We start from the raw sequence: 134515 nt of genomic DNA, 5'->3' as shown, positions 1-134515 counted from the left end.
CTCAGGAAGAGGAAATGAATGGGGAGGGGCTGAAATGAGACAAATCAGAGAGCTGAGAGCCGGGGCACCAGAGAACCTGGGTGAGAGAGGAGACAGAGGAGGGGGCAGAGATGCGGAAAATTGAGGGATTAGGGCAGAGGCAAGAGAGTGGATGAGGGAGACCAGGGCTCAGACAGCCAGAGGACCACCACCCTGCGATGACCCCCCCGTGTGCCCCCCACCCAGTGTGACAGCCAGAGGACCACCACCCTGCGATGACGACCCCCCCCCCCCGCGTGCCCCTCACCCAGTGTGGACTCATGGCTCCTTTCTCTGTGCCTTGCCCAGCACAGGCTGGGGCACTGCTGTTCCCTGAGGTCCCTCACACCTCTACTCCAAAACCCACCACTCCTCACTTCTACCTGGTCCATCCCACCGCCAGCTTAGATCTTCTACCATCCCTGTCCTGGTGCCTACCCCTCTCTTCACCTTACCTATCAGAAGTCCTGGCCTCATCCCCAGGGGTCCTGTTAGCCTCCCAGAGTAGACAGGGCTCTAGATAGGTGGTAAAACAACGGTGATGCTGTCAGAGAGTTTTCTAGAACAGTGCTGGTGTGGTGGTGTGGGTTCTCTTGCAGGGTCTGGCGAAGACTGACCAAATATTTTGGTGGAATCCAGATGAACACAACACGCACAGCAGGGGGTCAGGGACAGAGGAGGTGAGGGGACAGAGTCAGGGAAGGACCCTAGAGGGGACATCGGGACTGGGTGCTGGGAGCTGGGCTGACACAGGGATCCCATAAGGGGCAGGGTCCGGCCAGGCTGGGGGAAGCTCGGGGCTCCAGGGGCATCAGGCACGGTGCTAATTCAGCGCCATCGATCAGACGGGATGAGAGCAATAAATTATTGTGACAAGACGCAATCCTGGCCCTAGCACTGCCGCCGAGGCGGATCGATCCCTGTCCCCAGCTCCGCACCAGTCCCATGCCCAGGCCTTGCCGGCTGGGACTCCTCTGCCCACCTCTTGGTCCATTCTCCTCGCAGTGCACACACTCCTCACTGTTGGCCGGGCCATGTGGTTGCCCTGGATAAGAGACAGGACTGGAGAGGATGCAGAGGGAAAAGTCTAACCCCTACATAACCCTGGCCTTGTCGTTTCCCTCAGTACCATCTTACCACCACCTGTAGAGGGAGAACTGATGTGGTGCCCATTTCACAGATGTGAAAACTGAGCCTTGGACAGGGAAAGCTAACTTGGACATAGTCCAACAAGGATGAACGATGAAGCCTGGACTTGAACGCACGTCAGGATGATTTCAAGGCCCCAGATTCTCTACTGTCAAAGAGGAGCACAAGGAACAACGATGAGAAGAGTCAGATGCAGACAGTAGAAGACACAGAGAAACAGAGAGACTCGGGTGTGCAAAGAGACATGGAGCTAAGCCAGGTGCTACACACCTGGAGTCCCCGATGCTTGGAAGGCTGAGGCAGGAGGCCTGCTTGGGCTACAGAGCAAGTTCAAAGAGCCTGAACAATCGAGCAAGGCTCTATGGAAAACCTGAAAAGGGCTGGAAGCCTGTGATCCCAGCATCTGGGAGGCAGAGGCTGGCTGCCAGCCAGGTCAAGGTCAGTCTGAGCTATATTATCAAAGGCAATGGGAAAGGTGCTGGGGTATAGGTCACTGGGAGAGTTCGTTCCTGACATGCATAGCCCAGGACTCTGGGTTACATTCCCAAAATCACAAGGAAAAAAAAAAAAGAGGGACAAGGAGAAACACTAAAAGACACAGGGAAACATGAAACAGAGACAGGCAGGCTGAGACAATGGGACAAAGGGAGAGGGTGGCAGAGGCAAAAGCAGGTGAAGCCAGAGGACCCTGTGGAGCGGGGTGGGGTGTCTGGGAATGCTGGGAGCGGTGGTCTTGGGTTCCAGGAGTCAGAGTCTGTGACAGCCAAGTGCGGCAAAGGGCTGGGCACTCCTGACAGCAAGAGGGAAGCCTGGAAAGTTCTTAGTGATGGAGAAGCAAGGGTTGCTAAGGTGAGGAGATGAACAGGTGTGTCTGCAGAGGAAGGTTACATGGGCAAGAAAACCTGTTTGGCTGGGAAGTCACATGGCTTTGGTCTGACTCAATTCTTCCACAGCGCCCAGTTTCTGGGACCTTGGAGAAAGGGTTTCTTCTCCTTGAGCTCAGTTTGTTTTTCTGTAAAATGGGGACCCGAGTCAGACACCTGCTTTAGGATGGTCCCGTGAGGATGAGTGTGAGTGTGGACGATGCCCTGTCACAGAGATGGTTTTAGAATCAGCTGCCGTTGTCAGTGCCGTCGGCATCATCACCAGCATGGGGAGGACAGGCCCCTGGGTGTGTGTGTGTGTGTGTGTGTGTGTGTGTGTGTGTGTGTGTGTGAATAGGTGCTGCTCAAAGTTAGCTGTGACATTCAGCAGTGACATCGCCTGGACACTTAGAATACACCCAGCCTTAAGTCAGGTGTATTGGCACACTCCTTTAATCCCAGGACTGGGGAGGCAGAGGCAGGTGAGTTTGAAGCCAACCTGGTCTACAGAGTGAGTTCCAGGACAGTCAAGGCTATGTACAGAGACTTTGTCTCAAAATAAATAACTATCCCCAGTGTCTGAAGTGGACCGAGCATTTTATTTATTCATTAAGGCAAGTGCTCTACCACTGAGCTACACCCCAAACCCACTTTTTAACTTTTCATTGTGAGAGCCTCACAAAGGCAGGTTGAACTCTGACCTTCCTGCCGTAGCCTCAGAAGCAAATGGGATGACAGGCCTGTGTCACCAGGCCTTGCTTAAGAGGAGGTCTCTATTGTGTAGGGAGGAGGTATGCGGGTGACCAGGCACAGCCATCACATGTGGTTAGCAAAGGCTACAGGCATACTCTCAAGCAGCAAGAATGTCAGCACGTTCCCTAAGGAGCTACCTAGGTAGAGATGGGCTATGAGAAGGGACAGGTGCTTTTGGGATGGACCACACTAGAGACAAGATAGGATCTGAAGGTTTGGTCCTTCAGATGTGAGCACCAAGCAGAGAGGGCAGGTAGTGAAGATGAGAGGGTCCCTTGAAGTGGAAGCTGGCTCCTAAGCCTCACCATGACGCTTGCCGGGTGCATGGGGTAGGGATTGGCCCAGAAGTCCATGTCCCCTTTTGGAGCACGATGAGAAAGAGTTTAGTGACAGAGAACAGCTTAAAGAGCTGTCAGGCGGAGACGGGTGAGCGGTGACGCCTGGGGTGCACAGGCGAGGAGCAGGCATTGGTGGGGAGGTATGGCTGTGACCCGGGCAGCCTGCAAAGATGACCTGAGACACAGGAGAAGAAAAGGGACTTTGGGGGCCTGAAGCACAGGTGTGAAGAAGCACTTACAAGGCGGGGGTGCAGAGCCCCGTGGCCCAAAGACTGGAAGTGACTGAGGGCGGTAGAGATGACAATTGGGAGTGTCATGCATGCAGGCGTGAGAGAGAGGCTCTTCGTGAGGAGGCCTTGTGGGTCTGGGCAGGCAGGGCTATCAGGAAAGATACACATGATAGCAGCTAACAGATACAGGTGAGCTCTCAGGGGCCTGGGGCTGGAAAACAGGTGGCCATGGTGTCTCTGTAGTCTGGAACCAGTGGGACAGGCAGGTTTGAAAAATAAGATAGCAGAAAGTGTATTTTTGTTTTGCTTCTGAAGACAGGGTCTTCCATAGCCCTGGCTGACGCTGCTACACAGCCAAGGATGACCTTGAACTTCTGATCTTCCTGCCCTCACCTCCAGAGTGCTTGATTTACAAACCACTACACCTGGTTTAGGGAGTGCTGGGGATGGAACCCGGGGCATCCTGCTACACAGGGGCTCTGTGAACTGAGTTTCAGCCACTTAAGTGTGTTGATGTAAAAGATAGGCAGTAGTGTGTGTGTGTGTGTGTGTGTGTGTGTGTGTGTGTGTAGGGGGGCACATGAGTGCTCCTAGGTGGGAAGGTCAGATATAAGGGTGGCTGAGGAGGGTGGGTGGGGTCATGCTGTAACTGAAGGCTGTGTGCAACGGAGAGGAAGCATGGGTTAAATATAAAGATGTGAGAAACAAATACTCCCAGAGAACCGAGGAAAGGTTTGGAGTGTTGCAGGGAACCCTGTGATGTGAAAAATGAAATTGGCCACAGATTCAGGCAGAGGTGCAGCTTCTGGAAAGCAGGTGTAACCTGGGAGATCAGGTATAAGAGAGGGCTCCTGTTCAGTGAGAGGCTTTATGCTAATGAGCATCTCTGGGGCAGGCTTGAAGGGAACAAGGGCTACCTGAAAGGACCTGAGTGTGCTTGTCCTTGTGAGCCCCAGCAGATGAGGGGAACAGGTGATAGGTACAAGCAGGCCGCAGGTGGAGGTCCAGATGTGGAGAACTTGAAGGGGTCACATGGATGGGACAGGTGAATTGGTTGGGAGCCGGTGGAGGGTGTTACCTGAAGCACAGGTGTGCTGTCTTCCCAGGAGCCAGTCGGAGCTCACAAGTTCCTCCCGCGGCTCCAGCTCTGGGCTTGGGGAGGCCTGGGCCTGCCGGGCAGCTCGGGCTCCTGAGGCTGTTTGGCGATGCGGAGCGCGTCTGGGCCTCGGCGGGCCGGCGGGGCGGGGGGAGCGGGCGGGGGGGCCGTTTAGCTGTGATAGATCCGCGCGCCGCTTGTCTCTTAATCTCCGGAGCGACCGATCGATTCGCTATTTCCCTTTGTTGCCAGAAAATTCGATCCTGGGCCTGGAATTAGGTCCCCGGCTTAATCTGAGCGGAAACCAGCGAGGGGGAGACAGAGATACTGGGAGAGACAGAGACGGAGAGATAGTGAGAGACCGAGAGATGCCTGCCGAAGAGGGAGAGGCGAGGAGATAGCTGTGCATGGGAATTCTGGGAGGGGTAGTCTAAGAGTTAGTGCCTCTAGGTAAGAGAGACGGACAGATGAAGAGTTACAGAGACCGAACCTGGGAGTTAGTCACTCCTGGCCCCTGGGAGAGCGGGAAGAAATCACAGAGATGTAGACAGAGAGACAGTGAGGAGAGACAAGCAGTGGAGATACGGCAGAGGTAGCCCCACAGGGCGGGTGGCTGTGGAGGAATGATGAGTAGACAGTGTGTCTAAGACCTCCCCACACCAAAGTTCAAGTCTAGGCACTCCTTGCTCCCAAATGGGTTGACCCCAGGTCTGGTTCCAGTAACCCTTCCCACAGACCATGAGATCCCTCACACCAAATACTAGATCCAGTTTTGTAGTCGCTCAGCCTTGAACTCCCGCCCCAAACCAAGATCACCTCTCCACCCAATCTAGATCTCCTCTCTCCTAAATTCAAATCCTTGGTACCGACCACGAGCCCCGAAGCGGCAGCTCCATTCTTAAATAGCTAGCGCTTGACTCTAGGCTCCGAGAGCTGCAGGTCTCAAATATTCAAGCCCTCGGACTTGACCTTTAAACCCCAAGGTCCTAAATGTCCAGACTGCTCAGGCTCAAATACCCAGACCCAAGCTCAAGTCGGCCTCCAGTCCCCATCCCCAAACAGTCACACTCTAGTCTGTCCTGATCCGATTTCAGAGGCTTCCACGCTCACACCCTTGCCCCCCCCCCACACACACACCTTGCAACCCAGTCTCAAGGTCCTGCTTCCAGCGTTCATCCCTCCCACCTCGCACCCCGGTCCACAATCTGCTCCAGGGGGATTCGCTCCCACCTCCCCAGAGTTAGGCGCAGCCGCACCCCGCCGCCGAACCCCAAGCTCCCGCGCCTGGGGCGGGCACCATCCCTGCCCCGGGGTCTCTGGGGAGCACCTCCCGGCCCCCCTCCCCCGCCCTGGGCATCAATCCCCGCCCCTCATCCCCGCCCCTGAAACGGCCTGAGGCGCTCACTCACTTTCAGCGCCTTGCGCATCTGCTCCGGTCCGGGGAGAAGTGTTTAAAGTTCGGATCCCGCAGCCATGGCCCCACGGCGTCCGCGGGAAGGAGACCCCGGGGCGCGGGGCGAGGGAAGCGGGATGCCTGGAGTCCCGCGCAGACGGAGACCGAGAGGATGGGGTCTGAGAGTCCCTGAGACAGCGTGACAGAGACAGGGAAACAGAGACGAGGGGCACGAGCAGAGATGCAGAGGAGATACCCCAACAGAGACGCGCGCAGAAGAGAAGGGACGCAGGAAGCTGAGAACCCGGCTCTGGGTCAGGGCACAGGGGACCGTGCCTCTGCGCCCCCTCCTCTCCTGCTGTTCCTCTTCCTCCTCCTCCTCCTCCTCCTCCCTCGCTCCTCCGCGGTGCGGCGCGCTCTCCCGCCCTCGCGGCCGCCCGGCCGGGCTCGGCGCGCAGATATATGGAGGCGGCGGCGGCGGCGGCTGTGCGGGGGAGGGGGCGGGCGCGCGATCGATGGAATATAATTTTCCTCAAACTCGGAAAATAAAGTTCAGAGCTGATCAAATTTGAAAACAGATGTCGAATTGCGACTCTAAATAAGGTTCGATCCCGGGACTGAGGGAGTGGGGGTGGGGTGGGGGCGGAGGGACACCCCCAACACCTTTCCCCTTCCCACCTACTCCCTGTCCTACACTGGGAAGACTCGCAGACAGACGGACTGGATCTAGTTGGAGGGACCGCCTGCACACACAGGCAAAGCTGGGCCTGGCCTATGCAAGGACACACACACACAGCCTGGACAGCCGACTCGCGGACATAGGGACACGTAGAAACAGTGACATAGACCATGCACACACAACACACACAGGACACAACTTGGACATAGGGACACACCACCAAACACAAAAGCAAGCACATGCACAAAGGTGCATGGACATGCGTTCTATTCTAGACACACACTCGTCATACCTACCGACCCCACCCCACACCCCATTCACTCACACACTGCTGAGATACAGACTCCGGGCCACACTGTGACACTTACCACACGCCAGGTGCAGACCCTTACTGGCACACTGGACAACCACGGACAGAGCCCAGAGTGGACACACTGAGGTGCTTCCCTTCATACACACACACACACACACACACACACACACTCACTCACTCACTCACTCCTGAATTGGGTCTCCCAAGTGCCTACCTGCTGTGACAAGGAAAGGCCCAGCCAGTTGACTCTCACTGAAATACATCATCAGCCATCTCTAGGACCCCAGGAGCCCTTCACCTTCCACAGGACCTTCAGCTGCAGCTTGACCTTGCCCCCTCTCTACAGGTCATCATCTCCATCTCTTTCCACTCACACATCCTCTCAGTTTTGGCCTTCCTTCCCCAGTTGGTACCCCCAGGTCAGTCTCCTCCCCACTTCCAAGTCCCAACAACTCATTGGGTTTTGTTAGTATTTTTAAGATGTGGTCTCACATAGCCCAGGCTGAGCTCAACTTACTACGACGACGTGGCTTAGGCTGGCCTTGAGCTCTTGCTCCTCCTGCCCCGCCTCCACCTCCAAATGCTGGGATTATAAGAATGTGCCACCACACACTGGCCTCCAAGACCTCATTCTTTGGTGGGGGGGGAGGGAGAGCCACCTACCCCAGGAAGGGCAACTATGTCTCAGGGCAAGACTGGTATGACCAAACAGATACTTTGTGTCCAAACCCTTGTGTGGCAGTCACCACCCCAACAACCTTCAACAGCAGACATTAGGGTGTTGTAAGAAATTTGCCCTTTGTACCAAGCAGGGTCTGCTTCCTATCCCCTGTCCCATTCACCACTAATTTGGCCAAGTCACTCATATCTCTGAGTCTCAGTTTCCTCATATGAAAATGGGGTAATGTGTCAGATACGCCTTAGAGTGCTGGCTGGGACAAACGTGCTACAGCATCAGCTCTCCCAAGTCATCCCTAAAACTTCTGTAAAGCTAGCATTGACCAATCTGGTTCCACCTTGTTCAAACTCAGGGAGGTAGCGGGAGCGCTCCCTCACCCACTCCTTCCTCTTTACCCCCACTTCTGCACTCCCAATGGAACTTCACTAGGCTACACATAAGTCCTCGGGGTGAAGAACATTACCCTGGGGTGTCTAATCCAGCTCTTAAAGACTGGTAACATTCACCAAAGATAGAGAACAGTTCCCCGACCCCTCTCCAGGCAGGACTCTGAATACCCAGGAGGATGCTGGGAAGGTCTCATGCAGTAGAACTCCCTCAACTGTATGAGACACCTTTTGGGAAAGAAGTGACCTTTAGATGGGTAGATGTGACCCCTTGATGGGTTCATCATACCTGTCAAAAGCATCAAGAGCACCAGCTGAAGCGGACATGGTAGTGCACGCCTTTAATCCCAGCACTCGGGAGGCAGAGACCGGCAGATCTCTGAGGTCAGCCTGGCCTACAGAGTGAGTTCCCGTACAGGCAAGCTACACAGAAAAACCCTGTCTCAAAAAAACAAAGCAAAACAAAACACAAACCACTAGCTGGAAACCAGAGGGTGGGAAGTGTCTCACTTATCATTCATGCATTCCAGAGGCTGAGGTAGAAGTCCAGAGTTCAAGGCTGTCTGGGGGGGGGGGCGTGGAGAAAAGAAAAGAAAAACCATTAACGGCTGCATTTATGGTCATGGAGTGTGCTATGACATCTGTGAAGGGAGAACACCTTCGGACTGTAAATAACACCCGGATGACACACTCTCTGGTGCTGTCCCCCACACCCTTCCTGCAGGTAGAATCTTTGGGATTTTAGCAACACCCGTAAGACCGCTGAGAAGGGTCATCCAAAAGGCCTAACACTTTCTCCCTAAATCCTGCAGCTCCCGGTAGAAGAGGCAAGACAGACCCCTCGGGGGGTGGGGGTGGGGTCAATTGGGATACCAGAGATGCTAACATCTTTAAGCAGCTTGTGGTGTCCATTCGAGGGTACCGAATACTCCCCACTCCTCCAAGGAGAGATCTGATGCCCTTGGTGACAGAACCAACATGACAGTGTCTGACCCGTGGGAACTCTCTTGGTCCCCTCTCCCCCCCCCCCCCCAGTGCCTTTTTGATCTCTATAACTAACACCTTTTGTGCTGTGCGCCTTTAGGAGATTTACATTCCCTCTCTGGGGCCCCAGGGGATGGAAAGGCTGCAGGGGAAAGGCAGCCACTGGTGTGCGCAGGGCCCCTCCAGGCACACTCAGAAGAAGCCCAGTAAAGCTGAGCTGTCTCGGCAGGTACACATTCCTGTGCAGAGGTGTCACACCCCCCTGGGTCTGTGTATTCAGTCTTTAGCAGTGTGGCCAACACCCTCTTGCCTGTAGGAAGCGTCTCCCAGGAGGGGGATCGTTAAGCTGTAGTTAAGTTCCCCAGGGGGGCTGCAGGAACACAAAACTGTAGTTAATGCCCTGCAGAGAAAGGATGCCCTCGAGGTGTGTGTCCCTAGGAGAGTGAGGAGAGATCCTCACCAGTCTTCAATATCTAGTGGGTAATTTTTTTGCCCCCGAGGTGGGGGAGGTCATCTAGGGTCTGTGTTATCCATTAAAGCCCACAGTGCAAAGGACCCTCTCTGGGAACTGACCCTCCTTGAAGGTTGCCCCGGGGAGCAGCTAACGGTACTGGGACTAAAGCCTGGGGGCAAGCAAGGGTTTCTCACTTCCCAGAGCCCATTGTCCCAGCCCCTCCCCAACAGCAGCCCAAGGCTACCGGAGCAGAAGAAAGGCTTGTTGGGTACTGGTGAGTCTGGTCCTTTCCGGGTCACCTTTGCACCACACATTTGAGCAGCACTGTATGCCTTTGGCCCAATATTCACAACCAATGAGGTACATATATATATATACACTGTTATCTGCATTACCTCCATTTTACCAATGAGGAAACCGAGGCACAGAAATCCCTTGCCGCCTCTGGAGCCTTAGGGACTTGAAGGCATGGGATTTGTGTTCTTAAATATCTAGCTGTCCACCTGGAACTCCTCTATGGATAGTGCCGACTGCATCTGCACCCCAGCTTTGAGCCACATATTCCCAGAGCACAGTCCACCCCCACCATCCCAAGTCCTTTGGAGCAGTTTGACCACAAGCTCTCTGGGAGTCTCTAGGTTCCCAAGGGCAGGTTCCTTGTCTGATTCTCATTACGGGCTGGGTCAAGTCCAGTGTGCCACACTAGGCTAGGAGAGGAGGCCCAGGGAGCCCAGGACTCCCCAGAGGCAGAGGGAGAGCTAAGATGACTGGGGAAGAAGCAGGAACTAAGGCAGATTGGCTGAGAATGTCAAACTGGGGGAGTGAGCCTGATGGGGGAGGGAATAGCAGGCTGTAGCACACACACCCCAACTCAACACCCACCCTGGCCTAAGAGCCCCAGAGGGACCGTGGAAGGTGGAGGAAGAAAGATGATGTTCAGAAGGATAGATAGCCAGTCGTAAGGGCAGAAGGAAGGAGGCACCACGAAGCTCAAGGGGTGGAAGTGGGGGGAAGTCAGACAAACAGATGGGGTAAGGCATTCACAAAACAGAGAGATGTGGAAAGAGGGGCTCAGGGAAGGACAGACAGACAAATTAGAGCCAGGGTGGGGCAGAAGGAAGGCCTCGGGTGAGGGAGGACAGACAGAGGGCATCTTGGGAATCGGTGGACAGATGGACCAAGGGACACGGTGCTGGCGCCTCTCAGCCGCGAGGCCAGGGCCAGGCCGAGGGCGCGCGCGGCGGTGGCTAGCGCGGGAGGTGGAGGCTGAGCGAGAGCGCGGTGTTTGTGGAGCTGTCGGCTGCGGTGGAATTATGAAAAATAGCAGGCATCGGAGCCGGCCTTCAGCTTCGATTAGGGGAGATGGGACATGACAGGTGCGATCAATACGCAGCCGTTCTATAAAGTGTCAAGTAATGAATCAATTTCGACTAAATTTTCCATTTTTCAGAGGCCGTTCTCCGAGAGAAGAATATCCTCTTTTGTAAAGATATTATTATCGATTTCGGCGGCAATTTGACATCAGGGGTAGTTAATTCCACTCAGAATAAAATTGAAAACACTTGAGAGAGAAAAGAGAGAGGCGAAGAGTGAGACAGAGAGGGAGAGAGGGGGAGGGAGGGAGGGGCTGGAAGGGAGAGAGATGGATGGACAGAGCGACAGGGACAGGAGATAGAGGGACAGACTCTGAGATGGGGAGGGGTGAGAGGGGAGAGAGAAACTTGGAAGCCAGGGAGTCTAGTTGTGTGGAGGCTGGGACTCAGAGATACAGACAAGATAAGACACAGAGGACAAGCAGGCAGACAGAAAGACAGACATTGAGAAAGTACAACACAGAGACATCAAGAGTGTCTCAGAGAGAACGCCCCAGGGTTAGTAACTTGTTCTAGTGACTCAGAGAAATGGGGACAAAGGCCAGATCAGAGAAAGCCTGGAAAAACAGACTGACAGACCAGAGAGATGAGAGATGAGAGAGAGAGAGAGAGAGAGAGAGAGAGAGAGAGAGAGAGAGAGAAGAGAGAGGAGATTGCGAATGAGGGAAACTTAGGGCATTGGGGGAAGCAATAGATGGGGTAGGGGGGTGAGGTGGGGGGAGGGAACCAAGGCTAGGGAGAAATGGTTGCTGGAGGGAGTGGGGGGTGGCTGAAGGGGTAGTATGAGGGTAGATGCAGAGTTGGGGGGAGTCTGCATCGGGTTAGGAGCGCCCCCTAACCCGAATATGTTTGGGCTATACTGCTCCCCAAAGTTGCTCTGATAGTTGGAAGCTCAGTGTGTATGGTGGGGTGCAAGGGAGTCTGATGGAGCGGCTGGTGGGTGCTGTGGTTGGGGGGGGTGTCTCTGCATTTCCCCGGGGTCCTGACATCTCTGTGAACAGCCCATTACTTGTGCTTCCTGAACTCCCATTTGCGTGTGTTTCAAGCCTTGTGCCTGCACACACGATGGGGCTCTGGCCTGGCAGCCCCATGGGTCTCAGCCACAGGCAGTGGTGACAACATTTCTGGTTAGTGCCTGTCAGTCCCCCAGCTGAAATTTCCATTTATCCCTGAGTCGGTCAAAGGCTGCCAGGATGGAGAAGAGCTGGGGGGAGGGGAACTCCAGAAAGGCACTGTGGGTCTGAGGGAGGAGGCTGGGTTCCGACCCTCTGGGTTTGAGGGAGGAGGCTGGATCTGAACTTCAGGGTGAGGGAGGAGCGCTGGGGCCTGGACACCACTTGGTCTGGATAAGAAGCCCCTCAGTCTCCCACGTCTTACCCTGCAGTAAAGCCTATGCCTGCTGCCCCCTAGTGGACATGGAAATTGGGTTCATGAAGGGATAGTTGCTGACCATGGTAACCCAAGAGCGAAGCCAGAGGCACTGACCCAAGAGGAAAGAAAGACAGATTAGAGAAGGAAGTGGGGGTGTTTGGGGGGGGGAGACCGGAAAGAGCTGGATGAAAAGATAAGGACTGAGATAAACAGGGACAGAGAGACAGGCTGGTTTTCAAAGAGGAAAGGACAAACTGGGGGTGGAGGGGATATCACGGAGGTGGTGGTCCACCAGGAGCGGTGGGCAGAGACCAAGAGCATCAGAGGTTGTCGGCCAGACGATGGGTTGCAAGACCTGAAGGGATTCTGTGCGATGGAGCCATGGGATCCGGAGAGTTAGGGTGAGGGAACCCTGAGGACAGGTCCAGAGATGGGAGAAAGAAATCACAGGGGGTAGCCAGGGAGAAGAGGGGCGGGCAAGGGCGAGGGCGAGGGAAGACGCTCGTGGAGAGAGGTGTGGGCTGAAGCACAAACAGGAGCTCACACCTAGAACGACAGGAAAGAAGTGGACAAAGACAACAGAGATATGGATGGGATGCTAAGCCCCACACCCAAGCCAAGCAGGCAGCTAAGATGGAGCAGAGGGTGGCACGTGGGGGCAACACAGGCTCGATCTGGGCGCTGAGACACTGCAGTCTGGTGAGGTCATCCAAGCTGAGAGGCTTTGGTGGCAAAGCTCAGGAGTAGAGCTGGGGACAGGGGCTCCCTTTGCCTAGGGTCTCTGCCTGCCGCGTCCCCTCCCAACCCACCCCCCCACCCGGCGGGCTGCCCGGCGGAGGCGACAGATTGAGCGATGAGACGCATTACGCACTTAATCCGCCTGATTGAATGTTTTGCTTTCGCCCAAATTGAAACATTAAACAACACGGGACGAGAAGAGGCGGTCGCAAATCACTCATGAAAGATTCATCTTCTCCCAGGCAGCCGCCACTGCCGCCCGCCTCTGCCGCCGCCCGCCCCAGCCCGGGAAGCTTCTCAGGGTGGGGGTGGGGGCTGGGGCAACACCCCTGCCCACCTTGAGTTTCCCCTTCCTCCCAACCTTCACAACCCAGGAAGTCCTTCTTATTGTCTGGCCTCCATCCCACAGGTCGTCTAACTTCTGGGCCAGTTGGACAGGGTGACCTTGGTGCTGTCCTTGCCTCTGTCCATGGGGAGCCCTTTTCTCATTTATGGGGTTCAGGCAGAGGACTGACAGTTTTCAGCTGTCTACGTACATCAGCCCCAGTTCTTGGGGATATGTAAAGTTGAGGAACAGGAACCTCTTCCAGGGACCTTGGTATGTTTTAGACCCAGAGTAAGGAAGGGTGATGTCCTGATGGCCATGGCAGGAGTCAAGGATGAATGGAAATGGGGTGCAGCGAGTCTGCCCTCTGCCCTCAGCTCAGTCTGTCTGCAGGAACACTTTATGTTTTCTGATTCTGGTTCTGTCTGTGCCACCACCCCATGCTTGTGTGACCTTGTGTGTGTGTGTCTATACCTGGGGCCTCAAGATGCCTGCTGGCCTGGGTCTGAATGTCACTGCCTCTCTGTGTAGGACTTTGAGTCTATATGAGTGTCAGGGAGTGACTTGCAGTGGGCACCCGTGTCTGTCGGTCTGTATTCGTCTGTGTGTTGTTCCCTCCGGGCTGGTAAACCACTTCTGTGTCTGGGCCTGTTCATGTCTGTCCTTGGGTCTCTCTGTTTCTCTCTGTCACTGACCGATGGGGCACCTGCTGGGATCCAAGAGGAGGGACCAGAAAGAAGGCCAGGGGCAGGGAGAAGGGAGAAAGACAGACAGAGAGAAAGACGGTGAAGGCGACGCTGAGCGCTGAGCGCAGGGAGCAGAGAGCAAGTGCGAGGCAGCTTGGGGGGGGGGGGGCGTCGTGGGCGCCACGGCCGGAGCGGGTGATCAATATTCGATTTAGGTTTTAATTCCGGGGCTTTCGGAGCCTGTCAGCCCTGATGTATGAGCTCACACCGGGGCCGCCCAGCCAGCCACCCCACGGATGCCCATGGCCTGGTGGCCTGTCCTGGCCCCAGCTTCCTGCCCCTCTGGCAGTGGCAGGCCAAGAAGGGGTAGAGGCGTGAACTTGAGCCAGGTTGCTCACGCACTTATCTGCCTTTCCCTGGACCTATATTCCTCCTTTCCCCAAGCAATGTTCAGGGAGACAGCAGGGGTCCCAAGGTCCTCACTGTCTAGGGACACCAGCCTGCCAGGCAGCACTGGCCACACACACACATATCCAAACATCACATGCTCACACAGGGAGCTCTGTACACATACATCGCGCACATGCACCAACACACACAACCCAACATACTAGTGTCCGTACACACTGGGACTCAGAACACTTGTGTACACACAAACCCTGGCACATGCAATCCAAACATACATGTATCCACATACCCCTGGATTCAAATTTTCATGCATACACAGACTCTGATACATGCATACAAGTCCAGCACACACACATCCTCACACTCAGGGACACACATCTCCACATACACAATCTGACACATGTGTCCACTTACAGAGTCTGACACATATACATGCATCTACATAGAACCCCACTTTATACTCAGACACAAAAAAGTTCCATGTTGATTGGGGCTTAGAATGATGGAAGACACTGGGCATCTTTAACCCCATCCCAGCACTTAGGAGGCAGAGGCAGGTGGATCTCTGTGAGTTCGAGGCCAGCCTGGTCTACAGAGTGAGTTCCAGGACAGCCAGGGCTGCACACAATGAGACCCCGTCTGAAAAAAAAAAAAGTGGAAGACAGCATTCTGACAAGAGCCAGAGCCAGACACACAGACTCCAGGACAAACTGACGCCGTGACAGACTGAAAAAAGTAGGACCAGTTGCAGAAACAAGGGAGACTGGGAGGACTCCAAAAACTCCCAAAGGGCAGAATTCTGCTGGGGGGATGGAAAGCCCCCCTTCTCCACATACCCCCCTAAATCCTGTCTCTCTCTCTCAGGAAGATGGATCCACCACCCTCCCTGATGACAATGCTGTCTGCGCAAACTTTAATTAACACTTTGAGTTAATTAGTTCGAGATCATTTAGGAGTAAAATGTTTTTATTAGGGAGGCTTCGAGCCTGTTGATGGATGGGGCGCGATTCGCTCTTCCGCCTGCGGGGACAGCCGGTAAACAGAAATCAATCAGGGGCCTCCCAACCCAGCCCCCCCAATGCCAAGCTCCCAGCCTGGGGCCCAGGAGTCCCAACTCCCAGCCTCCAACTTCCCAAGAACCCAAGACTCTGTTCCCTTAGACCAAAGACTACAGCCTAACCCTCTTCCCTCAGACCCAAGAGTCCAGGCCCAGCCCCCCTCCCTCAGACCCAGGGGTCCAAGTCCAGCTCTCTTCCCTCAGACCCAGGTGTCAAGGCTTAGCCCTCCTCCCTCAGACCCAGGGATCAAGACCCCAGCCCTCCTCCCTCAGACCCAGGGATCCAGACCCCAGCCCTCCTCCCTCAGACCCAGGGGTTCAGGCCCTGCCCTCCTCCATCAGACCCAGGGATCCAGGCCCCGCCCTCCTCCCTCAGACCCAAGAGTCCAGAACCCAGCCCTCCTCCCTCAGACCCAAGCGTCTAGACCCCCAACCCTCCTCCCTCAGACCCAGAGTTAGACCCAGCCTTCCTTCAGCCCCTGTTCATTGTTGGATCTCCCTAAGCAGTAGGTCCCCGGGTCTCGGGGACTCTCTGGCTCCCAGTATTCTGGCAACCCGGTAGGGTCTCGGCCCTGCCATCGTGGAGGTCGCGCGCTGCCCCTCCCGCCGAGGTGACGGCTTCATCAGGTGTCCGCGGGCGGACGGCGGGGGCCGGGTGCGGTGAGGCCCGGCCAGGGGGCGGGGGCTCCGGGGCCGATAAATCTTCATCAGTCGGCGGCGGGGGGGGGCCATTAGGCGCTAATGGGAAGATGGAGGGGCCTGTCGGCCGTGCGGGCCGGGCCTCATTTGTCCTGCTTCCCGCTCCATTGGCCGCCGCCCCCGCCCCGCCCCTCCCCCGCCGCCGCTGTCGCGCTCTCCCCATTTCCGCTTGCAACCCTGGCGAGGGACTTGGGGGGCACGAGGGGTACCCGGGGGACTGGAGAAAGAGGAAGTTGGATTGCAGGGGCAGAGTTAGAAACGGGGAGGCGGCCTAGGATAGGGAGGGGGGAAAAGGGGTGATGGAGCCCAGACAGCTCAGAACCTGGGCGACTCAGGATACAGGGATTAGAACGTAGGCGGAGGGGTGACAAGAGCGCTGGCAGAGAGGTTCGAACGTAGGCGGGGGGGGGGGGGACTAGAACTCTGGCAGAGGGATTCGAACTCAGGCGGGGGGGCACTAGGACTCTGGCAGAGAGGTTTGAACACAGACGGGGGACTCGGGGGACTAGAACACTGGCAGAGGTATGTGTTCAAACGCGGGCGGGGCAGAGTAGGAGGTTGATGGGGCAACCAAAACGCGGAGTGGGGAATTAGAATGAATCGGGAGGACTAGAACACAGACGGAGAGAGGAAGATGAAATTGGGGAGAAGAGCTATAACTCTGCGGGGTGGGGGTTAGAACCCGGGCGAGGGGACTAGAATGCCGACATGGGGCCTAGAACGTGGGTGGAAGGAGAAAAGAACACGGGGAGAAGGGCTACAACCTGAGGGGATACAACTTGAGGGGATAGAATTAGGACGCAGACGGGGGCTGTGTACACAACCAGAAGGGACCTGCACCGTGATTGGGGGGGGGGGGGAGCTGGGACCAGGCGAAGATGCGCTGGATGGGAGTTAAGAGAGAGGGTCGGATCTCTGGATGTGGCCTCCAGGGCGGGGGCCCGACAGGCAGGCGGGCGGCATCCCTGGAGGCCGAGGCGCGGCCCCCACCCGCAGCCTTCGCTGCCACCCGCTCCCGGACTCGCGCCCCCAGCGCGTCCACTCTGATTTCTCGGCCCATTTTTCTTCCTCTGCTGTCACTCCGGCGCTCGCCCTCCCGCCGCCGGCTGCCCCGCTGCGCTCCGCTTCCCGCGGGATCCCCAGCTTGCAGCCCACCGCTGCCGCAGCAGCGCCCCACCTCATCTCACCACTGTCTCTACTGGCATGTATTCTAGGCATGTGACCCCCAAGAAAGTTACCCCTGATTGAGCTGTCCCCCTGAATGTTTTGGAGGGTGGGGTGCTGCCTTGGGAGCAGCTCCCTGAACTGGCACAGAACCCAGAGGCCCTAATGTCAGATTTCCATAAAAGACTCATTAGATACCCACACCAGGTGGGTGAAGCCCTCCTCCCCTGAGAAGCCGGCAGCATCAAGTCCAGGTCTCCAGTTGGGTTATCTCAGGTCACCTGGATAAACAACCACTTCTCTAAGTGTAACCCAGCCTCAGACACCCTAACCAAGGACTCCAGGCCAGTCCCTAAGGATACAGAAATGGTCTTCCCAAAACCAGTACCAGTAACTTCACGAGTCACCTCTAAACTAGCACTCGCTCCCCAAATTAGAAACGAGGGTCCTGAAATGGACAAACAAATTCTGTTTTCCTCAATGAATCTGCAAGGCCTTAAGGTAGATCACTCATGGTCTGGCCAACCGACCTCCACTCCTCACATGACCCCATTTCAACACACTCAGACTACAGTATTCGACTGACACTCCCTAAACCGTGCAACTGAATCTCCAGTGTCAGTTCCAAAACTGGGCCCCATCCATGGTAAGTGTTCCCCAAAGTAGACATTCTGGTTCCTTAGTCTTTGTCACTGCGCTAAGATCAGGGGCCCCAAGTGTCCCTGACTCTGGTCATCTCACTAGATGGTGTCACCTCCAAAGGTGACATCAGGGCAAGATTACTAATACCCTAAAAGACATGTGTGTGGCTTTTGTTTGGTTTCTTCTGTTTGGAGACAGGCTCACAGGCCAGCCAGCAATCCTCCTGCCTCAAACTGCTGGTCTGGGTTTACAGGTGTGCCCCACCACTTTGGTAATGCCTTATGCTCTCTTGCCCTGGCTTCTCCTCCTTAATATATACCCCTGAGTTTTCACCTCAGTCACCCCAACTCATGAGAAAGTACCCCAGCAAGTTGGCTAATCTCCCTACCTCAGACAGTCCCAATGGGTTATGCCCCCAAAGCCCAATAAACAACCTACACTTGCCCCCTATATTGTTAGGACCCCATTCGACCTCATTATGCCCCAAAGTAGGCAAGTCAAGCCTCGCCCCCTATTTTAGGCACCTGAAGCTATCTCTCAGGGTCAATCATTCCTCATCCAAACATCCAAATTCTCATAACAAGAAGAAGCCTCCCTCAGGATGCTTGCTTCAGACTCTGCAGCAGCTGTCTGAATGCTGGTCTCCTCAGAAGATATAACCATGCCCAAATCCTAGAACTTGCTAACATGATCTATTAGAAGAAGGGTAACCGTGTGGCAGTGATTGTGCACACCTTTAATCCCTGCATTTGGAGGCAGAGGCAGGTGGATCTCAGAGAGTTCGAGGTCAGCCTGGTCTACAGAGTGAGTTCCAGGACAGCCAGGGCTGTTACTGTTCGAGAAACCTTGTCTCCAGGAATGAAGGAGGAGAAGAAAGGGGGATTAGCCAAGGTGAGTAAGGGAGACTCTTGAGATGAGGTCATCTGGCACCCTCCTTTACACGGGTGTCACATGAGGGACAGAGGGAATCCAGGGATAGAGAGAAGAGCTGGGGCCATGTGAAGGTGAGGCCAGAGTGCTGCCTTCACAGACAGGAACACAAGGGGTTTGCCCGGATCTGGAAAAGACCAGAGAGGCTCCACCCTGGTGCTTTGGGAAGGAACATCACCCAGGCCCCACTCACCTTGAATTTGGACTTCTGGTCTCCCCAGTTATGTAGAGAATCATTGGTTTGTTTCTTGAGATCAGTCACTCATGCTGTAGCCAAGGCTATCCTCCAACTTGCAGCAATCCTCCTGCCTCAGTCTTCTCAATGTTGGGATTACAGGTTTGTGCCATCACATCCAGCTGGGGAGAATTCATTTATGTTTTATGAACCAGGGCAGTGACTTCTGTTCTAAAACCGTTACAGTAGCCACAAGAAACGGATGTAGGGGCCAGAGAGATGGCTCAGTGGCTAAGAGCACTGACTGTTCTTCCAGAGGACCCGGGATCAATTCCCAGCACCCACACAGCAGCTCTGAAACCCCAGTTTCAGGGGATTCAACACTCTTATACAGACATACATGCAAGCAAAACACCAATGCACAAAAAATAAAAAATAAATTGTTTTAAAAAATAAAAAGAGACATGAGCTTCAGGCAGTAGGGGCAAACGCTTTTAATCCCAGCACTTATGAGACAGAGGCGGGCGAATCTCTGTGAGTTCAAGGTCAGCCTGGTCTATAGAGCAAGCAAGTTCCAGGACAGGCTCCAAAGCTACAGATAAACCCTGTCTCGAAAAGCCGAAGAGAGAAAAGGAGAGATGAATGTAACCCCTAATCTAAACCTCACACCCTTGGACTAGTGAACCCCTAAAACTAGGAATGTGGACTCTCATAGACCACACCCTAAACTGGCCTGAGTTCCTCAGACTGGGCACTGGGTCCCAGCCCTGTTACTCACCACTGTGGCGGCGGGGGACTCACATTACTCCTCGAATGTGTCAGAAAAGTACAGCCCCTGAGCATGCACATGATAAAGCTACTCCCACTTCTGAATAAACACCAGGGGCCGCTGACATGGCTCAGTGGGTAAAGGGGCTTGCTGCCAAACCCGACTACCTAAGTATGGTACCTGGGACTCACTCGTGCGAAATGAGGAAACTGACTCCCACAAATTATTCTCTGGCTTCCATACATGTACTAGGGTGTGTGTCGGCCAACATGTGTGCACACACAATAGAATACCATAAAACATTTTTAGTTTGGTGGTGGTGGCACACATCTTTAATCTCAGCACTTGGGAGGCAAAGGCAGGTGGATCTCTCTCTGTGAGTTCAAGGCCAACCTGATCTACAGAGCCAATTCCAGGACAGCCAGGACTACACAGAGAAACCCTTTCTCAAAAAACAAACAAACAAAAAATAATGTATATAGCTAATTAAAAACACCAATAAAAAAACACCCCTCCGGGTCGAACTCTTCCCCTGCATGGGTTCTGAGTCTTGGCCCCAGAAACAAAACAAAAACAAAAACAAAAACAAAAAAACACCCCTCCCACACCCAGCTGGTAAACACTTGATCATCTGAGCTTCAAGGTCAAGCACCTCTGAACTAGGTACCAAGACCCTCAAATGAAACCACCTTTAATCCAGATACATGGAATTTCCAGCCTGAATCTTCATGTCAACCCTAATTAAGCATCAGTGTGACTAGCCTTGGATACCCCACTCTAGATAACCTATTCTAAACACCATCTCCTTATATAAGAAACCATATATAGCAGGTAATCAAATCTTAGCAACTAGGTTTTAATTTTCCTAAAATAGCATGAATTTTTTTCTATGTAGCTCAAATTCTAATTGGTTTCTCTTTTTTTAAGATTTATTTATTTATTAAGTTTACAGTGGTCTGCCTGCATATGTCCCTGCAGACCAGAAGAGGGCAGCATACTTCACTACAAATGGTTGTGAGCCACCATGTGGTTGCTGGGAATCGAACTCAGGAAGAGCAGCCAGTGCTCTTAACCTCTGAGCCATCTCTCCAGCCCTCTAATTGGTCTTAATAATAAAAACCCAGAGTCAGATACAGCGGTTAATGCTGGAAGATCAGAGAAGCAGAGCAGTCAGTCACCAGAAAGTTCTCTACCAATGCTCAGACCAAAGGGATCATCCCGTCCTCAGACTGCCTGCTCAGACTGCACTGAGTTCCTGTCTCCTCCTGCCTTATATTATTCTCTCCACCCACCCATATCATTCCTGTCTCCACCCCCTAGTGCTAGGATTAAATAAAGGCATGTGATTCCAAGTGTTGGGATCACTTTCTTTTCTTTTCTTTTTTTCTTTTTAGTTCTTTTATTTTTTTTTCCTTTTTGGTTTTTTGAGACAGGGCTTCTCTATGTAGCTTTGGTGCCTATCCTGGAATTAGCTCTTGTAGACCACACTGCCCTTGAATTCAGAGAGATCTGCCTGTCTCTGCCTCCTGAGTGCTGGGATTAAAGGCATGTACCACCACCAATAGCTTTTTTTAAAAATTTTTTTTCTTTTCAAAGTTTATTTAAATAATGTATTTTCTGCTTTGTTTGTTTATTTATTATGTATAAAATGTTCTGCCTGCATGCCAGAAGAGGACACCAAATCTCAGTATTAATGGTTGTGAGCCATCATGTGAAAAAAAAATGAAATTTATGCCCTGGCAATGCTGAAGCATGTATGAACAGCCCAAATATGGCAGTTCTGTTGAACTTGTCCATATTAGGTTTCATGGTCTAAGTTAGTGAGGACAATTGACCAGGTCTCTTCCTCAAGAGGGCACCAGACCTCATTACAGATAATTGTGAACCACCATGTGGTTGCTGGGAATTGAACTCGGGACCTTTAAAAGAGCAGGCAGGGCTCTTAACTGCTGAGTCATCTCTCCAGGCCTGAGTTCAAATCCCAGCACCACATGGTGGTTCACAACCCCCTATAGTAGGATCTGATGCTCTCTTCTGGCATAAAATCACACATGCAGATAGAGTACACATATACATAAATAAATTAAAAAAAAAGAATCTCCTAGCTGTGGGATGATTGTGGCCAGGCATGATGATACATACCTTTAATCCCAGCACCTGGGAGGCAGAGTCAGGCTGATCTCTGTGAGTGCCAGGCCAGCCTGATCTACTGAAAGGAGGTGGGTGGCATATTTTTGATGTTACCCTCTAGCCCTGCCCCCGACACACACAAAAGAAAAAGGTGGGAGAAATACCATTCAGACAAAAGACCAAGACTTAGTTCCTTCGATCTGTCTGTTATCTTAGACAACCAGACACCTACGCCACTCATGCCAATCGAAACAAAAAAGTCTTGCATGGCACCAATCCCTGAGCCCCTAAACCCACTGGTCTTTGAGTCTGAAATTCAGCCAGCCCTCACCCTGGAAATCTCCACCCTGGAAAACACCGGCGCTAAGAAACCCTATATAATCTTGCCTCCTGCTCAGTTCTCTGCTGCTTCCTGAGGAACGGAGGCTCACCTTCTTGTGTCTTTCCCAATAATCTTTTCTGTGACGTTTCTTGTGCAGTGTGACTCTGGTATCCCAGCTGCCAGGATACCTTTCCCTTCAGAGCTGTAACACCTGGACAAGGGAAACCTCTCCTTTCTATTCAGCAACAGTGATGCAATTTAGAGTTAGATGGTGTTTGAAACAAGGGAGCAAGCTTCTCAGTGTTTTCAAATTGCTAGCCTGTTCATTCAAGGTCCATAAGTCAGTATTCCCAGGAATTCTCAGAGGACTCAAGATTGTGAGCAAATCTTTCCACTCTCTGCAATTTGAATAGCTGAAACTCTCGAGGAAAGAATCACCATGGATTGGAGAGATGGTTCACTAGTTAAGATCTCTGGCTGCTCTCCCAGAGGATCCAGGGTTCAGTTCCCAACACACATGACAACTTAGAACTGTGTGTAACTCCAGTCCCAGGGGATCTGACATCCTTTTCTGGCTTCTGTGGACATCAGGCATGTACATGGTATACAGACATGTATGCAGGCAAAACATTCATGCACAAAAAAATACAAATTAGGGGCTGGAGAGATAGCTCAGAGGTTAAGAGCACTGGCTGCTCTTCCCCAGGTCCTGAGTTCAGTTCCCAGCAACCACATGGTGGCTCACAACCATCTGTAGTGAGACCAGAGGCCTTTGCTGGTGTGCAGGCATACATGCAGACAGAGCACTCATATACATAAAAATCATTAAATAAATCTTTTAAAAATACAAATTAAACTAAAAAATTATTATGAAAGAAAGAGAGAGAAGAGAAGGAAAGCGGCTGGAAAGACGGCTCAGCAGTCAAGAGGACTTGCTGCTTTTGCAAAGGACCTGGGCTCAGTTTCCAGCACCCACCTGGTGGCGCCCAACCTTCTGTAAAACTTCAGTTCCAGGGGATCTGACACTCTCTTCTGACCTCTGAGGATTCAGCTAGTTGGTATGCCCATGGTGCACAGACATACATGCAGGCAAAACATGTATACGTATAAAAATTTAAGATCTTTTTTTTTCTCTCGGTTTCTTTCCAGACAAGGTTTCTCTGTGTAGCCCTGGCTGTCCTGAAACTCAATCTGTAGACCAGGCTGGCCTTGAACTCAGAGGTCCCACTGCCTCTGCCTCTCAAGTGCTGGGATTAAAGGTATGCACCACCACCACCTGGCTTCAAAAAAATCTTTTTCAAAAGAATAGGAGCCGGGAGGCAGAGGCAGGAGGATCTCTGTGAGTTCGAGGCCAGCCTGGTCTACAGAATGAATTTCAGGACAGGCTCCAAAACTACTCAGAAACTCTGTCTCAAAAAACCAAAAAAAAAAAAAAAAAAAAAAAAGGGGGCTGGAGAGATGGCTCAGTGGTTAAGAGCATTGCCTGTTCTTCCAATGGTCCTGAGTTCAATTCCCAGCAACCACATGGTGGCTCACAACCATCTATAATGAGGTCTGGTGCCCTCTTCTGGCCTTCAGGCATACACACAGACAGAATATTGTATACATAATAAATAAATAAATATTAAAAAAACAAAAAAAAAACCAAAAAAAGATTAAAATACAATGGCAGTATTCACAAAGAATTACATCATATGGGAATAGTCAATGAAAACATAACATCAAGTTCTGATATCCCAGTACGGTAGCTGCCTCTCATGGAATCGCATATGGATGCTGCACATTTAAGGGCCTGTTTTATATTTAAAACGTGGAATACTTTGAGAGCGTGTTCAAAGGACCCACACAAAGTACAGCATGTATGTAAACTCATTAGGGGACATTTGTCTTTAAGATTACATTTTCTTGTTGGCACATACCTTGAATACTAGATGGAGGTAGCTGGATCTCTGAATTCAAGGCCAGTCTGGTCTTCAGATCAAGTTCCAGGACAGTCAGGGCTACACAGAGAGTCCCTGTTTCAAAAAAAAAAAAAAGCCTTTTCTTGCGTTTTCTTTCTTTCTCCCACCCTCTTCCTCTTCCCTCTTTCTCTCTGAAGCTGAGGGTGGCCTTGAACTCCTGATCCTCTATCTCTGGAGTGCTGGGAGGTGTGGGTAACCAGTGTTGAGGAGGGAACCCAGGACTTCGTGCATGGTTAACAAGCACTCTATCAGCCCCGGATCCCAAATCTGTCAACTTCCAACCAGCCAAGTGGATATTGTTCCCCGAAGAGCCACAGCTTTGCTTTCTGCCTCTGTGGTGAAACCAGGAGTCCTCCAGTTTCTGTTACCCTGAGCCAACTAACCCTGTCAGCCATGTCCAAGGAAAGCCACTGCTCTTGGCAGTGACTCAACACCAGAACCAGGATCTGTAGAGACAGATGTCATGATGGGACAGGCATGTCACCCCAGTACTGGGAAGACTGGGATGGGAAGAACACAGGTTCCAGACCACCTGGAGCTATACAGTGAGGCTCTCACTGTTTCTATTTTTTTTTACTTTAGATGTTTATATTGATTTATTTTTGCTTGTGTTTATATATGGGCACAGTGCATTCCATGGCACACAAATGGAGGTCGGAGAATAACTCCTTCTGCTATGTGGTTTCTGAGCATGGACTTGTCAGATCTGGCAACAAGAACCTTTGCTCTCTGAGTCATCTCTCTGGCCCCTGACTGTTTTATCTGAATGGGGGTGGTGGTGGTGAAGAATGAACTTGTCAGCCTCAGATTAAACTACAGGCCTGTCTCAATTTCTGCCTGCCACCAATAAACTCAGACCAGCCACTCACTGGAGTGCTCAGCCTATCACCTCCAATCAAGGTATCTAGAACACATTCTGTACACACACACACACACACACACACACACACACACAGAGAGAGAGCCCATTGTAAACTGGATGTCATGTCACACCAGCTGGACCACAGAATGTCAGCCTCCCCTGGAGGACTAGCATTGAATTCCAGATTAAAATGCTCCCTGCTACCAAAACATTGGGCTAGAGATCCTGACCTCTGAATATCCCCAAGAGATTTGACTTGGCCTCAGGTCAAGAACCTGTCCTGGTCTCTGTTGAGTCCCAGAGAAAGTCAGGAGGAAGCACGTGTCTCCCCTCTGGTGGCCAATTCTGGAAGAGCAGTCTCGGTAGTTCTTTTGAACTCCTGGTCTACCCAAGGTGTTATAGGCATGAAGTCTGGGGGCCACCTTTGTCTGGTCCCTTCCTGTCAGTTCTCACACATACCTCCAGAATTTGTCTTTCTACTTTTCTTTTCAGTATCTCTTTCCACTCCACATCTCTCTTATCTATACTGGCTAAGATTTATTCTCCTGATCTTAAGCCCTGCAGCCTACGTCCCATGGGACCCCACAAGACTCCCAGGCTTGACTGATTTGATGCTAAACTTGAGATCACAGAGTCTTGCCCCTACTCCCCATCATTCTACTGCTGAGGGTTTTTTTTTTTTTTTTAGAGTCAAGGTCTCTGCTGTGGGTTAGATGAGCTTTTGTTGTTGTTATTTTGGTTTGGTTTTGGTTTTGGTTTTTTCGAGATAGGGTTTCTCTGTATCTTTGGAGCCTGTCCTGAAACTAGTTCTTGTAGACCAGGCTGGCCTCAAACTCACAGAGATCCACCTGCCTCTGCCTCCTGAGTGCTGGAAATAAAGGCATATGCCACTGTTGCCTGACAGATTAGCAGGTTTTTTTGTTTGTTTGTTTGTTTGTTGAGACAGGGTTTCTCTATGTAATCCTGACTGTCCTGGAACTCACTCTGTAGACAAGGCTGGCTTCAATCTCAGAGATCTGCCTGCCTCTGTCTCCCAAGTGCTGGGATTAAAGGTGTGTATCACCACAACTTTAGAGGTTGCCTGAGCCACCTCTTGAGGCCCTCAATGTTTTTAAAAAGTGAATTTTGGAGTTGGGAGTGGTGGTGGTGCATGCCTTTAATCCCAGCATTCGGGAGGCACAGGCAGGCGGATCTCTGTGAGTTGCCTGGTGTACATAGTGAGTTCCCGGACAGCCAGGGCTGTGTAGAGAGACCCTGCATAAAAAAAAAAAAATGGGGCTGGAGAGATGGGTCAGTCGGTCACTTGCTTGCACCCTAAGCATAAGGACTCGAGTTTGGACCCCAGCAGTCATGTAAGATGCCAGGCCTGCTGGCATAGTCTGTAATCCTAGCACTGGGGAGGCAGAGACAGGAAGATTTGGCTGGTTTTGCCAAATAAGTGAGCTCCAGGTTCAGAGACCCTGTTTCAAAAAACAAGGCTGAGAGCAATAGGAAAAGACTCCTGACTTCAGTTCTGGCCTCCACAGGCATGTACATACATGGGCTTGTGCACTCTCACAAACATTCACATACAAGACACACATATGAATTAAAAGGAACAATTCTTTTACCAAAATAGAATCTTTTTGGTATACATTATCAAAGACCTGGGGTGGCAGCTGCCGTCTCTAATCCTAACATTTGGGAGGCTAAGACACAGGACTGTCATGAACCTGAGGCCAGCCTGAGATACACAGTGAACTTCAGGCCAGCCTGGGTTATACAGTCACAAACCATCAAACAAACAAACAAACAAACAAAAACCCAAAATGGTCATTATTAAAATGAGGGGTGCTGACTACCTCAGTTGGTAGACTGCTTATCCAGTGCATAAAGCCCTGGGTTCAACTCCCCCAGCCTGACAGAAACCAGGAGTGGTGGCACAAGAGGCAGAAGGATCAGAAGTTCAAGGCCATCCTCAGCTGCCTAGACTCCAAGGCCAGCCTGGGCTCCCACCTCTTTGTATATGGACATATATGTATAGATATGTATAAACATATAGTCTTGGCTGTCCTGAAGCTCACTATGGAGACCAGGCTGGCCTTTGAGGCCTCATAGAGCTCTGCTTACTTCTGCCTCCTGCCTGAGTGCTGAGATTAAAGGTATATGTGACATGTCGCTTAACATATATGTAAACATGAGTAATGAGTATTACACACCTCCTTCATATGGAGTCTCTGAAGTCCGCTGTGTTTCACATCCAGAATGCATGTTTCTCACTCTGTGTGTGTATACACGTGTGTGTGTGTACACATATACATGTAGGTACCTGAAAACCAGAAGAGAATGTCAGATCCTCCGGAGCTGGAAGTCTGAAAGCTCTAAGAAGTCTGAAGTGGGTGCTTGAAGTCCAGCTCAGTCCTCTGGAGGGCAGCTGAGTTCTTAGCTGCTGAGCCACCTCTCCAGCCCTGGGGCCTCCACTCAGAGCAACAGCTGCAGCAGCCTTGCCTCAGGCACACACTTGTCACGCTGGGCTGGGCTGGAGACTTGCATGCCTGAAGCAGGCTGGGTGCTCGATGAGCCCTTGCTGCAAACCACTGATGACTGAAGGGCACAGAAGGGAGGAGACGTTGCTGGGTGACACAAGGGGATGGGAGGAAAGTGGGCACTGCAAGGCCTTGGGGACCTCACTCCCAGATCTTCCAGAAATGTCACCACAACCTCAGTGAAGCTCCAAGCCACCCAATCAAGAGCAGTTTCTCAACCCGTCTAGGCACCTTTTGGCTCATTTGATCACGGTGTGCCTTCCTGACCATGCCTGGGTCTCTGCCATCAGGGTTCCTGTATAGTAAAATCTGCATGCTCCAGGGCCGGGGCTAGCTTACACAGTGGCATGCTTGCCTAGCGCTGTCTGCACCAGGTATGGCGGCAGGTTGGGAATGCCAGCCCCTGGGAGGTAGAGGCAGGATGATCAGGAGTTTGAGGCCAGCCTGGGCTACCTGAAACCCTGAAACAAAAACAAAAACAGTTACTAATTCAAGTTCTTCAGGGTAAAAGTCAAAGCCCCCTGTAGCCCCCAACCTCCCTCACCAAGCTCTCCAGGGCCTCACTGCTCTCCTTCCTGGCACTGCTCTCTGTGCCCAGAACACTGGTCTTTAAAGGATGGGCAGCTGCTCCATCACTGCTCAGGCTCACTTACCCTCTCTGGGAGGCCTTCTTTGACCAGCATGGTCTCGCTTTGTAGCTCTGGCTATGTAGGCGTAGAACAGGCTGCCCTTGAACTCACCAAGATCCACCAACCTCTCTAGTGCTGAGACTAATGGCATACACCATCACACTTGGCAACCTTTGTTTTATAGTATTCTGCTTGCGTATATGCCTGCAGGCCAGAAGAGGGCGCCAGATCTTATTACAGATGGTTATGAACCACCATGTGGTTGCTGGGAATTGAACTCAGGACCTCTGGAAGAACAGCCAGTGCTTTTAACCTCTGAGCCATCTCCCCAGCCCCCCTTTGTTATTTTTAGAGACAGGGTTTCTCTGTGTAACATCCTTGACTGTCCTGGAACTTACTCTGTAGAACAGGCTGGCCTTGAACTCGAGATCCGCTTGCTTCTGCCTCCTAGGTGCTGGGATTAAAGGTGTGTGTCACCACTCGGCTAAATTTTATTATTTTTAATTATGCGTGTGTGTGTGTGTGTGTGTGCGCGCACGCGCGCGTGCACAAGTGTCAGCGCCTGAGAAGGCCAGAGAAGGTCCTCTATAGCTGGAGTTACAGACAGGTGTGAGCTGCCATGTGGGTGCTGGGAACTGAACCTGGATCAGTCAGTGCTCTTATTGGCTGAGCCACCTCTCCAGCCCCAGTTTCTCAGTAAACCCCCTCCTTACCTATAAAAGAAAAAATACTAGGAAACCATTAGCCAAGTAACAGCTGTAACAGCTTTATTTCCGAACACAAAGCCTCTCCCTGGGCATGGGGCCTGAGGTGGGGGCTCGAGCTGAGCAGAGCTGAGGGCAAGGACAGGCAGGAAAACAACAGACAGAGGGGCAATGGGTGAGGCAGGCAGGTCCTGACACCTCACACAGGCTCCATCTGCAGCTCCTCTCCATCCATAGGCTCTATCTGGTGGAAGGCAGCATGGGAGCCGATGACCACGAGGGTAGCTCCTGTAGGACCATGAGTAGCTCAGGATGCGTTCTCTCCCTGGCTCCCACCTCACCCTACCCAGACCCTTTACTCACCCAGGACCCAGAAGACAGCAGAGCCAGCACCTGCCAGCCAGAAGAAGGGGAAAGAGACGCCACCAGCCAGGGCGTACTGATGCGCTGGGCTCACCTCTCGGCCTGGGGACAGATGGTATTGGGCAGCTATTCCCACCTGACCCCCCCCTCCATCAATCTAGTGTCACAAGCTCTGGAACCTTCTATGTAATAAGACAGACTCCTCAATCAGAGCCTCCCATCCCTAGCCCGACCCCGATTCCCCAAAGAGCCCTGCCCAGACCATAACCACCTTCCTCAGTTCCAACTCAGCTCTCTGTTCCCACATCCCCTTAGGGCCCCAAGCCACGTCTCTCTCAGACTCATGTTCCAGCCTGGATACCAGTCTCAGGCTGGTGGCCCCATAGCCAGGTCTGACCTAAGAATTTTTGTCCTCTTTTTATTTTTAAAGATTTTATTTATTATTTGGATTATGGGTATGTACCCTGTGTGGGCATATGTGCACAAGACTTCAGGTGCCCAAGGAGGCCAGAAACTGGAGTTACAGGTGGCTATGAGACAGTCACCTTACTTGGGAGACTTGGGTGTTGGGAGCCAAACCTGGGTCCTTTGCAAGAATAGAATTCAATTTTAACCTCTGACCCATCTCTGCAAATCCTTATTCTGATTTAAAAAACAAACAAACAAACAAACAAAAAAGAAAAAACAAAAACCCTGAAGCCCAGGCTTGTTTTGAACTTGCAGCAATCTTTCTGCTTCAACCTCCCAAACGCTGGGATTATAGGCATGAGCTAGAGCTTCTGGCGTTGAGGTTGTGTTCTTTGCTGTGTTTCACAGGAATTTGGTTTGTGGGGGCTGGAGAGACGACCCAGCAGTTAAGAGCACTTGCTGCTCTTCCAGAGGGCCTGCCTTCTGGGTTCTTAACAAACTTTGTAAGGCCAGGGCATGGTGGCACACTCCTTTAATCCCAGCACACGGGAGGCAAAGGGAGGGGGAAGCTGTGAGTTGGAGGCTAGCTTAGTCTATGTAGTGCGGTTCTGGCAGGCCAAGGCTACAAAATGAGACCCTATCTCAAAACTCTGTGTGTGTGTGTGTGTGTGTGTGTGTAGAATGTGTGTAATGTGTGTGTGTGTGTGCGTGCATGTGTGTGTATAATGTGTGTGTGTGCGTGTAATGTATGTGTGTATGTTTTCAGGCTCTCCGACGTCTGGAAATTGTGTGTGCCCCAGTGATTACCATTTGCCAAGGTCAAGTTCTCTTGTACTTCAGGCACCCCTCTGCCCCAGCCGTTTTTTGCTGGTACCTAACTTGCTGGGCCCTGAAAGACCTTGTCTTAGGTTTCCTTAGCAAATCCGGGATGTTCCCCTAGGGGTCTTCCCTGACACATTTCTTCCCAGTGGTAGCTGGTACCAGTCTAGGGCCACCGGACCTACAGGGCTATTTCCCCCTCTGAAAATACCCACTATCTTTCAGGTTCTATCTAGGACGAAGGCCTGGGAAGGCGGATCTAGGCCTGCATAAGGTCGCCACCTGGTGTCCAGTGTGGGTACCTGCAGCTGATGCTTTCCGCAGGGGTTTGGGAGGGTTTGAGACGATTGAGTCATTTTACCCGAGACGGAGGAGCCAGGGGAGTCGGAGGTCTCCCTGAGTTTGGGAAGATGAGACTAGAGAGGAACACCTAGGAGGTTTGAGCCCTTAAGAACTAAGTGTAATGACTTTAGTGTACATCTCGGTGGGGCCGACTTTAGTCCCAATATTTGGAGGTTTGCATTCTGTGAGACCATGACCAGAGAGACCTGGGGATCTATTTGGGCAGGGGATTTCTCACCAAAAAGCACAAGCTTAGACTGCAACGTGCGCAGATAGAGAATGTAACAAGCTCCAAAGAAGACAGCCAGAGCCACCAGCAGCATGGGGGATGTCACCCTGGAAGAGCGTGGGGGACAGGAGTCAGCCATTTGAGTCTGTGTCAGCTGGGCCCCTCTAGCCTTGGACATCACATACTGCATTCTGGTCGGGTGGATTCAGGAGTACAGACAGACCTGGTCCTTTGGTCACCAAGGTGTGGCATAGGTTACTCGTGGGGGCGGGCCTTAACTATCGAGGGCGGGGCTGCAGAGGCACTCACACGCAGTAAAGGATGAGGCCCAGAAACACGAACACGTAGTTGCTTTGGTAATACTCCACATTGCGTGCCAGGCGCTGGCAAAGCTCGCCCAGGTTGCGGGGTCGAGAGAAACGCTGCTGGTCCACGAAGGTGCCCCAAGGCCGGATGGTCGCGCGGCGCCGCTCCAGCCACTCTCGGCCTGCGCCAGAGGGAATCAGCTTGGGCAGCAGGGTCCTGAAGGGTGGGGCAGATCAGCTGCAAGCAAGAACAAGGGGCCGGACCCCAGATCCCAGTACCCATGGTCCCAAGGATGACCTTAAACTCCTAGGGGAAAAGGTCCGGGGAGACAGCTAATACTCCTGAGTCCCTCCCAGGGGTTAGGGGCTGAGGAGACATCTCTGAACAGGAGAGCTCTACGTCTGGGGGCCGGGACTCCTGCATCTCGGGTCTGGGGGTTACATCCTGCTCGCTCACGTAGCGCTCAGCCCTTCCACCTCCGCATCCTTCTGCTGGTCCTTCTGGGTCGCCATGTCTGCACTGCAGTTTGTAGAACCGCTGTAAACAGCCTCGAGCCCCGCAGCACCTAGCGGGACCCGCCCGAAACCGGACTCTCCGGACGTGGCAGGGCTAGGAGCCCTAGGGGGCGGTAGTTGCACCTCCGAGCATTGTGGGAGTTGTAGTCATTGCGGCGTCAAGAGGTCGGTCTAACTCGCAAGATACCTTGGGAGATGTATGCTAAGAGCGCGGCGGGAGCCTCTTGGCATTGTGGGAACTGTAGTTTCACAGAGTGCAGTGTGGCGTCTCACAGGCGGGCTGTCAGAATGGTGGGTTTTATGGGAATTTGAACAGCTGAAACAAGCGTTCTGCATGATTTCGTGGACCATGCAGACCTGTTGTCCTGACTTCAAAGTGCTTAATAAAATATTGACCGCAGCTTCAGATATTCTGATTGGACAAGTCCGGGATGGAGTTCATTTACTTTTCTTTCCTTAAAACAATTATAATATATGTATACATATATATTATGTATACACCCAGCTCTAGTCGACCAAAGATACTCGTGTACTTATTCATACACACAAACATGTGACTTAAAAATAAGTCTTTTAAAAAATGTGTTTATGTGTATGTGCCACATGGGGGACAATGCCTGAGGAGACCCAGAAGTGTGTATTTCATCCCCCTGGAACTGAAGTTACAGTTATCAGCCGTTCAAAACATGTGTGGGAACTGAACTCTAGTCGTCTGGAAGAGCAGCAAGCACACTCTTAACTACTGAGCCATCTCTCCAAACTCTCCTTTTTATTTTTATTTAAAAAAATATTTATTTTTTTCAAGACAGGGCTTTTCTACATAGCCCCGGCTATCTTGGAACTCTGTAGACTGACTGGCCTTGAACTCATTCACCTATCTCTGCCTCTGAGTGCTCAGATTAAAGGCATGTGAAACTACCACCTACCTTTTTCAATGATTTATTATTATTTTTTAAACATTTATTTATTTATTGTGTATACAATATTCTTTTCGTGTGAATGCCTGCACGCCAGAAGAGGGCACCAGACCCCATTACAGATGGTTGTGAGCCACCATGTGGTTGCTGGGAATTGAACTCAGGACCTTTGGAAGAGCAGGCAATGCTCTTAACCTCTGAGCCATCTCTCCAGCCCCTCAATGACTTATTTTTATGTTCATCGGTATTCTGCTTGTATATATGTCTGTGTGAGAGTGTCGGGTCCCTTAAAACTGGAATTACAGACAGTTGTGAGTGGCCATGTGGGTGCTGGGAATTGAACCTGGGTTCTCTGGAAGAGCGCTCAGTGCTCTTAACCTCTGAGCAACCTCTCCAGCCCCCCAGTGGTTACTTCTTCTGCCTCTTGAGTTCCCAGAGCAAGTGGCATTGGGAGGCCAGGAAGATATTAGCACAAACCTGTTTATAATGCCTGCTGCAGAACTTCACGGAGACTCCTCCCCGTTTGTGTCTGTCTGTCTAAGCAGGTGTTCCTACCTGGCGCTAGATGAATGAAACAGAATCTGTGGGTGTCCAAAAAGCGGTCTTGGCTCATGCAACCCCTCCCAGGACCATTCTGTCCTGAGCTCAGCAGAGGTCGCAGTGCACAGGGCTCCAACGATAACCATGAACTCTTGATCCTCCTGCCTCTGCCTCCCATTTGCTGAGATTACAGGTGTGCACCACTAGAAAATGGACAGTTTTACTGTATTATTTATTTTTTGATTTTCCAAGACAAGGTTTCTCTATATAACAGTCCTAGCTGTCCTGGAACTCGCTCAGTAGACCAGGCTGGCCTCAAACTCACACAGAGATTTGTCTGCTTCTCTCCCCAAGTGCGGATTTAAAATCATGCACCACCCCTGCCCTGTTACTTTTCCTTTATAACTCCACCTCACTTTGCAGCCTAGGAGAGTGTGACCTCAAACTTTTTTTCTTTCTTTTCTTTTCAAGATAGGGTTTCTCTGTAGCTTTGGAGCCTGTCCTGGAACTCGCTCTGTAAACCAGGCTGGCCTCGAACTCACAGAGGTCCACTTGTCTCTGCCTCCAACGTGCTGGGATTATATTAAAGGCGTGCGCCACCACTGCCCGGCTGATCTTCTTGTCTCCAGTTCATGAATACTTACAGATGTGTGACCCCTATACCTGATTTATGTGGGGCTTGGATCGAACTCAGCTTTGGTAGGCAAGTAGTCTACCATCTGAACCACACCCAGGCACTTGGTTATTTTAAAAGTTTTATGTTATTTATCAATGGTGTATGTGTGTGTGTGTTTTATTGCATCTGTTTTATAGCATCTGTGAAGATCAGAGAACAGCTTTCAGGCTAGCCTCAAACTCAGATCGTCCATCTACCACCTCTGGAAAACTGGGACTAAAGGTGTATACCACCACACTCAGCTGGTTGTCTTGTGTACTGGCACGTGCATACACTCACTCATAAAGACCCACAGCATCCTTGCCACTTAGATTCCTGCACAGAGTTACTGTCAGGCCAAGGCAGGCATGCCTAGCTGCTTAACACCGGGGAAGTTTGGCTGTCCAATCAGAATGGCTAGAATTAAAATGCTTGCTTCTGCCACCTAGTGGCAGGCATGTGGAATAGATTTTTTTTTCTACCCTGTGGGATGCAAATATCCAGTTCATGCTTTGGAGATAGGTTCTGGAAGTTTTCATTAAAATTAAACAGCCGAAGAAGTAGGTGAGGTGGCACATGCTTCTAAACCTAACATTTGGGAAGCAGAAGTACGAGGATTGTAAATATGAGGCCAGTCTGGTCTACACAGCAAGACTGTCTAAAAAAATTAAATCCCTATAAACAATGCCTGACTCTGTGAAGCACACCTTTAATCTCATCATTTAAGAAACAGAAACAGGCAGATCTCTGTGTGTTAGAGGCCAGTCTTATCTAGAAAGCGAGTTCCAGGACAGCCAAGTCTACACAGAGAAACCCCGTCTTGAAAAAATAAACAACAACAAAAACCAGCAAAGCAAAAAGAGGCCAGTGTGAGCTACATAGCAGCACCCTGCCTCAAACATCAAACAAAATGAACAAATAACAAAAATATGACTGGCTGTGTCTTTCTATTCCCAGCAGCTCCAACATGCACACACAAACATGGATCAATAGCGACCCAATTAGAAAGTATGTTAGAGTCACACCATAAACAGAGCTGTGATGATGCACATGGCATCACAGAGATGCTCACAGATGTATCAGTCATAAGCATCAAAGTATATGCCGTAAGAGTTCATTTGTATGCAGTTCAAGAACACACATACCTGCCTAGAATCCCCAGTGAGGGGCTGGAGGGTATGACTCAGTGATAGAGTCCCTGCCTAAAATCCCCCAGTGAGGGGCTGGGGTGTGGCTCAGGGGTGGAGTCCCTGCCTTGTGTGATCTGAGTTTCAACCTCAACATGACAGAAAAAGGAAAACAGACAAGTCAGCATGATAGTTTAACACCAGCAATTGTTACGGGAGAAGAGCCAGCAGGCACAGGGAGACGGATGCTTCCTAGGTGGATAGAGAAGTTCTGTACTTTTACCTGGGCGGTGATTACAGATACTTTATTTTGGTATTGAATTATAGATTGTAATTATTTATTTACGCTAGGGATGGAACCCTGAATTTTTCACAAGTTAGGCAAGTGTTCTATGGCTGACCCATGCCCTAGTCACAAATGTATTGTGTGCATGTGCGGTACTTGTGTGTTTTTCTATGTGCACATACACATGGGGTACATGTGCACATGTGTTTACTGTACAGAACAAGGCTGGTCTTCAACTCACAGAGATCCCCCTGCCTCTGGCTCCTGAGTACTGGGATTTAAGGTACTGGCAGCATCTTGTTTTTTGAGCCAAGGTTTCCTACTAAACCTGGAACTCACTGATGAGCTGGCCAATGAGCAGCAATGGTCACCTGCCTCTTCCTATCCTGGGCTGGGATTGCAGATGCACACCTCCATACACTTTCTTAAAGTTTTTTAAAATTATGATTAAATTTTTTTTTTGAGGACTGGAGAGATAGCTCAGAGGTTAAGAGCACTGACTGCTTTTCCAGAGGTCCTGAGTTCAAGTCCCAGCAACCACATGGTGGCTCACAATCATCTGTAATGAGATCTGGTGCCCTCTACTGGCCTGCAGGTGTATATGCAGGTAGAACACTGTATACATAATAAATAAAATCTTAAAAAAAAATTTTTTTTTTGAGACACAGTCTCATTATGTAGCCTTAGCTAAAACCTACTGTGTCTACTGGGCTGGCTTCAAAATTATAGAGGTTTACTAGCACCGTGCCTGACTTAATTTTTTCATGTGTATGTATATTTGTTTGCGGGCATGTCTGTGCAAGACTTGCATGCCCAGCACCAGCGGAGGTCATAAGAGAGCATCAGAGCCCTAGACCTGGAACTACAGAAAGCTTGTGAGCCACTATGGGCACTGAGGATGGAACCTGGGTCCCACGCAGGAGCAGAAGTGTTCTGAAGCACTGAGCCATCTCTGCAGCCCCGAGGTTTCTTGTTCTGATGGTGTGAAAGTGTGAAAGCTGACTTCGGTGACAGAGGAGAGGAGCAAAGTGACCTAGAGCTTTGATGACCTCAGCCAAAGTCCTTTGTCAGCCTCTCCATTTGTAGCTCTGTGACCTTCAGGAAGTCACCTCCTCTCCCAGAGCCTCAGACTGACACCTGGACATTGTTTAGGAGGGGCTTCGGTTAGGGCCTGTCTCCACCCACCATCAGGCCATGATTTCCCTTGGGGACTTTTCCGAAGAGGAAGAAGAAGATCCTTTGTACCATTCAAGTCCCAGCCTCCTTCACTCCCTGTCCGTAATCCATTATGTTGAGAATTCTAACTCCCTAGAACCCAAAATCCATGATCCTGCACCACGGAAAATTCTGTGGCACCCCTAGGAGGTAAACTGACTGACGAGGCGACCCATGTGAGCCACCCAGCCCTGGGCCCTGGCAGCGGGTGCCCCGTCTGCCCCCGGCACTGGCTGGCAAGCACAACAAAGACACAGCTTCTCTCTCCCCACTGATATATTTGATAACTGTTCAGAATTAGAACCGGAAATGGCATCAGCCAGGGGGCGGGGCTGAGGGGAGTAAAAAAGAGCCCAGGTAGGGAATAAAGGGCAGGGTCGTGAGGGAGAGACAGGAGAGACACAGAAAAGGGAGGAAGAGAGGCAGGGGCTGTGGGGGGAGAGAAGCCAGCCAGAGGGAGAAGAGAGGGAAAAGTGGGAGGTAACCAAGGTGTGGGAGAGGAGGCTGGGCCACAGGGAGAGAGGAGGGCCACGGGGAGAGAAGGCCCCTCCCCCCAGAGTACAAAATGGGGGGCCAGAGTGGACTGTCCTGGGCTGGGGGCAGGGAAGATGTGGGCGACGCCGTGGTGGGTTGAGGTCAATAGTAGGTCTCTTTCTCCACCCAACCTGGAATGACAGAGAAGAGAGACAAAGTGAGAGAGGAAGACAGACAAGAGAGCCAGCCATACACGCAAGGACAGAGGAAGAGACAGTGACACAGAAAACAAGGTGTGGTGGCAGGCCTGTCATCCCAGCACTGAGAACCCCCCTTAGGCAGGCCATGAGTTCAAGGGCGGCCTGAGCTACACAGACCCTGTCTTAGCTTCCCCTCCCAGCCTCTGTGCCCTTGGCCATGCAACCCTCACCCCCGGGGTTCCTGCGCAGGATGAGTTTGCGAATCTCATCGTAGACGAAGATGAGGAAACTGTAGGGGAAGGCACAGAACCACCAGCTGGGCCTGCAGAGAGGAAAGCGGAAGAGGGGATGTGAGGGGTGTCCCCAGGGGTGAGGGGGACCATTTGGCCAGTTCCCAGGATCTTTGGTGCCTCAGAGGAATGCCCTGGATCCTGAATAGGGCCTGGGGTCTGCAGAATGCCCCTCTGTGAAGTAGGGAGACTTGGCGGCATCAGAACAGGGGTGGCCACAGGGGATAGAGCAGGAACATCCAGAGAGACAGGGCGAGCGGGCTAAAAAATTGAAGGCTGAGGCCACGGCTGTAGAGGGCGTGGGAGTGTGGAGTTTCTGGGTGGCCCTGGGCACTCACTTGAGAGGGTACATGCGAAGGGCCACGTCCATGCCTGGGCAGTAGGACAGGAAGGCAGCAAGGGCCGTCTCCTCAAACAAGCCGAAGATCAAGATCTTATTCCTGGAGGCACAAGTGAGACAAGACCAGGTGTGGAGCAGGCCTACACCAGGCTCCCCAACCCCACCCACAGACTACCAGACAGGAGTGGGAGAACAGATGGAGCAAGACTGCATCCCCAGCCGACAATGATGCACACGGGGGAGTCGGGGGGGGGAGGTGAGGGGTGGGAAGCAATGGGGCAGAGGATGGGACCCAGGCAGAGAAACTAACGGGGGGAGAGAGACAATGAGGGGTGTCCGGATTGATGACAGAAGACAGCCAGGCATGGTGGTATAAACATGTGACCACATGGCTTGGGGGGCTGAGGCAGGAGGATTGACATGAGTTTGAGTCTAGCTTGGGCTATATACTGAAGCACTGTCTCAAGTAAAAAAAAAAATGAAAGGGGGAGGGAGGAAGAAGGAGGGAGAGATGAGGAGAGGGAAAGAGAAAGACAGAGAAGCAGGGACAGGTTCATGGAAGCAAGGGTCGAACAGAGTGAAATCTGGAGGCCCAGAGCTTTCCACTCCCACCCACAGGGAGAGGCAAGCACAACCAAAGCTCAGAGCGAGGGAGGAGAGATACAGGCCGACCCGGGAGGGGGTCCAGCCGCAGGCAGGCCCTCACTTCATGCCCTGCTGGAAGACGGAGTTCCGCCTGGTCTTGCAGATGATCAGGTCAGCCCACTGGACCACCACGATGCTGACGAAGAAGGCCGTGTGGCATGTGAACTCGACCACTTTCCTCTGCTCGTATGTCTGCACAAGGGAGAGACACACGGGGAGTGGTGTCCTGTAACTGCATCCCGAGGCCTCCGCTGCCCTGGCCCCTCCACAGAGTTTGCAGGGCCTCAAATGCGCCCTCCTTCCTAGATTCAGTGCCTCTTGGGAGCACAGGAAGACACAGGTGTTTTAAGAAGAACAAGGAATTAGGGGCCTTAACGTTTGCTGGGAACCAAGGACCCTGTGGGTGTCCATGAAGGACACACAGCAGCCAGGCTTTGACGGAATGGTCAGAGGCATGAAAGAAAGCCCAAGCTGGGCTTTGCAGAGAGTTCTGGGAGGTCTCTCATCCAGGGAGAGCGGCTGGATGTGGTCCTCAGGGCAGAGAGGCCAGCATGGGACCTGAACTAGCTGTTCATCTGGTCCTGAGGCTCGATGCCCAGCTCCACTCACCCACTGCTGCCCGTAACTGTCTTCCAGGTCATTGACGGTACGGTCATCCCAGTTCAGCCGGATGCCCACTAGGTTACCAGGCAAGAAGCCGTTTTCCGCCAGGATGACAAAGTAAGAGAAGAAACCTCCGAGGGCCTGGATCATCCCTGGGGGGGAGGAGTCAAAGGAGGGGTGGGTGAGGCGGGAGCTGGCAGCATGCCCAGTGCTCCCCCAATGACTCTGAGGCCATTACAATAGTCTATGGGCTACTCATCTCCAGGCCCTGGCAGGGTCAGGGACTTGGGGAGGGGGTTATCCAGATGGATGACCCCTCTCCAGGCACACTGCTAGGGGACTCAAGCTGCCCAAATATTCTAAATATACTGGAACCAGTAAGGACCACAGGCCTGTTGATCCCAGCTATTTAGGAGGCTGGAACATAAGCTCAGGGCCTGGCTGGACTACACGATGAATTCAAGGCCAGCATGACCAACTTAGTGAGACCCTGTCTCAAAATAACAAGTAGGAGGACTGGGACATAACTGTGGCAGGGTACCTGCCTGGGATCTGCCAGTGAGTGAGGGCTAGTGGCATGGTTCTTAGCATGTGGGAAGCCCTAGATTAAACACTAATAAAAATCACCAGTGTGGTGGTGTGTGCCCACCACAAACCCAGAGTTTGGGAGGCAGAAGCAGGTAGATCTCTGTGAGTTCAAGGCTGACCCGGTCTATATAATGAGACCAAAACAAACAAGCAAAACAGTAAAGATGATGATGCTAATTTCTGGACACGGTCGTGATCCCAGGAGCTCTCAGGATGGACAGACAGAAGGACCTATTAGTTCCAGAGCTACAGTGAGACCCTGTCTCAAACAAAACAATAACAGAAAACATGACAAGGAAAAGGGGCTGGGGGTGCAGTCCAGCTGGCCGAATGACCGCTAGCCTGGCATGCAAGGAAACCCTGGGTTTAATCCACAGCCAGTAAATATTGGGGGTGGTGGCACATGCCTGTATTCCCAGCACTTGGGAGGTGGAGGGAGGAGGGTCGGAAGTTCGGGGTTATTCTATTCTGGCCTACTTAGTGAGTTGGAAGCCAGTCTGCGTTGTCCGAGATACTTTAAAAAAAACACAACAAACAAACAACAAAACAAAAACAAACAAACACACAGCTAAGAGAAGTCCAAACTCGGTGGCTTCAGCCCCGTGGGCTTTGCTTTCCTGGACTCACTCTCTAGGGCTCTGCCCACGTGACCCCCAGAAGCAGAAGCAGGGCCATGTAAGCGCGCTCCCCACGCTTTGAGCCCCAGCAGTCCTCACCAATTTGCCCATAGGCCATGCTGATGAGCCTTTCGTTGACCAGTTTGTCTGTGCGTGGGTTCCTGGGCTGTCTCTTCATGATGTCACTCTCAGCAGCCTCGTAGGCCAGGGAGATGGCAGGGACCTGGATGGGAGAGAGGCGGGCTGTATGAGTGTGTGTGTGGGGAGGGAGAGAGACAGAGACAGAGAGACAGAGTGCAAGCACATGCTTTGAGGGTGGCTCCGCCCCAGTCCTAGGTGGCAGCCCAGCTTACCATGTCGGTGCCCAGGTCAATGCAGAGGATGGTGATGGTGCCAAGGGGCAGTGGGATGTTGGCCATGATGAAGAGCAGGAAGGGTGTGATCTCAGGGATGTTGCTGGTCAGAGTGTAGGCGATGGATTTCTTCAGGTTGTCAAAGATCAGGCGGCCTGCAGGGGGAGCAGCAGACTTAGAACTTGGGGTCCACGGGAGCCCCACGTCCTTGATTTTTTTCTTTGAGGTACTGAAGATTGAGCCTAGGTTTCTTGTATGCCACACAAGACTACCACTGAGCCACAACCTGGCCCCTCACTAGGTGATTCTAGGCAGGGTCTCTACCACTGAGCCATGCCCCAGCCCCTCACTGGGGGATTCTGGGCAGCGGCTCTACCAATGAACTATACCCCAGTCCCTTGCATCCTATCTAACTCTTCTCACCTACTCACATTTGCATACACACTTCTGATCATATCACCCCTTGGAGAGCCTGTTTGGTAGCTTCCATTAAGCTTAAACATCCTTCGCCCCCATCAGCCCAGTAACTCTACCTCCAGGTTTATATCCGAGAGAAGCAGTTGCTATGTCCACCAGAAGTCAAGTTCACAAATGTTCATGATAGTATTATTCAAAATTGTCCCAAACCAGAACCAACTTGAAAGTCCATGGCATGCAAGTAGTGGCTAAGTTAGGGAGCATCACAGGAAGGAAAGGGAGGAGCCACAAATGCATGAACTCACAGGCAAATCTGAGGCATTAAACTGAGTGATAAGAGTCAGGCAAAGGGCTGCGACTGTAGCTCAGTTGGTAGTGTGTGCCTGCCTAGCATGCATGAGGCCCTGGGTTCAAACCTTGCTCCACATTAAAAAACATAACAAAACAAAAAACTGGGTGCAGATGCTGAGTCTGATGGCACAGTCCTTTAATCCCAGGGCCACACAAGGACACCTGCCTCAAAATAAAATTAAAAAACAAATATCAAGAGAAAAAATATCCAGATACAAAAGTTGTCATACTATACGATCCCATTTAGATAATAAGAAGTCAGGACAGTGAACACACTGTGAGGGTGTTTTTAATGGAGAGTTTGATATCTGTCTCTGTCTGTTGTGAATCAAAGTCAGGACCTTACATATGCTAGACGAGCCCTCTGCCAATGTTATTCCTATTGACTAGGGTTTGGAGAGTGTGTAGATGTCCATATATACATAAATCTATCACGTTAGGTGATGATGCATTTGCTGTATCTCAAGCATGCAGTCCGTACAGTGCACACCAGGTCAAAACCTAAGGACTAATGCGGCCAGCCCCACGTGTCTTCTCCATGTGTCGAGCCACAAGGAAATCATTAAACATAAAGGGCTTGATCTACTTGTGGGACTCCCAGGGGTGGAAGCAGGGCCTGCCCCTGAACGCTTTGGCTAGCTTCTGGGAACCTATTCCTCACACTGGGTTGCCTTGTCCAGCCTTAATACAAGGGGAGGAGCTTAGTTCTACAGCAACTTGATATGCCACACTTTGTTGACACCCATGGGAGGCCTGCCCCTTTCTGAACAGAAACAGAAGAGGGGGAGTGGGGGAGGACATGGCAGGAGAGGAGGGAGGAGAAACTGCAGTCTGGAAGTAAAATAAATGAATTAATTTAATTAATAATAAAAAAGATTTAAAAAACCAATTTTATTTATATTTTTTATATGTCATTTTTTTAAATGTCAGGTGTGGTAGTCAAGGCAGGAGGAACAGGAATTTAAGGTTATCCTTAGCTACACAGTAATGTCAAAGCCAGCCTGGGCTACATGAGATCCTGTCTCAGAAAAAAAAAAAAAAAGCAATAGACTAAAATAAGCATTTCTCAAAAGAGAAGTCACAAATAGGCCAGGCATAGTGGCAAAGCCTGCAATTCTAGCCCACAGGAGGCAAAGGTAGGCACAATGCTGGGTGTGGCGGCACACGCCTCTAACCTCAGTACTTGGGAGGCAGAGGCAGGAGGCTCTCTAGGAGTTCCAGGCCAGTTAGAACCACTGAGTGAGGTTTACGTCAAAAGCAGAAAAAAGAATCTTATAAACAAAGACTATGGACCATACTCAATATCATGGCAGCATCGACAGCTGCTGGGAATAAATTAAACTGCAATGAGAGCTCACACTACCCAGAGAGGGCAGCGACGACCCAAAGGACAGAGGAGCTGCAGAGGAGGCAGGGAGAGGGAACCGTGGACACGTAGGTCAGGATGTACACTAAGTGTAGCGTTGGTGGCACAATGCTGGGCATAGCTGCCTTCCACAAGGTAAATTAGTACAGCCATCATGGAAAATGGCATGGGGGCTGGAGAGGCGGCTCAGGGGTTGAGTACCGGCTACTCTTCCAGAGGACACGGGTTCTGTTGGCACCCACACAGTGCCTCACAACTGCCTGTAACTACAGTTCCAGAGGATCTAGTGCCTTCTGGCCTCTGTGGGCACTTCACACATGTGGTGCAGACATACGCATAGGGAAAACATTCAACTTGAAAAGAAAGAATGGATGGTACTGAACACCTCTGTGCTGGGCACAGGGGCCCAGGTCCCACACGATCTCCCTCACATACGGAATCCAAGAGTTAATCTTATTCAGCGTTACACACCTGTCACCTCAGTACTCAGGAGGCTGAGGCCGGAGGATTACCATGAGTTCACGGCTAACATGGACTACATAGAGAGATTCTGTCTCAGAAATTCCCTCTGAAAAGAGGGGGAGGGCTGAAGAGCTGGCTCCGTGACTACGAGGGATACCGCTCTTGCCGAGGACCCACGATTTGTTCCCAGCATCCTTGTCAGGTGACTCACAAAGGCTCTAACTCCAGCTCCAGGGGATCCGACACTCTCCCCTGGCCTTGTCAGGCACCCGCACACATGTGTGTGTATGTGCAGGATCATCGGCTATGTACACACCAAATGTTTCAGTGCTAGGAGAGACAGCACTGGATATTTCCCAGAAGAAAAGCTAACTGAAGAGACAGATGTGTTTAACCTGACTAACCAGTAACCAACACATACATATATCAAAATATCACATGGCCACCCATTAGGAACTACAATTTTTTTTTTTTTGAGAGTCTCATGTAATCTGGACAGGACTTAAACTTCTGATCTCCCTCCCAAGAGCTGGGTTTATAGGCATATTCCACCAAGCACAGCTAATGTTTGTTCGTTTGGATTTTTTGTTGTTGTTCAGTTTTGTTTTATCTTTTAGTTTATCCGAGACATCATTTCTCTGTGTAGCTTTGGAGCCTGTTGTGGTACTCATCCTGTAGACCAGACTGGCCTTGAACTCAGAGATCTGCCTATTTCTGCCTCCTGGGTGATGGGATCAAAGGCATTCTTCACTACACCCCCCAGCTAACCCGTGTGGGTGATGGGTGTTGTGCAAGTGAGTGTAGTGCCTGTGGAGGCCAGAAGAGGGCGCTGGAGCCTTGGTGTAGTTACAGACAGTGATCTGCCTGGCATGAATGCTAGACCACACTTGGGTTCTCTACAACAGCAATATGTACTCTTCACTGCTGAACTGTCTCTCCAGGCCACTCTTTATGTTTAAGGGCCTAGAACTAATTCTTTTTGCCTCAGCCTCCCAAGTGCTGAGATTATTCACATATGCCAGCACACCTGGATAATATGTACACTTCTTATGTTTCTATGTATCTGTTAAATCCAGCCAGGTGCAGTGGCTCACACCACCGATTCCAGCACTCGGAAGGCTAAAGCAAGAGGATTTTTGTGAGTTCAAGACCAGTCTGGGACACAGTAAATTGCAGTCAGCCTGGACTGCAGCCTGAGACCCTATCAAAACTAAACAAAACAACAGTCCTCATTGTGCCAAAGACGTCTGAGTCCCGACGTCCCATGTGGCGATCATTTTCCTTCAATGAAGCTATTTGCTCTTCATCCTAAAATGTTCCTAGGTAAAAGGCTGACTCAAGAAAGGTCCAATATACATCATCATGTGGGAGGAAGAAACGGGTCCCTTGCAGCAGGGTGACCATGGCAGGGAATGTCACATGCCACCCGCTGGGCTTTCAGTACCTGGAATTTCCCCTTGTTGGCCTTTCCTCCCCAGTCTCTTGCCCTTGAAAGGTAAAGTCCATTCTCTCCCTCCCCTGCAGTTCTTTGTAACGTGGTTGGAGACAGAGGTTCACTAAGTTACACAGGCTTGGGGACCTCCCCAGCTTCCAGACCCGCACCATGGGCTGGGGTTCTGTGGGCTTCTTAGCCCCACACACAGCTTGTTTGTTGACTGTTTTAGAACATGTGTTCCCTAGCCTTGAGAGCAGGGACCAGTCCATCCACACTGCATCCTTCAGACTGTATGATGCCAAAGGCAGAGCCCACCTAGGAGTGCCTGTTTGTTTTGCCCAGTCAGAGCTGTAGGGTAGAGGGGGGAAGGGAAGAGATGTATCTGTGCTTTTTGCTGGGGTACTGGAGATGAAAGCTAATGGCATCCAGATTGTCACTGTGGGCTCAGTTTTTTTGTTTGTTTGTTTGTTTTTAACTATACTTTGGTTTTCTGTTTGGAGAAAGGGTCTTACTGTAGTTCTTGCTAGTCTACAACTCACTTTGTTTGTAGATCAGGTTACCCTTGGATTTACAGAAATCCTCCTGCTCCTCCCCTAAGACAGAGTCTCACTATGTAGCTCTGTCTGTCCTGAAACTCACTATGTAGACCAGGCTGACCTCATATCACAGAGATCCACATGTCTCTGTCTCCCAAGGACCAGGACTAAAGGCATGTACCACTATGCCAGGTTGGTTTTTTTTTGTTGTTTTTTTTGTTGTTGTTTTTTTGCAATGAATGAAACTCAAATCCTCCGTATGCTAGGCAACCCTTCTGAGCTACATCCTTGGCTCGTTATTGTACTGACCTCTGTGTGTGTGTAACAGGGTCTCACTCATAGCCTAGGCTGGCCTAGAACTCAGCAATTCACCTGCCTCAGTCTCCTGAGCCCAGCGATTATAGCTGTGTGCCACCACACCCAGCAAGCAGCGACATTTCAGATGGGGGCTAGACTCAGGGAGGAAAATGATGCCAGCATGAACAGTGAGCTTACAACGACTCTAGCTTTCCTTGGCATTTTCTGTAGTTATCAGTATAATTGTTGATGACCAGATTAAAATAATAAAACATAACCGAGCCCCCTCCGTGGCTACTTCTAGACTTCCAGGAGACGGGGCTGGTGTTGGTTGGCTCTGCAGTGGGGACCCCAATCACACTAGCAGCACCCCACACCTTACCTCACTGCAGGAGCTGACATTTTCTCTGTCTGTGCCTCCCCACCCCCATTCTTTCAAGTGAGTGTCTCATTGAGGACCCCTCATTTGGCTCAGCGTCCACTCTAGTTCCTGTCCACTGTGGAAGATGACTACTCCAGTTCACGTCAGGGGAGGGGGCCTTCTGCACTCACAGGATCCCATGCTTCAGGGTGACTCATTTACAGGACTTTGAATATTTCCACACTGCCCCGTGCTAGGTGATGCAGGAACACCGAGGCCGGCAGCTCATACCCTGTCACCATCCTGCAACCTAGCATACTATGACGCACCTGGGCTGCTCCACCATCCCAGTCACCGTTCCTAAAGCTTCTAGCAGTGACCCAGTCTCTACCCTCCCTCCCCAGACCGCTCACCTTCCTCCACACCAGTGACAATGGAAGCAAAATTGTCATCCAGTAGAATCATGTCAGCAGCCTGCTTGGAGACATCAGAGCCAGCGATGCCCATGGCCACCCCGATGTCAGCCTTCTTCAGAGCGGGGGAATCATTCACACCGTCGCCAGTCACAGCCACAATTGCTCCCTGGAAGGAGGAAGGGCCAGGGTGAGAACCCAGGCTTGAGGCCCCAGTCCTCCTCCCTCAGATCCAGGATCCAGGCCCAGTCTCCTCCCTCAGACATAGGGGTCCAGCCCCAGTCTCCTCCCTCAGACCCAGGATCCAGGCCCAGCCCTCCTTCCTCAGACCCAGGGTCCAGGCTCAGTCTCCTCCCTCAGACATAGGGGTCCAGGCCCAGTTCTCCTCCCTCAGACCCAGGGGTCCAGCCCCAGCCTCCTCCCTCAGACCCAGGATCCAGGTCCAGCCCTCCTCCCTCAGACCCCGAGTCCAGGCCCAACCCTCCCTCGGACTAGGCGGGAGCTCACCTGTCTCTGGCAGCCCTCCACAATGATGAGCTTCTGCTGGGGGGAGGTGCGGGCAAAGACAATCTCTGTGTGGTTCTGCAGGATCTCGTCAATTTGCTCAGAGGTAAAGTCCTTGAGGTCGGTGCCGTGGATGACACAGGCTTTGGCATCCCTGAGAAGAGATGAAGGAACAGTGATTAAGGCCAGAGTGAGGCGTGGGAGGCATCTGATAGACAGAGGGACAGACCACAGACAGGGAGACAGAGGAGGAGGTCTGAGGGAGGGATATGGTAAGACTAGAGAGAGCAGGAAGCCTGAAGGACCAGACAGGTGGGTGGAGCAATGGGAAGAGAGAGCAGGGCATAAAGACTGGAAGTCAGAAAAACCAAACATAAATACAGGTGTGTGAGGGGAGCAAAGCAAAGAAATATGGGGCTTATTTTTAAAGATTTATTTATTAATTATGTACACAGTATTCTCAGTATTCTGTCTGCATGCATGCCTGCAGGCCAGAAAAGGGCACCAGATCTCATTACAGATGACTGTGAGCCACCATGTGGTTGCTGGGAATTGAACTCAGGACCTCTGGAAGAGCAGTCAGTGCTCTTAACCACTGAGCCATCTCTCCAGCCCCCAAAATTGTTTATAATTATTTATAACCTGACCACTAGGTGGGATCCCATGTGCCTTTCATCCCAGCACTTGGAAGGTAGAGGCAAGCAGATGTCGGGGTTCGAGGCCAGTCTGGTGTACATAACAAGTTCTAGGCCAGTCAGGGTTACATAGTGAGACACTGTCTCAAAAGAAATATTTAAATGTCATTATTTGTAAACTGTTCCTCCCACTCACCTTTTTTTGGGTGGTGCTGGAGATGGAACCCAGTGCCTCTTTCATTATTAGGCAAGCACTCACCACTGAGCCACACCCCAGCTCCTCACTGGGGGATTCTAGGAAAACACTGTATCTGAGCTATATTCCTAGCCCCTAGTGTTTGAAGACAGGACCTTGCTGTGGAGTTCTTATCCTCCACAGCCTCTACTGAGCGCTGGGATTATAGGTGTGTACCACCATACCTGGCTTTATTTTACTTTGTGTTTGTACTGTTTGGGGCAGCACTAAGGATCAAGCCCAGACGGAGGCAAGGCTACTCACCTGGGGTTGACCTGGCTGACCGGGATGTTGAGTCGGGCGGCAATGTCCTCTACAGTCTCGTTGCCCTCAGAGATGATACCTACACCCTTGGCAATGGCCTTGGCTGTGATGGGGTGATCGCCGGTGACCATGATGACCTGTAAGCACTGTGTTTTAGGGACGGCCTGGCCTCCCGCATCAGCCCCTGACCTCACACCCAAGCGGCCCCAGGACAAACCTTAATGCCTGCACTGCGGCACTTGCCCACAGCGTCAGGGACGGCCGCCCGGGGAGGGTCAATCATGGACATGAGACCCACAAAGCAGAGGTTGTCCGTGGTGAAGTTCACATCGTCACAGTCGAAGGCAAAACCCTTGGGGAACTGTTCCTCAGGCAGATAGTAATGGCAGAAACCTGGTGAGAGGCACAAGGGAGGGCATATGAAGGTGCCAGCCTCAGGACCACCATGTCCACACCCCATTTGCTCCCAGCTGTCTGGATTCCCTGCAGTCTCCCCACACAGCTGGGAGCCAACCAGCATTCATTTCTCAGCAACGACCTCATTCACTTGCTCATTCATTCATTCACGGTGCATTCCGACCCCCAAGGGTCCTTAGAGCCGGACCTGTTCCTGCCCCACCCATAATACACACCCAGCACACGCTCGCCCAGGCCACCAAGCTCCAGGTAGGCATTCTGGAAGGCCTCCTTCATCTCCTCATCCAGAGGCTGCTCTTTGCCCTGCAGGAGGATAGTGGCACAGCGGTCCAGAATGCGTTCAGGGGCGCCCTTCATCACCAGCAGATATCGGTTGTCGTTGGGGTCTTCTGTCTCATGGATGGATAGCTGCAATAGAGAAGGGGGCCTACTTAAGCCATGCACACAGAGGCCTGGAGGCTGTCTGCACCGAGCTAGGGAGCGTACCTTCCCTGTGTCAGGATAGGACAGGCGGTTAAGAGCATGACCTGCTTCTCTCTAGGCCTTTTCCTGTTTCTTAAGTCTCCTGGAGATCTCTGTCCAACCCTCTTCTGTCTCTGTCCATCTCTCTCACAGAAATTCCAGCTGTCTGTGGGTCATATGCTTTCTCTCTGCCTTTTCCAGACTCAGTGTACAGCCATCCCAAATCTAGCAATTAGCTTGCCCGAAGCGTACCTAGAATCCAACTCCTCACTTTTTTCTACTGTGTTTGCTCCTGATCCAGCTATCATCAACCTTCACTTGAATCCCTGCATCTACTTTCCCTATATCAGCCAGTCTGTGGCCAAAGTTCAACAGCAGAGCAATGGCCTAGAATCCCCCAGTGAGGGGCTGGGGTGTAGCTCAGTGGTAGAGTCCCTGCCTAGAATCCCCCAGTGAGGGGCTGGGGTGTAGCTCAGTGGTAGAGCCCCTGCCTAGAATCCCCCAGTGAGGGGCTGGGGTGTGGCTCAGAGGTAGAGCCCTCCCACATAGAATCCAACAAGAAAAGGTAGGGCTGTGCTTCAGAAGTAAAGTACTTGCTAACATAAGGTCCTGAGTTCCATTCCTAGTCCAAAGAAAATAAAAACTAAAAAGAAACCATAAGTCGGTGAAAATTGCTGCAAGCACTTCGACAAAGAAGTCAACAGTTTCCCTAAAGGTGGAAATGGCCAAACTGTCCATCAGCAGATGAATGGCTCAACAAGATGTGACACAGTCACACGATGTACGCTTTCTCTCCTAAAGCAGCTGGGCATGGTGGCTCACACCTGCCACCACAGTACTTGGGAGGCCGAAGCAGAGAGTCACCATGAGTTTGAGTCTTGTCAGGGCTACATAGTGAGTTCTAGACCAGACTGGGTTATAGAGTGAGACCTTGCCTCCAAACACAGAAAACAGAAAAAGAATAAATAGATTAAAAAGTCACGAGGAGCCAGGTAGCAGTGCATGCCTTTAGCCCCAGCACTCCGGAGGCAGAAGCAGGTGGATCTTTGTGAGTTCGAGGCCAGCCTGATTTACAGAGCGAGTTCCAGGACAGCCAGGGCTACACAGAGAAACCCTGTCTCGAAAAACAAAAACAACCAAGTCATTAGGAATCTGGTGGCACAGCTCAACGGGTCGAGGTGATGGCTGTGCAAGCCTGAAGACCCGAGCTCAATCCCTGGAACTCCCATAAAGGTAGGAGAGAACCGACTCCACAAAGTTGTCATCTGATCTCTGCAAGCAACCCCTGCCGTCATGTACACACAATAATACATATTTTAAAAAAGCGTGAGGCTCTGGTGGACCTGCGGGTGGATCCTGAAAATGAGGCGGAGTGAAATAAAACAGTTTTTTAAGAAGGCCAAGTATTACAGGATTCCATTTTCTACGAGATGGCGAGAACAAGTGAATCCACAGAGACAGAAAGTAGGTTAGTGCTTGCTGAGATGGGGGTGGGGCTTGCTGGAGAAGGGGTGGGCAGAAACTGAGAGAGTGCGGGGGTTTCTTTCTGCAGTGATAAAAAACAACCTAAAATTGTCTCTGTGGGTGGTGGCCCAAGTCCGGGTACACTAACACAGGTGCTCGTGGTATGTGAGCTGGAGCCTCACAAAACTCTGTCCTCAAGCACATGCGTCAAGCCCTGTCCTCCCTCTGCTTCCGGTCATGGCTCTTGCCCCCCCCTCAAGTCATGGCCAGGTTTCCCCCACAGCCCCCAGGGCCCCCACGGTTCTCTAGGCCTTGTCCTCGTTCCCTTACCACGCCCGCTGCCTGCTGCCTGAACACGCTTTCCTTTAAACGTGCAGGGTTCCTGCCCTTGTCCTTTGGTTGTCTTCTCCTAGGGCTAGCGTATCAGAAAGGGAGAGTCTCAGTGTTGCTCTCACTGCCCCATGGGCCCCAGGACCTCAAACAGGACCAAGAGGCTCAAAAACTATCCGGAGAATGTGCTTGAGATGGTGACCAGGGCCCACGCCCTACCTTCCGCTTCAACCAGCCACCTTCTCTCCCCCACTCCGGCTATCACCACCCCTCGGTTTTACAGATGGCAGACTGAGGGGTGGTAAAGAGTCGTATCTTGCCCCAAAGCCACAAGGAAGTGGGACAGACGGGGCTACACCCGGGAATCTTAGAGAAACTGTGATCCCTGCTTGTTGTCCCCACGCAGTAATGTAGCTCTTTCCTCCACGTCGGACACGACAGGTGCTATCGTGGAGCATGGTGACCCGCAGGAGGCTTTCACCCACAGTGACAGCTAGGTCTGTGATGATGGTGGCCAGGCCGCTAATGGTCCCTAGTGGAAGGATGAGAGGTGGAAGTCACCCAGTCCTCCCTCCTGTCCCCGCAGCTGTCTTGGAGTTGGGACTCCAGTAACACAGTTTTCATGAGTCATCACCCATGCTGGGGTGGCCGTTTTGGTGATGCAGCTGTTTCGAGTCATTCCACGCTCCTGTAAGTAACTCCTCACTCTCATTTCCTATCATGAACCCCAATTATCCCATCTTTTCACCAAGCCAGACAGGGATGAAATGATTTCCTTGGTCTGAGACAGGGTCTCATGCAGCTCAGGCTGGCCGGGAACTTGCTAGGTAGTCGAGGATAGCTTTGATGCGCTTACCTCCACCTCCTTGGTGCTGGGATTACAGCCTGTGCCACCAGGCCCTGTGTAGCCCAGGTTGGCCTCAAATTCACAATGTAGCTGAGGATGACCATGAACTCCCGATCCTCCTGCCTCTACCTCCCAAGCGCTGGGTGTTCGCTAACACACCCAGCTCAAGCAGACATTTCTTCATATTGATCCAGGGAGGCTCACACAGCCCGCAGAGCTGGAGTTCGTACCTGGTATTTGTTGGTGGAGTTGAAGGGAATCTCTGCCACTTTCTTGTTTCGCTCACGCATCAGCTTCACGGACCCCGAGGACAGCTCGATGCACTTAAGCAGGGCAGACTCAGAGGCGTCGCCGGCCACGTCCCTCTGCGGCAGGCAGAAAGCCTGGTCAGTCAGATGTGGGGAGGGGGGAGGGAAGGAGGAAGGGGGAGGACCTGTGGGGTCAGGATGGACAGGCTGCTGCACCCACCTTGAGCACAGGGATGTTGTCCTGCCCGCCCTTGAAGACAGCCCGGTTGCAGAGTCCGGCGATGTGGGACAGGGCCACCCAGGTGTGTGAGCTCTTGTCGAAAGAGGTCCCTATAGAAGTCACGTGTGAGGCCACGAGGGACTGGGACTGGGTGCCCCAGTCCCCACCCTGAGCTCCCACCAACCTGACTGATCCTCAGTGGTGTCGGCCTCGTGGATCTGGTTGTCAAACCACATGTGGGCGACAGTCATGCGGTTCTGGGTGAGGGTGCCTGTCTTGTCCGAGCAGATGGTGGAAGTGGAGCCGAGAGTCTCCACTGCCTCCAGGTTCTTCACCAGGCAGTTCTTGCGAGCCATGCGCTTGGCAGTCAGGGTCAGACACACCTGGAGGACAGGCAAGGACAGGGGAAGCGTACAGAGGTCCGCAGTTCACCTGCCCGGCCTCAGCTCAAATCATGGAGAGCACCCAGGCCAGGGCTGTGGAGTGAGTGTTAAATGTTGGGGTGGTAGGGGGTGTTGTTGAATAACTGACAGGTACAGATGTGGCCTCAAAACACAGTACAATGTTCTCAGAGGCAGTAGGTACAACAGACTCACACTCAAAACAGCTGACGTGGGGGCCTGGAGAGACGGCTCAGCGACAAGAGCACATACTGGTCTTGCAAGAGGACCCGAGTTTGACTCCCAGCACCCACATCAGGCAGCTCACAAATGTCCCCAAATAAGTAACATTTAAAATTTAAAAAATAAAATGGGAAGGACTAGGAGGAGTGGAGGGAGGGGAAACTGCAGTCAGGGCGTAATGTATTTTTTTTTTTTTTTTTGACTGCTCTTCCAGAGGACCCAGGTTCAATTCTCAGCACACACAAAAAGAAACTATTTTTCCACTTTTGCCATGAGTGGGTACATCCTAATTTTGTGAGTTGAATTAAAAGGCAGTGGGGGGAGGGATGTTGTAGAGGTGGCTCAGTGGTTGTCTGATCTTCCAGGGGACCCAGGTTCAATTCCCAGCACCCACATGGCAGCTCACAACTGTCTGTAACTCCAGTTCCAGGGGATTTGACACCTTTACACAGACATATATGCATGAAAAATACCAATGTACATAAAGTAAAAATAATTTTTAAAAAGGAAATAGGGCCAGGGGCTGGACAGGAGGCTCAGTGGTTAAGAGCACTTGTTACTCTTGCAGAGAACACAGGTTTGGTTCCCCACACCCTCATGGTGGCTCATAACTGTCTGTAATTCCAGCTCCAGGGGATCCAATGCTTTCCTGAGTTCGAAGGACATCAGGCACACACATGATACACACACATATACGCAGGCAAAACACCCAGACCCATAAAATAAAGTGACTTTTCTTTTAAAAGGTGTTGAGCTACAGAGACAGCTCAGCAGGAAGAGCACTTGTTGCTCCAGTTTCAGGGCGTCTGACACCCTCAGACCTAGGGATCAGACCCCATCCTGCTCCCTCAGATCCAGGGGTCCTGGCCCCAGTCCACCTCCCTTGGGGTTCAACCTTACCGTGACAGTAGCCAGCAGCCCCTCTGGCACATTGGCCACGATGATGCCGATGAGGAAGATGACAGCCTCGAGCCAGGTGTATCCCAGAATGAGAGAGAGAATGAAGAAGGAGACGCCCAGGAACACAGCCACGCCAGTGATGAGCTGAATGAAGTGCTCGATCTCAATGGCGATGGGCGTCTTGCCCACCTCCAGGCCTGAGGCCAGGGTGGCGATGCGGCCCATGACGGTACGGTCACCTGTAGCTACCACCACACCCCGAGCAGTGCCTGTAGGGCCAAAGGGAGAGGTTGGGGTCCGCTAGGACTCAGAAGGCTGCAGGTACCCCACCTTCTGGGTCACATCTCTCCGTTTGTGCCCTTGGGGCCCCTCCTTCACCTTCCACACAGTTGGTGGAAAAGAAGGTGATGTTCCGGGTCTCCAGGGGATTGTCGTGTGTGCAGTCCGGGGAGCGGGTCTGGGGCTCAGATTCGCCGGTCAGGGAGGAATTGTCCACCTGAGGATGGAGCAGTGGAGTTAAGGTTCAGCACAAGGCCCAGGAACAGAGAACCAAGGGGCCCTGGAGGAAAGGCTGTCCCAGGAAGTGACAGAAAAGAGCAGGGGAGCCCTGTTTGGCTTGTGGCATCTGGAAAACCAGGAGGTAGGATACTAAAAGGTCACTAGGCAAGAATAGAACCTCTGTTCCAGGTCTAAAGTCCTTCAGAATCCTTGTGGGATGGGCATGGGTCTAGAGTATTAGGTCTGAAGGAGGGCTGGGGCCTGGGCCCTTGTGTCTGAGAGAGGAGGGCTGGGGCCTGGGGCCTGGGCCCCTGTGTCTGAGGGAGGAGGGCTGGGCCTGGTGTCCTGGGTCTGAGGGAGGAGGGCTGGACTTGGACCCCTGTGTCTGATGGAGGAGGCTGGGCCTGGACCCCTGGGTCTGAGGAAGTGAGGCTGGGGTCTGGAGCTCTGGGGTCTATTGAAGGTACTCAGGATTTTCCTCCTCGTTCCTGAAAGAGGAGAGCAGTGCTGGAACCTCAAACACGACCCACCTTGCAGCCATGGGCCGAGATGATGCGAAGGTCAGCTGGAACCCGGTCCCCACCCTTGATTTCCACCAGGTCGCCGACCACCACCTCCTCGGCATTCACCTGCATCTTCTCACCTTCCCGGATCACAAGGGCTTGCTGGGTGTGAGACAGAAACGTCAGCCCTTGAACTTCACCGCCTGGGAGTTCCTGGGCACAGCCCACCTGGCCATGTCCTTCTGTCCCCATGCTGGGCCCTCCTCACCTGGGGAACCATGTTCTTGAAGGATTCCATGATCTTAGAACTCTTGGCTTCCTGGTAGTAGGAGAAGCAGCCTGTGATAATCACCACAGCCGCCAGCACGATGCCCAGGTACAGCTGTGGGGAAACGCCAGGACACGGTGTTATGACAGTCACGCACACTCCCCGCCCGCCTCCACTCCCAGGCCTGCGAGGGAGCTTTGTGGACCTATCTGTGTCCTTACTCTTCGTGTGTTTGTCTGGTTGTACGCCTGCAGGTCTCGCCTTGCATTAGTAGGACTGTGTGCTTAAGTCTTTTCGTCACAGCGCATTTTTGTGCTTATTATTACTCTTTAATGACTACATTTTATTTGTGTGTGTTCACGTGTGCATGGTGTGCACACATAGAGGCTAGGGGACAATTTCAGATTACATTCCTTGGGCACCATATCCTTTATATTTCCTTGTTTTTGTAGACAGGGATTCTCTGTGTAACAGCTTTGTGGACTAGACTGGCTTTGAACTCACAGAGACCCACCTGTCTCTGCCTCTGGAGTCTTAGTATTACAGGCATGCGCCACCACCACCTGGCTCCTTTTATTTTATTTTATTTTATTTTATTTTTTTGAGACAGGGTCTCTCACGTCCTGAAACTTACCAAGTGGGCAAGGCTGCCAGCCCATCAGGTTCCAGGGGTCAGTCTGCCTCCACCTCCATAGCACTGGGGTTACAAGCGCTTGCCAGCACCAGGAATTCTGGGGCTTGCACTTAGGTCCTCACTCCAAAGGGCAAGTGCTTAAACCCCACCTCTTCCATTTTCTTTTTTGAGACATAGCCCAAGCTAGTCTAGCACTTGCCACATAGCTGAGGATGACTTTGAACTCTTGATCCTCCTGCCTGCTTCCTCTGCCGTGCTGGAAATTCAAGGATGTCCTACCACATCTGGCTTTGCTTTCTTGTTGTTTGTTTTTCAGATAGGGTCTATGTAGCCCTGGCTGTCCTGGAACTCATTCTGTAGAGCAAGCTGGCCTTGAGTTTTTCATCCTCCTCAACACTGGCGTGACAGGCGCTGGCCATCACGCCTGGCTCTGCAGATCTGCTTTTGTGCAGACTGCACCTGTGTGTGTGCCTCCTAGGGGGTAACTGGGTTTGAACCTGTGTCCTCTTACTGGGACTCTCCACGTTCACTCCTTGTATACACGCAAAGATCCCTATGTAGTTGTGTGGGTACCTGTGATCACTGGCGTGAGAATTGTAACAGCCTTGTCGCACACCTGTCTCCTGTGTGGAGTTAGATGAACCCTGACCTTCCTCCTCATCCCTAATCATTTGTTAGGCTGTGACCATCTGGTGGCACCTGTCTCCAAAGCTGCCGAGGTGGGAGAGCCTTAAGCCGGAACTCTAGTTCATCCCCTACCTCCCTCTCCTCTCTAATCAGGGTCTCTTGGAGCTCACTCAGATGGACAGTGAACTCCTGATCCTCCTGCCTCAGCCTCCCCAGTGCTTGCCTAACAGGCTCACACAGCTACACCCAGTTTGGTATGGTGCTGGTGATCAAACCTAGACCTTCATGTGTGCTAGGTAACCACTCTGCCAGCCAAACTATGCAGTTTCTTTCCTTTTTTACAATGAAAAATTATGGGCACATGCATTCTTTCATGTGAACAGGGCGTGTGCATGTGTGCACGCACCATGGCACATGTGGAAGTCAGACATTAGGTATTGGCTCCACTTTTTCCTTTAAAAGAGGGCCTCTTGGTTTTTTGAGACAGGGTTTCTCTGTAGCTTTCTTTGTCCTGGAGCTCACTCTGTAGACCAGGCTGTCCTGGAACTCACAGAGATCCACCTGCTTCTGCCTCCCAAGTGCTGGGATTAAAGGTGTGTGCCATCACCGCCTGGCTGTTTGGTTTTTTTAGTATCTATTTATGCGTATGACTGTTTTGTCTACATATATCTGTGCACACTGTGTGTGCCTGGTGCCACAGAGTCCAGACGGGGGTCTGGATCTCCTGGAAGTGTAGTTGTAGATGGTTGTGAGCCACCATGTGGGTGTTGGGAACCAAACCTAGGCTCCCAGCTAGTGCAGCAAGCACTATTAGTCACTAAGCCATGTCCTTCGCCCTGTGTCTCTCTTTTACCCCAACCGCATACTTCAGGCTGGATTCTCCTGTCGTCCCCCCATCTCCCCACAGAAGTACTGGTATTCAGGCATGTGCCAGTGTGTCTGCTTCATGTGGGTGCTGAGGATTCGAACTCGGGCCCTCAAGGCTCTATGGCAAGTGCTTTGCCTATTAAGTCTTCTCCCTAGCCAACATTTTTTTTTTTTTTTTGAGAAAGGATTCTGCTATGCAGCTGAGGTGGACTTGAACTTACAATCTTCCTGCCTCAGATCTCTGTGTGAGGAAATAACAGTTGGTGCCACACATGTCCTCTATGAATGCAGAGAACTGAGCCCAGTTCCCCATGAAAGTTGGTCAAATAAACTTTCATAAACGACTGAGTCACACTCCAGCTGTCTTAGGCTGTTTGGGGCAGCAGTTTCCTAAAGATCTTGTGTTCTGAGGGGTAATTGTGACCGTTGGGCCGTGAGAGGTGAGGAGGCTCTGAAGGGTCTAGATGGGTAGATGTGTCTGTGTTGCTCAGTGTGTGGGGGCCTGCACAGGCCAGAGTGTGGGGGGTCTGCACAGGCCAGGGTGTGGGGGGTCTGCACAGGCCAGGGTGTGGGGGCCTGCACAGGTCAGGTGCGGCCTACTCACGTTGTCACCAGAGGGGTCATCTTCAGTCCCTGCCTGGATGCCATAGGCCAGGAAGCAGAGGATTGCCCCGATCCACAGAAGGATGGAGAAGCCCCCAAAGAGCTGTCGGCAGAACTTGACCCATTCTGGAGTGGTGGGTGGTGGTGTGAGCGCATTAGGCCCATCTCGTGCCAGGATCTCCTGGGCTTTGCTGTGTGTCAGGCCCTAGAAGACACGGCACTCATATGGGAGCCTTCCCAGAGAATCCCCGACACCCTAGATCAAAGCCAGCGCCCACAAGGACCCAGAACAGCCAACTTTCAGCTCCCTCAGAGCCCTGGCTCCGCCCCCCCGCACCTGCACGCAGTCGGTGTTGTATTTCCGGCAGACTTCTTCTACGGACATCTTGTGCTCTGTCTGGAGAAGGATTTGGGGGAGATTGTCATAATCTCACACAGCTTCTTTGGGCAGGCGGGACCTTAGTGGGGTGGTACTAACAAGGCGGTGACGCTTACCATAGCCACCTCCTTCTTGAGGTCATCCAGATCCCGGCGCTCTTTGGCCTTGCTCTTCTTGGGCGAGCCCTTGTCATCTTTTTTGTCCTGCGAGGTGGCGACACGATAGCTGTCAGAGCCACCAGACTGCGGGCGAGAAGGGGTTCCAGAGCGACACCGCCCCCCAGCGCCCGGTTCTCACTCTGGCCTGGCCTCTCCATGCCTCTGGTGTCTTTGGGTATCTCCCAGAATTCCCTCCCCCCTCCCCCCAGACTTGTCTCATCTAGTTCGCCTCACAGTGTCTGGTTCGAGGTATCTCTTTCCTCGTGTCTTTGAGTCTCTCCCCTTCCCTACTTCAGTTTTTTTTTTTAAAAAAAACATTTATTTATTGTGCATGTGTGCTGTAGTTATGCATGGTCACAGGACAGCCTGCAGGAACCACTTCTCACCATGTCCTGAGAATCAAACTCAGGCCGTCAGGCTGGTAGGGAAACTCCTTTCCCCACTGAGCCTACTCACTGTCCCCTTTTAACTTATTAATATTATCATTATTAATATTACAATTAAGAAATGGGGGTCTTGTTTTTTTAAGCCCAGGCTGTCCCAGAACTTCCTATGCACCACAGACTGAAACTCATAACAATTCTCCTGCCTCAGCCTCCCAAGTGCTGGATATGGTCATGAACCACCACGTCTGGCTCGCGCGCGTGCGTGCGTGCGTGCGTGTGTGTGTGTGTGTGTGTGTGTGTGTGTGTGTGCACTCATCTTTGAGACAAGGTCTCATACAGTCTAGGCTGGTCTTGAACTCGCTATGTAGCCAGGCTAATTTCTGTTCCTCCTGCCTCCAGCTCTGCAGTGCTGGATTATAGTCCTGCGCCACCAATGTCCACAGAGCGAGCGCTGGAACCAACCCAGGGCTTTGCGTACGCCAGGCCAGCGCTCTGCCCACTGAGCTGCACCCCAACATTCAATGCATCCTTTTGTCTCTTTTCCTGGGCCTATTGAACTTTCCTGGACTGCTGTCTCTGGCTTTGTGGCTCTGTCCTCGCCATTCCTCTGTCTCTCTACTCTGTCTCGATAGCTGTTTTGCATTTATTTGCTGGCTTGCGTGCAAAGCAAGCCTCTGTGTCTCTCTCATCTCTGTGTCTCACTGAGGTTGCTTCTCTCCTTTGTCTCTCCTCTCATTTGGTGCTGTCTGTCTTTCTGTCCCTGGCTCTGGCCATCTGTCTCGGATACTATCTCAATACTCAACCTCTGAGCCTCTGGGGTCCCCTCTCTTTCCCAGGTGGCATCTGCCGGGATCTCAGGTCACCTCTGAGGGCCTGTGTTGTCGCTGTCTTGCTCTGTAGGGGCGCTGTCATCATCCTTATCTCCTGGGGCATTTCCTGTGGTCACTGTCTCGTTCTTGCCTGTGTCACCTCTTCTCTGGTTTGTCCATCTTGCCCTAAATCTTTCTCTCTGTCAGTTTTTCTCCCTTATTCTCACTCTGGGATCTTCCTGCCTCCATCCCTTTGTGTCTCTGCCTCAACTAGAGATTCCCTCTTTCTTTCTTACAACGCTTTTTTCTGTCTGTCTGCCCCCTCCCCCACAGGTATCTTACTATGTAGATCAGGCTAACCTCCATTCGTGGTGGGCCTCCTGCTCCTGCCTTTTAAATGTCTGGCTGCCAGGCAGGAGTAGGACACCCACTCTGACTGTGTGTCTGTCTCTCTCCTTGCTCTGCTTATTTCGATCTCTGCACGCTTTGGCTCCTGTCTTTCCAGTGCAAGGTCTCCATGGAGGTCACTGCCTGTCTCCCCTGCTCTTTGCTTGGCCGGTTTCCTACACTGTGGATGCCTTAAAGGACTCAGCCAATCTTGGGGGACCCCCACAGGCCAAGGAAATCAGGAGAGGAAAGGGCACTCCAGATGACAGCTGGGACAAAGGCTCTGGTGGGAGGCAGTGTGCTACCTATCAGTAGTCACGGGCTTAATGGGCAAGATGTGACTCTGATTCTTCTGAGGACAGCTGTGTACTGCAGACAGTCTTGAACAATCAGGACTCGAGGAACGAGCAAGAACTGGGAGGGGGTACTCAAGAGCAAGAAAAAAAAAGCCTTAGGCCCGGACTGAGTTCCGATTTGGTGACCTGGGCAGGTGGGAGCATGGCATCTGAGGCTGGCAGGCTCGGTGGGCTGAGGCTCAATGCTTGCTGAGGGCTGCAGACAGATCCTGCAGGCCCAGGGCCAAGCTGGGATCCAAGGCTCAGCACAGCTCAGCGTTAATCTCCTTGTGACCTTGTAGCAGTCTGACTTGCCTGCTGTCTGCCCCCAGACCCAGGGCTGACTTTGGAGTATAGGGAGGGGCTATAGCCCTAGAAGCCTGGGAATCCCAAGGAGGGGGTGCACTGGGGAGGCGGAAGCTTGGCCCCGGGCCAGCCCTGCAGCAGTACTGCGCCTCAGAGAAGGAGGCATGGAAACTTGGGGACAAGAGGCTGATCCTCCACCCCCCTAAATCATGGGCTGCAGGGTGGCGTGTCCACCTCTGCAGATGAGGCAGGCACAGGGAGGGATGTGAAGATAGTAAGTCAAGGTGGAGAAGTGAGCAGGGTGACAGGCACAAGAAGAGATGGAGTCTGGCAGAAATAGGGGAATCGGCTGCCCCATTCCCAAATCCCTAGGGGGCTGCAGTGTGGGCCCTGACACAGAAGGGCTGGGACCTGGACTCCTAGGTGTGAGGGAAGAGGCTGGGCCTGACCTCCAGGGTCTAAGGGAGGGGGTGGGGGTCAGAACCCTCCTGTCTGAGAAGGGAGGGCAGGAGCCTTGACCTCTGGAAGGACAGTAACACCCACACCCCTGCAACCTAAGCCTTAGTTCCTGCTTGCCCTTGCCATGACCAGTCTCCCTTGAGGGTGGCTTCCATCTGTTGGCACGAAGAACTGAGGCTTTCCCAGGGAAGGCAGGAAGACCAGATGGGCACACTGCGGGGCAGGAGCACCTCTAGGGGTGGGGGACATGCCTGTCTTGCTGCAGTCCGCCTCTGCGGTTCCTAGCCATTTCCCATGCAGTCTGCCTCCCTGGCACCTGCATGGCTCACACAGCCTCCGCATGCCACTGCTCCCACCCCAGGGTACCCATGACGTCCTTTCTAAACCTCTACCTTGGCCTACCTGCTGAGCCAGCCTTCTCTTCCCATCTCTCGGGTGGGCTGTTTATTTGTTTGTTTGTTTGTTATGTGGTCTTTGGGTAGAAATGTCTTTCCCTCTCTCCATGTCAGCCTCAGTTTCTCATTTTGTCTTTCTGTGTCTTTCCACATCCGTCTGCCACCTCAGTCTCTCTCTTGGCATCCACGTTTTGTCTCTTTCTTTGTTTTTCAGTGTCTCTTTCTCATGGTTTCTGCCCATGTCTGTCTCTCCCACATCTAAGTCATTTCCTTCCCCATCTCACCCTCATTTCCTTATCTAAGACCCCCTTTCCCCAAAGCACTGTACCCCTCCCTTCACAGCCAATCTTCCACAATTCCCCAGCTTCATTCCACTTACCTGAAAGCCATCACCGACTTTCATCTCCCCCTTTTCTCCCCTAATCCTCCTCCACCTAGTTCTCCTTCCCATCCCCACCTTGCCCACCCAACCCCCATATCAGTAGCTCCATCCCCCATCTTCATCCGTAGGCCCTTCAGCCTCCATCCGCCATCTTTCTCCCCATCTTTCATGTTCCCTTTGGCTCCCCCATGCTGACCCTTTCTCTTTATCCCGTGGTCCAGCAACTCATCCACTGCCTTCCCTGACAGACCTCCCAGGTCCCACCCCAGACACACAGGGAAGAATCCAGGGCTGCAGCAGGGGTCAGGTGGTCAGTCAGGGGAGGAGGCTGCATCTGCTGGAGAGACGCACAGACAGAGAAGGACACACGGACACGGAGGCAAGGACATAGCCAGGCATGCAAGCTCCCCCCACCACATGGCTGTGCTTGTACACCCTTAGCCAGGCACTTGTCTGTCAGCCATTTCTCTCCTGCTCCTCCTCCTCCTCCTCCCCCCAGCCTTCATGTCTGTTCCCCCCAGATTAGGGCCCCCGCACAAACTCTGCAGCCCCAAGTCGGTCACTGCAGATCACCCTTATCCAGGCCTGGAAGGAGAAAGAGAGGTCATCTCATGTCCATCCCATAGCCTGTATCTATCTCCATTGGGCCAGGGGACCTGGAGAGCGGAGGGGGTCTTCAATGCCCCCCAGACACACTAACAGAGCTCTCAGACACACCCAGATAGGTTGCAGGCTTTTAGACGGAGTGGGGGAGGGCACAGATGGCTGCAGACCCTGCTGCTAGAGGGAGTCAGGAGCACGCGCGCACGCATTCACCCTCAAGCAATTGCACTCATGCCACCACACTCATGCAACGGGCACACGAGCAACCGCACAAGGTCAAACCGAGATGCTAAGGGTCAGCCCCCTCCCCCGTGGACAAAGCTACCAACATGCGCCACAGACCCCTTCGACTCAGTAACCCGCTCTCCCTGGCACACCATCACACGAACTGGTCAGGTCAGCCGGCACGAGGGTCCCCGCAGACTCGGTCCCAGAGTTCAGGAATGCGGGAGCCCCCAACTCCCGCACAACCCAATGTCACTGAACCCACAATGTCACACACACGCAGCGCCCTGCCGACCCCTGCACCTACCCCCATCTTGGCGGCTCCGTGGGAAAAGCGGCGGGCGGGCTGCTAAGCGGTGGCCGCAGGGCGGGCTCAGGCGCGAGCTCGGGCTGGTGGGCCTCTGCAGCGCCCGCGCCGCGGTGGGAGCGTGCGTCTGTCCGTCCGTGGGTCCCACCGCACAGAGGCTGCGGCGGCCGGGGCCTCCGCCTCCTCATATGCCCGCGCCCGCGGGGGGAGGCAGAGTCGGCCAATCAGGAGCGGCTCTAAGATGACGGACAGCCCGAGGCCCGGCCCCCGGTACTGCAGCTGTACTCCCCCTTCCTCTCCACCGCTCCAACCTTGCCTCTGCAAAGGGGCAGCGCCACCGGGGAGCTGAGCACAGTGGGGGGTGGGGATCCCGGACACCCCACGATGGATGGTGGACCTAGAGACACCCCCCCCCCCCATTGCAGGGAGGGACCTCAGGGATGGAGGCTTTGAGGGAGGAAGCACCCCGGAAACTGCCTTCTTCTGGGAATGGAGTGGGCACAGGGTAGGAAGAAAGCCCCAGTGAGCTGCAGTAATGCAGGGCCCTAGACCACCACCATCTTGCAGTATGTAGGGGGACCCCAGGAGTCTGTGCTGGACACTGTTCAGAAAGAAGATACTGCAGAAGATGATATTGGTGGGTGTATTTCAGAGGCAGGAGGGAGTCCTAAGATCCTGCTCACTGTGTCCCAGCCCTGACTGAGCTACCCAGTGAGATATCACCACACATATAACACAGGAGACACGACGAAGCCAGAACACACAAGGAAGCCCCAGGACGCATCTACACCCCTATTAGACACCACCACAGGCTCACAACCATATCCCAGTCACACCTTCACACACAACACCAGTATCCTTCAACCAGAGGCTCAAAAACTGGTAGGAGGGGAATCCACGAAGAGCACACAGTTCTCACACCCACCACAGCCGCACAGAACCACAGTCACGATGGGGAAGTGCTGGGGAGAGGGCCCACGCCCTCAGAACACCACCCTACAGACTTGCATCACACACTGCACCACAACTGTCCTTGCACCATCTTACACAGAACCAACAGAGTTCTCCCCTTGGCACTATTGCACACGCGTAGGATGCACACTTCCTCCAGATACCTACAGGAGCCTCTGTGGCCACCGATGTATGTGCATGCCATCAAACACACCTAAACACACAGTGCTCCCAGTGTGTCAGGGTATGACACATGGTACAAACTGGACACATATGTGCTGTGAATGACAGACAAAAATGTGCACAAACTCACACATAACACAGTCATTGAAAACCAAGCCACGGGGTACCATCCCACACATCATAATATTGTCATGCATGACTTTGCTGCACCTCCAACATCCCAACATCCCTACCCACACACCACACCCACACCACAGTGTGTGTAAACAGGCACACGCGCACACACACACACACACACACACGCCACACCACACCCATTAGTTTCCACACTAGAGCCCGAGGAGTCAGAGCTTCCTGTCCCCATCCTGAGAGCACTTTGCTCAGGAGGAACATTCCTGACTCTCCCTGGGAATGTTAATAGAAATTAGGGGTGGGGCCAGGAGATGGGAGTGAGCCTGGTGTGTGGGGTCAGGGTGTGGTGCGTATTAAAGGTTGTGCACACCTTTAATCCCAGTACTGAGGAAGCACAGGCTGGCAGATCTCTATGAATTCAAGGCCATCCAGGTTTACGCAGCAAGCTCCAGGGCAGCCAGGGATACATAGGGTGACCTTGCTAAAATAAAAAAAAAAAAAGTGGATTAAGATGATACTGACTTCAAGGGGACATCCGAAAGACTAAAAATCAGAGAGAGGGACACAGAGACACAGACAGATGGCATTGGGCAGGACTAGCTAGGACCACAGTAGAAGGAGGAAGGGGGCTTCCTCTAGCACCTAGAGCTTCTTCACAACCCTGTTCTCTGATGGCCTGTTCCCTCTCTCCCACTGTCCTTTGTTGCCATAGTAACAGGAAGGCTGACTCTGCAGCAAAGGAGGTTGGGCCTGCAGATCAGCCTTGTTGCCATGGAGATGAGAAGGAGGAGGAGCCCCATCTTTCAGCTCAGGTGCTTTCTCTCAGACACCCCTTCCTCAAATCTGTTCCTTATCCCCGGGATGAAGGGACTGCTACCAACATTTATCCATTCATCCCTCCCTTTTCTCAATATGGAGGTCTGTGGCTGATCCACAGAGGACAGGGTTAGAGAGTCAGGGATGGCTGGGGAAGGGGTCTGGGACCCCAGGAGATATGTTCTTGTCCTTCCTTCTAGCCAGGCTGGGGGTCAGAGGACCCCACATCCCACTCCAGAAACAGGTTCAGGCTCCCTCATGTAATCCCTTCTCAGACACTAGCCTGGCTAGACTAATGACTGGTGCATCATGCTCCCAGCGCTCTGCAGAAGTTGGGAGGGGGGGGGAGGGAAGACTTCGGAAGGTCACAGGGAGGGAGAAGGACAGCAGAGCTCACAGGGAGAGGTGGAAGGAGTGAGATCAGAGCTACAGATAGGAGCCATCCCAGAGCCAAAGAGAATTACAGACACAAGACAGAAGAAAAGATCTGCGAAGGCAGAAGAGGAAAAACAAAACAAAACAAAACAGGAAGACTGTAGCAGACATGCTCTCTGAGAGTGACGGACATGGGGAACCTTAGAGTGCTGGACAGAGGACAGGTTTGCCAAACATGGAGACTTGGCGATAAAACTGGGAGAAACTTGGTGGGTTCAGAAAGAAAGATAGACCCTAGAGAAGAGCAGTCTCGTGCTATTGGGATAGAAAGGGGGAAGCCAGAAAAATCCTCAATGATAACCACTTCAACCCCAGGGTAGGGTGATTAATCAGTCCCTTACAACAAAGATGTTGGGGCTGGTCTGGAATGGCAAACACAGCAAGAGTCTGAGACACAGAGCGGCCAAGTAGAGACTGAGGACACAGCGTTAAGTAACCTGACATGGACGTGCGGGGTGGGGGGTCTCTTGGGGTGTGGCCTTCTGCAAGGGGACCATGGAAGGCTGGGCAGACGCTGGGTTGCCCAGCGGACAGCAGGGTGCTGAAACGGACAGCTCCTGAGTTCCCGTGGAGGCTGAAGGGCGGGCCCAGTTTCTGCCCTCACCAGCTCCGGGTTCTTAATGTGTTCTCTCCAGAGTTCGGGTCCCCCTCGGTCTTCCTTTAGCTTTCTATGACTTCCTGTCTGTCACCCCAATTCCCTGTGCCCTTTATCTTCCGTTCCATTTGAGTTCCCACTCCCCCACCCCCGGCCGACTCTGTCCCCTTCTGCAATCTCTAAGAATCCCTCTGCCCCCGCCCCCTTCTTCTCGCCTCTTTCTAGCCCTCACCCATTCTGTTCCAAGATCTTTCCTCTTCCCTATCCGTCTGTTTCTCCCCCACCCCCGCTGCATCTCTCTCCCTTTCCTGCTCGGCCTCGATCTGGCTCAGGCTGTGTGACCTTCAGTCGTCCTCTCTCCACAGAAACCTCGAGTGGCGAGGAAGGCGGGGACAGAAGGCAAGCCTACACTTCTTGCGCAGCCAGCCCTCCGCCCCCTTCCTCCCCGCCTCTGTTTCCCCCTTGAGGGCTGGGGAGGGACTTAACTTCAAGGATCAGTCACTCTTGAAGGTGGCTTCACAGGGGTCACACACACAACCCCCAAGATCTCAATTCATTATAGCCCAGTACCATACCGCCACTATAGGTGCCACCCCAGGCTGTAACAGTCTCCAGGCTCTCCCATCCCCCAGTCCCATCTGGTTTCATTCTTTCCGTGTCTTCTCTCCCAGTGTCTCCACCCTTCCAGATCCTGCATCACTCCATCTGTCTCAGGGTCTCTGTCGCAGCCTCCTTCTGTCCTGAGAGAAGGAAGGTCAACGGAGAGGGGGCTGCTGCCGGGACTTGAGCTGACCTGCATGCTTGCAGGCACTGCCCAAGGTGACGAGTGCGTGAATCTCCTGCTGCTCTCGCGGACTCCCAGGATCTAAAAACGCCCGTTGACCTCACACCCCCCAGAAAATCAACCACACGTTTCCCCAGTTTTGGGGTTTTGTTCTTTTTTTATTCCAACAGGGACTGAGATGTGGCAGGGGGAGGTATAGGGGCCCAACTGACCCTCTCCCTGGGGGCGTCTCATAGAAATTCTGAGGTTTCTCCCCCCAAAAAAGAGAGAAAGAGAAGAGAGGAGGGGCACCAGGAGACACCCACATGTCCAGAGGCCCTCCCCACCTCCAGAAGTGTGGAGAGCCGTGTCAAGTCTTGGGGCGTCTGAGCAGTCCCAGGTTGGGGTCCTCCCCGCGGACCGCTTTCCAACTCCGGGAGCGGCCCCCACAGTCCCCAGCCCTTGGAGTCCTCGGTCTCTGCGCTCCTCCCGCCCTCGGTGCGGGATGGAATGCGGGTGTCTGCGACACCCTCGCTCGAGTCCACTAGGGGGCGCAGGCCGGCTCCGGAGCTGGGCTCGGAATTCACCGGGAACTGAAGGCAAAATCGCGGCTTCCTGTCCACCTGGGGCGCATCGCGTCCCTGAAGTCAGTTGGGGCGTAAGCCCGGCTCCGTCCACGGTCATTCGTGCTCTGTCAGCTCGCGGGGTCCAGTGGGGCCTGGCCGCGGTCGGGGCGGGCTGGTGGCTTCGGCTGGGGTGCCCAGGCCACGTGGGGGGGGCCCGGTCCCCGAAGCCCGCAGCGCCTGGATGCGCCTGCACTCTTGGCAGACGCGCACGTGCGTGCAGGGCGTGGGAGCTGCGGGCCGGGGACCCCCGGGAGGCCCCGGGTCGTCCAGGAGGCGCTGCGGACCCCCGTGCGCGCCCGCGTCCCCGCCCGCGCCGGCCGAGTAGAGCTTGCCGTTGCTGAGTCGCATCTCGCGGACCGCGCGCAGCGACAGCAGGGCCCGACTCGGGCCGCCCGGGCGCCGGCGCCGGCGGGAACGCGAGGTCTTGCGGCAAGACACGGCGTGACGCAGCTCCTGCAGCATCTCCTGGCACACCGACACCTGGGGGTGGCGGGACGGTCACCGCGGGGCACGCCGCGCCCTGCTCCCTGCCCCCATCTCCCTTCTGCACCTCTCCTCTTCCTCCCACCCCCTCCTCACCTCCCAATTCTGTTCCCGTAGCCAATGCTTGTTTTCTGTACTCTCCCTCCCCAATCCCTCTCTCAGCTCCATGTTTCCTAGAGTTTGTCCCTGAACGTGCCTTTCACTTTCTTCTGACCCCTGTCTTTCCGCACATTTTCCGACTGTCCCTCCCCCCCGTATCTGCCCCACATTATTGCAAGGCATATTTTACTGAGTGCTCAGCAGATCTGGGCACCCCGAGTAACAGCAAAGAATAAAAGAGAATTCCTGGTTTTTGGGATGTAGGTCAGTGGTAGAGGCCTTACCCAACACGTGTAAGGTTCTGGGTTCCAACCCCAACAATGGAGAGAGAGAGAGAAAAAAAAAAAATAGAGCCCAGCCCTCCTCAAGTATGCACACAGAAAGCAACAAATGGGGACATAAGACATTCTGTCAGACAGGTGCTTGGGAGAGAAAACAGATATAGTGTGTGTGTGGCTGGGCAGGATGCTGACATCTGAGACAGTGCAGAAGAGGAAGTCCTCAGTGAGACTCCATGTGGAGGCTGCATGAGCCTCAGGATAAAAGCCCGGCGGGTGGAGGGGACAGCACCGTAACAGGAAACCCAGTGCAAAGGTGCTGAGATGGGGTCTGGCTTGGGAGGAATGGGGAGAGAGGGAGATGAGGTCAAGGGCGGAGACCAGCTGAGTAAGGCCATCAGACCATGATAAGTGGTTTGTTTACTCTAGCTCCAACGGGAGGCAAGGGAGACTTGATGTAGGAGGCTGAAGGCTTTCTTAGGACTGCTTGAGCAGGCTGAGCAAGGAGCCCTGCAGGGAGGCTGAGAGTAGACACCCTGCTGCAGCAGGCTGGAGCAGAGGGATGAGAAAGGCCTCTGGGTTGTCCTGTGAAGGCAGAGCCTACAGGGTTCGCAGAGAAATAGTGAGGGAGAGGACGGAGCAAGGGATAGATCACGCTTGCCCTTGGCCTGAGAGACTGGAGACTCTGCCTTGTGGAGACAGAGGAATGCAAGCTTGGACACTTGGCGTTGCGCTTCATTACTAGACATCCAAGACATTACTAGACACTGTTACAGACTGCGGAGCTCATGCCTTGGGGAGCTGAGACAGGAGAATGACGTCTACAAGTTTTGGGCCAGCATAAGCTATGTAGTGAGTTCAAGACCAGTGGGGGCTACATAACAAGACCTTGTCTCCAAATACCAAACCAGGGTTAGTGAGATGGCTAGGCCACTGGGGCTGGTGACCTAAGTTCCTTCTCTGGGCCCCACAATGGTGGAGGGAGAGAATGGACTCCCCAAAGTTGACCCCTGACCTCCACACTTGTATCCAAACTCAAAAAATAATAAAACAAAACAAACAGTTAATCTTAGTCTGGGGGACACATGCTTTTGGGAGTTATGGTACCTAGTCTCTATGTCCCACCCCTTGGCAGTCCTGTGGTCCTCTCTGACATTACATCAGGATTGTGCTGCGTGACAGGATGTACCAGAATCTCCCATTTCTCTCTTGGATCGCTGCTCTGGGGGATATGAGCTGCCCAGGCAGGAGGGCACTTAAGCAACTCCACAGAGAGGCCCTCCTTCGAGGAACAAAGGCCTCCTGCCAGCTGCCACTAAGTGTTTGCATTATGCTTTTAATTTTTGCTCCGGATGCTTGATGTCCTAGGATCTTACAGGCTGGTGGAAGGCTGTCTTTCTCAGAACCTTCCATGTTTTAGAGAACAAAGGGCCAACCTTCACAACAAACCAAACAGTAGTGGGTGAATCTAGAGAGATCTAGGGCTGCAGACCTGGACCCTAGCCTCTTAGAAGGCTGATGCAGGGGAACTGCCAGTTTAAGGCCATCCTGGGCTAAGGGCTGAATTCAAGGTTAGACAGGATAACTTAGTGAGATCCTGTCTTAAAATAGAAAGTAAAAATAGGGCTGAGGAGATAGCTCACTGGCAGAGCACTTGCCAAGAAACTACCAATGAAGGGCTTTGTGGTAGAACATTCGTCTGGCACACTCGAGGCCCTGGGTTCTATGCTCAGTACCACAGATACATTAACAAAAAAGACAGCCCCCATACTCCAAGCCCACCAACCAGCCAGTCCCTCCTCTGTCCTCTCTGTCCTCTCTGCTGCACACACTGTCTGCCCTGCCTTTTCCAGGAAAACTTCCTCACCCTGCGTCCCTCTCCTGGCATGTGCCACTCCTCTCAGCGGCACAGTCTTAGATGGGTGTGATGGGGGTACGCCTGCACTGCTACCACCCGAGAGGCCGAGGCAAACTGTGGCAATCCTCCTACCTCAGCTTCTCAGGGGCTGGGATTATGAAGCCACTATGCTTGGTTTGTCTGTCTGTCTGTCTCTCTCTGAAACAGGGTGTCATGTGGCTCAGGCTGAGCTTGAACTCATTATGTAGATGTGGACAGTCCTGAATGGCTGACCCATGTGCCCACCTCTGCCTCCTGAGTGCACTGCCACACCAGCTGTTTCTTTTGTTTTTCAGCCTCGGGAATCCTCCACACCCTTTTTTAGATGGGTCCTGGAATTCTCATCACTCCCTCTGCTCTCCTTCCCTCCTCTGTCCTTTCTCCTATCCTAGACCCTTTGTCCAGTTCTCTGATCTGTCACCTCCTTTATCTAACCAGGAGTTTCTTGGCTCCTCTCTTACTTCCTGGCTCCCCGACCCCACCCCTACCTCTTATATCCTCCCTCTACTTCATCCAAGTTCCTACCGCCCACCACTTTGGGCCCTGGGATCTCCCGGACTCCAGCCCCAACCACAGTCAATCTCACCTCCTCGGACTCCGCTGACCTCCGCGTGGACCAGATGAATTCCATGACCGCCACGAAGACAGCAATGATGAGGCCACAGATGAGCACAACAAAAATACCTCCAATATTCTCCATGCCCAAACCTGGAGGGTGGGGACAGCCAGGGTGTGGGCAGTGTGGGCCTGGGCCCAAGTGGCTTCTGGGAAGGAGCAGGCATAGGAAGGGGTGGCTGACCTTTGGCCCTGTGGTCCTCCTCCTTGGGGCACCGGCCGCCCTCCCACCACTTGCGCTTCAGGATCTCCAGCCTGTTGTTCTCTTGGAGCTGCAGGATGGCCAGCGTGATCTCATCCCGGAACGGAGAGCCTGGCCAGGCACATGAGGGGATCACCATGGGCCCCACTACCCCAAACCCCACCTGCCCTGCCACCTCTCCCAGTTTCTACCCGATCTCGTCACACAACAGCCAAGAGAGAGGTCAGGCCTCTCCAAGCCAATGGCAACTAGGAGGAGGCTCTCTGTCAGGGGGCTGCCATTCCAAGGAGCCCACCTACACTGGCCTCCCAGAAGGTCCCCATATCTGCCAGACAAAGCTCTACTTTAGGGCCTTCACTTCTGCCCAGAACGTCCTTTCTCTCCCCTCCCTCAGGTCTCTGCTTACACACTGGCTCCTCACGAGTCTTCTATGGCAACTTAATTCAAAATGGCACCAAGTTTTCCACTCCCTGTCATCTCTGCCTCTACATCTGTTCACAGTCCTTGTCAGCCCCTACTACTATAGGATATGGCTCTATCTGTGGTCTAACATGCCTGCCACCTAGAAGGGCATCGCAGCAGTCGGCTTAGTGCATCCCCATCCTTCTGTATCCGCCCCCTTCCCCCTCGTGTGTTCTCCTTGGGCTCTCTATTCTGAAGTACCTACTGAATGCCAGGCAGGAGAGAGATACGAGCAAGTGGAGATGGTGAGTGTTTTTTGGGTACCCAGGGGCCAGATTCTGGGCGGACAGAGTAAGTACCCAAGTCTCACGTTTGAGAAAACATTACCAAAGTCTGGAGCCAAACTAGTGCTTGGGTTTCTCGCGCTGGGCAGTGAAACAGTATGTACTGAAGCATAAACTTTTTCTCCCTGCTCCTTCCTGCTTTTTCTGAGTGGTTGCTCTGAGCTAGGATATAGGCTTGGTGTAGAGAATATGAAGCAAAGTAAACCAAGTCTTAGCTGAGCACGGTGTTAGAGCTGAGCACGGAAGTGGCACACGCGCGCACACACACACACGCACACACACACACACACACATCCCTAGTACTGGAAGGTGGAGGTGGGAGGATCAAGAAGTTCAAGGTCATCCTCATCTACAACCTGAAATCCTGTCTCCCTCGGAGGTGTTGGACCCTGTAGTTCATGTTAACTGAGGAGTACATGCAAAGTCACCTCAGTTCTCTTAATATCCCCCGAGGCTGGAGCTCACTGGTTTCTAGGCTGACTTTTTGTGTGTTCAAAGTGTAGAAGCTCAGGCTGGTGACCATACCTATCCAGGGTCACACGGCAAGGCTGCTTGTCTTATGGAGTCGGGCTTGGGATATTCCTGAGCTCACGCACACATCTTGGTTAGTCAGCCCCCACATCCCACATTTCCAGTTCAGCCATGCTCATACCCAGCGGCATGCCGATGCCATAGCCCTTGGTGTCGAGGAGGCCCCCGATCTGGGTGAGGTTGCAATTGAGGCGCCGGTGGTACTCATTCATGGTGGACTCCAGCAGGAAGGCGTAGCGGGAGTTGAGGACTCGGGCAATTCCTTCCTCGGTGCTCTTGACAAACACACTAGGCTGTTTCGACTGCATGTAGTTCCACATCCGCTGGTATGTCTGGTACCGCGAGTTCTTGGCAGAGGGAGTATGAAGGAAGATGGGTGAGGGCCACTCTGACGGTTTCCCTCGAGCCTTGTCCCCTCCCTTTCCCACATACACAAGAGTGAATTCATCTCAACTTGTAGCTCCCCTCCTTCCTCCTGACAACTCATACCACTTGGCCCAACCCTCCCAGCAGCCTCCTTGACTCTGCTCTGCCTGTGCCACCCAGGCCTGGCTCACATTAGATTCCCATCTGCCTCCATGGCGAGAGTCAGACTCTCCAGCCAGGTAGCAACTCTCCCCCACAAGAGGTCAAGTATGTCGACTGCCCTCGTACCTAGCCTGAGAGGTCCTAGGGGTACCCCACCTGGAAGAAGGTCATGGTGGAGCCGGCGTGGATAGTGCCATACTCAATGTTGGTCTGATCCGCCAGGTCGTCAGCCGACTCCACAGGCACCTCCATGCGCTGCACCGTGAGGAAGGCGGCCAGGTTGGCCGTGTAGGAGGAGATGATGATCAAAGTGAAGGCCCACCTGAGGGGTGGGAAGCGTGAGCCACAGGCTGGAGTCATCTCTTGCACCTTGACCTGTAACCATGGCCCCCTCCTGAGTGGCTCCTCCTGACCCTTGACCCCAGTGGCTCTAACTTTCAAAATGCTCAGTGCCTGTCAGTTAGGGCAGAGGGCTGGAGTGGGGTTCTAGAGCTTGACTCCCTAGATTAAGTACTGCTTCAGCAACTTCTGACTCCAGGTATGAGAGAGGACAATGGTCTGGAAATATGCTTTCAATGTGAGCAGCAAGAAAAGCTGGACAGAATAGAGGAAATCTTTAGCAGTGCAGAGATTAGAACTAGTGTCTCAAGCATGCTAGGCACGTACTCTACCACTGAGTCACACCCCAGCCCCTCACTGGGGGATTCTAGGCAGGGGCTCTACCACTGAGTCACACCCCAGCCCCTCACTGGGGGATTCTAGGCAGGGGCTCTACCACTGAGCCACACCCCAACCCCTCACTGGGGGATTCTAGGCAGGGGCTCTACCACTGAGTCACACCCCAACCCCTCACTGGGGGATTCTAGGCAGGGGCTCTACCACTGAGTCACACCCCAGCCCCTCACTGGGGGATTCTAGGCAGGGGCTCTACCACTGAGTCACACCCCAACCCCTCACTGGGGGATTCTAGGCAGGATTGAAGATGAATGGGATTTCGGAGACAGAACACTCAAAAGGAAAAAGGCACACAAAATAGGGTGGGGGGTGTCCCGAAACACAGGGTTCGCTTGAACCTTTTGCTAGATATCAGTGTGAGAGGTGAGACCTCAGAAGGACAGGCAATCCTCTCAAGCAAAGAACAACCCTGCAGTGTTCACACAGGGAGGGAATCCCATCTGTAACTCTAGTTCCAGAGGATTTGACGCTCTTTTCTGCCCTCTCTGGGCATTGTACACATGAGGAACACACAAAACAGGCAGGCAAAATTGCCATCCACATAAAATAAACAAATTTCACACACATACACACAAATGAAAAGATGGGCAAGCTACACAATGTAAACACCAGGAATCCACAAGCTGTAGTGCAACGCTAACCTCAGAACAAGCACTGGGGCCAGGACCGAGAGACAGGATCTGATGACAGAGGGGGCAGTTCAGGAGGACGGAACAGCCCCACGTATCAGTGTCCATAATTACAGAGTTTCAAAATTCAAAGTGGGGCTGGCAAGGAGCAGCCCAGCGGGTCAAGGCATTTGTCACCAAGCTTGATGACGTTTCGATCTCCAGGTCCCACATGGTGGAAGGAGAGAATGGACTCCCATAAGTTGTCCTCTGAGCTCCACATGTGCTCCGTGGCACATGCAGACCCCTCGGTAAATAAGGACAATCTTTGTTTGTTTGTTTTCAAGACTCCTGGCTGTCCTGAAACAGCTCTGTAGACCAGGCTGGCCTCAAACTCACAGAGCTCCACCTGCCTCTGCCTGTTGAGTGCTGGGATTAAAGGGATGCACCACCACTGCCCAGCAATAAAGACAAATTTTAAAAAGCTATGAAGTCTTGAAAAAAGCAAACGTCATAAAGTAAAAACTGATTACACAGTGGAATGCTTGCCTACCTCCTCTCAATGAGGAGCTAGAGCGTGGCTCAGTGGTAGAGCCCCTGCCTAGAATCCCCCAGTGAGGGGCTGGGGTGTGGCTCAGTGGTAGAGCCCCTGCCTAGAATCCCCCAGTGAGGGGCTGGGGTGTGGCTCAGCAGTACAGAACCTGCCAGGAATTCACCAATGAAAGGCTGAGAGTTTAGCTAAGTGGCAAAGTATTTTTCCAAATATCTGGGTTTGACCTCAACAAGAGAGAAAGAAGTGGGGGTGGGAGAGAGAGAGAGAAAGAGCACAGAAAGAGAGAAAGCAAACCCACACAGCAAAGTAGGCATCTGACAACTGCAGAGCACACAGGGAGATGCCACCACTTCCCTCTCTGTGGTTGATAGGACAGCCACACAGAGAGATCAGTGAGGAGGCAGACGCCATGGACAACCTCAAACCACTCACGCTCAATGACATTCCTAGAACATTTCACCCACCAACATTGGAATTCATCTCCAGGGCAAGCACAGGGAACATTTCCCGAGACACACCATATTGCAGAGCCACGGGACGAGTCTCAATAAATTTAAAAGGATTAAAGACCTACAGAGAATGCTCTCCGACCACAATGGAAGTGAATTAGAAATCAATAACGGAAAGAACTGGAAAATCCCCAAGTCCTGGCTCAACTGGGCGTCTAGCTGGATGACCTTGAGGCTAGGCTCCGGCGTCCTCACCTGGGCTGGTAGCATCATTGCTGGCTCTGCCACACAGGGTTTTGTGAGGACTGGGCTAACCTAAAACACAGACTGTGCTCGGCACGTGCTTACTGTCACTATCTTAATGACACTTTCTGACTCACGCAGGAGAATGGGTACCCAATGGGGTTGGCTGCAGGACCCCAGGGCAGCCATTTGTTCTACCCTGGCCTCTCCTGGTAACCCTCCTGCTCTGTCAAGGAAGAGTGGCCAGGCCCTCTTGCAAGTCACAGACCCGAGAGAGGCTCCCAGGCGCCGCTGGCATCTTAGCAGGCCTTAACAACAAAAGGCCACTGGCCTCTGCCTAGCACATGTACAAAACGTTCTGGGTTAGGGGAGAGTGGACAAAAGGGTAAATAATACAGCTTCCTGAAAAGCCAAACCTCCAACCCTGACATGACGCCCAGGGATGGACACAATCTCTCCACACCCACCTCATGGGCCAATGTGAGCCACTACCAAGAAATGACCCGGTGGCTGCCCGGCACACATCAGGTGCCAGGCTGGCCCTTGAGACCGCAACATGATGGACGGGTGGAGGCAACGGGCACAGGGGTTAAGGACCGGCTGCCCACTGAGCTATTTGGACAAGGTAAATTTGGGGTTAGCTGTTAGTACCCAAGAGAATCAGCCCAAGACGGCTGGATCCATGAAGAGGCTCAGACGAGGAGTCTGGAAGTGAGCAGCCCTAGCCCAGTGCATTCATGAGTGGCCTGCAGCGGAGACATGCATCTAGAGGATGTTTCGTGTTGGGTCAAGTGTGGGGCACTTTGTTAGTTGTCCTGTTTTCTGCCAGTGGGCGGGCTGACAATGCAAGGCCTGGTCTGAACAACACAGAAAATTGAGGGCACGGCTCCCAAAGCCTGGCTCCTCCACGCAGGGAAACATGTATTTCTTACGCGGTCACAGTATGAATTGAAATCTCCAGAGCGCAGCTCTCACTCAGCTGAGAGTGAGATTGAGGGCTGGACGCTGTTGTGTGGGGGAACTGCTGAAAAAATGTCCACCATTTAGGACAGCGATTCCACTGGCACTTGAGTCACCAAGTCCAGAGGCTTGGGCCAGCTGCACCAGGTCCCAGTGATTCATACCAGCACCAGCACGTTCCTTTGCCAAATATTTCCGAGTGTCAACCACTGAGTGTCGACAACGTTGCAATCAATGACCTTACTTCTCGGCATCCCGAACTGACTCATTATAAATAGATGTCACCTGGTTTGTTTCTGTCCTCTCTCATATTCATGCACAAGCATTTGCTTATTGCTCTTATGTTATCCAATTACAGATTACATCACCTAGCCGGGCATGGCGGTGTGTACCTTTAACCCCAGCACTTGAGAGGCAGAGACAGGTGGATTTCTGTGAGTTTGCAGCCAGCCTGGTCTACATAGTGAGTTCCAGTACAGTCAAGGCTACATGGTGAGACTCTTTCTCAAAAAACAAACAAACAATACATCTAACCACCTTTTTTTTTCTCATTACAACTAGAGCATTGTACTGAAAGCTTTAAAAAAAAATCTTGTGTGTCAGTGCATGTGAATACAGTGCCACTGGAGGCCAGAAGGGGGCATTGGATCCCCTTGGAGCTGCAGTTACAGGCAGTAGTGAGCCTACTAACTTGGGTGCTGGGAACTGAACTTGGGTCCCCTGCAAGAGCAGTACACGCTTTCTTAATCACTGAGCCATCTCACCAGCCCTAAAAAATTGAATATCACCTCAGGATGAAAAAGCATTAAAATAATATTAGTTATGAAAAGAGAGTCTGCAAACACTGCTGGTGCCAGTGGATTCACGGCAGGGTGGGGAGAAGGCAGTGGGCAATGTGAAGCTGAAGCTGAGGACTGAAGTGCCAGCGGATGCTAGAAGGGGGCAGTAGCAGCGGGCACACATGCTGTCTGAGCTAAGGCGGTGACTGGACATATGGCTACAATGGTCACATGTGAAGTGAGGGTTGAGGGGAAGGGGAGAAGCCTTGCTGCTAGCTGGATCAGGCTGAGGGGCTTCTTGACAGGAGGGTGTGGAGACGATAGCTGAGGAGGTAACCCAGAGACCTTTCTGGACACTGAGGTGTGAAGGTAGGCAGGGCTCAGACAGTAAGGAGAGAGAGGTTAGGGGATTATCCACTTCCCAAAGAGTGACCAAGGGAGAGCCCCCTTGTGGTAAAGGACAGCATCTGGGCATGCTGATTGCTGAGGTTGCAGGTATGGCTACAGGAGACTGTGGGCTGAGTGAACACTGCCCAGGAGGCACATTCTGACCAGGGCCCACGACATCCCCTAGGAAGACAGCATGGATGCCCTACAGTCCTCCTGCAGGATGGTGGTCACTGTCACTGAGTCACAGGAGGGGACAAACCAGGCTGCTGAATGGGTAGAATGTGTGAGAGGGCGAGGGGTGTGGGAAAGCACAAGGCCGAGCAAACAGCTGCAGGGAGCATGAATGGCTTCGGGGTGGCCAGAACGGGAGAAGGTAGGGAATGGCTGGTTAGACAGCACGGTCCTCAAACAGCAGGTCCAGGCTGAGGAGGAAGAAGTTGGGCTCACAGAGTGGAGACCACTGACTCACATCTGCCCCTCAACCCCTGGAAAACATCGACCTTTCAGTGCATGGATTTTGGAGATGATATTAAGGGCTAAGACGAGGAAATGATCCTAGACCATGCAGACAGGCCTGGTGAACACAAGTGTGTGGATGTGGAAGCAAGTCAGAGGTAAGTCTAGTGGAAAAGCAGTGTAATTTCGGGTTCTTCCAAGGTTGAGGCAGAAGGGCTGAAAGCTCAAGGAAAGCTGGGGAGAGTGAATTCAAGACAAGCATAAGCAACTTGGTGAGAACTTGTCTCAAAATACAAGAACAAAAACTTGACTAGTGCTATGGCTCAGTGGTAAAGCCCCTGCCTAGAATCACTCAGTGAGGGGCTGGGGTGTGGCTCAGTGGTAGAGACCCTGCCTAGAATCACTCAGTGAGGGGCTGGGGTGTGGTTCATCGGGAGAGCCCCTGCCTAGCATCCCCCAGGGAGGGTAAGCAGCACTCCTGCTCAGCAGGCACAAACCCCTAGGTTCAATATCTAGCTTTGTAAAAATAAATAACAAGTAAGAGAGAGATTTGATGAAGTTATGCTATTTTTGTTTGTTTGTTTGAAGAACTAGGCCATAGGTCAGAGAATACAGGAGGCCTGTAAAAGCTGGAAAAGATGACTCTTAGCCCTGTGAGATCTATGGCATGGACCACATGGTGACCACTGCTGCTTGACAAAGTTCCAGCATTTCAACACTGCAGACCACCCTTCTCCAGAACCTTTTAACTTCCACTTTGGGAAATTTGTGTGGGGCTTTGGTAAAGGATGAAAATGTGTACAATGGTAGCCTCTCTAAACAAAGCAACTCTTTGGAAAAAAATCCCCACCACTGACCGAGTAACCAGGAATCCTACTGAGCCCTCCTAATGACACCAAGAACAGGAACGTTAGATTTACTATACACGCCTGACCTCAAGGATGAAATGCCTACAGTTCAGATCCAGAGCCTGAGGCCATTAAGGGCAAGAGTTCAGCTAATGAGTGTGGAGGAATAAGAATGGTACCGTATAATGGAAAAAGAGTAAGACATCAGGACCGTCTCCTTTGGGAGCAGTAAGAGGGAAACAGGTCCATATAGTAAGACTAAGAAACTGTATTCAGTATAGGGTCTGCTCCCCAGAAGAAGTCCTTTTCCCAAAGTCAGGCATTTGGATAAGGGTCTCCATTCATCCAGGGGATTGAGGAAATGTCCTGCTCGCTAACAGTCCTTCTTGTCTCTAGCAAGGAACTTGCAGCCCTTTCATTAACCTGACGGGTGCCTATTACCATGGTCAAGGCTAAATTCCTCAACCCTGGATCTCAAAACACACCCCAGTTCACAGCCCCTTGTCTCCCGCTTAATCCTTTGTGCAACTACAGAGAATAAAAGGAGTATTCTCTTTTCAATTAAATGCTGCTGGCAATGAACCTGATTCACCCCATCCCCAGTGACTCTACACATCCTTTTCAGGACCTGAACCACAGTCAAAGCAGGTTTCTGACAGACCTGCTTTGGGTTTCTGACCTCCAGAACCTAAGACAGTACATTTGTGTCATTTTTTTTAAATAACTGATTTATTTTAATGTGCACTGGTGTGAGGGTGTCAAATCCCCTGGAACTTGAGTTACAGACAGTTTTAAGCTGCTATGTGGGTGCTGGGAATTGAACCTGGCTCCTCTGGAAGAACTGTCAGTGCTCTTAACCACTGAGCCGTCTCTCCAGCCCCATTTGTTTCATCTTAAAGCACTACATTGGTGGTGACCTTTGTAGCAGACATAGAAATGAACACAGAGGTACTGTCTGGATTTCTGTTTTTCCAGTGCTGGGTATTAAACTCAGGGCCTTGAGCACACTAGGCAAGTGTACACAGAGCTATATTCCTAGGCCCCACCCCTCCTCTTTTTAAGACAAGGTTTCCTGTAGCTGAGGCTTTTCTCAAACTCAGTACAGCCAAGGATGCACTTGAAGGATCCTCCTGCCTGTACCTCCCAGTGCAGAGAACACAGGTGTCTACCACCAGGTCCCGTTTACGCACTGATGGGAACTGAAGCCAGATTTTCACGCAGGCTAAGGAGGCACTTCACCACCAATTGAGCTATATCCTTCCATGCCTTGGCCGCTTGGTTGTTTACTGTTATATTTGTGTGTGTGTGTGTGTGTGTGTGTGTGTGTGTGTGTGTGTGTGTGTGTGATGTGCACACCACAGTGTGTACGTGGAGGGCAGGAGAACTCTGTAGTTTATTCTCTCCATCTTTCTGTGGGCTCTGAGACTGAACTCAGGCTGACAGACTCACAGCACAAGCATCTGTACCCACTGGGCCATCTCTTTGGCCTTCTAGTTAAATTAGCGAGCTGTAAGTTCAGCGCGGGACCCTGTTTCTAATAATAAAGTGGAGAGCAATAGAGACGAAGAAGGTCAGTGTCAATCTCTGGCCTCTGCACACTCTTGCACACATATGCATACACAACTACATGTATGCATATATTCCCACACACATCCACCACATCCACCATACATGCCAAAATACAACAAAAAATCCAAACCAACAAAAAGAAACTCATGACTGCATCTATAGATACACATACTTGTGCATACACATGAATACATACACAAAATAAATAGGTAAATAAACAAATATTTTTTAAAAATGCAGGCCAGGCTTGAGCTGTAGCTAACATGGACTTCTGGGCGCATGTCCCAGGTAAATGAATCTTATCCAGGACACTGGATCCCCACTCTAAATCTCTGTAACAACCAGGGCAATGTCACAGACAGCAATAGCAACGCCCCTCTGGTTATGTCAGCACAGGCGACTCACTGACGCCTGAGCCATGGGCCCTTCCCTTTCCTCACATGCTTAGGATGAACTTGGTCTCGTATACATGCTAGCCAAATTCTCTACCACTAAGCCATGGCCCCAATCCTTGGTATTTTTGGACACAGTCTCTTATTAGTAGCCCACGGTGACCTTGAACTTGATATTAAGGTCAGGCTACTCTCAAACTCACAATTCTTCTCTTCCAGCCATCTTCAAATGCTTATAAATGTGACAGACCTTTCTGTCTAATTTTTCAGATGAGGGAGACTGAGGCAAAGAGAGGGGACATCTCCTACCCAAGGCCATAGAAACGGTGGGCAACTTTGTTGAGGTTGGGCTCTTCACTGCATAGCATGGAGGGCACCAGGAACTCGCTGGGGAGTAGAGCAGCCTCTCTATCCCTGAATGGAAGCCTCCCAGCCCTGAGAGTACAATGGGACTCACCAGACTCCGCTGACACAGCGCGTGGACAGCGCCCGGGGCATGATCTCTGAGCCTTGTTGCATGAAGCCACCCACAGGGAACCAGAGGCTGTTGCCCAGCGTGTACTGGTTCTCCAGAATATGGGGACGCGCCCGAAGGCATGGGTGAGGATTGTACCACTCGTAAGGGCTCAGCCTGTGGAGAGAGGTGGGTGAGGCAGAAGTGCAGAAAAGAGACGGGAAGAGGCGGGGTGGGGAGGGGGGAGTGATGGACACATGCAGAAAAGGAGGAGGGCAGATAGCAGAGATGCTAACACATCACAGAAGTAGACTTTGCAGTGGAGGCAAGAGGAGAGAAGCAGAGAGAAAATGAAGGAAAGAGGTCTGCCAAAGTCCAAGTCAAACTTTCGAGGGGGAGGAGAGAGACAGGGCAAGAAAGACAGGAAGGCAGGCATAGGGCACCCGTGGCAGCGACAGAGAGACAGTGCGGGTGGTATGGACTCCGGCCTCTCTCCCCATCCCCTCTCCAGTAGCAGGTGGTCCACTCACCTGGCAGCCAGGAAAAGGACACAGCTGACAGCAAGGTAGGCAAGAAGCATGAAGAGCCACACAGCAGGGGAGAAGGGGTCCAGGAAGGAGAAATAGCCAGGCTTGCGGCCCTAGGGCATGGAAAGAACAGTGAGAGCAGCTACCCCTGCCACAAGCTGTGTGCTCAGGCCCTGCACCCTCCAGAAACTCCCAAGTCCGACCAGCCCGTCAACCCCAGGTCCACTTAAGCCCATCTCTAGTCACCCTCCCCACCCCCAGTCCCGGAAATGTACCATGTGCACTCTGTAGAGGATGCTGATCCCCAGGGTCATGAAGGGCTTGGAGAAGTCAATGACTTTCTCCCGCTCCGCGGTGATGGTGAAGGCTGCCACAGCCAAGTCTGCCTTCTGCTGGAGGGGAAGCAGGTGGGGCGGAGGGAGGGAGGCACGAGACAGAGGTGGGCAGTTAGGGACACTAGAGATACCTCCGAGAGAGTTAGATCTGAGACAGTCCCCCTGGCCTGCTGGCTAACACTACTATGGTCAGGTCCATTGCAGCAGCCCTGCTTTTGTTTTGTCATGAGAAAGTCCCATTTTGCTCAGGCTAACCTTGAACTCATTATATAGTCAAGGCTATATTCCTCCCTAAGCCTCCTGAATACTAGCATTACAGGCTTCACCTCCTGTAGTGAATGTTGTTAGCATTCAGGCTGACAGCCTTATTGCTATTATTATTACTTGTTTTTTTCTTCTCTCTCTCTCTTTCTCTCTCTCTCTCGACTGGGTACCTTTAGCTTTGAAGCCTGTCCTAGAACTCACTTTGTAGGCCAGACTGGCTTCGAACTCACAGAGATCCGCCTGCCTCTGCCTCCCGAGTGCTGAGATTAAAGGCGTGTGCCACCACTGCTCAGCTAACAGCCTTGTTTTTAAAGCCCACCACTTGCTGCTGTCATCCTGCATCCTCAGGAGAAAGCAGGAGATTAGTGTCCAAGCCACTGGGTCTCTGGCTTGTGCTGGGACCTTGGTTTCAATAGATGGTGATTATTAATTGCTTACCAGAATGGATAAAAGTGTTCTGCTTTATTTTTGGTGGTGTCAATGTGCGTACACATGTTTATGTGTGTGGACGGGGATGTGTTATATGCAAATGTGAAAGTCAGAAGTTCAGGTTGGGTGTCTTCCTTGCCTGCTCTCTATTTTTTTTTTTTTTCTCGAGACAGGGTTTCTCTATGTGGCCCTGGCCGTCCTGGAACTTACTCTGTAGACCAGGCTGACCTCGAACTCACAGAGATCTGCCTACCTCTGCCTCCCGAGTACTGGAATTAAAGGGGTGTGCCACCACCTCCTGGCTCCACTTCACTTTCCGAGGCAAGGTCTCTCACTGAATCTGGAGCTCGATGGTTCAGCTACACAGCCTATTGATCAAGAGCCATGAATCATCCAGTCTCTTCTTCCCGGGCACTGCTGCTGTTTCTGGCTTTATAAGTGTGCTGGGGGTCTGAACTCAGGTCCTCACACTTGTGTGGAGAGGACTCTACCCACCGGGCCATCTCCTTACTCCCTGGACAGGACTTCCTCCTGATCCTCTCTGTCTCGCCCAAAGCTCTCCGGGGCATGGCTAGTTCCATTTACAGATGGGGGAATCTCAGACAAGGGAGCAGCTGGAACGATGCAGTCGTGTGTAACCACAAATCTCCTCCTCCAGCAGGCACCGGTGATCTAGACAAGTGTCTGAAGGACACACAGGGCTAGGGTACAGCTCAGCCGCAATGATCTTGGGGAAGACTGCATACTTCTGGTGGGGAGGAGTGCTGTGGGATCGGCCCGAAGTGGTAAAGTGTGGGACAGACAGAAGGGTGTAGGCTGGGCTGTTCTGACCTGCAGGAAACACCTTTCTGAACTCAGTGATCCCACAGGATCATGTCACTTTGGGAATGACAGCCAGCTGTTAGCTGAGGGCTGACACAAAGCAGGGAAGAGTCTGCATCTCAGACGTGGGCATGCTCACATGTACTGCATCTCACACGCGGGCATGGTCATACATACTGCACCCCACATGCAGGCATGCTCACACGTACTGCATCTCACACGCGGGCATGCTCACACGTGCTACACCTCACACGCAGGCATGCTCACACGTGCTGTACCTCACAAATGGCCTTTTTCACACGTACTGCATCTCACACGTGGGCATGCTCACACGTGCTACACCTCACACACGGGCATTTTCACATGTACTGCATCTCCCACGCGGGCATGCTCACATGTACTACATCTCACACGCGGGATGCTCACACATACTGCCTCACACACACTGTCCAGTCATTTCTACAGCACAGTGGGCTTCGTGCACTATGACTATGCACACGTGCTGAGACGCTGGCCAACAGTGACACACACATGGGCTCATGGGGCCATGACAGACACATGTAACAGGGGCACACAGTGACATCTCTCAGGTGCCCGGCAAGTGCCATGTGGCAGTCGACACTCACAGTTGAGCAACAGAACAGGTAGAGTGGGTCCGGGGAAAGTAGAGCATTGCTTCTGCCCCATCCCATGACTGTAGGGTCAAGCAGGGGGTTCATGTGTCTAGACCTTGGTCTACCGTTCTGCAAAGGAGGGTTTGGTCATTGGGACACAGCTGTGCTCTTCCCCACACTTCAATTCTGTATCCAGCCAGAAGATTCCCAAACCCAAATCTGGGAAGGGAGCTTGTCCTGGGGGCTGAAGCTGAGAACACAAGAGGCATAGCAGTCCAGGCAGAAAGAAAGTGGGCAGTAGCAGGGAGGGTGCGTCCCTAGGAAGGCTGGGACTGGGAAGACGGGATTCAGGGCCCTAGAGAGTATATCAAGAAGGGAGGACACAAGCCAGGATCGGAGCCCATGGTGTGATGACCCATGAGCCAGATCATGACCTCCATAACTGAGAGTGGCCCTAAACCCAAGAGAGATCAGGGACGTGTAATTTAAGGTCAGAGAAAGATACCATAGGCCCAAAGGACAACTATAAGACAGGCGGATCTCTGTGAGTTCGAGGCCAGCCTGGTCTACACAGTGAATTCCAGGACAATCAGGGCTACACAGAGAAATACTGACTCAAAAACAAAACAAAAAAACAAACAAAAATAAAAGCAAAATTCAACGTCAGCAATGGAGAGGTAGCTCAGCCTGGAAAGTGATTTCCTGGCCAGCATGAGGACCGGGTGAAAACCCTGGAACTGTGTGGAAAAGCTGGGCATGGTGGAATTCATTTGTGACACAGAATCAGGGAGGTGGAGACAGGTGGATGGATCCCTGGGGCTCAGAGGTCAGGCAGAGCAGTGTAGCCGGTGAGTTCAGGCCGGTGAGAGAGCCTGTCTCAATGAGGTGGACAGCATTTCTGAAGATGACGCTCAAGGGTGACACACACAAACAAGACAGGGTGTGGTGATGCCCAACTTTAATCCTAGCATCCAAGAGGTGGGCAAAGGCAGGGACTCTCTCAAGACCAGCCTGGTCTATATAATGAGTTCCAGGCTAGCCAGGGATACACAGTGAGATCCCATTTAAAAAATTAAATAACTTAAAAACCCAAACCAGAAACAAATGAACCTAAGGTCAAGGAAAGAGCAATAGGCCCCAGTGGAATCCAGGGCCAGGGAGAGAGAAGGCAGATCACAAGGACAACTCACTCTTCATGTCTGGAAGAAACCACTCCGAACTGATGATGACCCAGAGCCGAGAGACACAGCGCAGGTTCAACGAGGAATGCAGGGTGAGTGAGGAGTAGCCTGATATAGATGAGGTACAGGAGACAGCTCAGCCCTGAGGCATAACCAGAGGAGGTGTGTGGTGGTGTGCACAGGGATTCCTGGGGGCTGAGTGTGGGAGCGTTCATCCTTTTTTCTAAATTGATCACATGTTCACACGTTCATCCTTTTTTCTAAATTGATCACATGTTCACATGTATGAATAAGGTGAACTGGTATGGGAACCATCAAGACAAACACAGGAATCCTATCGTGTGTGTGTGTGTGTGTGTGTGTGTGTGTGTGTATGCACGTGTGCGTGCGTATGCATCAGTAACAGTCCTTCCAGGGTGGCTCAGGACCCTAGTGCAGACAGGTGGAAACACTGGCCTTTCAGATATAACCCAGGGTTCTATGGTCCTTACGCAAACTGTTTGGGAATCCCCCTTCCTCCCCAGAAAGCCTGTAGGGTTCCTCTTTGCTCTCTGCCCGTCTCTTGTGGCTCAGCAGCCTCTTTGTACATTTGCCTCAGACCCCACACCTGCTGCTTCTTTCTCCTGCTCTGCTTGAGAATCCTCCCAGGTCTGTCCACTCCTCCCCATTTCCTTCATCCAGATCTATGATCTACGTTCCCCAGTGCTTTTCCTGGCAGCCACGCTTGCCCCCCAGCACCCTCCCATCTCTCACAAACTGCACATCCACTCCCCAGATATAAGCTAAAGGGATGTCTTCTGTTCAAAACACATCATGAGGCTGGAGAGATGACTCAGTGGTTAAGAGCGTGGGCTGCTCTTCCAGAGGACCAGGGTTCAATTCCCAGCATCTACATGGCGGTTACAATTGTCTGTAACTCTAGTTCCAGGGCATCTGACACCCTCTTCTGACCTCTGTGGACATCAGGCACCCACGTGGTGCACATATCTACATGCAAGCAAAATACTCACACACATGAAATAAATAAATCTTAAGAACAAACTAATACACATACACAATGGCTTCCCCTATCACTCGGGAAGAGCTATCCTCCTGTCTTGCTGGCACGCCTACATACACGGTCCTCTAACGAGTTTGCTCCAGCCACTGTGGCCTGCTTTTTGCTCTTGAACTCTGTAGACCCATTCCCTACTGCAGGGCCTCCCTGGCTCTTCCTTACCACCAGCAGCTAAAAACCAAGCTCACGATCAAGGAGGAAAAAGACGGGTCTCAGCAACAGCTAACTCCTCAGTATCTAGGAGTCAGGCCTCCTAGAGAACCACCTCACCTCCACCCCAGAGTCCTTTTTTCTCACATTACCGTTGCTGATTTGCATTCTCTTAAGTGTCTGTTTAGCAATGCATTAGGTATGATGGTGCATGCATGCTTTGGATTCACTCAGGAGGCAGAGGCAGGCAGATCTCTGTGAGTACAAGGTCACCCTGGTCTGTAACATGCAGTTCCAGGTCAACCAAGGATCTATAGTGAAATCTGTTTTTTTTTTAGAAGGGAAATGATCCCAGCCATTCCTTTAAAGCCCCCCAGATAGCTCAGACATCCCTTGACTTCAGTAGCTTAAATTACAAAATGTCTGTTCACAGCTGTGCCTCTACTACTAAACTACAGACCTTTCAAAGGTAGGACTATGTCATTTGTCTGTGGCAACTGCACAGAGACCAGGTCAGAGCAGGGGCTGATGTATCTCATGTCCCAGAATCCTTTGCTAAAGCCTGGAACATCACCGCAGTCTCCTGGGTCTTCAAGTTGCCTCCTCTCCTCTGTATCACCTTGGGACCCAGCCCCACATTCCCCCATGTACAATACTCCCCTCCATGGCCACCGTTCTGCAGTTTCTCCAGAACAGCGTGTTTGGTTCCAGAGTAACTCTATGCAGAGGGACCTTCAGACCCACATGTGAGGAAATAGAAGATGGGGAGGGTGGCCATTTTGACCTAGCTGACTCTGGGATTTGGAATCACTTGCCCTCTGATGGGGTTTTTTCGTGCCTGCAGTTCCCACCCTCCAAAGCTGGGGGCATCTGAAGTCACTCCCAAGTCAGACCCTGCTGTGTTTGCAGGGATCTCAACATATGGGTGCTGACCAGCCTTGTTCTAAAGGTTTATTTTTAATTTTGTATGAGCATTTGTCTGTATGTATGTACACCACAGAGACCAGAAGAGGGCACTGGATCCCCGGAACTGGAGTTACAGACAGTTAGGAGTCACCACATCAGTGCTGGGAAATGAACCTGGGTCCTCTGCCCAGAGGTCAGTCCATGCACATCTGTCTCCCTCACCCTGGCTGTAGTCACCACACTCGGCCCTTCTGACTCTGCTCCCAAACACCCGAGGAACGACATCATCCCCTCTGCCACTGACGCCGGCTCCTACTTAGTAAGCTCACTTCTGTTCCCCAGACCACTCGGCTGGCAGCCTAAGGAACCCCAAGCAACAACCATCACACCAGTCCTGCTTAAATGCCACAGTAACACTCACTTTTCATCTACTGGCCAGCATTCTCAGCCGATTTTTAAAGCCCAGAGCATCTCTATCTTCTTCCCTTAAGGCCTACTTCAAAATTCTCCCATGAGGCATTGTTCCACCTGCCTGCCTCACCCTCAACCCCCACATTGTGGTCACCTGCCCATTCTGCTCGTTCATCCATTCATCTACACAACACATCTTTAAGTAAGGAAAAGAAAGGGCAGGGGAGAGGCAGGGTAGTGAAGCACATATGACAAGAGGGCAGGAAGGACTGTGGGAAGTAGGGGGACACAAGGGGAGGACAGACTGACGAGAGGCAAGAGGAGGATCAATAAAAATTAACACTGTAATTTAAAAAACATTATTTTGACTAATTGCAAAAGAAACTGATGGCAGGAGGGTCACCTGAATGCCCCAAAGCCAATAGAAGCCCTCGTGACTGTCCCTCTGATTCGTCCAATCCCACATTCTAGGAGCTTACAACCCCCGTTATTTCTCCAAATGTTCCACTAGAATCCACCAGTAGGGGGCGCTTGAGGAAGGCTTCGAGGATGCGGGAAAAGGGACGCTTGCTCTGCCAGGTTCCACCCACTAGGGGGCACTAGGGGAAGGTTGCAGGTTGTAGGATGGAGGATTTGCTCCAGCCTGCCTCCAGATCTCCCTTCCTAGCTTGGACAGCTGTGGTTTCTTCACCCTTTCACTACAGCATCTGCAGAGCTGGCTTCTCCCGGAGCCGGCCTGCAGGGGGCCGAGTTGCAGCTTTCTTTGAGCTTCTAAATAGCTCTAGCTTTCCCTTTTGCTGCCAGAACTAGGGATGTGTCCCACCTTCTATACTGCACAGGAAAGCAAGGGTGCCTTTGCAGACCAAGCTTAGCTGGAACATGGCTCCTTTGTTTACATATTGTCCAACTGCATTTCCGTTTGACAGAAAGGCTGAGTGCTTATGACCAAATGGCCTGAAAGTCAAAAATATTTCCTGTGTGGCTTTTAACTGGGAAGTCTCTCACTCCTGACTTGGAGGTCTCTTATTCTCTCACTTAGCAAGTCAACGACTTGGTGAGGATCTGACTGAGGCATAAATGACCCCCAGGTCCCAAAGGAGGCTCAGGTCACACAGCCCTCAGACATATGTCCTGCGTATACCTCAAGGAGCCAAGTCAGTATGGAGGACATCAGTTTGCCTCCACAAGGGCCCACTGGGACCTGGTACAGCTCCAAACAGCATCTTACATGCCGCCAGCCCTGCCAATTTCTGGACCTGTTGCCTGTCCATCTCGGGGGACTGAGCAGCCTACACACTGCCTTGACTTTGCTGCACAGCCAGCCTCGCTCCAAATGCAAAGCTGGAAGGGTCCTTTGATAGACAGGCAGATGGAAGTCACATATCTAACGTGGTACGAATTGCCATGAACACCCAAACGATCCGCTAAATGTCAACAGCACCAAGCCAAAAGGAGTTCCCTCCTCCGGGTCTAAGTCTGGGTTCTGTGGAACTCTGGGTTCTGAGTTGCTGTCTTTTGACTTCCCCAGTCTTACAGGCAGGAGCTGTTGCCACTTGCTAGTGCCGATGGTTGAGCCACACCCCAGCCTTGTATGCGTGTGTACATGCCATCCGTGGTGTCCACGTGTGAGCCACCTCTCTCTCTACTCTGGGTCCCAGAGTCCTCATAGCCATCACTGTCGTCGCCAACATTTCCTCACTGAGTTCCTCACTGAGCCATCTCACTGGCCCCCTTCACCTTCTATTCTGGGACCAGGTCTTTGCAATCCTCTTGCCTTAACCACGTGAGTGCCAGGAGTCCAGCAGCCCCACCATGCCGGGCTAGTTAGCAATTCTCTCTTGGGCTGGGGAGGTGGCTCAGTGGGAAACGAGCTTGCTGTGTGAGAATGGGGACCCGAGTTGGCTCCCTAACCCATGGAGAGGAGCATCACCTGTCATCTCAGTACCTAGGGGAGGGGACACACAGCTGACTTCATGGGGCTCACTGGCTAGTCAGTCTAGCTGGCAAGTTCAGTGAAGACTCTCGGAAAAGAAGATGGAGGGCTAGAGAGATGGCTCATTGGTTAAGAGGACCTGGGTCCAATGCCCAGCATCCACATGTCAGCGCATGCCCACCCGGAACTCCAGTTCTAGGAGATCCAAAGCCCTCTTCTGACTCCCCTGGGCACTAAGCACACACGTGTGGTACACATATATAAGTTCAGGCAAACATTCATACACATAAAATACATTTGTTTTAAAAACAGGGTGTGCAGAGCCAGGCGTGGTGATGCACACCTTTAATCCCAGCACAGAGGCAAGCAGATCTCCGTGAGTTTGAGGCCAGCCTGGTCTACAAAACAAGTTCCAGGACAGCTAGGACCTTGTTATACAGAGAAATCCTGTCTTGAGAAACAAACAACAACAACAACAACAAAAAAATAGGGTGTTAGAAGAGGATACGTCTGGTTTCCACGTGAGCTTTGCATGTATATGAGTTGGTGCATGCGTGCACATGCACACACACATCCATTCTACACATACACACAAATCTGTCTGTTTAAACAACTATGAGGCAGGCCTAAGTGCACACGCCCACCAAACCCAGTACTTGGAAGACCGAGGGAAGAGGGAAGAGGATAAGGGCTGGGGCTATGGCTTAGTGCATGCATGAGGCTCTAGGTTCAATCTCCAGCTCTCTCTCTCTCTCTCTCTCTCTCTCTCTCTCGGTTCAATCTCCAGCTCTCGCTCTCTCTCTCTCTCTCTCGCTCTCGCTCTCGCTCTCTCTCTCTCGTGCATGCATGAGGCTCTAGGTTCAATCTCCAGCTCTCTCTCTCTCTCTCTCTCTCTCTCTCTCTCTCTCTCTCACACACACACACACACACACACACACACACACACACACCCTCTCCCTCATATACCCACTATGATCACTATGATTCTAGTGAGTTAAGCAGTTGTTTTTATCTCCAGATTGGTTGTGGCTGATTGATATCAGAAAAGACTACTGCTAACTCCGCTAAAGAAACTGCTTTCAGCTCCTTGGATGAGATCAGCATACTGCTGGTCATGCAGCAGTCAGCACAAGACTTGTAGGGACCCTGGAGATCAAATTCTACAAAGTCCATATCAGGGCAGAAAGTGGGAACACTGATGTTGCCCTGAGGCAAGGCTCCGACAACGTGCACTCAGCTTCAGGAGGTCTTAGAAATCAGTGTGGATGAAAAGACATTTGCCAGGTCACCCATGTGTCTGTCAGCTGTACTGATTTGCTCCAGTAAAGACACTTCATTTGGGACAGCAACTGCAATTGAGCCATCACCTGATTGCTGGCACAATAACCCACAGTCATTCTCTAGGATCCATTTGTCTTCCCATGGACCAAACAGGCAGTGGAATGGGGTGGGGTCAGTACCTCTGCTCCTTTCGAGCTGCTGATGGTAGGGCCAATCTCTGCAATTCCCCAGAGGATAAAGAATTGCATTAGTGGGGCTGGAGAGATGGCTCAGAGGTTAAGAGCACTGGTTGCTCTTCCAGAGGTCCTGAGTTCAGTTCCCAGCACCACCCAGCAACCACATGGATGTCTCACAACCATCTGTAATGAAGTATTGGACTCTCTTCTGACCTGCAGGCATACATGCAGACAGAACACTGCATACATAGTAAATAAATAAATCTTAGAAAAAAAAAAAAAGAACTGTATTAGCATTACTATGTAAAGAAAGAGCATTCTAAGGAATAGGTTCTTGCTACCACAGTGGCCCCGGTTCCCCGGGTCAGTGCTCAGTACACTAACCTGGAGTTCTACAAGCTTACAGAAATTCACATGAATTTCAACCATACAGCCAGGAACTGAGAAAACACAAGGTAAACTCCATCTGACCCAATCAGCCCTACCGCGGGCCAGCAGGCAAAGCAGGAATAATCTAAATCAAAATGTCTCGCCTTTTACCAAGATGGCAGGAGGCAGCCTACAAAAGCAGTGACAAGGAATGACTGTAGTCCTTCTGAAAAGCAGTTCAGTAACACACAACAAAGTCACAAAAAGCATCTGCCTGTGTAGCTCTGGCTGGTCTGGAATTGGCTGTGTAGACCAGGCTGACCTGAAACTCAGAGACCCACCAGTCTGCTCTGCTGGGGTTAACGGTATGTACTACCACACTCTGCTACCTGGCCATTCTATACAGAGAATCAGCCAGGAAAACCGTAAAGGGTTGGAAATGGTGGTGCGGGTTTACTTTCTTCGTTCTCAGGAGGTCGAGGTAGAGAATCAAGAGTTCAAGGTCATCCCCAGCAAGTACCAAGGCCAGCCTGGACTATGTGAGACTGTACCTCAAAAATGAATTAAACTGGGCACATTTTTAATCCCAACATCCAGAGACAGAGGCAGGCCAGATCTCTGTGAGTATAAGGCCAGCCTGGTCTATAAAGTGAGTTCAGGTCAGTCAGGGATGTTACACAGGAAAACCCTGTCTTAAAAAAAAAAAAAAAACCGGGCTGGAGAGATGGCTCAGAGGTTAAGAGCATTGCCTGCTCTTCCAAAGGTCCTGAGTTCAATTCCCAGCAACCACATGGTGGCTCACAACCATCTGTAATGAGGTCTGGTGCCCTCTTCTGGCCTTTGGGCATACATGCAGACAGAATACTGAGACTACTGTATACATAATAAATAAATAAATAAACTCTTAAAAAAAAACAAAAAACAAACAAAAAACCTAAACCAGCCAGGTGTGGGGGTGCACACCTTCAATCCCAGCACCCAGAAAGCAGATGTAGATGGATCTTGGCGAGTTTGAGGCCAGCCTGGTCTATATAATGAGTTCAAGGACAACCAGGGTTACACAGAGAAACCCTGTCTCAATAAAGCAGAAAGGAAGAAAGGAAAGAAGCTGAGTGTAGAGACTGGCACGTGGAGCCCGATTACTCCTGAGGGTGAGGCAAGAGGATCACTTGAGTTCAGGAACTGGATTTACATGGATAACATAGCAAGACCCCATCTCAAAGAAAAGATCAAGGGAAGAGAGAAAGGAAGCGATGGGAAGAAGGAAAGAGGGTTGGAGAGATGGCTCAAGGCTGAGAGCACTGGTCACTCCTGCAGAGGCCCAGGTTCCATTTCAGCAGCCCCATGGCATCTCTTGTCTGCTTCTAACTTCAGTTCCAGAGGATCCACAGCCCTCTTCTGGCTTTCACGGGCAGCAGATACACGTATTTAAAATGCTAAGTAAGTAAAATAAATAAATAGACATCTGCATGTCAGTTGCAGCCATGTATCATTCTGTTTAGGTTTAAAAAAATCAGGTACTATTTCGGGCCGTCCTCGTTGGCACGGCTTCCTTTCAGATTGATAATATCACTGTTGGCAAGCGCTCAGGAAACTTGACATTCTCCTGCACTTTTGGTGGGAATCTAAATGGTGGAACCTTTTTGAACAGCCATTTGGCAGTATGTACAATTCCTATTCTTTGACCCGGCCCTCCTACTTCTCACAATGTATCCCTCAGGAACATTCCCACAAACCCACAGGCCAAGTTCAGAGGGACAGAGGCCGTGCCAGCAAACACTGGAAGCCACCCAGCCGGCTATCAATAGGGGATAGGCTTAATAGCTCATGCGCCAGCCATAAACGGAATTCCCCAGTATCCCTTTCAGTTTCAAACAAATCCTGGCATCCAAATGCAATTATTCTTTCTCACCCTGACCACTGCATGGTGTGAACAGGATGGACCATCCATTTGGCTGCTCCAGCCCAACGACTCCCTCCCACACACATCCAGTCTGGCAGCACACCTGCCACACTGCCACGCTAGCCCCAGCCACGTCTTCTAGGTCTGAGGCCCTCTCGGCCAACAGTCTCCCACACGAGCAGCCTGCTGCTCTTCCCCTCTGGTAGCTGTTTCCCAAGAGAACAGACAGACTACACACATCCCCCAGCAATTTAAAAAGACTCAAGTGGTCTGTTCAGTTAAATGTCAGGCTATGAAAAGGGACGTAAGAGAAGACTTGGTGGGAGGTGCTGGCTGTCAAGCCTGCCGGCCTGAGTTCGATCCCTGGAACCTACACAGTAGAAAGCACTGACTTCTCTGAGTTGTTTTCTGACTTCCACTTGTGTGGCATGGCATCCGTGTATGCGCACGCACACACGAACACACACATAAAAAAAAAAAAGAAAAAAAAAGGTTTTTAAAAGGACTGTGGTACTGATACCTGGGATAATGTAGAAGACCCTCAAAAACAAGCTGTGATGCTGGAGAGATCAATGGCTCAATGGCTAAGAGCATCAGCTGCTCTTTCTGGGTTCAGTTCCTAGCGCCACACTACTTGGTGGCTCACAATCAGTTGTGACTCTGATGCCCTCTTCTCACTCCGACAGGCACTGCATGCACGTGGTGCACAGGCACACATGCAGGCAAAACACTCACATGCTTGAATAAATAAAAATATTCACATACTTGAATAAATAAAAACATTTAAAAACATCACAAGTGAAAGAAGGCAGAATCAAAAGTCTGTATGTTGGAGGGCCTCACTTATATGAAGTATCTGTAACAGGTAACTCCATAGAGGTGAAAGAGGATTGGTTTCCAAGCCTAGAGTGGTGGAGGGGGGACGGGGAATGATTACTTAATGAGTCCATGAGTCCGGGGATTTTTTTTTGAAAGGTTATGAAAATACTTTGGCATCAGATAGAGGTGGTGGTTGCACAGCAATGAGTGCATTAAATGCCACTTAACTGTACTTTTGTTGTTTGAGACGGCGTCTTACTATGTAGCCCCGGCTGCAACTTACAATTTTCCTCAGCTTAAACGCTAAAATTACAAGGGATTACTACCGTGCCTGGTTGACGTGTGTCCTCTAGAATGGTCACTCTTGGGTTGGAGAGATGGTTCAGTGGTTAAGAGCACTCACTGTTACAGAGGACCATGGTTTGGTCCATGATGGCTTGACCATCTGCCACTCCAGTTCCAGAGGCTCCATCATCGCCCTCTTCTGGCCTCTGTGGGAACTGCACACGTGGTGCACTAACTTATATGCAGGCAAATGCTCAAATACATAAAATAAAATTTAAAAATTAGAATGATACCAGGCATGAGGGCACACACCTTTAATCCCAGCACTTGGGAGGCAGAAGCAGGCGAATCTCTGTGAGTTCTAAGCCAGCCTGGTCTACAGAGCAAGTTTCAGGACTATCCGGGTTGTTACACAGAGAAACCCTGTCTTAAAAAGGGGCGAGGGGGGCATTTGACCACTAGGCCCTGCCCTGGCTTCCCTGCTTAAATCACACAGTATCTTCACAAGGCAATATAAAAACACTCGGAATCTGTCTCCCTGGTTACCACCCCCAAGGTCTGTGCCCTGCCAGACCTTCACTGTTTCGCTTCCTCCTCACACAGCCATACTTTCACATCTTCAAGGCAGATGATCAGTCCCACCTCCAGGCGACCCTCCACTGGGTAACGCCCTGCCTTCATACCAGCACCTTCATGCAGACAGTATATGGGAACCTGTTCTAGAATGTTCAGAATGTCTAGAATGCTGAGGATACAGGCATGCGGTACATACTACATGGTCTCTGCAGGGATGGCTTCCTCATCTCGCTTTGATGTCTGCGTAAATGCTACCAGAGCATGCACGCACATGCGCACCAGACCCTTTCTCGCCATCACCTTTCTTTTCTATCCACAGCATGTGAGACTACCGTCTCACATGGTGTACGCTTTTAATCCCAGCACTCGGGAGGCAGAGGCAGGCAGATCTCTGTGAGTTCTAGGACAGCCGGGTCTACACAGAGAAACACGGTCTCAAAACAAAATAAAACAACAACAACAACAAAAACCCAGCAAAATAATAAATTAAAAAAATGATGCATGAGCCACCAAGATGGCTCAGCTGGAAAAAGTGCTTGTTGACAAATCTGATGATTTGCATTCAATCCCCAAGACACAAGTACCGACCACAAAGACAACATCAGCATCTACAAGATGTCTGTCCTCTGACCTTCATGTGTGTGCCATGGCACACCAAAGTTTTAAAAATGTAATTAATTTTTTTTAATGAGACAAATCTATGTATACTGACAAACACCTTCAACCCCAGCACTAGGAGGTGCAGGCAGATGGAGCTCTGTGAGTGAGAGGCTAGCCTGGTCTACATAATGAGACTCGGTGGGGAAAAACCATAAACAAACACCCGAGTGAAGACGAAAGGCAAGAGCAGATGACACAGCATTACGTGTAACATGATACCATTGTATGCCTATTAGCCCACCACTAGGACGGCTGAAGCGGAAGAAACAGAAATTCATGGCTGTCCCAGTCTACACAATGAGTTCCAAGCCAGTCTGGGCTACGTGAGACTCAATTTGAAAAAAAAAATTACTATATGTCAATGAATTTAAAGAAAATGTCTGAGACATCTACCCATACCCTTCCTGTCCCTGCGCAGCCTCACCAAGTTCCCGCTACTCCCTCAGATGTCAGACCACTTTGAATCACACATTTGAGTCAGGGCCAACAAATGCATTGTGTTCTTGTTTTGTTTCTGATTCTGCAAGACAGGGTTTCTCTGTAGCTTTGGAGCCTGTCCTGGAACTAGCTCTTGTAGACCAGGCTGGTATTGAACTTACAGAGATCCACCTGCCTCTGCCTCCTGAGTGCTGGGATTAAAGGCGTGTGCCACCACTGCCCAGCTTTCTTGTTTTGTTTCTATAGTACTGGAGATCAAACCTAGAACCCAGAGCCAAGACTGTGCAAGCTAAGCACTCTACCTCTGAGCTAGCTACACCCCAGTCACATGACTACCCCTCACAAGACAGTCCGACTGTCCTGGAACTCATTCTGTAGACCAGGCTGGCCTTAAACTCACAGAGATCCACCTGCCTCTGCCTTCCGAGTGCTGGGATTAAAAGCGTGCACCATGATCACCTGGTAAAGTAAATACATTTTGTGAAAGATAGAATAACTTCAACACAGTTTTGTAGTTGAAAAGTTATACACTCTACTTATGCAGCAAGGTGATTTTGTTTACTGTTTTGTTTAGAGACAGGGTTTATGGATACAGTCCAGGCTGGCCTTGAACTTTTGATCTTGCCTTGGCCTTCTGATTGCTAGAATTACAGCTATGCAACACCATGCCTGGCTATGGGATGATAATTTGTTTTTGTTTTTGGTTCTTAATGTGTAAGGGTGCTCTGTCTGCATGTGTGTCGGCACAATGGGCACACCTGGTGCCACTGGAGGACAGAGAGGGTTTTGGATATGCTGGGACTGCAATTACCTACAGTTCTGAGTCACCCTGTTGGTGGGTGGGAATCGAACCTGGGTCCTATGGAAGAGAAACTGTTGCTTTTAGTTGCTGAGCCACCTCTTTGGCCCCAAGAGAGCTATCTTACAGCAATATTCCTTTTCATTTCTGCACCTACCTAACTTCTTTAACACGCTGACTTTTTTGGAACTAGAACACAAATACAGCAGAGTATTTACAAATGCCAGTCTAGGGGACTTGGTGCAATCCCTGGAGACAGGGTTGGATGGAGACTGTAAGCAAACTAGAGTCAGCGCAATGTGTTTGAAGAACACTGTGTACTTGCACTGGCAGGGTCGGGCCAACCCAAGAGAGACAACTGTCCACTTGTTCAGCATCAGCTCATAGGGTCCTGCCCCCAGGGTGTGATATCCAAGGTGGTGTGGACATTGTCTTGGCTATGACAACGTGTGTGCTGATCTCATCAGTCCCTCAGTGACGCCCCCTCTAAATTAGGGGGACACTAAGACTCAGATGGGTAGCTGCCTGTCTGAAGGTCCAGTTCAGACCAGGGCTATCTGACTCCACAGGCAATGTTCTAACATCTTTTGTCACACACCCCACTGACCATGACGTCAACAGTGAGCACCAACATGCTATGGTCCACCTTAAAAATGCTCCAATTTAATCCAAAGTTCTGTGAGGGGAAAATATTCTGTACTATTGCCAAAGGCTCAGCGAGATGTGGTGGCTTGCCAGGAATTCTGCAGGACCCACCGTCCTCCCCCGCAAGCCTGGCACTCACCAATCAGCTGCTAACCAGAGTGTCACTGTCATGGATGCCAGTGCATCCTACACTGACTGGAGATCAAGGAACTGGATGCCCAAGCTGCCCTGGGTGCTAGGAACACACAGTTCTACCAACCAATGGAAGACATCTCCTTGACCAAGGTCCTGACGTTCCCTAAGGGCAGATCACAGCCGCCTATCAGATCAGGAATATAAAGGCCTTGAGCCAGGCTGCAGGGCAGATGTCCTCAACCAGCCCAGCTCTAGAACTTTCCTTGGGAAGAGGAGCAGGCATAACTGTATAGGAACTAAGCTAAGAACTGAGCTAGGAACTAGGAACTAAGCTTAGTTCCTAGCTCCCTCATTCTAAGCCCCTCTGCTCCCGAGGCTGGTCTACCTCTCAGGGCCAGGAAAGCCTTATCTTGAAGTCCTGTGGCTTTGGCAGAAGGTCAGACCTGCACTGCAGAGACTGAACAAACTGGTATGGACCGACTCAAGGTGAGGCAGCTCGTGAGGAGATTAGCAAGAGGGCAGGGCTGGGGCTAGGGATGCCATTCAGTTGTCAGAGAGCTTGTCTAGCATGCATGAGGTCCTGGGTTTGACTCCCCAAGGGAATAGCTAGGGGAGTTCCAGGCCAACCTGCAATACGGATACGGGAGATTTTGCTTAGGGAAGGAGGAAGGGAGGAAGTTAGGGAGGGAAATAAAAGGTCCTTGCAGAGGACTCAGATTTGGTTTCCAGCACCCACATGGCAGCTCCAGTACAGGGGAAATCTGATGCCTTTTTCGGACCTCCATGGGCACTATACATGCTGGTAAATATTCATATATATAAAACAAAACAAATAAATCTTTAAGAAAGAAAAGAGGGTCAGAGCCTGAATTCCCAGCACAGAGGGAACGACAGTCCCCAGCAATGGCACAGGGTGTGATAAATGGACCAGATTCTGAGGATCCCTGGATACAGGCTGGAGGTGCCAGTGAGTTGGGCTGCCTTCTGTCTGGAAGTCATTCTCCAGCTTGGGACCAGCATGTTGGGTTGCCAGCTCTGGTTCACCCAGTCACTAATCCCGTGACCTCCCTGCTTCTGAGGCAAATACTAATCCTTCCTTCATTGTGAGGCTATGGGGATGGGAAGCCTGGACAAAGGCCTGAAGGAACATTTGATCGGCCACAGCAAACACTGTTCCAGTTGCTCCAGGCTTCCCAACTAATCTGCTGGGAGGTCTGCAAAGGGTGTAACTTTAGGGACAGACACACCCAACTGCAGCCCTGGGAACTGAGACATACTCCAAGCTTCTGAGCCCCAGGCCTCTAGCTGGCAAGAGGGTAGTGCTGCTCTGGAGTTAAGTAAGGACTAGAAAGCTGTCAGCACGTGGTGTGAAGTCAGCCAGGGGCAGCTACTGCTGCTGGGTGACGTGGAATGGACTCCCACGTGGTTCTGCAAGCCTGGCCACGCCACAGTAGGCAGCACAAACTCAGCAGGGCCCAGTCTCAGCCTCTATGTGCTCCCAACCTGCTTCTCCTCCACTGTTCTCTCTGTAAATGTCCACAGCTGCCCCAGCAGACACAGGGAGCCGCTACTGCATTCTCCTCCCCAGCACTCCCTTCCTAGCAGTCAACGGGTCTGCGCTTACCAAGCCCTTCCTCCCCTAGTGTCTACTGCACACCAAGCCCTGGTCCACCACACTCTCTACAATCTTTACTTTGGTCCTCAGGTTGGTCTATCCTCTTTCACACTTAAACCAGTTTGATCTGCAGTGGTTCACACTCTTTGATCTGCCCACTAAGGGCAAGGCCAGGACTGACTCGGCTATTCCGAGGCAAAGCAGAGAGCCTGGTATACAGTAGGTGCTTAATAATACCAGCTGGATGGCAAATGGATGACTGTATGCATGAACTGACCATGCTGACACGAGTAAGAACAATAACAGAACAGGTCACAGGCAGGTGGCACCTCTGCCTACCAAGCCTTGCCCCAAATCTTTTATATAAATTATCCGTTTGTTGCTCATAGTCATGCCACGGGGCCGGGAACCATTCTCCAATTTTATATGAAGGTAACCTGTCAAAGGTCACCTCGGCAGTACACAGCAGAAGCAAGATCTGAAAGGGTCTGGTTGTGCCGTAATCAGGTACAGTGGTCCCGGACACCAAATCCTTGTGTTCATCTGGTGAGGCCAGAGCCACCGAGATGAGGGAAGGTCTGCCTGTCAGACAGACCTCAGCTGACAGCTGGCTTCTGGTTCACTGTGACCAGCTAGAGGAGCTGCTCCTCTGAAGGCTGCCTCTTCTGGCTCTCAGTGGATAAAGCCTAAGAGTCCAGAGCCCGCACAGTGGAAAGAGACAACCAACTCCTACGATGCGATTTCCAGCCTACACACAAACGCAAGTGCTTGCACACATACACACACGATCTTTTCTCAAAAAGAGACGCAGGCTGTGGATACAGGTCCCGGGCAGGTCTGAACCTGGGGTGGGTACAGGAACACTGGCTTTGGACCTTCTCCCCTCTGCTCAGGCCCCTTTTTCTGGGATTCAGGTCTTAGCACCCACTCTGGGGGCAGAAGACTTCAAACCAGCCGGCAGTTTCAGGGGACCGTGCCTTGGGGCTCGCCTGCAGGCTGGGCCCCCACCTCTGCCTCCCCAGAGCAGCTCTGCTTTTGTCTGGGCTTCTGAAGACACTTTCAATGGGAGGAAAGGTTCTGCTGCTCAAATAACTTTAGAAAATCAATGCCCCGAGGGATAAATGTCCTTGTCTAACAAAATACCCTGCTTGTGTCAATCTGGATGACATTCAGGGGCTCCAAAGTAGTCAGTTCTCTCTCTCTTGGGAGAGACAGGAGGGTGAACCTAGCCCAGTCCAATGTCAAGGCTGATCTCACTGCCGTTCTCTGCTCTGTCCACCAGCTCCTGTGTGGCAAACCACATGCCTGTTTTGCATAGCCTTTCCTCTCCATTTACCCACCTGGTTTTCTCTGGAATAAAAAAACAAAACCTATGAAGACTCAGGGATGCGGCTCAGTTGGTAGAGTGTTTGCCTACCATGCACGAAGTCCTGGGTTCAATCCCCAGCATCTCCCATAAACTGGGCATACTGGCAAATGCCAGTGAATGCTGGCACTTGGGAGGCAGAGGCAAATGATCAGGGTTATCTTCATTTACAAACTGAATTAAAGAGCAGCCTGAAGTGGGGTGTAGTGGCGCATGCCTTTAACCCAGCACTTGAGAGGCAGAGGCAGGCACATTTCTGTGGGTTTAAGGCCAACCTGGTCTACAGAGCGAGTTCCAGGATAGTCAGGGCTACACAGAGCTACTGAGGCTTCTGCATACATACACACATGTGCACACACATCTAGAAACATACATCCATTGAACACACACATGAAAAATGGGGAGAGAAAACTCCACAGTCCCATTGTTTGACAAGCAGTATGCGACGAACTGGTCCATGTGACCTGAGATCCTCACTACAGGCCTGTTGGGTATTACCCCCATCTTAGAAAAGGGGAAAATGGAGTTTGGAGTCAGGAAAAGATCCATCCAAGGACTCCAGTCCAGGTTGGTTGGACTCCAGAGTATTCTTCCCACTGTGCCCTTGCCTCCCACCTCTCACTCCTGCCTCTCCTCCTTCCTTACCTTCTTGCAAGCACTTCCCACGCACAGGCAGGCCCAGCTGGCTCACTCAGAGCCACACTCTCAGAGGGCTCCCCCTCTACAATCCATGTTCCCTCTGCTCCTCAGCACTTCCTCGCCTCCTGACTTCTTCATGCCTTTCCTTTTTTTTTGTTTTTGTTTTTTCAAAGATTTATTTACTTTATATGCATCGGTATTTTGGCTGCATGTGTGCCTGTGTGAGGGCATCAGATCCCTTGGAACTGGAGTTACAGACAGTTGTGAGCTACCATGTGAGTGCTGGGAACTGAATCTAGGTCCTCTGGAAGAGTAGTCAGTGTTCTTACCTGCTGAATCATCTCTCCAGCCCCATCCTTTCCTTTTCTTTGAGGGGGATTGGTTCGGTTTTTTGAGACAGAGTCTTATTATGTAGCCTTGGCTGGTCTGGAACTCACCACGAGATTGGCGTTGATAATCCTCCTGCCTTGGACCCTTGTCTGCTATGATTACAGGCGTGTACCACTGTGAGAGTCTCGCCCTGCAGCCTGGGTTAGCTTAAACCTCTGATCTTCCCCCACAGCCTGATCACAGCCTGTGATCAGGGAATAGGTGTGCGTCCCCAGGACCTCATTTCCTGTTGATGCTCCCCACCCCCAGCCGGTCCATCACTTTAGGCAGGCAGCATCTCTTGGGGAAGCCCTGAGTGCTAAGTTAGAGTCAGGGATCTGCTCTGAGTCTCTCCTATGAGTTTTCTCCATCAGAAACCACTGTGGTAACTTGCATCCTGGACCCTAACAAGATTCTAAGTTCTTGGGTGCAAAGTGTCTGTTCCCTGAATCCAGCACAGAGCAGGACACAGAGTTGGTGCTCCACACACACCTACTGAGGGAAGGTGTGAGCTGACGGACAGCTCTGGATTTTTGTTTAGTTGGTTCTGCAACAAGGTCTCAGGTGACATAACCCCAGCTGGCCTCAAACTTGCAACTGAATGTAGAATGACCTCGAATCCTCCTGCCTCCACCTCTCCAGTGCCAGGATTACAGGCCTGCATCACCACGCCTGGGGTCTCAGGCACGCTATGCATGCCCTCTACCAACTGAGCCATATGCCCAGCCCCAGAAGACAACTCTTGGGGCCTGAAGTGATGGAGCAGTTCTTGTTCTTGGTCGTGCCCCCTAGAGGACGCACCCCTTGATGACCTCAGGCTACCTGATTCCTACTCCATGGCACAGTCATTCACTCATCAAACCTCTGAACATAGAGGAGCATCTGGCAAAAACACGGGAGGTGACTCAATGCTGCGCTTTTCCTACCTGGCCCCGAGACACCCAGGGCAAAGGTAACTGAGCGCGCACCATCAACCTTTCACCTGTTTCTTTTGCTTTGTGCTGATCTGGCCCCACCTTCCCTTCCGTTCCCAGCCCCCTGCCAGCCATACCCGGTTGATGAGCTCGCCAACCATGCCTGTCCAGGAGCCATTTGGCTCAGGTGCTCCGTACAGTCCATCCTCTACCAACCGCAGGCGATACCGGAAGCGCAGCAGCTCCGCCAGCTCCCGAAGCATGTCCACACAGAAGCCCTCGAAGCGCTCGTTCCCTGACAAGGCCTGGAAGTTAGGCCTGCGCATGACATACGGGTTCTCCTGGGTGGGCAAGAGAGAGCAGAGGTCAGAGACTGAGAACTTGGGGGCTGAGTCAGGGATCCTGGGGCCCAGGACCAAAGAGGCGTGGATGACAGAACCCCTACATGCTGGTCTGCTTTTTCTGTTTGTTGTGTGGATGTGGGGGGGCGGGGGCTGGAGGACAACCCCTGGTGTCACTCCCCAGGAGCCTTGATCTTTTTAATTTTATTTTGTATGTATGATGTTCTGCCTGCATGTGTGTCTGTGTACCATGTACATGCCTGCTGCCAGCAAAGGCAAGAAAGTATTGGATGCCTTGGAACTCAGATGGCTGAGAGCTGCCATGCAGTGCTGGGAACTGAACCCCTGTCCTCGTAACTGCGGAGCCATCTCTCCAGCCTTCCCATCTGCCTTGTTTGTTTGTTTTCTTGAGACAGTCTCTGCTTGGCCCAGAATAGGTAGAGTAAGGTGGGCAGAGTAGCTTGCAAGCCCCTGGGATCTGCCTGACTCTGCCTCCCAGGCATTAGGAATACAAGCCAGACTGCACTGTCTCCCAAGCCCTGTGTGCTGGTTTTTGAGACTTCCTCTCATGTCATCCAGGCTATATCTAAACCCAATGTCTAGACAAGAGCAGCCTTGAACTTCTGATCCTCCTGCCTCTGCCCAAGTGCTCGAGTCACAAGTGTGGACGACCATTCCTGGCTAAGGGACATATTCTTATTTGGAAATGCTGTGAGTGGCCTTAACCCCAGCACTGGAGACGCAGAGGCAGGCAGATCTCTGAGTTCGAAACCAGCCTGGTCTACAGAGTGAGTTCCAGGACAGGCTCCAAAGCCACACAGAGAAACCCTGTCTCAAAAAAACAAACAAAACAGAATAAAATGCATGCTGTGCGTGGAGAGCGGGCCTGAAAGCCGAGGGGCTTGGGGATGCACCCGTGGGCTCTGCAGCCCCTTATCAGACTCCAGCCAAAACGTCTAGGAGAAAGGGGGACTCTGGAGGGACTCAGAATGGGCTGGCATCAAATTAGAATGGAGTTTTCAAGATTCTCTTCCGACATGCCTTACTCAAGTCATCCATTTTACACGTACAAGTACACACATGACCCTATCCAGCTCCACCAGGCAGCCCTTGCTCTCTGTCGTCACACACATGGGTAATTTCAATTTCGAGTTCTTCATCCCCTGCCCCCACCGCACAGCCAGCAGTGACTCACAAAACCAACTTTACGAGCCACCAATGTGGCCCACGAGAGTATCCCTCACCAGGATTTTGCTCTAGCCCGAGCTGCCACGAGGCAGGCAGGCATGACACGCCAGATGGTAAAACTGCAAGAGAATTTGGAAGCCTGGATTGTTCTGTAAAATCCCCTGATTATGAATGTCAACAACTCATTCAAATTCTAATACCTTTTTTTTTTTAGGCCACATGAACACACCTGCCAGTTTGCAATCTCTGGCTTTTTGCTATGTGGATGGTCTTTTGTAGGTGTTGTTTTGAGATTTTAAAATTTTATGCATATGGGTGTTTTGCCTGCCTGTACATCTGTGTACCATGTACTTGCCTGGAGCCCAAAAAAGTCAGAGGAGGGCATTGGATCCCCTGGAACTGAAGTTATGGACGATTATAAGACACCATGTTGTGGCTGGCAACCAAACTCAGGTTTCTGTAAGAATAGCCAGTGCTATTGGTTTTGTTTTGTTTTTGAGACGAGGTCTCAATATGTAGACCAGGCTAACCCCAAACCCACAGAGATCCTCCTGCCTGTCACCTGAACCAGGATTGAAGACGGTGCCCTCAAACTCACAATTTTCCTGTCTCAGTTTTCTGAATTCTAGGGTTATAGGTGTATGTGTCACCGTGAGTGGTTACACTGAAGATTACTTTTGAGAGTCACAAGTAGACTTTACTGATCTCAGTATGACAAAGAAACATGGAGGCAGAGAGCCTTTCAGGGTACCAGCAGAGCAAGGGCATCTAGAGGCCATTGCAATAATAATGTAACTTATCTAGGCAGTGATTGTCTAAATGGGTGGCAGGACAGCGTCCCTTTACACAAAAGAATTTAGGACTCAGGAAATACCCAGGAAGAACTTTTTAGTAATAATATCCACGATGTTTACCATGAGATAGACCTCTCCCTCCTTCCCTCTCCTGTGTGTAATTCTTTTTTTAATATTTATTTATTTATTTATTATGTATACAATATTCTGCCTGTATGTGTGCCTGCAGGCCAGAAGAGGGCACCAGACCTCATTACAGATGGTTGTGAGTCACCATGTGGTTGCTGGGAATTGAACTCAGGACCTTTGGAAGAGCAGGCAATGCTCTTAACCACTGAGCCATCTCTCCAACCCCTGTGTGTAATCTTTAGATTACTTGACTTGAAAAAATTCTTTATCATTAGCCAGGAAGTAGTGGCACACACCTCTAATCCCGTCAGTGGGGAGGAGGCAGAGGCGAACAGACCTTTGTGAGTTAAAGGATGTGTGTGTGTACACAATGGAGAAAGGGCATGCATCCATAACACACATGTATAGGTCAGAGGACAACTCTGTGGAGTCTGTTCTCCCCTTCCACCTTAATATGGGTTCCAGGGATCAAACTTGGGTTCTTGGGCTTTTCAGCAAGTGCCTTTGGCTGCTGATTCCTCTCACTGGCCCCAGATTATTTGGCTTTAAATCTTCACAGGAGTCTATAATAAAGTGAGTATTGTTAGAATTCTTTTTTCTTTGCAAAGCTGGGGATTGAATCTAGGGTCTTGGCATGCTAAGCAAGCACTCTACCACTGAACCACACCCCAGCCCCTCATTGGGGGATTCTAGGCAGGGGCTTTACCTCTAAGTCACACCCAACCCCTCACAGGGGGATTCTAGACAGGGGCTCTACCACTGAGCCACACCCCAGTCACTCACTGGGGGATTATAGACAAGCCCTCTACTGAGGGGCTATAGTCAACCCTCTTTTTAAGTTTCCAACTTAAAACAGGGTCTTACTAACTTGCCCAGGCAGATCTTAAAGTCACAATGAAGACCAGTGGAGCTGTGTGTGGTTCTTCTACCTCAGTCTCCCAAATAACTGGAATGAAAGACTCTGCTTGTTTTTTGTGCACATGTACTGGAATTCAGAGAGGGAAGGTGGCAGAATCGGCTATTCTACCCTGCTGCCTCTTCCAACAACAGGCAGAGGTCACTCCTCAACTTCTTGTGGTAGCTGGCTTTGTGACTTGTCTTGACAAGATGAGGTAGAAATCAAGTCAGCCGAATTCTGGAGCCTCAGCCTTCAGAGCAGTTCTGAGACTTCTATATAAGTAAGTCCAGGCTAGTCCAGAGGAGGACAGGTGAACTAGGGCCTGGAAGCCAAAAGGAGTACCCATGGACATTCTGGGCTTTCTATACTTCTTAGCTACCAGATATACATAGCCAGTGAGTCCCCAGGAAACAAGATGAGAGCCACCAAGCAACACACAGAATCTCTAACAGTCCTAGTCTCTGAGTTTGGGGGGAGTTTTCAAAAGACCATAGACAGCCATTCTTCCCAGAAGACCAGGTTACACCAAAGGCCCTTGTATTCTCTGACCAACTAAAGCTTAGGGACACACAGGACAGAGGGAGCTGGAGCTTTTCTCCCTTCCAAGCAGCTCCTCCAAATCCAAAATTGTGGAAGCGGGGATGGGAATGTGAGATAACACTAATAATAGCAGCGGCTGCTAGCATTTCTTGTGGGCTTGCTATGTGACAGCTCTGTCAGCGTGGGAGGGCAGCGGTATTATTACCTCTGTCTTACAGTTGAGGACACGGAAGGCCAGAGGAGCAAAGTTGTAAGTCAGTGGGATTCCAAAGGCCCAAAGATCTGCTCTTTAAGTCCTAGGCCAGACTGAGCTCAAGTGGACAGAGTGGGGCAGTGGGCATGGGAGAAGCCAGACAGAACGGGGGAGCTGGATTACGAGGAACAAAAGCCTGTGCTGTGACTCCAGGTCAGAACACAGAGGAGGCTGCAGGTTAGGGGTAAGGCGTTCAGGCCAAGGCCACCAGGCAAAGAACAGCAAAGGGAAGGAGAGAGTACAGGGCTGAGACCGATCCAGGCTGCACACACCAAAGTCACGCTCCTAAAGCCAACCTCCAAGTCAAAGATTTTGGAATCATGGTCTGTCTACAGCAGCCTGAGGCTATAGAGATGATGGAGAAGGAAGCCTAGCATAAGACTCGGCTAACTAAAGGATATAGATTTTAATTTACAGTCCCGACACTCAACTAAAGGATCAAAGCTCCCTTTCTTCCACCTACCTCCCCCCACCCTTTTTTCTATATTAAGGGTTGAACCTGGGTTCCCACGGAGCAACGCTCCCAGTGTTCTTTGTTTGAGACAGAGTCTCACTAAATTGTCCAGGTTGGCCTTGAAGTAACTCTGCAGCCCAGGCTGGTCTTGAAGTAACTCTGCAGCCCAGGCTGGCCTTGAACCTTTGATGCTACCAGTGGTTCTTTGTTTGTCTGTTTGTTTGTCAAGACAGGGTTTCTCTCTAGTTTTGGAGTCTGTCCTGAAACTAGCTCTTGTAGACCAGGCTGGCCCTGAACTCACAGAGATCTGCCTGCCTCTGCCTCCCAAGTGCTGGGATTAAAGGTGGGCGCCACCACCGCCTAGCCCTCCCAGTGGTTCTTAAAGGAGGCTCTTAGTCAAGATTATCAGACTTCTTTCAAGACACTGTTTGAGAACCCCAAAGCTGGGGACAAGCTAAGGATGCTTCGGAGCCAGCTCTAAGAAGCTGTCTCACGAATGGATGAACATCTATGCACAGAAATACGAGTCCAAGAACAATCATTGCACCGGGGCTTGGGGTGGGAACAAAGATCTAATTTGGAACATGTTAGAGAGATCATCAGTGTCATAAAAGGATCCTAGGCAACTACAAAAATAGCAAGGTCTGTAAGATATATTAAGAGGGAAAACCCACCAGCTACAGAACAATCTGTACAATATGCTATTCTCTGTGAAAGGAGCTGGGATGTGCTTGTACATAGAGACATTTCTGGAAGGCAGCTAGCCTCCAGGAGAGAAAAATGAGGAGCCAGGGAGGGACAGAGGCTAATTTTGTTCTTATTAACTCTTGGGGGATTTTGTTTGTTTCTTTTGAGACAGGTTCTCACTAGGTAATCCTGGTTGGCTGGAACTCGCTGTATATAGACCAGGTTGGCCTCAAATTCAGAGATTCACCTGCCTTTGCCTCCTGAAGGCTGAGATTAAAGGTGTGACCCCCACCCCTACACACATACACACAATGTCCTTATTACTCTTTATGAAAATCCTGTTTTTCCCTCAGTTGAGCTATCTTCCGTCCCCTAATCAATACCATGAATTTTTTGTTTTGTTTAAGGTAAGATCTCACATTGTGTCCTCAACTCCTTCCACCGAGTTCTGGGATTACAGGTGTGCACCACTACACTGGGCTGGTGAGGACCTTAAAAACTAAAGTGACGTCCCTGAAAGTGTGTAGACTGCAAAGGGTTAAAGTGGGTGGAGCCATGGTAAAGGGGAACGTCCAACCATATGGTGAGTGGTAGCTTCAGCAGGCAAAACTGCAAAACCGTTCAAGCGTGGGATCCTTAGCAAACATCCACGTAACTCAGAGGTGGCATGGGCATTTGTAAGCCCAGTGCAAGGAGGAGGTGGAGACTGACAGACCGGGGACAGGGTGAGCCCTCTCTGTGACCAATCTAGCAAAACAGCAAGCTCCAGACTGGAGAGAGAGAAATGGGGGAGAGGACGAGCAAGAGCAAGCCAGGCAGGAGAGACCAATTCCCACGTTTTCCTCTGACCTCTGGAACAGCATTGTGAAATCCTTACGAGCAAACAAACATTACATATATGCCCCCCGCCCCCCGCAGTGAAATGAAAATAAAACAAGATAGAGGGGCTGGCAAGATGCTTAGAGGGCAAAAGCATAAAAATTGTGATGAACTGAGTTTGATCCCCAGAACCCACTTAAAAAGCCAGATGTGGCTGTGTGTGGCAGTGCACATCTTTAATCCCAGTACTCAGGAGGTAGATGCAGGTGGTTCTCCGTGAGTTCAAGACTAGCCTGATCTACAGAGCAAGTTCTAGGACAGCCAGAGCTGCTACACAGAGAAATTCTGTTTCAAAAAACCAAACAATAATAACACAAAGAGTCGGATGTGATGGCTGAAATCTGGAACCTGAGATTCTACCCTACAGCAGGGGTAGTGGGTGGATCAGAGGTTCACCTGACTACAGGCTCACAGGCTAGCCTACACAGAACAGCAACAAAAACAGGAGAGATTCTGCCTCAAAACAAGATGAGAGGAGAGAACCAGTTCTCAAAAACTTATCCCGAGCTCCGCACATGAAAACATTAAAACTGGTTCAAGGGGGCCAGTGAGATGGTTCACGGGGTAAAAGGCACTTACCACCAAGATTTGTATTCCATCCCTGAGACCCACATGGTGGAAAAAGAGAACCAACTCTAGCAAGTTGTACACATATGTGTGCGCACCCACAGAGAAAGACAGGCACACAGACATACACACACACACAAAATAAAACACAGAGACTGACACACAGACAGAAACACAGAGAGAGACACAGATACAAACACAGACACACACAAAGACAGACACAGACAGACACACAGAAATACATACAGAAATACACACAGACAGATACACACACAGACAGAAACACGCAGACACAGATACACACACACACACAAACTCAGAGACAGACAGAAATACACACACAGAGACACAGATACAAACACATACACAAAGACAGAGACAAAGAGACACACAGAGACATACAGAAATGCACACAGCAGATACACACACACACACACAAAGGTCAATAAATAAATGGAATCACTAGAAACAGTTTCATGTCTCGTTCGTGCCAGGCAAACCCTCTAACGATAAGCTATCTACAGAACCTCGTTTTTACTCTTTACTCTGAGACAGGGTCTAAGTTGCTTGGGTTGGCTTTAAAATTTCCTCTGTAGCCACTACAGGCTACTTATGATCCACTTGCCTTTCTTCAGAGTAGCTGGGGTCACAGTCCTGGCTTCAAACCTTATTTTTTATTATTATTAATTACTGTTGAATGTGTGTGCACATGATGCCCACGCATGGAAATCAGAGGACAACTCTGTGGAGTTGGTCCTTCTCTGCCCCCGTTAGGTGGGCTCTGGGTATTGAACTCGGGCCATCAGGCTTGTGTGGTAAGTTGCTGGCCCAACTTGAGATCTTTTTATCAAAAGGTTCAATTAAGAATAAAAAGGTAGGACTGGAGCAATTGCTCGCTCTGCGCTGCTCTTTCAGAGGAAAGAGTTTGATTCTCAGCCCCGCATGGCAGCTCACAACCACCTGTAACTCTGGCCTCAGAGGCTCTGACACCCTACTCTAGCCTCTTTAGGAATCAGACATACATGAGGGCAAAATACTCATATGCACTGTGCTGGCTAGTTCTTATGTCAACTTGACACAAGCCGGAGTCATCTGAGAGGAGGGAGTCTCAATGGAGAAAATGTCTCCATAAAGTTGGGCTGTAGGCAAGCCTGTAGGGCAATTTCTTAATTAGCAATTGATATAGGAGGACTCAGCTCACTGCGGGCGGTGCCATCCCTGGGCTGGAGGTCCCAGGCATTATAAGAAAACACGCTAAATATGCCATGGAGAGCGTGCCACTGAACATCAGTCCTCCATGACCTCCATCAGATCCTGCATCCACATTCCTGTCTCACGTCCCTGCAAGGTAGATAAGCTGTCAGATTAACCCTTTCTTCACCGAGCTGCTCTTGATCAAGGTGTTCTACCACAGCAACAGAAACCTAACTAAGGCACACATAAGATCACAAAAACAAAATAAATTTAAACATAATAAATAAATCATTTTATGATCTGGAGAGATGGCTCAGGGGTTAAGAGCATGGGCTGCTTTTCCAGAGGACCCGGGTTCAATTCCCAGCAGCCACATGGCAGCTCATAACTGTCTGTAACTCCAGTTCCAGGGGATCTGACACTCTCACACAGACATACATGTGGGCGAGCACAACACCCATGCACATAAAATTTTAAAAAAGAAAGAAACTTTTTAAGAAAATAGGCAAGGTGACTCACAGAGGGAGGGGAGATGTTCATGATGCATGGTTTCGGGCAAAGGACACGTCTCCAGAAAGTGAAATTCCAAAATTAACATAAAGGTCATACAGACCCCCCTTTAGGGGAAGTCCTGGGGATGAGCCCAGGGCATTACAGACACAAGGCAGGTGCTTTACCACTAAGCCACATCCCCAGCCCTTGGTTTTTTTGGAGATGGGGGTCTCACTATGAGGCCAGGCTGGTCTGGCTCTCAAATCATCCTGCTTCCACCTCCCAGTTCTAGAATCACAGTTGTGCACCCACTTCTTAAGCTCCAATATCTCAAAACACAGCCCCGAAGAGGATTTTTCAGACAGCCAATCGACACACAAAGGTGGTCAAATGCAAACAAAGGCACCACGCTGCCGCCATCATCGGTGGTGGCATGTTTATGTACTGTCACCAGGGAAAACGGAGAATGATGGACGCTCAGTCACACAGTGCGGGGAGAAGGCGAGTGGGGCAGCATTTTGACAAAGGCTTGCGGCCTCTGCTAAAACTCAGACACATGACGCAGCAACCCCACTCCACAGAACACACCCATGAAAGCGTCAAAACAAGGTCAGGAAAGTTACACGAAACAGTGTTCTCGGTACAATGACTTATAACAACAAGATCCAGTGCCCACCTACATTTGACGGGTACGTAAACTGTCATGAGACTGAACGCCACACAACCACATGGATCTTATAAAGACACCAGGCAAAAGGCATCAGGTGTGACACCACACAATATAACACCATTTCTATGTGCAAAGGTTGGGGGGTTAGTGACTGGAAGAGAGGCAGTGTCAGGATAGGGAGCCGGTTATACAAGTGTGTTTAGCCGGTTATACAAGTGTGTTTACTTTGGGAAAATTCAGACAAACAAGACTTATAATTTGTGCAAGTCACAAGAGTATGTATGTGCAGGTTACACTTTTACACTTTTGTAAAACGTTCTTGAAGTTAGGGGCATGCTTCAGTGGTAGAGTCTCTGCCTAGAACTCCCCAGTGAGGGCTGGGGTGTGGCTTGGTGGTAGAGTCCCTGCCTAGAATTCCCCAGTGAGGGGCTAGGGTGTGGCTCAGTGGTAGAACCCCTGCCTAGAATCCCCCAGTGAGGGGCTAGGGTGTGGCTCAGTGGTCGAGCCCCTGCCTAGAATCCCCCAGTGAGGGTCTGGGGTGTGGCTCAGTGGTAGAGCCCCTGCCTAGAATTCCCCAGTGAGGGGCTAGGGTGTGGCTCAGTGGTAGAGCCCCTGCCTAGAATTCCCCAGTGAGGGCTGGGGTGTGGCTCAGTGGTAGAGCCCCTGCCTAGAATCCCCCAGTGAGGGACCCTTGAGTTTGATCCCCACCAGGAGAAAGGATAGGGACAGATGACCTCTTGAAAGTTAAAAAAAAAAATCAAACTAAACTAAACTAAAATAAAGTAGGGAAGGTTCTAGACCATTCCTGAAAAGCTGTTTGCTTTTTATTGAGTCATACCCAAATCCATGAGCATGGATTCCGGGAGTGTGGTTTATGGGATCCCAACCTAACCCAGTCCCTGATCACTGTTAAGAGTACTTTATGCTCTTACTTTTTGCTGTTTTGTTTGTTTTGTTTATTGAGACAGGCTCTCTCTATGTAGTCCCGGCTGTCCTGGAACCTACAGAGATCTGCCTGCCTCTGCCTTCAGAGTGCTGGGATTATGTGCATGGACCACCACACCTAGTTTATCCCTTTACCTTTAAAGTTAATGTTATTTTATGTGTTTGGGTGTCTTGCCTGCCTGCATGCCTGTGTACTACACATAGCAGTGCCTTTGGAGGCCAGAAGAGGGCATCAGAGGCCCGGGAACTGGAGTTGCAGGCAGTTGTTAACGACCAGGTGGATGCTGGGAACTGAACTGGGATCCTCAGCAGAGCAGTCAGTGCTCTTAACACCTGAGCCATCTCTCCAGCCCCTTTTCCCTCTGTAAAAGAACCAGAAGCATAGAAGAGAGTGCTGCTTAGGTCACACAGGGTGTAGATGGCAGCGGCAAGCCCACAACACAACTCTGAGGACAGGAAGACACGGAAAATGACAAGATGTGGTATTAGGGACAAGCACACAGATTCTGTCACCTCAGATCAGCTCTGACACCTCTGGCTAGGCCATCTTCAACATGTCCCCGAACCCTCCATTCTCATCTGAAAATGGTTTCTGTGAAGGTGCTGAGCTCAGGGCTCTGAAAATTGAGGGCTCAGCAGTGTGCTCAGCCATAGGACTGCTGACAGCCACATTCGCTACAGATCCTGCTCGCTCCAGGCATTCGGCAGGGCGTGGCAGTGCACGTCTTTAATCCCAGCACTTGGGAGGCAGAGGCAGGTGGATCTCTGTAAATTCGAGGTCAGCCTGGTTTCCATAGAGTTCCAGGGCAGCCAGGGCTATATAGGGAGACACTGTCTCAACAATAAAGTAAAATAATAACTGAGAAAATGTTGATGGCCCAATGGGAGTGTCCAGCTCCACACAATGAGGATGTTAGTCTAAACTGAGAAACCCCCAGACGGCCCTGCTGCCCTATGGTCTCTGCACTCCTGTGCTTCACCCGTGAGCCCTTCCTCCAGCCTATGTCTGTCTTTATCTCAGGGAGCCCCTCATGACTTGGTGTTGGTGCCACCTCCCCCTCAGTGCCCCTAAAGAGCACCTGTTCACTCGTTTCTGTGTCTCTAGAATTTGGGCCTGGACAGGAACACATCAGCTACAGCAAATATTTAAGGAATTAAGAAAAAGAATGGAGTCCATGAATCAAGAATAATATTGGTTCTCAGGCCTTGGAGACTCTCCTGAAATCCTCTCCCTGACCTCTAACTCAGCTCCCCACCAGGGACGGAGCGGAATGCACACATAGGTGCTAACAGGCCCCATCAGCAGGCCTCAAGGCCCCTCAGAGGGGCCATTAGGAGGTGTCTGGCTTCCGTCTGCAAGCCATCTGTCCCTCTACAACTGGCTTGCTGGCTGTTCTCCATGGGTATTTAAGGTCCACTTCAGGTCAGAAGCTCCCTGGGGAACTGGCTGCTAATAAGGGCTCCTAACACCCTCTGGAAACTGTCTCTGAACTTCATGTCACAACGATTAGCTGCCCGGCTCAGTGCTGCCGGGTGTGGGGACAAAGCAGGCTGGAGGCCATGGACTTGGCTGCTGCAAAGAGCGAAGCCACCTGGCTTGTCCAGTCCCCAGGCCCAGCTGCTCCTGCCCACCAGGCCCAGTGTGTAACCTCCTCCATGACACAGTGCTGGCAGGAGGCAGCAGAATGCAATAGAGAGGGCTGGGCTCAGTCAGATGTTCTGCCCAGACAGGGACTTGCAGGGACTTTCCTTACTTTTGTTTCCCTCAGGAAAACAGAAATACTTCATCGCGGAGCAACTGTGAGATCAGGAATGATGCCTAGGAGAGGTCTAGTGCACGGTGGCTCCCAATAGATTACTTTGTTTTGTTTTGGTTTTGGAGACAGAACTTTATGCACCACAGGCTGGCCTTGAACTCCTGATCCTCCTGTTTCCACTTCCTGAGTGTAGGGCCTGTGGTGCAAAGTACCAGACCCAAGCTTTGTGCATGCTAGGCCAGCACTCTACCAATTGAGACAGATCCCAGCCCCTCACGAGCAACTGTTGACACACAAGGCCCACATCTTGACTTAGTCGAAATAGGGATTGGGATTCCCCATGACACTGGATGGGCTCCTTGCTTGGTGCTCAGAGTCGAGGACTAGAGTTTCAAAGGACAGACTCAGGCTCCAGCCTTAGAGATGAGGCTTCCAGTCCTGGCTCTGCCACACGCTTGCTGTTAATTCACCTCTCTGACCCTAGACGTCTACATTTTCAAGGTGGACACTAAACAAGCTGGTGTCTGTTGACACATTAGACAGGTAAGTGTGGCACAACGGCCATTAAAGAGAACCTATCAGAGAACCTGGTTCCCACTGCAGAGCCTGTGTCCGCTGTGTCCTCTTCTACTCTGGCTGGGGCTGGAATGGTGACACCTTGGTCACAGTCTGGACTGCATAGGACACACCCCCAGTTATACTACACTGCCCTGTGCTGCCCGAGGGACTCCTCCCCATCCTGAGAGGTTATGACAGGCGTCGAAGATGTTCAGGGAAGATCCAGTACTAGGGCCTCTCCACCTACTCTCCCTGGCCCCATTTGGGTCACTCACCAGGATAGTCGTGACCACCAGTGTCTTGTTGGCTAGAGTCTGTGACAGGTTGATGTCCAGGGTAGTGGCGTTCATGGCCAGGGTCCTGTTAGAGTACCACACCCCTATCTGGGGACAGAGGGGACATCATCAGTACAAACGCTGTTCATATTCTTGGAAGCTTTATGGGCCACATCCCAGCAGGGCTCTAGTGTCACCCTGGGGCTGCTCACCTCACGGTGGCCCTGGCGGGACTTCTCCAGGATGCGCAGTGTGTAGTTGGTCCTCTGCCCTTTGCTGTTGAACTCAACCCGCCCGGTCAGCCCGTCATACTCTACCTAGCAGGGCGGGAGGCGGGGCAGAGGGAGAGGAGGCGGGGCCCAAAAATAGGCAGAAAAGCCAGGCAGGGATGAGGCAGCCACAGGGAAAGGCGCAGAGACAGGTAAAAGGAACAGAAGGGGCAGGGTCAGAAAGAGAACAAGAGGACGGACGATACATTTGCAAGAGAACGAAAGCAGAGGAGTAAGGCCCAAAAAGCACATAACCCCGACAGGGATGGTGGCATGGACAGACAGGACCCAGGAATGAGGAGGAGGCCCAGGTAGTGGAGAGTCAGGATGGGAAAAGGCAAAGGGTAGGCAGGATAGACACAGTCATTGCCCCTGCCTGAGGCGGCGGCTGCTCCCCACCTCCTCCATGCCCCCTTGCTTCTGGCTCACCATGCGTAGGTAGTTCATGAGGCTGGTCCCATGGGGCCAAATGTTGGCCGAAGTACAGGCCAGTGGCTTGACGCCAATCTCCTGGCTTCGGTTCAGTTCTCGGACGGCGCTTACCACCACATGCACAGCATCAAACATCAGGGCGGCAGACAGCTGAGTGAAGGAGAAGGCAAGGCCGGGCAAGAAAGTGTCAGCCCCCAAAGGCCCCCGTGGAGTCACCCCAACCCTCAGACGCCCCGTCCTTGAGGGTGTGGGAAACTGGCAGGTGGGGTAAGGGATGCGGGATGGACTACGGTGTCTTTCTGGGGACGTGGGTGACAGTAGGGAAAGTGTACTGTCTCGTGCTGTACACGGCCACATCTGTTTGGAGAAGGTCATTTCTGAGAGTCTGTTGTTTTGTTGTTATTGTTGTTTTGGTTTTATAAGACAGGACCTCATGTAGCCCAGGCAGGCCTGGAATTTGATATCTAGCTGAGGCTGATCTTAAACTCCTGATCCCTCTGCCTCTAGCTCCCAAATACAGGGATTACAGGCATACACTACCATGCTTGGCTTGTTTGAGAGGAATTAGCCTCGATGACCAGTTGTCTTCCTGAGACAGCCAGGTCTGCATGGTTAAGGTAAGTAGGCAAGACAGTAACATCTGCGTGTGCCTGGGTCGCACTGTGGTATGGGAAGGATGAACACAGAGTGAGCGGGGAGACAGGAGAGTTTAAGTGTTGATCCTGGCCATCTCAACCCCTTCTTGAGATTCAGAGTCCTCCACTGCAGCATGGAGGAAGAGCTGTCTCCACCCTGAGCACAGCTCTGGGGGCACAGGGATGGCACGCCTTAGAACAAAGGCAAGGGAAGGCAGTGCTGAGAGCTACGTAGTGAGACCCTGTCTCCAAACAAACAAATAAATAAAACAGGAAGTACAAGTGAGATCTTCCAGCCAAGGAGACATCTGAGCAAAAGCTTTGTGAGGGGGTGCTGCTGGGTCTGTGGGAGAATGCATGGAAATGGGGGCGCAGGTGGGGAGTACAAACACCCTGAGGCATGCCTGCCCTGAGAGGTTGAGGGAGACTTGAGTGGGCCACACTCATCACAGCGCCTCACTGAGGTCTTGGGTCCCAGAGGGTTAGTCCTGTTCCCAGAGTCAGTGCGTAGTGTGTCTTAGTGCCAGTGGGTATCTACGCGCTCACCGCAGGCCCAGGGTAGGCGCTGGCTTCACAGTTCTCTCTCCAGGACATGTTGAGACTGCGCACAAACTCCGGGTAGAAGGGATGGGAGGTGTTGAACATGGAAAAGCCCAGGATGTTGGAAGAATCCTCTACAATACCATCCAGATGCAGGATAGGGAAGTCCTGGGACCAAGAAGAGGGGTGAGGCCTGAGGCAGGACTGGAGCCGGGAGGTGTGGTAGGCAGGGATTGGGAGGGGCATAGGTCAGGTACGCACCATGGTGGTGAGGATGTACTTGTAAAACGCTGAGGTCATTCCTAGTTCCGAAGCCTGAAGAAGACAGCAGAAGCCAAGAGGCAGAGAACAGGGAAGGGGGACCCCAAGGGGGGAAGAGAGATTTAGAGGCAGGCTAGTGAGGAGACAACCCAGACAGCAAGAGCAAGCAGGTAACAAGTGAGGGCCTGCTGCGTCCCCAGTGCTGGCCAGGGAAAACAGTTTTCCTAGCAGAGAATGGGGCCCTCAGATGTCTATGTTTCCTATGAAGGCACACAAAACTTCCTGCTGGAGACAGATGGAAGCCTGGGAAAGGGGGCAGGAAGGGACAGAGTCCTTAACCTTACCCCTAAGTCACCCAAAACCATTGGTGCTGCCAGTGTTTAGAGCTCAATCTGCTTGACCATCCATCAGAAAAGCAGCCAGCTGCCAGGCCTGGGGGCATGGGCCTGTAATCCCAGCTACTCAGATGGCTTAAGGTGCTGAGGCTGTAAGTGCAAAGCCTGTCTGGGCTACAGAGTGAGCTTAAGGCCACGCTGGGCAACTCTGAAAAATCTTGGCTCAAACGAAAGTAAAAAGCAGACTGAGGATCGAACTTCAGTGGCAGAGTCCTTGACTAACAGTTATGAGGCCCCAGATTCAACTCCCAGAAACATCAAAAGAAAAGAGGAAGGAGGGAAGGAAGGGAACGGAGAGAGAGGACAGGAGGAGAAGGGAGGGGAGGACGAAGGGAAGAAAAGGGAGCTCTGCAATGGAAGGCAATCAGTTAGAATCTCGGGGTTCATTCTTTGAACCCCCTCCTCCTCATAATCCTTGAGGAGGACAGATTGGATGATACCCAGCCTGACCCCACACGAGAATTCTAACAGTACCTGGCTCCAGCTTGGATTGCTGGGGAGTGGGAGCAGGGCATGGACCCGTGGGTATCAGGGAAGGGCAAGATGGAAGAGAGAAGAGACCTCAAAGCACACAGTTCCACGGGAGAGATCTTTGTCCAGGTGGCCTGTCAACCCAGAACCTCCTCCCTCAGCCCTCTATATCCTCAAGAGTCTGCTCAACACTTCTTCCTGTAGGCTACAATCAGCAGTGACATATGGTTTTAATTAAGAGAAAAATAAATGAAAAACAAATGGAGAAAAAAAATAATACAAATTTGATTATCAAGAAAAATTAAGCGCAGGGGAAGTGAATGAATGATTAATGAGTGCGGCTCACTGATGGATGGGATGTGCTAGGTCCATGGGGAGAAGTCCTGGAACTCTGGGCCCTTGCCTCCAAAACCCCAGCTTCTATGTCTATATGATGTTCAAAATATCAGACTTGCACAGTGGGGATTAGCCCCAGTTAAGGATGTCCATGAACCCCTTAACACAGAGCTCCAAGAAAAGTCCTAAAGTTCTCACATCCAAGGTCAACCTGAACTGCCCGCCCAGAGAGCTCACCTCACAAACGGGCTGAAGGGATGGCTCTGCGGTCAGGAGTGTGTAATGCTCCTGAAGAGAACCCAAGTTCCATTCCCAGCACCCACATGGCTCACAACCACCTGGAACTCCAGTTCCAGGGGAAACCCACACCTCTGGCACCAGCACTTACGTGCACACACCCCCGCACACATATACATAATTAAAAATTATAAATCCTTTTAAAAAGAAACAAACCACAGTGACAACAGAGTCCCAAAGAGGGATGACTCAGACATTTAGTCTGGGCCAATGTGGCTCTAAGGACTTTCCCTGCTGCAAGCTCACTACCCTCACAAGCCAAAGAGGTAGAACCTACTGCTGTCTGCGCTTCACAGAAAAAGAAAGGAACTATCCAGGGAGCTACAAAACAGACAAACCCTATGAAACCCACAACCCACCACTGAAGTATCTGCCCCCCAGTTCTGTGGAAACAAGAGGGGGCTCACCTTACGGAGGACGAGGTGGGAGATGGTCGCGTTGGCATCAATGATGATGGTAGAGACTTTGTCATCTCGGATCTCCTTGAGTAGCGGCGTGGGGTCCCGGCTGTCGTCCAGCATCCTCACTGACAGTGTCTCCTTAGAGATGAGAAAGCCTCGTACCAATTCTTCCAATCGTAGCAAACCTGAAGGAGGGCCGGGCCCCAAGTTAGAACCCTTCCTCTGCCTGCCCAGGCAGGGAGTACACAGATGTTCCTTCCCCTCTCCCAGCATGGGGCAGCTGGGCCGAAGAAGACTGAAAAATGTGCTAAGAAGACGGAGTGGCTGTCTCCAGAACAGCTGGGACCCTTAGGGCTTGGGGACTTAATGCTTTGAGAGATTCCCTAAGTAAAATCCCCTGAGATATCTCCCCAGATTTCCAGATGTCTGACCCTTTCCTACCCCTTCCTGAGCACACACTGGGATGTCTGACATAGTTAATTGTCTTCTCTGCCCATCTCCGTTCTTCGGGTGACAGGAGATCACTATGTGCCAGTTGCTCAGGCCAGAACCTGATGGCAGGCTGGGTTCTTCTTTATTTTCCGCCCTCACTCACCCAGTCTCTATTTCAAAATACATCAGATGCTATCATGCCACATCACGGTCACTGCCCTGGCACAGGCCACTGCCATCTCTTGCCTCTTGCATTGGCCACGCTTGCTTGAGTCTGCTCCCCACACAACAGTCAGAGGGATGGAAGCAGATGTGGCTCTGCTCTGTGCCAAGTGTCTCATCTCCTGTCATTTAATGTTTCCACTTCCAGCCACATGGGCCTCTTCTTTGTCTCATGGAGTCAACCTTCTGTCCTGCAGCCTTAGCCCGGCTGTTCCTCTACTTGGGACCCCATTTCTCCAGGTTCCTCCACGACTGACCCTCACCTGCCCCGGCTCTTTACTCAGACACTGCCTTCTCTAAAAGGCCCATGCCCACTACTTCCCCCTACCCCATTCCCATTCATACGACACGGACAACCATTTGTGTCTACCTGTCTCATGGCTGTCCTCCTAACATGAGTCTGACTTCAGCAGGTGCTCAGTAGAAACCTCCAGAAAGAGAATTCCTCCTAGAAGTTCCAAAACTCAGTGTCCTCCCCCAACCTCCACACTCACAACCTGCCCCCAGACCACCACACCTGAACATCTCCGAGAACATCACACTCAAGGTATGCTCTTGAACAGGCTGCTCTCCTCTTCCCTACCGACTTTTGGTGTCACTCACGACCTGAGCACTCTCCCTTACCCCATTTAACTTTTCTCCTCAGGGAGGTCTGGCTCTCCACCCAACTGCCATCATTTCACCTAACGCATGTCTCCTGTCTCCTGCTGTTCTCTCGGACACTCGTACATTCCTGTGCAGTGTGTCACTTCTCACCACACAGATCTGACCACGTCCCCTCGTCCTACACTGTTGCTTGGAAACCTCTAAGGCATCCCTGACCCTCCCCACCTCACTGTTTCACATTCTTGGGGGTTGTACTCTGGAGCCTTCTACCTCTGTCCCACAAGGTCCAATGTTTCAAGTTCAGTTTAGAGGTAGCATTCTTAGGGTATGGGCTCTCAGCCTCCCACACAGTCAGAACCCTTCCAAAGGACTCACACATCTCCTGGCAGCCCATGTGCCCCTCTGTGTCGTAAACGCTCAGTGGCCTAAGGGCCTTCTAGACTGACAGTTGCATGCAAGGGGCAATTACAAGCAAAATGAGATGATAAATACATATGAAAATGTCAAATGAGACCTATTATTTTGTAAACTAACTAAAAATTAAAAACACATTTTTTTAAAGTCATGCACCAGCACTGCCCCCTGCCACCCTGCAAGCCTGGTGAGAGCTGAGCAAAAAGGTTCACCATCAGTGAATCACACAGGTCACTCTGGGACAAGAGGGGTTCTATGGAACCAGGTGCCCCAGTTCCTAAATGGGAAAGAGACAATGGGAACTAAGAAGATGCCTGGTAGAACCAGGGAACTGTGTGGGACATTAGGGGTGTCCCATAGGGGTGTCTTAGAAAGGGGTGTCTAGAGAGAATGTAAACAGAACAGTCAGTTCTCCCTCACACTCAGCCTTGGCGCAGATGAGGCTAGCCGAGGGGTAGTTAAAAGACTTGAGGATTCGGGAGACCGCCAGGCTGACGTCCTCATTACTGGGGTACAGGCTGACAGATGCGAAGCGAAGGTACTGAAGGCGGGGTGTCTCCTCAGGACCCACCTTGATGTGGGGAATCTGGACAGAAAGGGAGGTATTGCTTGCCAGGGATCATAGCCCCATACCCCAGCCCCCAGTCTCCCACTCCCCACCTCACCTCCTTCTCCCCACAGATATGGCTCACGGTGGAGGCAGAAGCTGGGCTGGAGGAGGGTCCCAGGACAGACACGACCCCCTTGGGCAGTATCTGACACACTGTGAGGGGAAGAAACCAGAGTCAGGGACCCTCTGCTTTTGTTCCCACCCCACCCACAAGAGAACCACCCCACCTGGTTCAGGAGAAGACCCCAGAGGCTCAGAGCTGTGGGATCCTCCTCCACCAGTCTGGATTCCAGGGGACCAGTCCCTGGCCTGCTCAGACAGAGGGAGGCAGAGAGAGACAGACCAAGCCAAGAGTAACATAGGAAAGCATGTGGACACCATGGGACACGTGCATGTGTGCATGTGTGTTTGTGTGTATGTGTTGAGACAAGGTCTCACTTTACAGCCCAGGCCGTCTTGAATCTTGCTATGTGCTAAAACATCTCCTAGATTCCATCCTGCTCTTCTGTATTAAACAAACTACTGTTTTAAATTAAAAGTTTAATATCTTAACTGGCAAAAATGGGAAGGTGTAGTCATAAAAAGCAGACTGTTCTTCCATAAAACTACTGTAGGATAAGCTTTGTAACAGGGATCCCTAAAATCTCCCTCCTGATAAAGTCATGTGAGTTGTGTCTTTATTCCCACGCCTCCACACTAGCTGAAGAAATAATTCAGGTCCGGGATGGCCCTGGACCACAACAGCTATGTAAACAACTCAACTAAGGCCTTGAACTCAGATTCATCCTGCTTAGGCCTCTAGGCCTGACCACCATGCCCAGCTCTGTGGGCCTCCTTCCGAAGTGCAAATCAGGAGCTGGCTTCCTCTACCTTGCCACTCTACTATCCACAATGCCCTCCTGGTGGGTGAAGCTAGCACTCAAACCCGGTTATGTGTGGGGAATGAGGCAGGTGGTACATGCCTAAGTTGGCCATGCTTAAGTAGGGCAGGGGTACAGAGGATGGAGGGGAGATGGTCGGGAAAAGAATCTGGAGATAAGTAAGAGTCAAGACTAATAGCTCTCAAGAGAGAATGGAAAGAAAGGGCCATTTTCAGGCATGTGGTCTGTGCAAATGGTGGGGCCTTCAACACGGAGGACACAGAAGGAACAAGTTTGGATCGAGATGTGATGTCCTGTTTAGATGCTTTAAGGCAGCCATGGCAGAAACTCAGGATGGTTAAGAGAACAGTATTGGCTGGGGCTAGACGTCATGTTAGAAGACTTGCCTAGGAATGGATGAGGCCGTGGGGGTAATGGGGAGAAAAAGTGAGAGACAGAAAAGATGAGAATATAAATGAGATCACACTGCTAAAAGGGTTACAAACTAATTTCAGACATGGCTACACCTAGGAGCTCATGACCCCCAGGGATCTGTCAGGAATGGCTGGATCCAGCTATTCTATAAACATGCCAGCAATCGCTCTTTAACTCTGGGTCCCTATTTCCTTTGACTTGGCCTCATTTTCAGGATCTGCTCAAACACACACTGACTCCAGTTGGCTAAGATGGTCTCACCCTGCACCCTGTTCCTTGGCTCAACCCTAAATGCATGTCTGTTCTATCATCTGCCTCTTCAGTCTCCACCTCTGATTCTCCCAGACTGTGTCCGAGACGCGCCAGTCCAAAGGCCTGAACAGTCTACCCCACTCTCCCTCTCAGTGATGAAACACCCAAGATCTAACAAAGCCCGTGTAAGACCTGGGGGGAGGATTTGTTTACATGCTTGTTTGTCTGTTGTGCTTGGAGTAAAACCCATGTATTATTTTTTTAATTTGTTCAATTTATTTTTTTAAGATTTATTTTTATTTTATGTGCTTTGGCATCTTGCATGAATGTATGTGTGAGAGTGTCGGATCCCCTGGAACTGGAGTTAGCAACAGTTGTGAGCCGCCATGTGGGTCCTTGGAATTGAACCCAGGTCCTCTGGAAGAACAGCCAGTGCTCTTGACCATCCCCAAACCCATGTATTATGGATGTTAAGCAGAGTTGGGGTTTGATTTAGTTTTTCAGGTAGGATCTTCCTCTATAGATCATGCTGGCCTGAAACTTACTCTGTAGCCAAGATTTAAGATTGGCTTAAAGTTCACCATGACTATCCTGCCTCAGCTTTCCAAGTACTGGGACTAGGGGTGTGAGCCACCAGGCAGGCCCAGCATAAAACAAGTCCTAATACAGAAGGTTACAAAGAGCTAGTATGGTCCCAGTGTAGCTGGGGCAAGTGTTCTGGCAAGTTTTGTCAACTTGACAGAAACTACAGTCACCTAAGAAGAGGGAACCTCACTTGAGGAACTCTTTCTATCAGACTGGTCTGTAAGCCAGTCTGTGGGGTGTTTTCTTCATTAGTAATTGAAGTGGGAGGGCTCAGCCCATTGTGGGTGGTGCTACCCCTGGGTAGGTGGTCATGGTGGTTACCTGAGTAAGCAGGGAGGAGCAAGCCAGTAAGTAGCACTCCTCCATGGTCTCTGCCTCAGTTCCTGCCTGCAGATTCCTGCTTTGAGGTCCTGCCCTGGCTTCCCTCCAGGATGGACTCTCTAACCTGCAAACTAAAATGAACCCTTTTCCCTCCAGGGTGGTTTTGGTGAGTGTTTTAGTGGCCAGCAGCAGAGTAGGATATCAGGCACTACCACTTACTAGGACCATGAGCATCAACAGACACCTCTGCAAGCCTTCCCACAGGGCAAGTGCCACACTCCACCTCTGCCCACCTGCTCCAGAATGCCCTTCCTGACACACCAAGGATCTTGAAAGCCCCAGGCCTTAGTGCCTGGACCTCCCAACCCAGCAGCATCCACTTCTGTGAAACAGAAACAGGCACGAAGGAAGGACAGCAGGTGTGAGCAGATGAGTGTAAAGTTGAGCTGAGGAGGCCAGGGGTGGAGTGACTGGTCGAGGCCCCACCTGCCCTGCCTCACCCCACACCCCCGCGGCCCCGCTCACTGGTGTCCGTGGTCTCGTACTGGCTGTCCCGCTGCAGCTCAAAGATGTCAACTTCCACTCGGGCCTTGGCTGGGACCTCGATGATCCCGTTGATTTGTTCCCGGGCCAGGGCGAGGGCCAGACGCTCACCGCGGCCACACACGGTCTGGTCGTCCAGGATTGCAGCTGAGAGGAGACAGGAGTTGGGAGGGGCCAGAGTCCTAGGGCCCCCGAGAAAGGGTATCTTGTGGGGTCTTGGATTTGTGGCCTCTAGACTGAAGGGAGATATAGGTACGAAGGGTCTGGATTCCTGGATCTGAGGCTGGATAGCAGAGTATCTGGGCTCCTGGGTCTCAGGGAAGGATAAGCTGGGAGACAGAGCACTTTGGTATTACTATGCCTGAGTTCCCTGGAGGGAGAGTTTCTGAGGAAGTGGGGTGCTGGGGCCTCACCCATGCGCAGTGATGACAGCACCTGGCAGCTGGGGTTGGCGAAGGCAACTATCAGCAGCAGCAGCAGCTCAGCCGGCATCTTCCTCTTCTCCTCATGGGGACGCAGCTGCCGCGGCCCCCACTTGCCACCTGCAGAGAGACCCCCCAGCCCCAAGGGAGATGGCTGATGTGGGGGCAAAGTCTTTTAGGAAAGCTGCTGGATGAGGTGGCAAGGATAGTCCTCCCAGACATCACTGGGGAGGAATGCACAGTTCTGAAAAGGCCTGGCTCACTGGGGACACCAAGCTCATAGAACTGAGCTCCGGAAGATGGAAAGGTCAGAGGTCACTGATAAGACAGTCATTGCTAGAAATTTGAAGAAGTGATTCTGGGGACCGGCCCCACCCCAACAGGAAACTGGGAGGTACCACCATCACCCCAGTCCCGCCCCTGTCTCTGGGCAGGCAGCCGTTACTAGGCAACAGAAACTGGCTAGAGAGGATGCAGTGGTTGCTAGGCAACCCCATCCCAAGCCTCACTTGCCACCTTCCTGATGTCCCTGGTTCCCACAATCCCATGGGGGAGAGGCCTGGGCACCCAGGGTCTGATAGGTGATATCTTGAAATTAGGAAACTTGGTGAGGGGGAAGGAGGAAGGGAAGGAGGAACAGAGGGAGGGAGGAACTCCACATAGCAAAGAACCTAAAAAGAGAATACAGAAGAAAAAGAGGAAAAAAGTATGTGATGAGAAACTGCAAAATGAAAGATGCAGGGACTCAGAAAATGAGAAAAGAAGGGGAAAACAGGCAGATATATATGAGAGAACAGAAAGATGACAGAAACAGCTAAAATTGGAAAGAAACAGAGAAGGGGAGTTGAAGGAAGTTAGAGACAGGACTGGGAGAGAGAGAGAGAGAGAGAGAGAGAGAGAGAGAGAGAGAGAGAAGGGACAGGAAGATGTGAAATAAAGGACAGAAACCTGAGGAAGGGGAAGGGGCAGACTGAATAAGGGGACACCAGTGCATGGGGATAGGAGAGAAACTGGAAGAGAAAGACAGAGAACACAGGGACAGGCACAAACTGACTCAAGCAACCAGCAAGAGTCCTACAGAGAGAAAGGAAAGCTGGAACTCATTGCCTGCACCCTTTTCTGGCAGACAGGTATGGTACATGTCTTCACAGAGCCAGTCTCAGGGAGTACAGGTTTGCTCTGGGCACTCCAGACCTTTGGAAGTGTAACCGCCGGGCGGGATGTGTTTTGTCAGATGTGCACATGGATCTCTGGACCTGGTTGCAGACCAGAGGGTTATTGTAGGGCCCGGAGCACTGCAAAGTATGTCTAGTGTTCCCCTGCATCCCACCTGGACCCATAGAAAGACTTCAGCTGGTGACAAGCCAAAAGGAGAAGTACTGGGGAAGGGCAGAGTCCCAAGTAAGGCTTAGAATTGGCTTCTATAGCCAAAACAGTCCAGGCCAAGGAGAAAGGTTGCCTTATCAGTCCTACATTTGCCCCTACTTTCTGGGTGACCTTGAGAAAGTCCTCCCACACACCCCTCAGTCTTTGGTAAGGAGACCCTGAGGGATGGGGGCGGGGGGCATGCTCAATAGACTGGTGGCTGCAGACTGCAATTTAGAGCTAATGTGGGGACTTGACCAGGACAGAGGAGCAAGGAATTCTGGGAGAGCTGGAAGGAGAGTTCTCAAGGGGAAGGGCAGGAGGGAGGGGGGTTCATCCTGGGACATCTGGAACAAGTGGGGATTGGGGACTACAGACAAAAAGCCCGAGACAGGGCAGAAAAGCAGTGACCCACAGGTGGCAGACACAGATGGGAACAGAAGGACACAGACACTGTACACAGACTATAGGTTGCAAACAAACACAGAGGTCCTGGAAGGAACACACAGAAAGGTAGCCTCAAAGCGGTGACTATAGCTAAGTGGGGAGAAAGGACAGACAGACACTAAGTAAGGCATCCACAGCAGGATGCAATTCTTGCACTCTGGGGGCAGGGGGATCACTGTGAGCTTGAGGCTACTCTAGTTTGCATAGGGAATCCCTGGACATCTTGGGTTAGAGTTAGACCCTGTCTCAAAAACAAACAAAGACACAGCAAAGGAGCAGATGAAGAATGCAAGAAGGAGCAGTGGTCAGCCAGGCCCAGGACTCGCACACCCAGCTCAGGTCAGGCAGGTACAGATGGAAACAGAGCCAACCACAGAGGGGAGCTGAGGAGAGGGGGCAGCCAGGCCCCAGGTTGGAAGAGAGACATCAGCAAGGGGAGATACATGCAAAGGACAGGAGCCAAAGAGGAGAAGAGAGAGGCCAAAAGAAGAATAACAACAAGTAGGAGACCCATGGGGATAGCAGGGCGTGGTGTCACACACCTGTAATACCAACAATCAGCAGGCAGAGGCAGGGGGATCAGGAGTTCAAACCCAGCCTCAGCTACATAGTAAGTTCAAGGCTAGCCTGGGCTATAAGAAACCCTTTCTCTAAAAGCAGAACAAACTAATAGAAAGAACCATGGGGAGCAAAGAAAGAAACAAGAAAGTGCTAAGAGAGAGACAGTCTGACAAGATAGACACAGACACACAGAGTGTGAGCAAGGGATGAACTGCACAGCAGCCTAAAGTCGCCCAAAGCCGCCGAGGTCAGAGGGGCAGAAGCCAGAATGAAAAGGCATGTGGGAGAAGCACACAGAGAGAGAGCTGTCCACACAAGCTAGGGAGGGGAACTGAGGCTAAGTGAATGCCCTGGAAAGGCAGAGCAGCCCGCACAGATGCAGAAACTCTCCAGGAGTGCAGAGGATCCCAGCGCCCTCAGTCAAGGGGTCCTGGAAGGTAGTGTGGTTCAGAAGTGGGGAGAGAGACTGGAGGGTGGGTGGAAGAGCCAGGGCAGAAGCCAGGGAACAGAGGAGAGAGCAGTGGATGGGGACAGTTACAGAGGGGAAAACTGGGGACCCAGAGTGGGTCTGGAGGAGGGAAGTTGAAAAGTGAGAGGTGAAGCCTGGAGGTGGAGAGGATCAGGCAAAGAATGGAAAGACAGAGTGGGAAGAAAGAACTAGCATCTCCTACAGAGAGACAGGGTTAGGAGAGGAGAGAAGTTGGACAGGCCCGGGAGATAGGCGAAATGCAGATTTGAAAACGCAAAGGCATTTCCAGGAGACAAGAGGTGAATGGGATGGGGCCTATGGTAAGGCAGAGAAAGAGGAGAGGGAGAGAGGAAATCAACGCACAAGTCAGGAGCCAGTGTGGGTCTGGGACCCAAAGCTTGGAGAAGGAACAAGCCAAGAGTCCCTATGAGGAGCGATATCACGGAGCCAGTCAGCCCACAGGACGGGGGAAGCTGGGACTGAGGGCAGGTGTGAGGTGTATGCCCAGAAGTAAGGGTGAGAAAAGGTCGTGGAGAACGAGACGTTGAGAGGGAGGGCACAAAGCAGTGGGGGAGTAGATTCCTTGCCATCCACGGGGAGCAGGGACTGTGGGGGCCCTGCCAGCCGGGCTAGCCTGGCCTTCCAGGACCCAGGACCCAGCCCAATCCCCGCCCTGCAGACACTTACGGATCCTGGTGGGACGGAGGGCTGGGCTCCCTCGAGGCCCGAAGAACGACAACCAGGAGATGCTCCGATTCTGGGTGCTGGTGAGGCTGGGGCCGGGGGAGAGGGCAGTCCACTGGGCCCCCTCCCCCGCCGCCGGTGGTGGCCCCCAGCTAATCCAAAACGATGTCTCCCCAGCAGCGGGGAGGAAGGACAGGTGGAAAAGCAAAGGGCGGGCCAGGAGGGGAGGAAGGGGAAAGGAGAAAATGGAGGAGAGAAGGGGAGAGAGGAGAGGGGGAAGGAGCAAACGGAGGGGAAGGAGGGAGGAAAGGAGGAGAGGAAGGTGAAAACGGAAGGGAGGGGGCACAGGCAAAGCCGGGGGAGGGGGAAGCCGGCCCAGGAAAGGGCCCCCGCCCCCTCCCCTAGCCGGGCCGGCCTGGGGGGGGCACAGGGGGTGAGGACTGGGTGGAGAAAAGAAAGCCGGCCATCGGGAGAAGTGGGGGAGGGGAGGGCCTGCTGGGGGGGAGGGGGCCGCCCCCTTCCCCCCCTCCCCCCAGAGCCTTGGCCCTGCCCTGGATGAGGCTAGGGCCTGGAGTCCTCAAGCCCTCAGTCCCCACGGGAAAAGCATGCTTGGGGACCAGGAGAGGCCGGGCAGTGACCGGGCTGGCGAGGACAGGGTAACTGGCAGCCCTGGACAGACCAAGAAGGGGGCAGACGAGGTGGAGGGACGAGGTGGGAGGAGAGGATGGAAAGAAGCAGGTGGAACGGGAAGGCGGAGGAGGGTGGGGTGTCCCGGGGGCGGCCCGCTCTCGGTGGGAGGGCCTGGCCGCGGACTCTGGTCCCCTGTGAGCAGTAGCCGCCGGCGGCTCCGTGTCCCCAGCCGGGCTTGCCTCCCTGCTGCCGGCCGGCCGCTACTACCGCTGCCACCACCGCTCCTTCTCCCCTCCTAGGCCGCCGCCTGCCCGCCCGCGCTGGGTCCTGGAGCGCGGGGGGTGGTGGTGGTGGTGGCGGTGGAGGGGAGAGATGGAGGGAGGGAGGCAGGGAGGAGGGCGGGCTGGAGGAAGGGAGGGAGGCAGGCAGGGAGCAAGGAGGGAGGGGAGTAGGGGAGGGGGAGATCGTATTGGTCGGGGATGGGGGCCCTGCGAGGAGAATGCTGATGAGAAAAGCAGGCTGCATTGGATGAAGGGCCCACCCCCGGGGCCACCCCCTCCAACCACACCATGCCACCGCCCTGCCCAGGCAGTCCTGGGTACTGGAGCCCATGGAGATGAGAGGCATTGGTGGGGAGAACTGAGCGAAGGGCCTAGAGGTGGGGAGAGAGGACTACAGATGGAGAAAAATGAAGAGAAACAGAGAGGTGGGCCAACTCACAAGGCCAAGGACAGGAAAAAAGCCCAGACATAAAAAAAAGCAAGCCACTTGAGGACAAGCGAGAAGTTTAGGGACACAGGGGTGTCTGAAGGTGGGGAGAGGCCAAAGACAGAGGGTCAGACACAGAAAGGCTCCTCGGGATAGGGAGCCATACACAGAAAGGGCAACCAGGAAGCATACACAGAGCCCAGAGAGCAAGGAGAGGTTACTGAATCAGGGGACAGTCCTACGGGCACAGGAGACCCACAGAGACAATCATGTGGTTCATAGACACAAAAGGCCCACTGAGGCAGGCATGGCTAGCTGGTGGAAATGTAACTGGATCCCCTCTGGAAACAGGCTGAGGATGTTAAAGGGGGAAGGATAGGAATTCTCCATTATGCACTGAGAACTCCTGGGGACCCACAGAGATGAGTGGGAAGGGAGAAGAGACCTTTGTCTTCTCGTCACCTGAGCAGTGAGCCAGTGGGAAGGGGATGACAAAATGGCAGGAAACTGGAGAGCAGAGCCAGAGCTGAGAGAAGCCCTTTCCGTCAGGGAGTTCTGCTGTCTCTCTGAGGGAGCCCAGAAGGGCAGGGGGATGGAACAGAGAATCAACATAGATCTTCAAGTGGGGGTGGTTGGTGCATGGCTGGGTGTGTGTGTGGGGGGGGTGAAATTTGGGGGGAAGGAACATGACAGTTGGTGCTGAAGGCTGAGCCTGTGACTCACCACCACCCCCATGCTCGTGATGGGGAGGAGACACTGACACTCTCACGTGCAGCCCCCAGCACATGTGACCACATGCCTCGCACACACAGTTGGCACGTGGCAGCTCAGACTATACCAGGCCTGGCATGGTGAGCTCTGACTATGTGGGACATGCGTAAAAGACATGTGACACATACACCTGACCCTAAAGGACTGATTTCGTATATACCTCTTTATCCTATTAGGGCTAACACGGCCTCCTTAACTCTGCTCCAACCAAGCTTATGGCCAGTACCTGTGCCTCTAGGTCTTTGCTGATCCAGATACCTCACCATCCTCCATCTCTAGATATAATCTGTCCCCAAAGTCCCAATCCATTGCTACCACCAGAATGTCTGAACAGGCCTCAGCTTCCTTTGCAGGGACAGTACCTTGTCAGCCCAAATTAAGTTGAGATAGCCACGCAAGTTTATAGAGAGGAGCCTGAGAAACTAACCTGGAATCTCAAGAGGGGGAAAAAAAAAAAGGAAGCTTCAGCAGGGCGGGGGGTGGGGGGGTGGCAGAGAGAAGGCTCAGAGGTTAAGAGCACTGGCTGCTCTTCCAAAGGTCCTGAGTTCAATTCCCAGCAACCACAAGGTGGCTCACAACCATCCAAGATGAGATGAGATCAGGTGCCCTCTTCCAGCCTACAGGCATGTAGGACACTGTATACATAATAAATAAATCTTAAAAAAAAAAAAAAAGGAAGCCTCAGCAGGAACAAAACACTATTCAAGAGCACAGAGCCTGCCAAGGCTGAGCTGGGCTTGTTTAGACTTTGGTGGCTCCTAAGCAGGTGACTTCACCCCAAGGGCAAACCCAGCCTACATTAGAGAGCAGCTAGGCTCTAACCTGAGCTAATCAGACCCCACCAGCTGCTTTACTCATCTTTATCTTTTATTCTTAAAATCTGTAACCCTGCTCTCTTCCCCCATTTGTACCCCAACCCTATCCTTTGCTCTTTCTTTCTTTTTTATTTTTATTGAGCTCTACATTTTTCTCTGCTCCCCTCCCTGCCTCTCCTCTCCCCCAAACTTCCCATGCTCCCAATTTACTCAGGAGATCTTGTCTTTTTCTACTTTCTACTTTCCATGTAGATCAGATCTATGTAAGTCTCTCTTGTGTCCACATTGTTGTCTAAGTTCTCTGGGATTGTGTTTTGTAGGCTGGCTTTCTTTGCTTTATGTTTAAAAACCACCTATGAGTGAGTACATGTGGTAATTGTCTTTCTGTGTCTGGGTTACCTCACTCAAAATGAGGTTTTCTAGTTCCATCCATTTTCCTGCAAAATTCAAGATGTCAGTTTTTCTGCTGTATAGTACTCCATTGTGTAAATGTACCACATTTTCCTTATCCATTCTTCAGTCGAGAGGCATTTAGGTTGTTTCTAGGTTCTGGCTATGACAAACAAAGCTGCTATGAACATAGTTGAGCACATGTCCTTGTGGCATGATTGAGCATCCTTTGGATATATATCCAAAAGTGGTATTACTGGGTCTTGAGGAAGGTTGTTTCCTACTTTTCTGAGAAATCGCCACACTGATGTCCAAAGGGGTTGTACCAGCTTGCATTCCCACCAGCAATGCAGAAGTGTTCACTTTTCCCCACAACCTCTCCAGCATTAAGTTGTCATCAGTGTTTTTGATCTTGGCCATTCTTACATGTGTAAGATGGAATCTCAGAGTTGTTTTGATTTGCATTTCTCTGATGACTAAGGATGTTGGACATTTCCTTAAGTGGTTTTTTTTTTTTTCCAAAGCAGAATTTCTCTGTAGCTTTGGTGCCTGAACGGAACTAGCTCTTGTAGACCAGGCTGGCTTTGAACTCAGAGATCCACCTGCCTCCACCTCCCAAGTGCTGGGATTAAAGGCATGCACCACCGATTGGCCCTTTGCTCTTCTTGAAGTGAACCATTTACCTTATGACCACAAACAATCCACCCACTAGGGAATTGAGTATAGACGGGAAATCCTCTCCTGGGGCTGAATGATGGCTTTCTTCCCTTCCTATAGGAACTTGGACACATTTCTTTGGGCCTGTTTCTTCGTACCTCGGGGTAGTTGTTTCTCCCTTACAGTGTTAATCAGAGAATTAAATAATGCATGGAGAGCACTGGGCAGAGCCCTGAGTGTCACCTAACGCACTCAGGTGTCAGCTGAATTCACTACTTCCAGTAGTGAATAAACATAAAAAACTAATTTCTCAAGCCAGTCATAGTGTTGCACACCTTTAATCCCAACAGGCAGAAGGCCAGCCTTGAAGGCCAGCCTGGTCTACATAGAGACCCTATCTCAAAAAATAATGCTGTCTATATAGCAGTATTTACTTAGTGCTTCACAACCCTGAGACAAAGACTGCCATTCTTTGTCCCAGGTAAAAACTGAGACACAGTGGAGTTGTTTAGCCCAAAGTCAAAACTCAGGAAGTCCAGGGCCAGTATTCAAGCCAAGCAGCCCAGTTTAAACCTGTGGGCCTGCTGTTAGGAGTCTAGTAAGAAGTCAGGGCACCCAGTTAGACACCACTAGAAGGGCAACTGAAGAGGCAGACAAACGTTATCTGGTTCTGTGTTCAGTTCTCTAGTGTGTTGGCTTTAAATGCGGAAATGACCCAACTCTGAGACTGTTTTCTCATCTGAGAAATCAGGGACAGAGTTTGACCAAATGAACCTCTGATGGCCCTCCTGACCATGGATTCAAGGAGGAGCTTCCAGAAAACTTTGGTGTCCAAATTTGGAAGTCAAATATAGACACTGAACATCTTCCTCAGTCACTCTCCACCATATTTTATATTTAGGTGTGTGTAAATGTGTGCACACACAAGCACAAACACGTCATGGCACGTGCCAAAGTTGGAAGACAGTTTTCAAAGAGTCGGGAAGAAGCAGTAGGCGGCAAGTATCGGGGTAAGGATTTTGGAAAAAGTGTGGAATATTGAGGCACACAATGCTCCGAAGGCCTGTGAAGGAAGAATTACAGCCCCTAAATCCCCGAGGGCCAGTGGCAGAAAACATAACACCACTCAGCCGAAATGGGAGAGGGGACCAAGCAGGAGCAGACAGGCTGAGTGAAAGGGGGAAACCAAGGCAGGGGTGATGAAACGGGGGAGGGGAGGATAAGGTGAGATGGAAAGGAAACGCTAAGAGAATAAATCTAAGGGAAGAGGAAACCTAGTGTTTTAAAACTGTCTTGAAAAACAAGAATTCTCAAGTCTCCTTTCACCTTGTGGATCCAGGGTAAAAACTCAGCATCAGGCTTAGGAGCAAGTGGCTTTAGGAGCTGAACCATCTCACTGGCTCTCTTTTTGTTTGTTTTCTGAATACCAGGTCCTTCTCTCGGTTGCTTTCATTTTGTTCATTTTGGCTTTCCGAGACAGGGTTTCCCTGTGTAGCCCTGGCTGTCCTTGAACTCAGAAATCAGCCTACCTCTGCTGGGCTTAAAGGCTTGCATCACACTGCCCAGCAATGGGGTCTCTTATGTGTAACCCTGGCTGGCCTGGAAGTCCATGCCTTCTCATGCCTAGGGGGTCCTGAACTGTGTGAAAAGGACAATCGAACTGTGTGAAAAGGACAATCACCCTGAAAGAGGAATGGTACACGCCTTTTTTTTTTTTTTTTTAATTTTTGTTTTCTGAGATAGATTTTCTCTGCAGCTTTGGAGCCTGTCCTGAAACTAGCTCTTGTAGATCAGGCTACCTCGAACTCACATTGATCCGCCTGCCTCTGATGGGATTAAAGGTGTGAGCTCCCACCACCCAGCTCGTGCCTTTAATCCCCCAAACATAAGAGGCAGAGTCAGGCCTATCTCTGTGAAACCAGCCTGGTCTACATAGTGAGACTCTATCTCAAAAACAAGAACAAAACCCAAAACTGACTCGATCCATTACGGATCGATTTCCTTCGTTGGGATCTCCACCCCACAACTTCAGCTTCTTCCAAAGGAATTTACTGTGAGGGCCAGCCATGATTATCTAAGTCTAAGCAGAAAGGAAGTTCTTTACTTCCTCCAACCATTATCACCTGGGACTCTGGCCATACATTTATATGGAGTCTAGGGTCTCAATAG

At 51.6% G+C, this 134515-nt stretch overlaps 3 protein-coding genes across 7 annotated transcripts; all 3 read right to left on the bottom strand.

The window, feature by feature from the left end:
• Positions 1-28842: 28842 nt before the first annotated feature.
• Positions 28843-31895, bottom strand: Rabac1 (Rab acceptor 1). The gene is made up of 5 exons (XM_048440500.1): positions 31729-31895; positions 31276-31488; positions 30976-31073; positions 29169-29270; positions 28843-29093 (listed from the first exon to the last, which is right to left on the bottom strand). Exons 1-5 carry the CDS (start codon positions 31782-31784, stop codon positions 29005-29007), a joined length of 558 nt encoding a protein of 185 aa, XP_048296457.1. The 5' UTR covers positions 31785-31895; the 3' UTR covers positions 28843-29004.
• Positions 31896-36785: 4890 nt separating this feature from the next.
• On the bottom strand, positions 36786-62711 carry Atp1a3 (ATPase Na+/K+ transporting subunit alpha 3). Its single transcript, XM_048440499.2, has 23 exons — positions 62556-62711; positions 57920-58006; positions 57762-57821; positions 57426-57629; positions 54694-54807; positions 54453-54587; positions 53803-53920; positions 53425-53693; positions 52086-52284; positions 51902-52011; positions 51664-51798; positions 48546-48738; positions 48131-48306; positions 47914-48050; positions 46783-46933; positions 46276-46444; positions 40638-40792; positions 40384-40507; positions 39086-39231; positions 38538-38668; positions 37830-37931; positions 37432-37523; positions 36786-37192 (listed from the first exon to the last, which is right to left on the bottom strand). The coding sequence occupies exons 1-23, from the start codon at positions 62559-62561 to the stop codon at positions 37164-37166; spliced, it is 3042 nt and encodes a 1013-aa protein (XP_048296456.1). The 5' UTR covers positions 62562-62711; the 3' UTR covers positions 36786-37163.
• Positions 62712-66588: 3877 nt separating this feature from the next.
• Positions 66589-128900, bottom strand: Grik5 (glutamate ionotropic receptor kainate type subunit 5). 5 transcript variants are annotated; one of them, XM_087907865.1, is made up of 20 exons: positions 128379-128899; positions 124863-124969; positions 124430-124574; positions 121487-121584; positions 121242-121407; positions 119154-119332; positions 117248-117301; positions 116993-117154; positions 115809-115961; positions 115323-115427; positions 115111-115218; positions 102627-102830; positions 81674-81790; positions 81402-81511; positions 80875-81048; positions 72592-72757; positions 72029-72254; positions 70613-70741; positions 70400-70521; positions 66589-67536 (listed from the first exon to the last, which is right to left on the bottom strand). In XM_087907865.1, exons 2-20 carry the CDS (start codon positions 124917-124919, stop codon positions 67111-67113), a joined length of 2901 nt encoding a protein of 966 aa, XP_087763991.1. In that variant the 5' UTR covers positions 124920-124969; positions 128379-128899; the 3' UTR covers positions 66589-67110. The 5 variants fall into 5 exon arrangements, with proteins under 5 accessions (XP_087763991.1, XP_087763985.1, XP_087763986.1 ...); XM_087907859.1 differs by having other exon boundaries at positions 124410-124574; positions 124841-124969; positions 128379-128898; XM_087907860.1 differs by having other exon boundaries at positions 81674-81787; positions 124410-124574; positions 124841-124969; positions 128379-128896.
• Positions 128901-134515: the final 5615 nt, after the last annotated feature.

This window comes from Myodes glareolus, chromosome 1, assembly GCF_982192425.1.
Source record: "Myodes glareolus chromosome 1, mMyoGla1.1, whole genome shotgun sequence".
Classification (NCBI taxonomy): domain Eukaryota; kingdom Metazoa; phylum Chordata; class Mammalia; order Rodentia; family Cricetidae; genus Myodes; species Myodes glareolus.
The sequence above is the reverse complement of the archived record's forward strand: the minus strand, read 5'-3'. Positions and strand labels throughout refer to the sequence as shown.

What these genes read in the sequence shown, in the direction of transcription:
- Rabac1 (XM_048440500.1), bottom strand. Translation starts at nt 31,784, where the DNA reads ATGGCGACCCAGAAGGACCAGCAGAAGGATGCGGAGGTGGAAGGGCTG. An exon ending in GTCTAAGCTTGTGCTTTTTG is followed by an intron (nt 29,271 to 30,975) that starts GTGAGAAATCCC and finishes ATCTGTCCCCAG; the next exon opens with GCCGAGAGGTGAGCCCAGCG. An exon ending in TGCTGTCTTCTGGGTCCTGG is followed by an intron (nt 29,094 to 29,168) that starts GTGAGTAAAGGG and finishes ATGGTCCTACAG; the next exon opens with GAGCTACCCTCGTGGTCATC.
- Grik5 (XM_087907859.1), bottom strand. Translation starts at nt 124,919, where the DNA reads ATGCCGGCTGAGCTGCTGCTGCTGCTGATAGTTGCCTTCGCCAACCCC. An exon ending in CGCTGTGTCAGCGGAGTCTG is followed by an intron (nt 72,758 to 80,874) that starts GTGAGTCCCATT and finishes CCCACCCCTCAG; the next exon opens with GTGGGCCTTCACTTTGATCA. An exon ending in GGTCAGCGGAGTCCGAGGAG is followed by an intron (nt 67,537 to 70,399) that starts GTGAGATTGACT and finishes CGCCACCCCCAG; the next exon opens with GTGTCGGTGTGCCAGGAGAT.
- Atp1a3 (XM_048440499.2), bottom strand. An exon ending in ACAACACCGACTGCGTGCAG is followed by an intron (nt 57,630 to 57,761) that starts GTGCGGGGGGGC and finishes CGTGTCTTCTAG; the next exon opens with GGCCTGACACACAGCAAAGC. An exon ending in TTCCACCAACTGTGTGGAAG is followed by an intron (nt 53,694 to 53,802) that starts GTGAAGGAGGGG and finishes TTGGCCCTACAG; the next exon opens with GCACTGCTCGGGGTGTGGTG.